Genomic DNA, 111187 nt, shown 5'->3' with positions numbered 1-111187 from the left:
AGCTTATGATATTGTGGAGTGATCTTCAAATATCTTGGTCTCTAGTTTTGCTTGGCTGGGATTATAGTTTCCTTTTACTTTCCTCAGGTTTCACGTTGAAAAATCATATCTTTTTTGGAGCAGAAGTTGCATGATTTACTGGTTATCTTATTAAACTAATAATTTCTGAAATTATTGCTAGTGAGGTATTTGGATGCTCAAATGGTGGCTGAATGAGTCAAATATTTTTCATGTAAATCCTTTGTAGTTTTGATAGGCTTAAAGTGATTCTACTAGTTTTCTTTGGGACATTTTAATAGTTAAATATTTGATATTTTCTCTGTCTTGTACCTCAGCTGGATGTTCAATATCTTTATCCTCATGCAGCAATTGATTCCAGTGTTGGACTAAACCCAACTCCTCTTTTGGAGCTTTCAACTGCAATTGGTAGCAAGGATCTCAGTTATCTTGGATCAAAGTTGGATTTGATACAGCTTCTAGTTCCTTCCCTCGTTAGTTTTAGATGAAATCAATTATTTTTTGTATTTAGTCATGTAAATCATCAAGTCAATGGCCTGGAATTTGCAACAATGCATTCTTGATAGGTAAAAGAGTATTTCCCGTACTCATTGTTTTAATTCTTGGTTGGTAATAAAAACACTTGCTTCATAGGGATAAAGGTCATTTGTATGAAAAGAATCACAAACAGAACAAAAAGCTTTCTTGCAATCACTTAAACAAATGTGTTTGTTGGTTTCAATGCTGAGTTTGATGTTGAGTTTGTATACTGCTCTATTCAATGCTAAGCTTGATAAAATTCTGTTTTTGCAAAACAATGGCAATATAGTTAAAATTATGGAACTGATAAAATTCTGTTTTATCATGTGGCGCAATTTTTATTATTATTTTTTACTTTGTGGTAATGAAATTAATAAAAATGATGAAGAAATTGTTAAAATACATCCTGATTACTGCTAATTGTTTGCTGAATTTGATTGGGTACTGCTAATTGTTATGTTGTGTAAATGAATGAGCTGTGTAATTGTAATGTTGCCTAAATGAATGAGCTCTGTAAATGATAGACGGTTGTAGATGCTTGTTAAATATTTTGTGTGGTGGCAGAAAGTTTAATGAAGTTACATTAATCTGAATTGAGTTCAAAGTGTGATGGCAACGAGCCTACTTTCTCTTTATTTCGTGTGATGATAGCAGAATAGAAATTGAATTAGATGAATCTGAGTTGATTCTTGAGCTTGATTGTGAAAGATCTTGTTGGTGTCTTCTGCTATGGATGTCTATCTGACCCAATTGGGTTGTAGATGCTCAATATTTCAATATGAGGATTGATTAGTAGATGCCGTGTGGTTTAATTCCGAATTATCATTTAATTAATATTTTTTTATGAAACTGAAAATTTTAATGATGTGCGATTTAATAAAACTTCAATATTATGATAAAACTCCACAATTAATCTTAAATAATAAAAGCAATAATTTGTTGGCAAAATACACTTATTGGATAATTAGGTTGAGAAAAAAAATTAATTTCAAAACAATAATTTAAGTATCAAATTAAATTATTACTTAACATATTGTTAGTATAATTGCAAGATATGAAAGAAAAAATTAAAAATATTTTTAAAAAAAAATATTATTATATTATTATTTTGATGAATCTAATGACTAATTCAATGTGAAATTATGGATAGGAAGGTTTTACATTTATGAAAAATATAGACTTTTTGTCAAATTTTAAAGATAAATTTAATAAATCCAATACTAGTGCTCTTAGACAAGACTATTGTCAAAACCCTTTGCTTGACGGAGTTTACAACCAGTAAGAAGCTACAATTCTTCTTACTTTTTTAAAATGTTAGAAAAATTGCAATCGATCTAATCCTTGTATTTACTTATTTTACTATCTTCTCTAAAGTAAGAGTTGACATATTTCTCTATTTAAGAAGATAAATTGAAAGCCTACCAATTGTAAGGATATTTAATCCTTATTTTTTTGTGCTAGTTTGAATAGAAAGGTGAGATAAAATGTGTTGAGATAAATAAAATATTATTATAATATTATTTTTTAAGATTATTATTATTGTTTTGATATTTAAAAAAAATTAAATTATTTATTATATTTTATATAAAAATTTAAAAAAATATAATAATAAGATGAGACGAAATATTTTTAATATCCAAACTTTGTCTCGGAATATTGTAATAAAATTCTAAAGAACAGAAAAAGGTGCTATTCTATAGATATTAGACAAGACTATTGTCAAAACCCTTTGCTTGACGGAGTTTACAACCATTACTTTTTTCATAGATTAGCTACCAAAACGTCATAATTGTATAAAATCAAAGCTTCCTCAAGAAGCTAACAGAGGCTTGTAAAAATATGTTACGGAAGGGTCAAATTCTTTTATTGAAAAAAAAAAATGGAAAAAATGTCTTCAGAATTACTGGTGGAAAAAATGTCGTTGACTTTTTAAGATGGAGTCCAATTTTTTTTACAATGACTTATATGATATTTGTCTATTTAAGACTTGTATAAATTATTTTTCTTTTACAACTCCTCTAAACTAATCTTATCTGATCTAATTATTACAATTTTATCAAATTTTTACACAAAATAAAATAATTAATTTAACTTTTTCAAAATTTAAAACAAAAATAATATTAAAAAACATATTTTTTAACAATATTTTATTCAACTTTTAACTTTAATCTCAACTAATTTCATATGCAAAAACAGATGGCTCCGTTTGGATTCAGAGTTGATTTCAACTCATCTCATCTAATTATTACAACTTTATCAAATTACTACATAAACTATAATAAACAGTTTAACTTTTTCAAATTTCAAAATAATAATAGTATTAAAAAATAATATTTTATTTAATTTTTAACTTTTATTTTAACTCATCTCATCTTACCTCACTAACTAAACTTGAGTTTAAGATGGTTGTTTTAAAAAATTGTAGAGTGAGATGAGAGACATTTATTTGTACTTTCACTCTTTTTTTTTTTTCACGCACGAAATTAACAAACGTAAAACTCTTATTTTTAAGAATCTTCTTATTGAGAGGTTAATTAACTGTTAATAATGAGAGTTACTCCCATTATAAACAACTGGATTAATCAAAATTGAAGGCCCGAAACAACTTTTTACAGATAAACGCATCGACAAATTAAACAGAAAAAAAAAGTCTTGGAGAATGCTTTCTTCAATAGGGGTGGGCAGCGGGCCCCGCATAGCATTTAGCCCAACCTCACACCCTTTCTTCAATAGGGGTGGGCAGCGGGCCCCGCATAGCATTTAGCCCGACCTCACACCCTTTCTTAAATAGGGGTGGGCAGCGAGCGGAGATGGAGGGTAGGAAGGGCCCAATCTTGCCTCGCATTCCTCCCCCCTTATATATTTATTATATAAATATATATTTATACTTTACATATTTATAAATATTTATTATTTGTATTATATATAAATATAGTAATATGTATTAAGTATAATTTTTATTTAATATTTTGTGTAAGTTGTGATGTAGTAAGGTGACCCTTTTCTATATTGTCAATACAATACAAGAATCTTATATTGGTTAAGTGTGAGACTTGTATTGTAAAGATAATATATAAAATGGTCACTTTACTACACTACAATTTACACAAAATATATATTAATAAATTTTAAAACTACATAATTTTTAAATTATAGTTATATTTACAAATTAAGTTCAGAAATGTGTTTTTAATCACTTTTAAAACCGTGATTAATTTTTGAACCTAATAGACTATACTTTATTATTTATGTAGACTGGATGGATTGGTCGTCCGCCCTGACCCCCAGGATGCGGCGTGGGGTATCCTGCCCATAGAATGTGGAGGCGGAGGGAGGGGGTCCTACTTCACACCGTATGGTGCGGATAGCACACCTATTCTTCAAAACTCAAACACGACACTCACACGTATTAAAGCACAAAAAATAACTTTTTTCCCCCTTTAAAAAGTGTAATAGAATACTTCAATACTTTTGAACTGCAACTGATTGGGAATTTAATATGGAAAGACAAGATGAGGAAGTTACAGTTACAGTTGCGCATCTGAGTGATGGATCTCCAAAGCATGTGACTTCTGTATACTTATGCCCACTATAAACGGCTTACATTCTGCGAATCAAACCTCGTTTACTGCTGTTTTTATTATAAAATGAAACAGAGAGATGTGGAAAGATGTGCCTATGATGTTGGTGGTGGGGATCCGAGACTTTGATCTTGAAATAAGGGACATGACTTTGTCTTTTCTTTTTCTCTCTCTTTTTGCACGAGATCAATGAGTTTGGCTTATTCCTTTGTCAATTATGGAGAAAGGAACACTAAACATGTTGATTCATTGATGGAGGATGGATTATAGATTTGAGTTTCTATGAACTTGATTACGACAAGATGAGATTTTTCGTCCCGTGTTTTTCTTTTCTCATAGGCAACAAAGGAGATTCGTGAATGGACAATGTTAGACTATCGAGAAAAGTCATCAAAAATTTGTACGGATTATATAACTTTTTTTAAGCATTTATGTATAAATACTAGTAAGGGTGGTACGTACAAAACACGTATGTCCCTTGCACTTAGCGCCCGGTTGGTAGGAAAAAAAAAGATATATTAAAAAGTAAAATCTTTTTATATAAGCATATCATAATATAATTTATCTAAATTGTGTGAAATATTAAAAAGTCGATGAAATTTAGGGATAAAAATGTAAAAACACGAATCGGCCTAATTTGGATTTAAAAATCACTTCAACTCATTTTATCGTATTTTATCATTACAACTTTCTTAAATTTTCATACAAAATATAATAAATAATTTAATTTTTTCAAGTCTCAAAACAATAATAATATTAAAAAATACTATTCTAACAATATTTTATTCAACTAATCTAAAATCATCTTAACTCATCTCACTATCCAAACTGCACCTTAAAATAAAAGGAAACCAAAGAAAAATAATTGGAAAACAAAGAAAAAAGAAGGGCAACAACGTAAATATGCGAATAAAACAGAGGGACAAAAAGAGAAATAAAAAATTGATTGAAAAATTACTGATCATGGGACTAAGGGATACAACCGTAAAATTTGAATAAAACAAAAGCAAACCAAGGGACAAAAAGGGAAAAGAAACAAAAAAAAAGGGCAAAAATGTAAATATGTGAACAGATCAAAGCAAAGCTTAGGGATAAAAAGGAAAAACCACTAAAATAGAGGGGCAAAAAGGAAAAAAATTAAGTAAAAAATCCAATATTCATTCTTGGATAGCCTCTTTTGTTCATAGAATAGATATAAATATATATATATTAAAAAAATATAAAAAATAAACAAACACAAAATTTAACACAAAAAAGTCCAATCCAGACAAATGATAGGTACATTTTATCATTCTACCTATTATTTTCCTTTACGAATATATAGTGCATGATGCTGTTCATGAATAAAAACCAAGCCTTAGGCTAGGTTTGGATACAAAAATTTTTTTTTTTTAAATTTTTATATAAAATATAATAAATAATTCAATTTGAAAAAATAATAATAATATTAAAAATAATGGGTTTATGACTGATCTCCTTGACTGATCGCAGTGTTTCCTTGGTGGATTTATGAACAATCTACATTTGAAACTCTAGGACACGTTATCTCTTGGAATATGCCTTCTAATGAAACAACTATTCTAAAGTGGTTTAGGCTGTTTTTTTCTTCTTCTATTTATTTATTTATTATTTTTAAAGTATAACAAATTTCATTCATTCATAATAGAACATTTCAATTTTGATCGGGAACATTCAGAATATAAGTCAACTACTGCTTTTAAGACTCTTTAATACACAAATTTCTTTATAATTGACATGATCTAATCTATTACTGTAACTCTCTACAAACAAACTGTTTAAGAGACAGCACTCTGTCTAAAGACAGATTTAACAAACTCCATCATTCTGTCTTAAGACAAAATTAAACAACCCCACACTCTATCTAAGACAGAGTATATAACACACTTTATGAACAAAATCTAAGAGACTGTGTTTTTTTAAAAAAAAAAAACTTAAAACAAAGGAAATAACAGAAAACGTAAAAGATACATGAAAAATAGCAAATTACTGCTTGGAAAGCTATAGATCTGCATTAACAACCTTAAAGAAAATAAAAAATGCAAGCATTGAGACTATAGTGGCGCGTGAGAGACACACGTCACCCTAGAAATACGGCAGAACGTCAGATTTGAAGAAACCGATAGTCCTAGTTCCAGAAAATTCGTGTGTAGCTGCAATAGAGCTCTCCTTGCAGTGACGCGTGAATGTCACGTGGACACTTTGGGCCACACGTGTGGCTCACGCACCACTCCATTCATCAAGATTCTTTGTCTATCTGAAAAATAGACGTTTTGAAAATCTTGTAATGAATGAAAAAATAGATAGATAAAGTTAAAAAAATTTTAAAAATCCTAAAGAGAGGAAGGTTTGGGAGAGAGGGAGGGAGAGAGGAAGGGAAGAGCCAAACCTCCCTCCTCTGTATTTAATAAGTGATTATTTTACTATTATTTATATATCATCTAAAATCACTCACATTCGAGCAATATGAAGAGCTTTCACTTACAATTATTACTGCAACACAATTTCTCGCACGCAATTAATAATCTTCATATTCCCGTACTCATTTCATAAATGAGCATGTGACAAATCCAACCTAAATTTTGCAGCTTTACGGCAACCTTAAATGTATAGTACTGTTACACATTACAACTATCAATCATCCTATTTGCCTACATATACTACAATTTTTTTTTTTTTTTCAAACAAAACATAACTCGAATTGAGCTCTTCAGTTCTGTTAAACATGTCATTCGGTCCACCTGATTTCCTAAATTTGTTTCCTAAATATCCTTGTTTAAAAAAAGGAAAAAAAAAATTCAGACATCGCTTTTGTTTTTTTTACCATGGAGTAATGATTTTATTAATTATTCTCTCATTTTATAATAATAACTAATTAAAAAATTATCTATTATATATATACATATAGATTTGCCAATTATATTTGCAGATTTGAAAAGTGAGATGAGAATTTTATGTTTTGTTTGAGAGTTTAAAATATTATGTTTTAATATTATTCTTGTTTTAGAATTTGAAAAAAATAAATTGGAATTTGAAAAAGTTGAATTGTTTATTATATTTTATATGAGAATTTGAAAAAGATAAGATGAGAATCTTGTGTCTCATCCAACTCCTCAAACTTGTAAGAGAGGTTAAGGAGAAATACTCTCAATCTATATCATCTCATCATTATAAAATTTTCAAATTATCACACAAAATATAATAAACAATTCAACATTTTTAAATTTTAAAATAATAATAATATTAAAAAATAATATTCTAACAATATTTTATTTAATTTTCATCTAAAATATCTCATCTCATTTCACTATCCAAACAGCTACTAAAATAATGACAATAAAAAGAAAAGTATTATAGATGCAAAAATATTATACAAAAGTAAAACTATAAATTAATACCAATGCTCAATCTTTAAAGTTTGAAGATTAGGATGATCAATCTAATATCAATGCTCTCTATATGGTTTTATTCTATTCATTAGATTTATTTTATAATAAAAATAATTTTATAATTTAAAATATCGTATTAAATTATATGAATTTATTTGTATATAATAATTGTTGTTAAATGATTTCTCTAATAAGAAATACGACCAATATTTTTGTTGTTTTATTTTTAACTCGCAGCTGGACAAAGACGGCCTCACGGCGCAAAGATCTCCCCTGGCCCCACTGGCCTATGGTATCTCTCCACGTCGCCCGCACATTCCCAGCCCCTCTTACTGCTCTCAGTCGGTCACAGTCCTCTACATCCTGGACAACACCCCCCCCCCTCTCTCTCTCTCTCTCTCTCTCTCTCTCTGTGTGAACACCCTGTACGCCGTCGTTTCGACAATTTGTCCCTGATCCCGGCGTGACGTGACACGTAAAGTAAAAGAAGGAGAAATCTCCTAGCCTCCTCCTGTCCCTACCCTCCCTCTCTCTCGCTCGATTTATTACTGCGAAGTCAATCAGAATTTGAATTCGCATCTTCCTCTCTCATGCGGAATTTCAATTTCTAGGATGCGAATTCCGTGTGTCCCTCAAGAAATGAGACATGTATTCGCTGATTTTCTGTTCACTCGCTTCAGAATACTGACTATCTAAAAGGATTTCTGAATACCAAAACCATGACCAATCAAGTCACTTAGGTATCTCACTGATCTCCTCGAAGCAAAGAAGTTTGCCAATCTCCGAGCTTCCGAGTAAGCGAGTTTTTCCATTTTCGAGTTGGATTGCGGAATCTTTTTTCTTCGCACTGTGTGAGAACGATGTCGTCCAAGGTGGCGTACGAAGGTTGGATGGTCCGCTACGGACGGAGAAAGATCGGGCGCTCGTTCATCCACATGCGGTATTTCGTGCTCGGGTCTCGCTTGCTTGCTTACTACAAGAGAAAACCTCAGGACAATCAGGTGATTTTCCTCTTTCTGTCGCTTTTTTAAGGATTTTGATTCTTTCTTAGTGTGCTAGAATCCTAAATTCCTATGATTTCCCATTTCCTTTCCTTTTCTTGAAGGATTTTGATTGTTTCGTCGTGTGCTGGATTTTCAAACTCTTGTGTGTTTTTGTGTTTGATGCTTTATAATTTGCTTTTAGTAAAAGTGCAGAAGGATTGGCGTTAAAGGAGAACTAGAATTTTATTAGCAAAAAAGGAACAGAAGATTCTGAACTTTTTTTTTTTTTTAAATTTTATTTTAAACCAAGAATCTTTATTTATTCATTTTACATATTTATTGCGTTCGTAAATAATACAATGTAATTCGACGTTGTAAAGTTTTTTTTTTTTGGGGGCGGGGTGCGCTTTTTTAGGTTCCAATTAAAACCATGGTAATTGATGGAAACTGTAGAGTGGAGGATCGGGGCCTGAAGACCCACCATGGACATGTGAGTTCTCTTTTCTCTCTCTCTTGACGAATGCTTCTTGTGATTCTTCTATAAATGATAAACTAACCGTTTGAACTGAATTTGAATGTTGTACGGAGTAGGTAAATTTTACGGGTACTCGTAGCTCAAATTTCTTGTCGTTTTTCTATTAGATTTCAAGTAGGATAATTGCGGGAGCTGATTTTCTTGAGGCAATAGTGTTAAATTATGTAAGATTATGGAACTATGGTAAATCTGTTGTGGCGTTAGTGTTGTTGAGTTAGACTATGTGCACTATGAGGCAGTAGCCAGCAGTTTCTCTTCTAATCTTGTCTTATCTTATTTGGATCATTATTGTGACGGTTATCTGTGAGTTCAATCAGTAAATCCTTATTTTCACTTCTGTGTCTGTTTGGAACTTTGAGCAGACATTAGGACGCTCTTGAACTTTTGGAGATCGGAGTGGCTTGCTTGTGAGTGACCCTAGGATATGTAGAAAGAAAAATGAAGAAAGAAAAATTAAGCATATATTTTCACAAATGCCAATTTCCCGAGACGTGAACCTTCGAAATTGTATTTGTGATAGTTGGCACTTGTTTTGAAGCAGGTTTTGCTTGCTGCAGACATAAATAGTTTTTCAACTCTTTTTTTTTTTATAAGTAAACAAGTATTTATTAATCCAACAACTGTCAATTACAAAGTCAATATGCCCTATTTATGTAGGTGTATTAGGAACTAAGATGTCATGAAGGTTCATGCCATTAAAGTCCATAGCAATGGCCCAAGTACAAAGAGTTCTAAAAAATAAAACTTTTAGCTCCGCCATAGATCTCTCTTTGTCTTCAAACGTTCTCTCATTGCGCTCCTGCCACAAACACCACATAATACAAATTGGGATCATCTTCTAAACCGCTTTGATCTGTCGCACACCTTGAATAGAGGTCCAGCAAGCCAATGTATCCAACACGGTTTCCGGCATAATTCCACGCTAGGTTCATTCTTTTAAACACCTCATCCCGGAGAGTCCTGGCTACCTCACAATGTAAAAGTAAATGATTCACCGACTCACTCCCTCTTTTACACATGCAACACCAGACTGCAATGATTATCCTCATTTTTCTCAGATTATCCGTAGTGAGAATCTTGCCTAAGGACGCTGGTCACACAAAGAATGAAGCTTTGTGAGGAGCCTTGTGTCGCCAAAGCCTTCTCTAGGAAACTGTATCTTAGGAACTTGTGTGAGGACCTTATAAAAGGAACGTACAGTGAACACACCTTTCCCTGCAGGACTCCGCCACAAATCATCTTCATGCTGGATATTTGGACGACAAGAATACAGGAGACTATAAAAATCTACAAAACTCCCCGTCTCTGAATCCTGTGCCGCCCGGTTGAAATTGATGTTCCAGTGAATACTCATTCCTGAGATACCCATAACCTCTGCCATTGTGGCATCTTTGGCACTTGCGATCAAGAAAAGTATAGGAAACAGATCTTGTAGAGCACTGTTGCCACACCAAGCATCCTTCCAAAATCTGATCCTAGAGCCTGTACCCAATTGAAACCTAGTGTGATTATGGAAGACCTCCCACCCTCTTCTAATATGTTTCCATAGCCCCATTCCATAGGCCCCTCTAACTTCTCTAGTACACCATCCCTCCCCTAAACCACCATATTTGTTCTTGATCACAGTTTTCCATAAGGCTTATGGTTCCTTGATATATTGCCATAACCATTTGCCAAGTAACGCCCGATTAAACAACCTTAAATTTCTAATACCCAAACTGACACTAGAGATAGGACGGCACACCATCTCCCACTTGACTAGATGAAATTTAAACTCTTCTCCTAAGCCACCCTACAAAAAATCTCTTTGTAGCTTCTCACATCGACCCGCCACGCTTGCCGGTATAGGGAATAAGGATAAAAAATAGGTGGGTAGATTAGAAAGTGTACTTTTGATTAAAGTAATCCGGCCCCCTTTCGACAAGTACATTCTCTTCCATCTTGCCAGTCTCCGATCTATTTTTTCAATCACTGTATCCCAAATCGAGCGCGCCCTCGAAGCTATACCCAACGGTAGTCCTAGGTATGTCGTAGGAAGAGATGCTATCTTGCAACCCAGTTTGCCAGCCAACTCCCGTATATTCTGAACTTCTCCTATTGGCACCAAATCGGATTTATCATAATTCACTTTTAAACCAGACTCTACTTCAAAACAAAGCAGCAATGCCTTCACAGCCCTCAACTGGTCTTGATCGGCCTCTCACATAATAAGCATATCGTCTGCAAACAGCAAGTGAGATATAGTAGTAATACCCCTACTCAGAGATCCAATCTAGAAACCACTAACAAACACATTAGCCAACAAAGCCGAGATCATCCTACTTAGTGCTTCCATAACAATAACAAAAAGTAAAGGAGATAACGGATCCCCTTGTCTCAAACCACGAGAGCTCGGGAAGAAACCCTCTGGGCTGCCATTGATCATCACAGTTTTTCAACTCTCTCTCCCCCCCCCCCCCCCCCCCCACATGCACACGCATAGACGAACGCTATATCCAATAGATCTGACCTGTTCTATTTCTGCTGGTATGTAGGATACTGGGCTGTATTCTTTCTTCATGATGGAGTGTCTCACTTGGTTTATGTATTTGCTTGGTGCAGATGGTTTATGTTTTGTGTGTATACAACAAGAAAGAGAAGCACCATCGAATTACGGTATGTGCTTTTCCCTTAATAAGTTTATAAATTAGTGTTGATTTCTTCAGCTGTACACATTTTTTCCTTCCAACTTTATCAATTATCATTTACTATAATTTTGGAACATAATTTATCTTTTGGTTTGGGTGATCCTTGTTGCTGTAGTTTTGATGCTGGACCATGTATAAGAAAAAAATTGCTAGTCATAACTTTTATAGAGTCCTGTTCACTGGGTACTAGTATTTGTGTAGATTCTAAATATGGATATTTGTGGGGGTGGGTAGTGTTCTAACTCCCAAAGACCTCAGGGGATTGAATCATGGAAGAATATAATAAAAGGATGTGGGAAAGTCTTCTACTTGTAATTGATCTAGATTAGATTTTGGCATGATCCGTGGTGTCGAGATTGGACTCTTGAGGAAACTTTCCCAGATGTGTACAACATTGCTGGTGTAAAGTATGTTTCAATAGCAGACCATTGGGAGATATCTTGTGATTTCCCCTCAGTGGAATGTAAGTTTTTTTAGAGTGGCTCAAGACTTGGTAGATGTCTTCATTATATTCTTCTATCAGCTGTATTCCACTGGTTTGGGATGAGGAGCTGAAGATAAACTTCTTTGAGCCCCTACCAAGAAAGGGATGTTCACTGTTTGCTCTTTTTATAATGTCATCATTGGTCATGGTAACAATTTTTGGCCTTGGAAGAGTATTTGGTAGACGAAGACCCAATTGAGAACTGCGATTTTTTTCATGGATAGCCTCTCTATGAAAGAATCTCACCATGGATAATTTCAAGAAAAAAACACATTGTAGTGATTGATTGGTGCTGCATGTGCAAGAGGAATTGGGAGTTTGTTGATTTTTTACTCCATTGCAAGATGCTTAATGCTGTATGTAATGACTTCTTCCAATGGGTTGGATTGGCTTGGGTGATGCCCAGAAGATAATGTGCATTTTTTTTTTCGTAGAGAGGATTAGATTGAAGCCAACAAATTGTTACGGTGTGGAAGAGAGGGTTGCTTACTTGCCTGGTATGATGTAAATGGAGGGAAAGGAGCAACAAGAATCTTGAAGATCATGAACGGACACTGGAGTTGCTCAAAACTCTATTTTCTAGTACTCTTTTCGTTTGGACATCCTTCACAGACTTGAGCTAACTTTTCATGATTTTCTTATATTGTTTTCTAATTCTAGATAGGTAACTCTTTTGTATACACCTTGTGCACCTGTATGTGCCTTTTTCTTCTGTTAATGAAGTTTTATTTCTGTTTAAGCTGATTTATAGGGTGAAGATTAGTGTAGAGTCTACGATAGCTTTGTAATAGAAGCTTTATGTTAGAATATCAATGAAAACTGCCTTTGGTTTCGGGGTTCTTTTGTTAGACCCCTAGCGTTTGCTTGATCAAGCACTGAAGAAGAGAATTTTCCCTCGTTCTTTCTAAGAAACTTATGCTTTAATGGAAGTGAAAATAAAATCTTTATCTACTCATGCTTCCAGCTTCATCAGAACTTTAAGCTATAGTCTTTTTCATGGGGGTTATGAGAGTATTAAATTAATCAACCTTTCTATTGAGTGTTGAAGGACTTAAGGTCTTGCAACAGCTTTACTTGGCAGTATTTTAACTAGCAGATTCTTTCTTTTTTCTTGGATAAATAATGTGATTCCTAAAAAAAAAAAACTACTAGGGGCTCAATGCAAGCGTATGGTTCAAATGGCAAATGATTGTCTGTTGTAATCACTCGTTGGGTCACTTGCAAGTTAAATAACAAAGTCTGTGAACAAGCTGTTTTCCTAACTAGCTGTGTTCATCAACGTGAATGTTACCATTTATTTTAAAAATAAAGTTCCATTAAGCCCCATTGAAGGTAGTATTTTCCATTCAAATGTAAGCAATCATGCCCTTCCTCACTACTTTCACCTATGTGATATTTTTGCGTCCCCTTAGTTTTTCTATTTTTTAAATTAAATTGTTTGTGCAGTTTATTAGTGTGGTTAGGAATGTTACGTACATTCATAACATAACGCCCGGTAAAGAGATTCAGTCTCATAAAGTACCTCACCTATTGGATCATAAAACTCATCTAGCATGACAGTCTTTCATAACATAAAAGCTGAGAAATAAAAGAAATGACATAAGCTAGTTCTATGTGATACCAACACTGCTTAAATGTCTAAATCATACACTAGGGCTCATTTGGATAGTGAGATGAGATGAGATGATATGGTTTTAGATGAGTTGAATAAAATATTGTTAAAATATTATTTCTTAATATTATTATTGTTTTGAGATTTGAAAAAGTTGAATTGTTTATTATATTTTGTATGAGAATTTGGAAAAGTTGTAATGATGAGATGAGATGATTTCTGTATCCAATCGAGCCCTAAGTCTAGAAATTTATTCTACTCCTGGCACTCCTGCTTTGTATCCACGAAATCATCATCTGGGACATTAAAACATAAAACAGAGAAACAAACAAATGAGTCGAAAACTCAGTAATAGCACATCATACTGTAAACTTAACTTAGTTTAACATTAGGCTTAATTTTGAAAACTTACATATATCGTCACACATTTGCATAACATATATATCATTCATTAGTAACATAAGTGGAATCAAACATAATCATGGCAATACATGTAATGTGGATGCATGAATGACTGACTCCATGCATTTCCTATCAATCATACATATTATTCATCCTGTCTTTCACTTACTTAGTGACCATCATAACATGTGTACATTGGTCCAATTGTCGTTGACCGTATATAACATATCATAACATAGGATAAACCATGCTTAGGTCCATGACACCGTCTAACGTATCATAACATGTAGTGAAACACGTTTGGGTCCGTGTTATCACATAACATATGGTAAACCACGCTTGAGTTCGTGGCACCTCATATCAAAACTTGTGGTGAAACAATTTTGGGTCCGTTTCACCTCAAAACAACATATCTTTCATGTGGTGGACTACGCTTGAGTCTGTGGCTTGCACATCCACCCATAACATAAGGCATCTTAAAGTTTGCTTGTCATTCATGTGTTTTTTTTTACTAACTTTCATAATGCGTGAGAACATGTTTGACTTCATGAATTTACATGGCATGGCATACTCTTATGCATGGCATAACATTAAGCATGATATATTAACACGAGTCTTACACAACATAGCATAGCATGGGCATGGCATAACATTAAGCATGATATATTAACACGAGTCTTACACAACATAGCATAGCATGGGCATGGCATAACATGATCTAAACATCACATGGCATATGTGTGATTTTCATAACATCTCATCCATCCAACAATAATCCATATCAGCATAGCATCCATAGTCTTATTCACAAGCATATCATTGTAATTCATCGAGGTTCATGAAAAGGGGCTAACCTTGAATTGGCTCGTAGCGTAGCGGAGGTAACATCACATTTTTCATGCAAAATCAGAATATTTACAGCACACATGAAGTTATGATCATTCTACTTACCTTTTAGCGTTGCTTCTTGAATCCTACTTCGTAGCTTGGTACCGAGAGGGAGGAGAACCAACTGTGACGGTGGGCCTGGGTGGCTGGCTGGGAGTCATAGCGGCGCAACTGGAGGCTTCCTCTGAACATGGTGGTGCGACATAGGGAGAGAAGAGAAATTAGTTTGGTGCTTCACACTGAGAATCGGCAAGGCAGAGAGAGGGAGTGGTCGACGTGGCTTACTGAGGGAGGAAGGACGTGCGTCTGAGTTCAGGAGGCTGGGTTGGCAGCTTTTGTGGTGTTTTCCGGCGAGGTGGCTGCCTGGGTTGATGAGAATGGTGTCTCAGCTATCTGTGTAGGAAATTTTGGTTTCCACGTGGGGAGGTTCTGGCTGTGAGAATTCTTTGTTTGATGGAGGGACTGTTGTGGGGAAAAGAGGATTTATACTAGTTTTTGCCGTGTGAATTGGTTACCAATCAGGAAACTATTCAAACTTGGGAAATCAAATAGAGAGATAAAAGGGGCATACAAAGTGGAAGAATCCTATTCAAATAAAACCACTATCTCAAAACTGATCTGATAAAATAATAACTAAAATAATAATAATAATAATAATAATACTAAAATTCTAAGCCCTAATTTAGGACCCGTATGTTACAATTAGTATCTTTATACACATGACATGTTATTCCGTTAATCATTTTCCTAATGAGTTTAGACTTCTGTTCAGTAGCAATCACATAACCTTGTTTGAGTACCTGGATGAGACTACATACTCATATGGGATGTGTTTATGTTCTAGATGGCAGCATTCAACATTCAAGAGGCGTTAATCTGGAAGGAAAAGATTGAGCTTGTTATTGATCAGGTATGTTGTTTTAAGACTACATAATTTATGCCAAATTCTCCTTTCCACCTACCCCTCTGTTTTTTAATTTTATTTATTTATCTATGGATAATGGTAGGAAGCTGATCCCTGTTCTTGATGTGTTCCTTATTTGTTTTGGCCTTTTATTACATTTTTTGGTAATTAAATAAGAATGTTTCTGGTCAATCATTACATCTTAGGTGTTTTTCAGCTTCTTATATATTTATCTGCAGGGAATATACTTCCTGCACCATAGGCATTGATGCATATAATATTCACTGCTTATTTATGCGTGTAGCATCAGGGATCACAAGTGGCAAATGGGAACAAATATGTTTCTTTTGAATATAAATCTGGGATGGATAATGGAAGGACTGCTTCCTCATCTGACCACGAAAGTCAGTAAGTACTTCTTTTTTCTCTTCTTGTTTTGGTTATAGTTGTGGCAGTACTTCTGAAAATATATATGTACAAATTTACGTGTAATATTTGCATTTAATTGCCAGTATTCTGCAAGATTATCACTCTCTTTTTTTACTTTTTACAATTATGCATATGGTTCAACGTTATTCTGGTCTCAGATGAAATCTCTGTCTTATTGCCGTGTTCTTGTAGATGCATCTTTCTTCAAATGTATTTGGAAAATATTTTGTTATCTTCTTGCCGTCCTTAAATACTGCTCATGCAGCTTATGTTGTGTATTTTTTTACTGCATTTTTGTGAATTAGTTCTATTCTTGTTATCATACTTTGGTATATAGTATTACTCACAGAGAACCACATTTCTTTATGTTGCCAAATTGCGCTTATGCCTTGTTAAAAAATAATTTCTGTACTTGGGCAGGTTCAGTGCACCAGAGGATGAAGATGATGCTCATCCAAATTTGTTGCGAAGAACAACTATTGGAAATGGTCTTCTTTGAGTCATCTTTTTGTTTGTGTTAGTTTGATGCATTTTCTACCTGAATCTGACTGTCTTCATACAAATGGCAGGTCCTCCAGAGTCGGTGTTTGACTGGACACGGGAATTTGACTCGGAATTCTCGAATCAGAATACCAACAATCAAGCATTTTCAAGAAAGCATTGGCGTCTTCTCCAATGCCAAAATGGCAAGTATTTTCTTATTGCCTACATCAGTTAGAAGTTTAGCTCAGAACAGCAGTTTTTAGAATAATTATTTAAGGAATAGGATTTGATGAGATTAATCACTGGCAAGATTGTAATGGCATTATGAATTGTTTTTGACTTATCATTATTAATGTTGACAGGACTTCGCATTTTTGAAGAACTTGTTGAAGTTGATTACCTTGTATGGAGTTGTTTCTTTTCTCGTGCTTTATGCAAATGAAATGGTTTTACTATGCATTGTGTTGTTTTAGTTCAAAACATTATTTATGGTCTTCCTTGTGCAGCCAAGGAGCTGTAGCAGAGCAATGAAGGCTGTTGGTGTTGTGGAGGGTACCTGCGAAGAAATATTTGAACTTGTTATGAGCATGGATGGGACACGGTTTGAGTAGGTGTTTTACATTTTCAAATGAAGCTTATATTGATTAAGTCTGGCTCATTGTTTTGGTGTTCCTTGTTTTACGCAACTAATATTTACTTTGTCTGTAGTTGGGTGAGTGTTCAGGAACATCGTATAAAAACCCTATTTTCACTTAGGCATATGGAGGGTTTTGAATAGAAAAAAATACAAAGAACTCAGTGGTTTCTCACAAGTAGCAGGAGATTAAGACCTATAATGTTATGTGATCTCTCTGTGTTTGTGACCTTATTTCATTTCCTACCCAGTCTTGATCGTTGTGCTATTCATTTCAACTTTTGTCATATTAGTTGCTACAGCTGTGTAAATGCTATTAGCTTGCTTTTTCCACTTTTTCACAGTTTGTCTCCTCACATTAGATGCAGAAGTGTCATCATTTTGATAGCCGAGATCTTTCTTCCATGTATGAGAAAGACTCCTTCCAAGTACATTTGAGACGAGTCCTCATCTTTCTATGATGTCATTTGGAATGAATTTATTGTGAATTATGAAGCACAATAATTTGTAAAAATTTCTGTGCCATTGAGGAGCCACCACCTTCGTGAAGATAGCCATGGATTGGCTCATCTCCATTGATTTGGGTTGTGCTCCTTTAGAGAACTCGCTTTCCTGTTGTTTGCTTGGGCTCTTTTTCCACATGGTCGCTCATAAGGGGAGATGCCAAACTTCGCCAACCTTTGCTGTCTTTGTCTAAGATCCCCTCGGCAGATAATGCCTATGGTGGAGCTTCGTCGCACTTGGTAGGGAGCTCTTTGGCAACAATGGGCAGTGGAGGGGGATCTCTCCCTATGTGCGGCAGAAATACGCATGGAAGGGAGGGGATCTCCCCCTTCCATCTGTGGCTGCGTGAGCGGAGAAGGGGGAGATAGCCCCTAGAATTGCAGCCTATACGACTGTGCAAGAGGAGGGGGTAGATCTCTTCTCTCTAGGTGTAGGCATGACTGCCATGAGTGAGAAAGGGGGAGCTTCCATTGCAGCCTGTGGCAGCCGCTTGAGGGGGAGGATCGCCCTTGCAGAATTGCAGCAAGGCGGCACTGCTCCCTCCTCCCCTCCCTGTTTTTGTTTGTTATTAATTTTTAGGCTTTTTTTAAAGAGTTTTGGAAACAGTTTTTTTTTTTTTTATAAGTAAGAATCTTTATTGAATAGAATGAAACCAGGCAATGCCCAAGTACACAGGAAGTATACAAAGTGAGACACCTAATTACATTCTAGTGAGCTGAAAAGAAGATAGAAACTCGTGGACATTCCCCCCCTTCAGTACAATAGCAGAAAACCACTGAAAAAGATAAAATACAAATAAGATTTCCCCCGCTGTACGCTCCTTCTTGTTGAAACAGTTTTTAAAGCTGTTGTGTTTAAAGTGGGAAATTTTGGGAAGTGTTCCCAAGAACTTCTTTATGACCAGCTGAATTGGCATAGGTGCGACATCTAGACAATAGAAAAACTGCAGGATTGGTTTTTAGGGGATTTTGTGGAGGCTTGAAAGCTCTTTAGGGTTTGGATGCAACTTTTTAGTGTTCTTTTTCTTCTTTGTAGATGCTTGCATCCCTTAATGTTCTTTATTACATTGGTTGGTTATCAGAAAAGAAGAAACAAGAAAAAATTAAAAGCATAGAATGTGGCAACATGAAGGGAAAACTTTATTAGGTCTTGCTTATATGTAATACTAAATGCTCATCCATTTCAGGCATATTGTTTCAACTTGAGTCATTTCTGTTCGTATAGTTCTGTGGTTCTTGAAAAAGTTTTGTTACATATTATTTGGTGCTCCTTTGGCCTTCATTTTTCAATTTTATAGGCAGCTGTTGGCCCGCTACTATTGTCTCTAAGCATTCATTTGTAGAACTTATGGGCTGTGCTTACACCCCCACGTGTTTTCTTTTGATCATATGCCACTGTGGATCTAGAGAGCAGCTTAATTTATAGGATTAGCAGGCAGATTGCTCATAAGCATGGTGTGTTGATTAGTTAGCACACCTACTTCTTGAGGTAATATAAAATAGTGAGCTCCGGTATCTCTTTTCAAATTAAAACCTTACAAAATGGGGACTTGCATTTTGTCTTATTTTGGAGTTTTTATTGCTTCATTTCATACTTGGCAGTCTTCATTGGCTTTTATTGGAACGTATAGGTGATAGCTTTTTCAAGTTTCAACTTGTGTTTAATTGTCTTTTGTCTATTTTCTCCATGTCTTACCTGTGTGACTCTGTCAAATTTTCATGATTTTATGTGGCTTGAAAACATGTGAACTTCCATGTCTCCTTTTTAAGAGAATCATTTTATTGATCTTAAGGCACCACCCCACCAACATACCCCCCCCCCCCCCCCCCCCCCCCCCCCCCCAAAAAAAAATCCCTTCTCCAGTAATTGAGTTATAGTTGATGCACTGCTAACCATGTGTTGCCTTGTTTTTTCTTAATGTGTGTCCAGGTGGGATTGCAGTTTCCAGTATGGCCGTTTAGTAGAGGAGGTGGATGGGCACACAGCAATACTTTATCACAGACTTCAGTTGGACTGGTTCCCGATGTAATGCTTCCACCAAATGATATGTCTAAATAGTTAATTTATATTAAGTGCTAATATGATTTTAGTGTTCTGAATAAAAACTGTCATAACATGCTGCGTTCATGCAAACTTCAAACTAGAGCTCCTACCCCTCCCTCATCTCATTCGGGTTCAATTGTTACTATTGATCTTGCTGTGAAGACCTGGATGTGTCCTAATATCTAGAAGCGTATTTTAGTGGCGTTGCAAATTGTTTCTTGCCTTTAAATTGTGGTATCTGTGGTTTATAATGTTTTGTGGAGAAGTATGTAACTGATATGCATTGTTGTAATCATGAGTGGTTTGCTAGATATGTTTTATCACAAAAATTTTATTGTGGATATTTTTTTTTATTCCTTTACATGAATTTATTTATTTATTTATTAGATTCTAAAATCAGATATAACTCCTTAGAAAAGTTATATTCTTAATGGAATTTTTTTTAAAGTTTAATTATTAAGTCGTTCAAACTTTGTTGAAGTTGGAGAAAAAATTCACGGGTTTTTAGGGGCTGTTTACGGGAAATGTGCTTTCGTGAAGTTTCCTGATTGGGGCACAGAAATTCATGTTTTTCTGAGCCATGGAGGTCTCTGTTTATTTTTCATAAGCTGTTGAGCAACCAAAGGTGCTTGTGCACTCCTTGGGCATTGATATGACGGCTATATTGGCAACTTTGTGAAATGATTACCTCAATGGGTGGATGAATTGGCTTTTGAACTGCTAGCCAAAAATATAATTATTTATGCATATCATTTATGTCTGAACCATGGACACACCAAACCCCAAACCCCCCCCCCCCCCCCCCCCCCCCCCCCCACCGGCGGCGCTCTTCCCCCTTTCCCATTTGATATGTTTTGAGCCAGTGGTCCTTAGGGCTTTGGGATGATGGTTGTGTTCAGTGACATCGTTCAAGGAATGACTCCTTTCCTTGGCGAAGAGAGTTTCTCACTGATTTTTGGCGACTCTATGAGAATGAAACTGTTATAACATGGACTGGCTTGTTTCTGTAATACGAAAGAAAGAAAACATTTATTCTAGATATGCTTCTCCCTCGAGCTTGGGTGTTTTCCCTTATCTTTAGGCTTAGTAATTGGATGAACAGGACTGTTTGGGTGTTTTTCCTTAGAATACGTTAAATATGCTTCTTCCTCGTGCTCAATTCTCCTTGAGGGCTTTCTATATTCTTATCTTCATAATGTAAAACAGATAACATTTTGTTTTCCTCTTTTTATTGCTGTGTTGCATAAAAATTTCTTCAGGGGTTTAAATTTAAGTTCAGTTGTTAGGAAGAAGATCCCTTTCTACAATTATATGCATAATTTCACTTGTTTTGGATACTCAGTAACCCTTGCTGTTGCAGGTTTGTGTGGCCTCGTGATCTTTGTTATGTGCGATATTGGCGACGAAATGATGATGGAAGTTATGGTAAATGTTCTCCTTGTTTGGACAATTCACTTATTGTTTCTCTCATTAGAAATTTCCATGTTTTCTTTCTTGTTATCGTGCAGTGGTCTTATTTCGTTCTAGGGAGCATGAGAACGGTGGTCCACAACCTGGATATGTTCGAGCACATATTGAGAGTCAGTTCTATTTTTCTTCTTTGATTTATTCTGATGCCTGATTTCTGAATTCGAGAGATGGAAATATTTTGTTTATTTATATATATGGATTTTTAAAGGTGGAGGATTCAACATTTCTCCTCTAAAACCTCGTAATGGGAGGCCTAGGACACAGGTGCAGCATCTTATGCAGATTGATCTTAAAGGGTGGGGTGTGGGATATATTTCATCATTCCAACAACATTGTGTACTTCAAATGTTAAATAGCGTTGCTGGTGAGTTCCTTTTACTGTTTTTTGGGGTGTCATTGATATGGTAAAATTTGATTTTATGTCAAGATGCTGGTTCATGATTTTTTTTTTCCTCATCTGCAAGTTAAACTTATTAATGATTGGTTCATGACTTAATATTCATTTCCTATAACTTTGCAATTGTAGATTTGGGATTTGGGTTAACGTAGTCAGTCTTTCTACTTTCATTGTTCCTCTACATTGAGATCAATTTAGGAAACCTTTACCTACTTGTTCTTCATGGTGGGCTTAGGTTGATATTGACTAGGGTTTCAAAAGATTAAGTTTGATGGGCAAAAGAACTGCTTGCTGGAATTTTTAGGCAGCAACCAAGAACCTAAGGTGGTTATTTTATGTCGGATGAAATAGGCCATTCGATAGGTAAGTTTGAAATGGTTACTGAGGCCGTGGGGTATCTAGTAGGATGTATTAGGCCTGAATAGATCATGGATATGCCTACGACAGGGAGAAGAGAAGTGTCTACTTCATCTGCTCAGCCTAGAATCCCACAATCAAACATGACCTCATCCTCTACACAATTCTTCAAAAAATTTAGATAGGATCTTGGCCTTTGAGACCAAAACTGGCACAGGACAAAGCCTCAGTATTGAATCTGACATAGCAAAGCAGCGACCCAGTGGTTTTGGGGCTGATATCTGTTTGTAAAGATTGATTCTCTATGGCGCTGAAGTGACGGAAAGTAGATAGCAATGTTGCTGGACAAAGTGGTAGGTGTGGGAAGTGACTGTCAACGGAACCGTCGATTGCTGGAATTTTTCCCAGAAGCAGGTATCTGACTGAACCTTGGGATTTCTGATTTAGGGTTGGTTAGTGTTTAATTATGGAATACAAAGATGGGTATGCTTTAGAGCAAACAACTGACATGAAATGAAGAAGTTTAGATTTGGTCATGGCTTTGAACATGATGTCCTAATTGTAGTGTACTGATTCTGCAGGCTTGGAGGTTAATAATAGTTTGGCTGTGATAGTGTTTCTATCCTAAGGATTTAGGGTTATGAGGGTGTATTTGGTTGGAGGGAGGTCTCTTAAGTTTCCTCTTTGGCCCCCAAAATTCATTTAGAGAATGTCTTTTAACTTGTATCCATTTCTAGCTCCTAATCTGTAATTAGGTGCTCTCCTTTGTTACTTTGTATACTTCCTATATACTTGGGTTTTGCCTATTTACTTAATTCAGTAAAATTTTATTTTGCTTACAAAAAAAGTACGTCTTGCAACTTTGCATAATAACACACTATTTCAGTCTTTGAATTGGACTAAAAAAGCCTGAAGAGGACTAGATGAGAGGATTAATTCTTTTTGCATAGAATGTTCAAGGAAAGTTCGTTATCCTTTGTTTTGATTGGTGAAATTGATTTGTGTTCTGTAAACTGGTTGATGAGACTTTTGAGTGCCTGGTGTTACCCATATAATCAATATTCAGAGGTTAGTTTTTACAACGAAGTTTTGTGAGGTTTGGGAGAAAGTTGTGGAAAGGTGGCGTTTCTACCAGTATCAACTCATTTAGCCTACTCCTGCTATGCCTTCACTTTCCTGATAAGTTAAACTTATTAATGGAAAAGAGGTGTTTTCCAAGTAAATAGTGGGTATTCATGAGAAACACCTAATAAGAAAATGGGAAAAAGGTAAGATGTCTTGAAAACTAGAAAGTGGTAATCAAAATGAGCAATTATCCAATGATAAAAGGTTTTTAAAAAGTAATCATCAAGATCCATGACTGTCTTTTCCTTACCCTCAAAAAGCTTTGATCGTTTTTCTCCAAATACACCACAACAAACAACCTGGGATAATCTTCCACAATACTTCACTGTGAGGGCAACTAAGCCTCCCTTTCGAACAAGTCAAAAGTCTCACCATGCTAAGAGGCATGACCCAATCTAAGCTGAACAAATTGATAATAGCAGTCCAAAGAGTGTTAGCCGCTTCAACAATGCAATAAAAGATGATCCGTCATTTTCCACTTTTCCTATACTTGCAACACCAAATCCATCACTATAATATTCCGCACTCTGAACAGGCCCAATAGAGCTTGTCCTCACAACTGCTTCTTAGTCGAATAGAATACAACCGATTCAAGAATGAGGTAAAAATCTTCGCCTCCTAATCTCGTGTTGCTCTCATGACCTATATTGTTGATATTTTTTTTTTTTAAATCTTGTTTATCACAGGACTTCGTGAATGGTGTGCCCAAACAGATGAGAGGAAGGCTCCTCCAAGAATCCCAGTAATGGTTAATATGACATCAGCTTCTGTCTCCTCAGAGAAGGGTGAGAAGCTGAATGCTTCTTTTCATCCTAGCGCGCCTACTGATCAAATAAATGCCACAAACAGAAATTCAGTGATGATGGAAGAATACTCTGATGAGGATGAGGAATATCAAATAGCTGAGTCTGAACAAGAGGTTTGGTTTGCATCAGTGTCTTATTTTTTCTGCATACGCTCTCTGAAATCTGAACAAAAAGTGCGTCACGTTTTCAGGCAGATCCATCTCGGCTTGAGAGTGATATCAAGAGAACAGGTAAATGATCACTAGTTCCTTTTTCTGTTATTTTTAGCAGATCTTTGGATATGGATCTAAGTAGAAAATTTGATCACAAAACTTTTCATGAGGTGAAGCCTTGGAAGAAGAACCAGCAGACGAAATTGATTTGACCTGTTTTTCGGGTAATCTCCGGCATGATGACCGTGATAAAGCACGTGACTGCTGGAAAATCTCAGAAGGGAACAACTTTAGAGTCCGGAGCAAGCATTTTTGTTATGACAAAACAAAGGTTACCTAATTTTTTGACATTCGGTTCTTTGTGAATCAACTGTTGAGGCATTTTTATGCTTGCTCTAATCCCATTGTTGTCGATATGTATTTGAAGATTCCTGCAGGGAAACATCTAATGGATCTTGTTGCTGTTGACTGGTTCAAGGACACCAAAAGAATGGACCATGTTGCTAGGCGTCAAGGATCTGCGGCCCAGGTAAGTATTAGCTATTAAAATATGTTTGCTTGTGTACATTTTGGAGTGGACTGACACTAACATAATCATAGTGCCATTTCTCATCTTCACTTTTTCTATGTCGAGGGGGTGCAGGCTGCCCTGCTCCCCAAAAACAGTATTTGACTTGCATGTGTTAAGCAATGATTTGAGTGAAGATTTATGACCTGAAGTATTTCCAAAAGGTCATCAGGCATGCTACTGTTGCGGATATTTATCTCTGTCCTGTAGTATATAGAAATGTATTTTTAGATAAAAAAAGTTTCAATTATTTTATTTTATTCTACTTCTGCTTGGATGTTGCTCCTAATTAGAATCTAGCGTGATTGTCAATCTTCAACTTATTTGGTTTAGATTTTAACTTACACATCATTTGTTGTTAATTTCTTAATAGGGTGTTACGTATTGACGAACTTTGTTTTAAATCTATATAGGTTGCCTTGGAAAAGGGGCTTTTCTCTATGGTTATAAATTTTCAAGTAAGTTGATTTCATTCGGCTGGTTGATTTTTAAACATAAATGTATGAGGAATTTTGCAGTGGAAATAATGCTTTACTCTTACAGGTACCTGCGTCAACACACTACAGTATGGTATTTTATTTTGTAATGAAGGACTTGGTACCTGGATCCCTCTTGCAAAGATTTGTTGATGGTGACGATGAATTCCGCAATAGTAGGCTGAAGCTCATCCCATCAGTTCCCAAGGTATTTATTTCGTTTTCAGTGCACCATTGTGGCTCAATTACTTACATACATTGATGTCTATTCTTCACCTTTTAGGAGGTTCCCATCATTGGAAACGTCCATGTGTGCACTCAATTGCTCATGTATGTACGCATGAATTCATGCATGTATACCATGTAGATAAAAATGGAACCATGTGGGTGAAACTTAATATATTATTCTCTTGTCCTATGCTAGGATGTTTGATAGAGTTTATCTCTCAGTAGTTGAAGTTAAAACACTTGGGTAATCACTTTTTAATTGGACAGAGGCAATCGGGGTATTCAGTTATTTATCTTTCCTGGATTCCTTCGACTCTCGTAATTTTAGTTCAATATGTATTTTTGTTCCATTTTTGGTTGAACTTGTATATTTCTCATTTACTATGGCCTCCTCCCTAAATTTTTTTTTTTTGCAAAATAGAACTTTTAATTTTCTATATATATATAATATATATATAAAACTATTGATTTATGACACATTTGTATCCATTTTTAAAGGTGATTTCTCCTAGGAAAGTTATATTTTAAAGATATGTGTGCTATCTTTATTCAATTTGTGCTTTGCGTGTATATATGAATATTTTGTCCATTAATATTATAGTTGGCCTGTGAGTCACATGCACATGCATACATTTGAACACTAATTACACAGTCTAAACATGCACACGCACAAATTTACACCTGCAACCACCCTCCCCTTCTCTTCCTTGTTGAATCTATTCCAAGCCAAAAAATAAATGTAGCAAACCGTATGTTTTCTCAATTGTCCTTTATTGATTTTAGTTTTGAATTATGCAGGGCTCGTGGATTGTGCGCCAGAGTGTTGGGAGCACCCCTTGTTTATTGGGGAAAGCAGTTGATTGCAACTACATCCGTGGTCCCAATTACTTGGAAGTAAAGACCCTTCAATCTTTTTAATTCATGTTTTGCTATATTTTTCTTTTGGCACGATTATTTCTATTTGAAAAGTGTTAGGCTTACACACAAATCTTACACAAGGAAGTTTACACACTGACATGGTTTAATGTAATACGTCAGATCTACTTTACAATAAAAAAAAAGCTTTTCACATCAATATGTAAACTATCTTGTGTAAGATTTATGTGTAGACCAAACATTTCTCTTTCTATTTAGCAGTTTAACATTGTTCATCTTCTGTAGATTGATGTCGACATTGGTTCTTCCACTGTTGCTAATGGAGTTTTGGGGCTGGTAATTGGTGTAATCACAACATTGGTGGTAGACATGGCTTTCCTTGTACAGGTATGTTTTAATTATTACATCTTTCCGAGTTCACGTTGGCCTGGGGAGACTGCATGCTAAACTCATACTTAGTACTACATTTCACACATTTGATCATACGATGTAATTAGTTGCCTCTTCTCATAGACAGCATGGTCCAACTCAGCCACAAAAGTTAAAATGGGATTTACCTATGAAGTGGTTGGATGACTGTTTTAATTTTCAGGCAAATACCACTGATGAATTGCCGGAAAGACTGATTGGCGCTGTCCGCGTTTCTCATATAGAGCTTTCATCTGCTATAGTCCCCAAACTAGAACCAGACCCATCGTGACACACTTTGAATCTGTGTTGGTTTTCCAGAGTTATCCAAAATCATTTGTTCAGATAAGCATATATTCTATTTCCCATTAGATTTTGCATTTTCATATGCACTAGAAATCATGTCATTATTGATTTCCATACTTTTATCTTTGTATAAAATAGTGAAAGAGAAATGGGTTTTTTGGCCCATTGACAGTTGAATAAGATTACAGGATGCGGTAAAATTGGTTTGCCAATATTCCTCTCAATTGAGTACATTGTTTAGACCCAAAACACCAATTTCCCTTTACTTTTGCACCATGCACTGCTAAGCTTTATGGGAAATTTTAGTCATTAAAATATGCATAGATGGAGTCGAGAGAGACCATAAATTTCAATGCTTATATCGGAGCCCTTAGCTACGCTGCTTTTGGGTCCGTAAAATTCTCCACAAACGCATCGAAAGAGGCCAATGAGCTCGCCGGAAATCCATGCTCGAACTTCCCTCGAAGAATCTCGGACTGCCTTCTGATCTCTGCGTCCGTCAAAACCTTCTCTATCCCATTCAATATATCGACCTTAGTTACGACGTCGGCCGGGTAGCCCTCGGAAACCATGGCTCCCACCTTGAGATGGCCCACCACCAACTTGGCGTTATAGTATTGGTCACCCCTAATTGGCCACGCCAAGAGTGGGACCCCACGCACCGCCGACTCCACGGTGGAATTCCACCCACAGTGTGATACGAACCCACCCGTTGATGGATGGCTAAGTATCAGCAGCTGTGGTGCCCACCCGTGTATTATCAACCCTCTCTTCCCAACTTTGCTGTCCAATCCGTGAGGGAAATATTCCTGATCTTGAGCTGCCGAACCGGGTTGACCCGTTTGAATCACGGGTCTGCCGGCTTTCCGTTGGATGACCCATATGAATGGCCGGGTGGATTCCTCCAATGCTTTGGCTAGCTCCGGGTACTCCTCCATTGAAGGTCCCACTTCACTCCCGAACGAGACGTATAGGACGGACCTCCGTGGCTGCTGATCCAGCCACCCGATTATCTCGTCGTCGGTGTAATTGGATTCTTTCTTGGGTCGGATTTCTCGGTCCCGGAGAAGGGATTCGGTGGACTGCCAGTACTGATCCGGCAACAGCGGGCCCACGCCCCAGACGGGTTTTCGTGTCAGATTCGCTACGTAATCGAGGAACGGATGCTCGAGATCGTCGCACGTGTTGATCAATATTGCCGCCGAGGTTTTCACTTCTTCCACCCACGGCGCCGGCTCTCCCGGGAAAGGTGGGCCGCGTGGTGGTGCTGGACCACCACTGTGGGCCTGGGGCCCCCCGGACCCGCCCTGTTTATGCGGCGCACGAAGCCAATGACGCCGTTGCTTGAGATCCGAGTACTTCAGGACCATCTCTTCAGGTAATCCGGGGAGGGCCCGGACCTCTCCGGGTCTCATATCCGCTGGCCGGACCACCCATACGGCATGCTGGACCGCCGCCCAGCACGCACCTGACGTGATGAACACAACAGTGGGGATGCCGAATTTGGAAAACACCTCCTGGTTCTTATTCATTATGTGGTCTACGACGGCACAGACGGGTCGGGGCGAAGACGGATCCCTTTGGGTCAGGAACGCCTCGATTCCGCGACTCAATTGCTGGTGGAGGGACGGATTCGGGCCCGATCCGGAAGGTGGCGGCAAAGACGAGACGTCGGAGACTCGGAAGAGGGGAGATAGAAGGACGGAGGAGGGAATAGAGGAGGAAATATCGGAGTCGACGAGGAGGGTGATGTGGTAATTTCGGGAGATGAGGTGTTTGCAGAGCTCGAAGCAAGGGAGGAGGTGGCCTTGGCCATTTTTGGGCACCACCAGAATCTCACCTGAAGACATGGGTGTTCTATTTTCGGACACTCTTTCAGAAATTCAGTGCAGTTTTGTTTCAGCGTGTGGAAGTCTTCGGAGACAACAAGGCTACGTTTGGGCGGTGAGAATATTTGAGAAGTGTTGAGAATGTTTATGAATAATAGTAAAAAATAATAATAAAATAATAATAAAATATTAAAAAGTAAGTAAAAAGTAATAAATAATAAAAAAATAAGTAAAAAGTAATAATAAAGTAAAGAATAGTAGTGAGTCAAGTACTCTCACTTGGTAATGGATTAGTCAAATGTCAATGCAAGTCTAAATTTTAACTAGATGTGAGAAAAAGTCTTCACATTGGACTAATCAATGGTCTAAAGTTTAAGATTTAATGAATAGTAAATCTTAAGTCCTCTTCAAATATGACTAACTACTATTCGCAATAAAAAGTAATATTTAATTATTTCATCACTTTCCTCTCTTTGAATAGTAAAATATACATGACATGTATATTATTTCTATTAATTGATAGAGTAGATACATTATTTTTACAAAGTATAAAGATCTAAGAAATATATAAATTATATTTACAAAAAAAAAGATAAAAAAAAATAAAAAATATTATATTATATTATTATTTTAACTTTATAATGACTAGTTCAATGTGGACTCATCTAATCAAAAGTTAATATTAGAGATAAAAATTAAGATTCTAGCCAAATTTAGATTTGGCAATAGGAAACTAATAATTTCAATATAAAATGGTATACGACCGTTTGGTTCAACAAGATTGCTGGGAATGGCTTGTACTCGTAACTGGGCCAAAGCAAGCATTCAAAAATAAAAATAAAAATATTATATTTTCAAGCTTATGTAATGTAATTTAATTTAAAAGATAAATTTGAAAATTTTACAAATTATATATTACCATTTAAGTGATATCCTGGTGTGTTTTTATTAAAAAATAATTATTAAAAAAATAAAATTATAGGTTTTTTTAACTAATAAAATTATAATAGGTTGATGTTTAATATAAAGGAAAAAAAAAAAAGAAAATTTATAATCCTACGTATTGAGATTGTACTTATAGCCTGTGTTTCCAACAAACTGTCCAACCTCAATCCTAACAGTATGTCTCCCTCGTTACACCTATGAACTGGAGGAGTCGAATAATGTTTGGATGTTTAGATGATTTCAGATGATCTAAAAATAGTAATAAAAAATAGTAAAAAAGTAATAAATAATAACAAACTGTTTATGAATAGTAATAAAGTAGTCTGAGACTACTTCGGGGTTTGGCAAATGAGAGTATATCAAGTACTCTCACTACTATTCTTTACTTTATTATTACTTTTCACCTATTTTTCTACTGTTTATTACTTTTTACTTATTTTTTTATTAATATTTAATATTTTATTATTATTTTTTTATTACTATTTACAAATATTCTCACATTTTTCAGATATTCTCACTGCTCAAATCCAAATATCTTTAGTGGATATTGGAAGCATCATCAAAACTTTTTCACTTAAGGGCAAGAGTTATCTTTAAAGTTGTCTGAACGAGCCTTCAACATATGCTGATCTCAAAATGACCGGATACAATGTGTGTGTTGGTATATGTTTTCTTCTATTGTCTCAAGAGTAAATTTCATAGTCAGAAAATGATACAGTTTTTTTTTCATGGGGTTTATACGAACACCAAGTTTTTTATTGTCCACCACGCTCATAAATGTTTCTTAATAGTGACGATATATCGTATGAGATTGATTTGATATAATACGTCAGATTTATTTTAATATAAAAAAAAGATTTTACAATCTAACGTATCATATCAAACTATGTCAATTTGTAAATTTGTCTTTGTGAGATTCCTTAATAGATGTAGCATTTCTCGTTAAGAGTTTACTTTCGTGGATCGAGCATTTCTCAAAAAAGACCACTTCAACCTGTGCAATCACCTAGTAACCAGCATTCTAATATACCTCAACTAATGTTGACCTCAAAGCTTTCTACACGCATGGTCAGGTCCTGACTCCATTTTGGAGTAGAAATCAGGAACCCATTTGACAAATTGCGAAGAATTGAAGGCACTCCATTCTTACTAACTGGATTATGATATTGATATTTAACTTAAATTTCGAAGCAGTAGTGTGATATGTTATACCCCTTCTTCATATACTAATATCCAAGAACCAGTAATGTATGTATTTACATTCAAAACTCACTAAGCAATACCAGCTTTTCCTTCCTGGTAGATTTTCTACAGACATACTAAACGGAAGAATGATGCAGCCTGAAGGAGATTTGGTCCTTTCAGGTAACACCCAGCTGTACATCTAAGATGAGCACTTCCAAGCCTCTCTGAATAAACAAAAAAAAAAATTTAAGAAACTTGTTTCAACAACTAGATATCAATTTAAGGCTTTCAAGATTCTGCACACAGATCAGAAGAATGAATAACATGAATATTATTTTGGATCATTAGGCATGTATAACTTTAGGCTCATTAACAATATGTATAACACAGCACAAACCACCATGCAGACAAAAAACTGTTACATCAGGAGCAAATGAGACAAAATTTAACTGATAAATAAATGAAGTAGTACACATATTCTAGGGTTACAATTCTGTTCCGAACTTACGAAACAGGAGGTTATTTCAAGTTACCAGTAGATTGTTCCAACAAAATTATGCTTTGAAACCTATGGATCACTGCATTGATCATTAATCCCAGTGACACAAATATTATGAAAGATTTCATCCTACAGCACTTATTTCTCAAAAGAAGGTCAGGGGAGTTTATTTGACTGGGCTAATTGGATGAGCGGGATTGAATTATGATGATGATAGAAAAAACATGGAACTTTTTAATTATTATAATATATTAAACTGAAAACCCTCCATGGACGAGTTCTTACCAGACATGTCAAGCAGGCGTTAGAATATCCAACGCAACTTCCTTGAGGGAAGGCATTTTCTCCTGCTGATGCAGACATATATATTTGTTCCCCACTTTTCTAAGGACTCTCCAGGGGCCAGGGTAGCACCTAATGCAAAATTTAAAAAAGAACAAAGTTAATGCTGAATGTTGCAGTTAGAAGCAGAAACATCAAGTCACCCACAAGGTATAAATATAGAAATCCCACTATAAAAGGCTATGTAATATGCAGTCATTGGCTTTACAAGACCTGAAAAGGGTTCCTCCATTGCGTCCCTTAAAATTGTGAATGTAATATACAGTCTCCATCTTAGGAAAGAGGGTCGTGGAAAGTTTAGCCAGCTTCGGGTAGAAGAATGATGGATAATCTTCATTCATTCAAGGAAAATTGCCATCTGGGTAAAGCAAAAGAGGTACCATATTATCCCACGGATGAATCATACGCTCTAGCCAGAAGGGCCTCAGAAAGTTTGGCCAGCTCAGGGTAGAGCATAAAGGCACCATATAATCCAGTAGATGGACCATCATGATTCTCAGGCTTCCTTAGACTACAGGATGAAACTTAGTTAATAAATCTTTGGTAAGTTTCAATGGGCACCCATCTGGTGCTATAACATTCGCTCCAGCCACAAGTGTAGATTTTCAACAAAAACTATATTATTTTCTATTTCTGGATCTCGCTGGTGCTTTGGTAGACAAATGGGAGAGTGCCACTCATGGACAACAAGTGAGTTCAGTGCTGATTACTTTGGTAAAACCCAATATGATGATGTGAATAAAATATTTTTACCTAGCATCTACCCTATGCCACTTACTAAGTTCAAGATAAAATATGCATAAAGAACCATGTAAAATTGGCAAAGGATACACCCAGATCTTATACGGTCAAGTTCCCCATTGAAAATAATCAGCTTTCTAGCAGTGTTCTCAACAGCTTCTTTGTAAAGCTCTTCTACCACAAGCATTTCTGAAATGCAAGAGAATACCAGATAGAGTACTTTTGGGGTGACACAAGAAAGATGGGATATTGAAGCTACCATTGACATTAAAATATGGATAGGCGACCAAGAACAGTTCATCCTCTAGCTTCACACGATCTGCCATTTTCACCTTTTCAAAGAAACCAAAATCCTCAAAAAATGACGGCTTTGTCAAATAGTCCAACTTAAAGGAGGTGCCTCCAAAGGTTGACTCTCTTGCAAATGTAACTTCATTGGCCTCCGGGAAAAACTGGAAATGTTTTTGGAAATGGTTGTATGAATAAATTAAACACTAGAATTAATAAGGGAAATAAGAACAACAACAAAATATGTAAAATGAGAATTCACTTTTGTTTTGGACATTGAGACAATAAGGATCTGAACATGAATTTCATTATTGTCAATATCCAACAAGATTAAGAGGACTCTGACATGGACCAAATTTAGCTCATACCAATTATACCTATGGTGTTCATGATTTTCCCTAATATGGTTCCTTAGTTTGTATGTTTGAATGCTAATCTGAAACTGCAATAGAATCAATCATAAAGTTCATCAACAATATAATTCATGCCAGCAGCAACTAATATATATCATTTTTGCAGGACCAACATTTTTTCGTACTTTCTTAAATGTTGGCCAAAGATTTTTATAATAAGAAATTACACCTGTTTAATTTCATAATAATTCTAAAAAATGATGATTGAAGAAATTAGCGATTTTGAAAAAACAAAAACAAAAAAGCAATAGAGAGAATTTCAAACAAAATAATCAAGTAGTTTACTATTCTGGTCCTTGTGGCTTTCTCTGGATTTATGAAGCCATCACAAAATTCACGAATCAATTGCATGCTTCCAGTCATTTCTATTCCTCCTTCACCATCACCTGATAAATGCATTAAACATCATTTATGGGCAATACAAGTTATTAGAACTTAGGGGAAATAGAAGACAGATTGCAATGTAAGAAAAATACAAATAAATAAAGAGAAACAAATAAAAATCACAAGGCATGGGAGAGGACCTGGTACAGATTGAAGTCCAGCTGTTGGGAATTCAATCTCCTGTAACAGATACTTTTTGGTCACAAACTCTGATAATCCTACAACATACGTTGTACCTATAAGTTTTCAGTCGTACGGAATATATCTAGTACTAACTCACCATCAACTGTCTGTTATCCTTCAAAGCCAAGTCAGTTGCTTTCCTGGCCTGTCAATTGTTACATGTATCAAATAAACAAATTTTAGTACTGCAGTGGCTACTATGAAAAAAAATATAAAACCAAGGGAAAAATGGAAATAGATGGCATAAATAGATCCTAACTTCCAAACCAATCATGTGCAAGACTAACAGTGTATCAGGGAGGGGGAGAGAGAGTTGGAAGATCCAATCAAAGATTCCAAGAGGTTTCTATTGACTTTTTATTCCTTCTTCCATTTTTCGTGTAGTTTTGATCTACATATCATCAAGCTTGATTCATTCATTATGATGTAGTGTTAGTCTGAGAACATTCAGAGAAAATCTGGAATTAAAATGGCGCATCATGACCAGACACCCACATCGTCAAAACATGGACGCCATAGGGTCCGCGAGAAAGTCCTTTTTTTTTTTTTTTTTTTGCCCTTCTACTCGGGAAGAAAAAGAAGAATGAAAATACTTCAGTACCAATAAGATCAAGAATACACATATACATGCGAACAATGCAACACAAAAGATTCCCAAATTCGAAACTCTAACTAAGGGCTGAACAGTATGATCGCACACTAAAAATTAGAAAAAAAATAAAGCACAGATAGCAGTATAAACTTACTTGGTCAAGAAGCTCAGGATAATCACTAGGGAATGGCACATCAACGTCGACTGAGGCATTGCGATCCCCAGAAAGCGACTTCGTAGCGAAAGAAAGGTTTCTGGACACCATGAATGCAGCGGCTCTTTGATGACCAATATTCCCATTATTATTGATTGGAAAGCTTCTACATTTAACAATCTACAGTTTTGTGTCAGCACATCCTTTACGAAATCAAAAGGTGGGTACAACAAATTCGAAAAAGCATTGCATGAGAAGTTTATCAAGAATGATCTATTTTATTTTACTTTGTCTGCGATTTCGAAGAACCCAAACAGTGAGGAAGAGAATAGGGTGCGCAGAACTGAGAAAACTCACTCACCTTTGGAATTGGAAGAGATGGGAGATTGATCGAAATGTTGGAAGCAATAGCAGCACTGGATAACGGCATTTTTTAACCACTGCTGCGAGAGAGAGAGAGAGAGAGAGAGAGAGAGAGAGAAGGGTGTCAGCAGGAATAGGATGTAAAGAATCAGTTGCGGTGCTTGTGTCAGGTTGCCATCTGTTATCTGTAGACATAAAACGCCAAAACGTATTAAGATTTTTTTATCGTTATTTTTCTAAATTTTAGAATAATTTCCCCTCGAATTTCCATAAGTTAATTACTAATTACACTTTTAGAAAAATATTTTTTATTTATAAATTCGGTTTCTTCTCCTCTATTTTCCATGAAATAAGCACAACGGTCTTGAAAAATACCAAAGATAATTTTAGGGTAGAAAGAAAAAACCGAAAAATCAATTGAATCCAACCGGTTTAATATCAATTAAGGCTGCGTTTGGATGTTAAATTGAGTTGAGATGATAAAATATTATTAGAATATTCTTTTTTAATATTATTATTATTTTAGTATTTTAAAAAGTTGAATTTTTTATTATATTTTATGTTAAAATTTGAAAAAATTATAATGACGAGTTAAGATGAATTGAGATGATTTTAAAAACCAAATGAAGACTAAGTCAGCTTCGATTCTTATCGAAACTCCAATTTTCAAATCGAAACCAACTAAAAATCGGTTCAGTTTTAATTTTCATGATTTAAAAATTGAATGGTCCAAACCATAATAAAATTTTAATATTATTATTTATTCTTCCCCCATCTAAACTTACTTTTAAACATGAATAGTAATATTAAGTTATACTTATTAAGTATTACATATATATATTATATTTTTTATAAGTATATTTTTACACATTTTGAAGTGATTCATTTTTACACTCTGGTGATTGCATTGCCAATTGTTTAAGTGTAATTTTTTTAAGATTTTGTTTATATTGACTAATTGTTTTTTATATGCATGTTTAGTCTTTGGCTGGTTTGGTTTATGTGGCGCCCTCGACCCCCACGTGTTATTTTTATGGAGTTCGTGACACCGGGATGATGACCACACGGATCACGCACCCCAATAACTCTGATGCTCAAAGTGTACAACATACATAAAATGTACAGTAAATTTTTTTCGCAGCGGAGGAAATTAAAGGGTCTTTCTTTATTAAGTACCAGAATTGTTCATAAAACAGCAAAATAACTTTACAAATATTTTACAGTCTTCCGTCAGATAATTTAAAGAAAGCAAATAACATAATGGAAACAAGTCCCAAAACGCTGAACAACAAAACAGCGACTTAAGCTTCTGGCAGAGTCGGTCCTTCAGGTACATACTCGGGCTCTGCGTCAAACTCTACGGCACCATAAAACGGAACCGTAGGGTAAACACCACTATGAGATTATGACATCTCAGCAAGTAATTAACAAAATAACACCCAAGAGATTTAAAACATATCTTTACAATACGTGTTTCCATGCGGACAAATAACCAATTACATTTCTTTCCCAAAAATATCATTTGTATTACTATACCTCGAAAATCTCATTTTTGTGTCCCATTCATATTTATTAAGAATTTACGCATGCACCACGGTCTTCCCTATGGACCGTTCGCACACCCTGGCTCTCTTCGTCACATCACGGGTAACGTCCGTGCATGAGACTTCGTAACGAACGATGCTCAGTTCCGCGCCCAGCGCGTACATGGCCAAGCATCCTCTAACCTTGCCAGCCAAAGGTCACGGAATCGGTACGAGAGCGTTACCGTCTCGTCCGTTCCCGTCGTCGCCCTGCGACAACTCAGGGGATGTCACATCAGTCTGTTACGCTCCCGAGTGACCAGAGGAGCTCCACCGAGATAATGCCCCATCTCGGCTTGGGGTCGTGATACACACGTACTCACGCCATTAATGACAATAGTCTCAATTTCAATAGACAACATGACATCACAGCACAGCACAATTTATTATAAACGATAAATATGCATTGCAACAGTTTATTGGAATAAATATTAAATATTTTATTTACAAAAATAAACCTCCATTTACAATTTATACAGTTTCACAAATACACGCCTATTCCCGTTCATCACTCCGGCCCAAGGCCCAAATCCAACAACTCCATTTCAACATACCCAACACTTCAATGGCTCAAGGCCCAATTTCCAACAAACCAACAGTTCAATAATTTACAATGAACAACAGTTATAAAGTCAATTTAAATCACTTGAATTTTCGATGGAAAATTACATACACACGATGAAATTGATAAAAATCTGGAAGATCAGGCGAAAGGAAGTGCAGCCAACAGCGACGGCGTCACACGGCTGAAACCGTTTCTCTCAACTCACGGTTTTGAACAACACAGATGAAAAACTTAACAACAAATCCCAACCAAAAATACAAGATTTGGAAGCTCAAGAGTTCGGCAACTACACAACACCACACGGGTTCAAAACCCAGAAATTTTCCGAGAAATTGTTCTCGGATCACACAAAAATCCCGATTTGTTTAACACAAACAACACCAAACACACACCCATGGAGATCCCTAAACCAAGAGAAGCCGTGGCCTATTTATAGGCCAAAAATGGCGGTTCGCATGGCGTGCGTGTCGCACGGTGGAGGGAGGAAATAACGGCAGCATGCCGTGGAGGAAAAGAGATCCTCTTGCGGACGCGTGGCACGGCGGCACTCACGGCAGCCATGCCCGACGCCACCGAGGAGCTTGCGGAAATGGTGGCGACCGTGCGATGCCACGGGTTTGATGGCAACCTTCGGGGTGCATGCCGAACGACACGAGTAGGTGGAGGTGGCTCACGACTGGGATTTACTCCGGTAGTAGCTGCGTGGAGATCGGCAGCAGCTGCGTGGAGAAGAAATCGTAGAAGAAAGGAGAAGGAAGGAGAAGGTGCAGGGTGCGGCGCAAGAAAGGAATAAGATGGAGCTAGGGCTCCATCCCAAAACGACGCCGTTTCTGTAATGAGTGGCTGAGCACTCACGGGCCGCACGGCTGGGCCGTGTTCCGCACAGGCCTGGGCCCCCCTTGCTGGGCTGGGCCGGTTTTCGGGTCACACATACACACACACACACACACCCACGGCCCACAGAGAAAAAATACACACAAAGCCCAATAAAAATCAAGCAAAGCCTAAATAACATAAGTCCAAAAATAAAGAGCAAATAAAAATAAATTCTCTAAATTAAAATAAAATACTAAAACAAATAACATATTTAATTAATACAATAAAATAACACTTAGAATAATAAGGATAAAAATCAAGTGAAACTAGAGATCTCACAGTTTACTATCTCATCTCATCATTACAATTTTTTCAAACTTCTACATAAAATATAATAAACAATTTAACTTTTTCAAATTTCAAAATAAAAATAATAAAAAATATATATATTATAATAATATTTTATTCAACTTTCAATAAAATATCTTATCTCATCTCAACTGCGTAACCAAATGAGGCCTTAGTTTTAGCCCTTAGGAATGTTATTATGTGCAAATTTTAATAGGTTTTTGTAGATATTATTAAATGCATCTTTTAATTAAATTAATTAATGTATTTTGGCTAATTGGTTTTAGCTTTTATTTGGTTAATTGTTATATGCATGCTGTTTTGGGCTCTAAAACTCATGTTTGGGCTAAAAAGTTGGGTGAGGAAACCAACCAACCCAATAAAAAAGTCCAAAACCTAATCGCACCTGTAAAACCGAACCGAAACCGGTTCCTTGGATGAACCAATCGATTTCAATTATAAGAATTCCAAAATAAACTTAGTTTACATTTAGATGTTGAACTGAGTTGAGTTGAGTTGAGTTGAGTTAAGATAATAAAATATTGTTAGAATATTATTTTTTAATATTATTATTATTTTAAAAATTGAAAAAGTTGAATTATTTATTATATTTTATATTGGGATTTAAAAAAATTATAATGATGAGTTGAGATAAGTTAACATTCCAAATAAAGCCTAAGACTAGTTCGGTTCAATAATATGTCTAAAACCGGTCCAAACCGATTACACTCTTAAATAATTTTAAAACAATGAAGTGATGTTTACAGAAAATTTGTAGAATTCCTTAAAAATGAAGTGATTTTAGAGGCGAACATAAGCGAAAATACTTTCTCCAAAAGTATCCTAAAATATTTTTAGTGAGAATTTTAAGGCTTATTAAGTTATTAAGATGTCTGGAGTATTTTTGGAACGAGTAGCCTATATTCATTGTTGAAAAATGTTAACGAAATTTAGAGTGACTTTAAAATTATTTTATCATGAAGTTAATCTCTCAATTATTTGTATATTTATTTTTTATAAGCTTCAAACATATTTCAGTCCCCCTTGCAATTTACTTTTTGGGATGGTTATATACTTTTTTTTTAATTTACAAAAAGATACGAATAATGACATATTTATTATTATTATTATTATTATTTTATTCACTTCACGGTTGTATGTAAAATTACTCTTTTCATATAATGTCGAAAAGGTTGCCACTTGCCACAACTCCAATTTAAAATGAGTGAAAATGGGGAAAAAAAAAGAATGGGAAATGACATGAGATCAACCATATATTTGGAGCAATTAAATCTTTTATTCCAAATACCAACCAATTATTCTTTGTAATATATTCAGTACTGAAAAGGAAAAGCGATCTTTTATATATATATATATATATATATATATATATATATATTTTCAGTACAATCCATATAATTTTTATTTTATTTTTTCAGTAATTATTGTCCAAACCATATTTATGCATCAATAATACAATTTTTTACTCTTAATTGTTACAAATAACGTCTCATGTAATCCTCCACAGTAGTGTAGTTCACCTCCGGATAAAGCTCAGAAGCTTCTCTTTCATCTTTTCCATTAATCTCGAAATTTGTTAGACATCCCTCGTAGCAAACATGGTAGTAATGCACTAATCCAACTTGCTCTGCATACTCTTGTCCTTTTGCATGCATATAAGGTTAACCAAGCAGAAAAAATATCAATATTAATTAGGTCTACAAAAAAATAAATTACAAAATAAAATTTAAAAACTGATGTATTTTAATGTAATACTTTAAAAGAAAATGATTTTATATAGTTTTAGGATGTTTGAAGTCCTCGTTCACAAATTTTGAAAAAAGTAGATACATCCAGTACTCACATATAAAAAACAAAAAAATCAAATTTTTAATGGCGGGTCCCACCTTTTTCAAATGGAATAGAGTGGGTCTACACTCACCGCTGGGAGCTCCCGCTAGGCCAAATGTAAAAGTTTTTTTTTTTATTTTTTTATCACATCATTTTTTAATATTTTTTTTAAAAAAAAAAGAAAAAAATTCATAATATTAATAAATAATATTTTCTTAATTCCTAAGTTAAAAAAAAAAAAAAAAAGGAGCGCGAGCTCCCAGCGAGATCCCCATTGGGATCCCTAACTTTTTCTAATAGAATATGCGAGACTTATATGTTATTACTGTATCTAGCATTACTGATATACTTTAAATATATATATCAAGTTAGATAAATTTGTAAAAATAACTTTTTATGGACCAAACATTTCTCGATAGAAAATTTAAATAGGTACCACCGATTTCATTAATCTCACCTTCTAAGGAAGCTAGAAACTCTTGCTCGGATATGGAAGACTTGTCCAAGTCTTTGCCGATCAATTTCTCCCAAATCTCAACAACTTCTCTTTGAGATAGAATGTTTTTTGGGGGCCTGATGTATATTGTCTTGTTGAGAGCTCGAGGGTCGTCTATGGTTTTGATAGTGTACGTGGCAATATCATCTTCATCAACAAAAATTGCTGGAAAATCACAATAATAATTTTCTTTTGTAATTAATATACAGGTAAATCTAAATAATAATTTAAAATACAAACTGATTTTGTATGATCTTTTAAATCTACTTTACGATAAAATTAACTAATTTATAATTTAATATACTAATATATCAAATTACGTCATTTTATGAGTTTATTTTTGTATAATTCTTTTGTAACTAAAGTATTTTTTTAATAAAATATTGATTAATTGACATTAAATAGATTAGAAACATCTTAGGCCCACAAAAAGGATCATGATCATGATTACTTTTTAGAAAATTGACATCCAGAAGTTAATTAATCAACCCTAGCTGAGTAATTAGGTGAAATGAAGTGTACCAGTCCTACCTACTTTCATGAGACGTTCTCTTCAAGGCAAAATTAAAGGTTGTCATGGAAATACCTTTGGTGTTGCCATCTCCCAACAAGAACACTGAATCCGTAGAAGGAATGATCCTGCCTGGCTGGCACAGACCGCCAAGAAAGTAACCAGCAAAACAGTTTGCAGAAACATATGTGAAAGGAATGTTTGCTTCTTGGATGGCTTTCCTTACGACCATTTTGTCATCAAATGTCACTCTTCCAGGTTCTAACGCATGCTCCATTCTTGCAGGATCCGTCCCGAACTCAGAGGGCAGAAATCTCTACAAATATTATTACCAACTTCTCATATAAAACTAAGAGAAATTAATTAACTAATTAACAAGATCAGTCTAGTGGTTATATTGCGAACATAGTAGTATATTAGAGGGGTAAAGTGTGATTTTCCCATTACAATAGAGCAAATCTTGAAACATATGCACATATATATATATATATAGAGAGAGAGAGAGAGAGAGAGAGAGAGATCAAAGGGTGCTTTGTTTCTTTAACTTTTGAAATTTGCAGAGACCATGCATGCATCAAGTGAGGAAATCAGTACAGAAGACATTAAGAACTCATCCTATTACCTTGACATTGCCAGCCTCTTTAATTGCATCAACAAGCTTAAGTTGGAGGAGAATTTGGTGGCTGCGAATGTGAACCCCAGATATTGCACAGATAACAACATCAACTAATTTCACTGCATTGACAAGGCTCTGCTGGTCGCTAAAGGAACCTGACACAAGGTGAGCTCCTTGCTCCTTAAATGACAGAAGCATTTGAACTTTCTCAATGTCTACACCAATCTCAGGTCTGTAGAGGATGTATGTCTCATGTCCTTGAGCTAAACTAGCCTTTACCAACCTCTTACCCAGATACCCAGTTCCACCTACAATTAGCACTTTGCTCTTTTCCATCTCTCTCTCTCTCTCTCTCTCTCTCTCTCTCTGGTAGAGATATATCGTCTACATGCGTGGCTTTATATAGCAGATGTTTTTGGTCTATATATGTAGCGTAGAGTAAGAATGTTTAAAAGTTTTGCTTGGCACTAATATTTAATTCGTAGGTAACCTCATCTACAAATAAACTATTGCTTTGCCTTCAAAATTAAGGGATTTTCCAGATATGATATGGATCCAACAACTGTAAAGAAAATAAATTGATAGAATAGAATCTTATTTTTCTCATTGATCTCGTATATATATGAATATATAAACATGAGTGGATGATTTATAAATGGTGGGATTGGCTGGAATTGTCAAAGACTCAAAAGACTAAATCGGTGGACGACCCATTTCCTAAAATCATGGTTGTTGATGTCATGTCTCGCGTGACTGGGCCACTCCACGCTGGCAATGCTCGGACTCTTCTCTGCATGGAGGAGATCGGGGAGTTCGGGGGCCGTGATACCTCCGACGCTCAAATTAGTCTAAGGTTATGGAAGAAGAAGAAAAAATAGAGACTAGAATGAGATACCTCCAAGCCTTCTCCTAGGCCTCTGGGGATTTCTCCCCTCGCAATGATATTGACAATGGCTTGATCCGTATGATCCAATCAATAAGAACTAGCACTATTGCGTATTCAATAAGCTGATTATTTTCTAAAAGATCATATTATATTAGTCCTCATATTTAAAATACATAAAAATAACTCTTAAACCACAGCCATTTATAAGGACCCTCAATCCTAACGCAACAGCTAAAATAAACTCCCTTGCAAGGGTGTTAGGTTTTTCCTCCAGACCAAGAAAATTGACCACAGTTTTGGTTGGTTCAGACCAGACCGGTCTCAATCCAAGAAAGTAAAGAAATCCAATTTTCGGTCCGGTCTCAGTGTGAGATTTTTTCAACTCGGACCAAACTGACCGAATTTAATATATAAAGTTAATTTAAATAATTTTTCAAGTAGTTATATAAAGTTTTTGTCAAAAACTTGGAAAAAAGACGAAAAATTATCTGCAACCGGACTAAAACAAAGCAGCCCGGTCCGGTCCAAAGACATCATCAGTCCGGACTTTTGGTAGACTGAAAGAATCGGTCTCGTCTAAAATTATTCTCTAAAACCGACTAAACTGGACCAATTACACTCCTACTCCCTAAGTCGGGAAAACATATATAGTAACATACTTATCCCCAGGAGAGACAGAAGTAGCTCTAGTTTGTAATGTTGTAACATTGTGCATTCGAACAACAAACAAAATTAGTTACTTCTTAACAAATCAACATGACCATGAAATAATGATATAAACATTCCACTGCCGCTATATTATCTATATTATATGACGAAAAACCGAGTCAAAGGTCACTTCAACCGGCTTGATCACAAAAATCGTGTAAATAAATCGATTTACAAATAAATTTCAAAACAAAATATAAAAATCAATATAATTTTAATTATCAATTTTTAAAATAAAAATAATATTAAAAAAATATACTCAAATAATTTTTTAATTTTATAATATTTTTTAAAATCTTTTTACTTCTTATTTTTTAAAATCTAATATAACATTTTAACTCAAATATTTTACGGCTTGAGAACCCAATAAAACTCCTTTGAATTAATACTGTTCAAACGAGTCCTACGTATCTTTTTGCTTTAATTTTCTTGTTATCTCCCATCATAATGGCAGGGTTAATGATCATTGATGTAAGTTGGCCACGTTGACTACTTTTTCTTTTTTCTTTATGGTGTGTGTGTGAGAGAGAGAGAGAGAGAGAGAGAGAGAGGGCCCTCAGGACATGCAAGGGATGAATTTCGTGCGCATGCATTATTGAGTTGCTATTTCTGTACCAGGGGAGCGTTTTTTTTTTTTTTTTTTTTTCCGCAAGATTCAGAAATATATATTAAGACATAAAGAGTTTAATACAAACATAAGAATTCCAAAAGTCTGATGCAAAAAACTACCTAGATGTAGGAGGATCTTTTTCGCTGTGAAATTACAGTATGGAATTTGTATTAATGGGATGTTTCCAAAGGCTTGTGTTGCCGCTGCCCATTACGCTAGATTATGCGCACATCAATTTTCTGATCGATAAATTTCCTCACTATCCATTCTTTAAAGGAATTTAAATGATGTCTGATGTCATTTATGATGGGACTCAAAATCCATTCTTGAACAGGCGAGGAATTTGAGATTGCTTGGATTGTCACTTTTGAATCTCCTTGGAGCACTATCTTTTCCAACTTTAGTCTTTTAGCTTCTTTAATAGCCATAAGAGCTGCACTTGCTTCTCCCTAATTTGGACTGACATTATTAATGAAATCTGTTTTGACAAAAATTGCATCTCCATTATCTTTCTAGTAAATGGAAGCAATGATGAATCCTTCTTTTCGAATCGCCACATCAAAAGTAATGAGGTGATATCCAGTAGGGTGTCTCACATCATTTTCACCGATCAGATTATCCTTTGCTGCCCAAGCTCTTGAATGTTGTGAATATGTTGTAAAAACATATTCGACATATGCATGGATAGAGGGGGTTGATTGCTTCTGAACCACCTTATTTCTAAAGAACCAGAGATTGTCCATTGCAATGATGGCAAAGATTTGAAAATCTTGATGTTCCTCCTCTGGAATCTTTAGATTAGTCAAAGGTTTGAGAATATTGTTGATCCAGATAAAAATGGGTTGAGAAGCAAAAAGAGATATATCAATGGGTCATTTGGACTTTCTCCATACTACTCTGGAATATAGGCAACTGAAAAAAAGGTGATGGATATTCTCAAGTTTGGTGTTGCACAAAGGGCACTTGACATGTTCATCAGCCAGTTGAAAGACTGAATTTATGAGACTCTTCATTGGGAGGATATTGTGGCAGATTTTCCAGAGAAACAATTTGAGTCTATCTTGGATTTGTAGTTTCCAGAGATTCTTCCAATTAGTGGACTAATTTGTAGATTCTATTGGACCAATTGCATTAACAAGGGCTGCATAGGCTGACTTTACAGAGAATGCACCTGAGGAATGATGTATCCATTTAATCTTATCAGGGATATGGTGAAATCTGTGATTTGTCAAAGGAATTTTTTGTATTTCTCTTGATGTATGTTCTGAGAAGATGGCATTTAGAAGCAAAACATTCCAGAGCCTAGGTTCTTCAAGAATAAGCTCAGAGACCAACATTGAAGGGTCAATTGGGAAATAGTTAGGATTTGGAATTGGGATATGGGATGGAAGGGTTGTAATCCAAGGGTCACTTCAAACTCTAGTAGAGATTCCATTATTAATCTAAAAACATATGTTGTCTTGAATGAAATCTCTCTGTTTCAAAATGTTTTTCCAAATTCCAGAATCATTAGCCTTAGGAGAAGCATGTAGGAAAGAAATTTTATTGAGATATTTCTTTGTTAAAACTTCTTTCCAAAGACTGCTTGGGCCATTTAGGAAGGACCAAGCAAATTTAGACACAAGAGCAGGATTGAAAATAGAGATTTGTTTGAGACCAAGACCACCCATGGATTTAGGAAGGCATATGGATTTTCATGACTTAGGAGTGAATTTGTTTTGTTGAAGGTCCTTAAACTCCCACCAAAATCTTCTAAAAGAGTATCAATCTTTTTTGCCATGAATTTTGAAAACAACATAGAGGACATGACATAGGAGGGAATAGGTATTAGGGGAGCTTTCTTATTCATAAGTTTCACATACTACACATCATAATTTATTTTTTAATTTTGTTTTGGTTTCATTTTTTAAAAAATAATTGAATTCTTCTACTTATCATCCATATACCACACATTTGGTAAGAGAAAAAAAATTAAAAAAATATTAAAAATGATAGTGTGTGACATATGAGGCTTATGAATAGAATTTTTTCCCTTATCTTTCGTACTAGGGTTTATGATCCATCTCTAAAAGCTTTCCACTACGAATTCTGTAGATTAGACCAAAACTCCATATATATAGTTTATTATTCTTTTTAATATCCCAAGTGCAGATGGAATCATGTGCTTGGTTGAGTCAAATCTATTTATACTTAAAATAAAGTGTTTGATGCCAAAAAATAAAATAAAGACCCTATCATTCTCTTTAGAACAACTTTAGTGGTGTAATTACAACAGCAATATGTTTTGTATCGATCGTCTGAATCGAATCAAAACAAGTTAATTTCATGTTTTGGTATGGCATACGGACTGAATTTGGATCCTTCAATTTTTTTAATTTTTTAATCGAACTCTAATATATGAAAGAAAAATAGATATATAAAATGAATTCTACGTATAATATTTATACCGCTCGAATAAATTGCTCAAACAGCATTAAATTACATGTAGAAAAGTGGCTTGACTTCCTATGTCAAGAGGAAGCCATTTTTGTTCTAGGCTTGCATTTTTGCAGGAAAGTAGCATGACTTGGCATGTCAATAGAAAGTAGCTTTTTTTTTTTTTTCCCTAATCAATAGAAAGTAGCTTGACTGCCTGTATCAATAGGAAGCCATTTTTTTTTTCCATGCATTAAATGTAGGCATGTTTTGCAAGCAAAAAAGAAACCTATGACTCTAGGCGCAAGGCTTGGTTTGTTTACTTAACTCAATCCAGAAGAATTAAATTCTCTATAAATAGTAATGAGTTAAAATGATAGAATGAATTTTGTAGAATTTATCTAAAATAAATTTAGATGTATTTAGATGTTAAGATAAATTTAAATATATTTATAAAAAATTAAAAAATATTATAGGTCCTACGCGTAAAAAGATGTTGAGTTGAAAAAGGTCGTGAGTCTTACCTATAAAGAGGTTTTGAGCTGAGATTAATTTAGTGATTTAAGAGTTGAGTGTTTGAATGTTATACTCAACTTAAAATTAGACTAAACTGAGTTGATCTCAATTTATTTTAAATTCCAAACAGAGCTTTCAAGTTTGTCATGTTTTGGACAATTAAGACCTATTTGTATAATAAAAATGTTTCATCTCATCTCGTTTCATGTCATTATTACAATTTTTTCAAATTCTCACACAAAATATAATAAACAATTCAATTTTTTCAAATTCAAAAACAATAATAATGTTAAAAAAGAATATTCTAATAATATTTTATTTAACTTTTAACTTTCAATTAAAACTATATCATTTCATTTCATTATCCAAACTGCAGTAAGAGCATTGGCAATGGCTTATGTATCTTCATATTCATTTTCATATTTGCATAGTATATCTCTAAATTGGTCTACATTGAATTATGCATCTTCAAAAGTTTGCATAGGTATGAATAATATTTCTTCAAATTTGAATAAATACTATTCACTCTCCAAATATTATTTTACTATTTTTTTCTCTCTCCTACCCATTAAAATCAATTTTATGAAATTTGTATTAAGATGATTTTGATATATGAAATTTTTATTAAGTTGATGATACAAAGTGTTTTTTAGTACATATTAATATTTATTGATAAAATTAGTCATTTTGATATATGAAAGAATTATACTATATACAGTCACTTTTACGTATTATTTGTGCATTTCACTAATGTAATTAGTCAAAATAATTATTTTATATTTAAAAAATAATTATTTTATATTTAAAAAATAATACAAACAATCACATTAATAAAATGCATAAAAAAATATCTAAAAGTGATTATACATAAAATTTTTGTTAAAACAATAGTGTGCTCGATGGTGTTCGGTATCTTAAAATTGAGGAAAAAAAACCTTTTATCGTAAACCTATCTTGGTAAGAGATTAATACGTCTGTCAATTACGTCAACTTTATGAAAGTTAGGTGATTTGGTCTATGTTAGTTAACACTATCAAAATCCAGGTATTTAGCGCACCTAAAAAGAACTTAAACTGCTGTTTATCTTTAGCAGCGGTTGCGACTGCTCTGTTATAATAAACCTATAGTGACGGTTTTAGGACTGATCTCCTACAAAACTTACCGCCGCAACAGATAGCGACTGCAAGTCTGTAAGTTAGAAACTACAGCAGTTGAACGAAAATTAAATAAGTTCTCTTCTTTTTTCCTGTGGGGATTTTGCTACAGAGATAGTTATCTACCTCTTAATTAAGGGTATGTTTTGAATCCAATTCTTATTGAAACTGAACCATTGAACTTGTAATACATGTCCCATAACAGGACACAAAGAATACGTATTCCTTATTAAACGAGTTCTATTTCAAACTCGAACCAAATTACCTTAAAGAGGTGGAAACTCTAGGGACTAGGACTCTTTACCTGATCATAAGAACTATGGAAAACCAAGAAACTTGTGAGACAGGAGACTTGCATGTCAGTTACAGTTGTTGTTAAACCTCAAATGCAAACATATATAAGCAAGTGCTAAAAGGGTGATCACTTGTATGCCATCAAAGTTTAAGAAAATCTATATATCATGCCATTTTTCTATCTCCTATAGGAAAGCATTTGGAGTTCCAAATTCAGCTCCATCTGCAGCAACAAAGTCATAATTACCTTTGGTATTCAAGTCCAATTGTATCAAACCCCCTTCTACCTCGAGTTTAGCATCCTTGTGTTCTCCTCCTCCTCCTCCATCTTGATAGTTTTGGATGGCTGAACCACTGGCCTTTCTATAAATGTCATTCATCTCTAGCATGCGTTCTTTTCTCTCTTCTTCATTCATATTATCCATGAGGTTGGATAGAGCTGAATTGAAGTCATTTAACTGAGCTCTTGCTGCTTCTACACTACCGGGGGAGAGAGTCTTTCGCGCTTTCTCCAATATAACTTGCAAGTACTTCCCCTGGGCCTCTATTCTCATCTGCAGCTTCCTCTGTACCTATTCGTAGCAAGAAACTGATGTTTAGGCGCTTCATATAACATGCATGACTTGCCAAAATTAGTTATGATTGAGCAAAAGATGATGAGGGATTGATCAAAAACTTTGTAGCAAAACTGCCCAACAGAGATATACCTCAAGCTGCTCTTGTAATCTTTTCTGAACTTCGAGCTGATGCTTGAGCGCTTCTGCAAGTGGGATTTCTCTGTTTTGTTTGCAGCATTAATTACTCATTATCAAGTGGGGTAGTATGAAAGAAAGTCACAAGATGAATCTAAAATGATAAAAGTTCTAGAAATGAGAAATGGACACTTCAGCAGTATGAATTTCTGTTTCATTAATTCTGAATTCAATAGCTCAGACAAGGAGGCTCAAAAGGAACAAGAAGGAACAAGTGAAAGAAAGTGTAGCTGAAGAGCAACCTTATCAAACTCTCTATCTTTCTGTCCAACATTCATTTTTATTTGTTGAATATAAAAGGATAACAAAAATCATTTAATTAGCGACTCTATTTTGGCAAGTCCAATGTGTGAAGTTTTGTTTCTATAATTTTTTGGCTACAGACTAGCCAACTTAGCTAGTTTTAGCGATACAGATCTAACAACTGGTGTCTAAGTAAGTCAAGCGCTGATGAAAGGGAAAACCGCATTTGGCACCCATGTGTTACCATATGTTTTCAATGTTCACCCTATACTATCAAAACTTGTAATTTACATCCTTGGTAGTTAGCACACCAATTAAGATCTAAGCATAAAGATGGATGAGAAATTGGAGATGTGGAATAATCTAACGGTCAGATCTTAACCAATGATGCAAATTATCAAAATTCAGGGGTATAGTGTACTAATTGCCAGTTTTGAGAATTTATGGTGCAAATTGAGAAAGTGATAATAGTTTAGGGATACAAAATGTAATTTTTTTGGATTAAAAGGACAGAAACCAAACATCCTAATTTCTTAAAACTTCAATTACCATTTCTGAAAATGTTACAAAACCGACAGATGTGAGATTAATGATATGGCATACCCCTGTTCATTATCACTTCTTGAAGAATTGGTACTAGTCCCCGAGGAGTGATTACTGAAATGTACATAGGTGCTCCCTAAAATTCAGAAAGGAAACTGAATTAGGATGGAGAATTTTGAAGCCAAAATGAAAAGGAAACAAACGAATAAAATAAAATAAAATGCCAAGCACAAACCAGTTCACTTAAGAAAGGTTCTGTGCAGAAAAGATTATTGGCAGAAATTAAGTTGATTGCCTATGGACTAGTCCTCAATTTTAATTCATCATAGGATTGGAGTGAGACTTGTGATTTTCTTAAACATTATATTTTTAATGGACTCACCACTGCTTTCTTTGGCTTGTTCTGTAGTATTTTGTCTCCGCGACTGCTGTCCAAGTCTGTATTTCTGCATATAGATCATCTTCATAGGGTTACATTCATGACCAATAAGACCAAAATTTAATAAGAAAATAAAAATTTAAAACGAACTTGATACTCCCTCTTACATTCTGCAAAAGGGTGGTCTCCCCATATAGGATTTAGTGGAAACAAGGAGAGAGGAAGGGTATTCGTAGCTACCTGTAAATGACTCTTCAAATGGTATAGTGTCAAGCCCTTCATGCCCATCAACCTCAGCACAGACTTTGGAGTTGCTTCTGAAAAAGAAGAGGGGGCCAGGGAAATCTCAGCCTTAACTTTGCAAGAGAAAGTGAAAAGGTTTGGTTAATTCACATCGAAGTGGCACGGCTGTGAACTGGTAATGGATGCACCCAGAAGATTTGAGACAGCCAATGCAAAGTGTGTTCTTTCACATAGTTCAGATCAATAAAATGAAAATTTCGTTTCTCTGGGGCCTTGTATCATGCAGTATACATTCAGTTTATGTATTGGTAGACGAATTATTCATGAAATTCTCATATTCAACCGAAACAAAAAGCCAAAAAAAAAAAAAAATAGGCAGCTGCACAATGTTTAAGACACGTCAAGTTGACGTCTTTAAAATGCTACGAGTGTTTTTATGAATTGGGAGGAGGAAATGGACGATGTACGGGAATTGAATCATTGAGCAATTATTGCCTCAAAAACTAAAAATAAAACATTTAAATGAAAAAAAAAAAGTTGGGAAAATAAAAGCAACAAAAAGGGAAGAGGTTGGGGGTGCGTTTAGTTTTGGGAAGAAAACATACTGTCGGGGCCACCAAGTTTAGTGACAGCATCGACAAAGCGGTCGTGCAGATCAGCCGTCCACCTTAGCCTCGGCTTCGGGTCTCTCGTCATCACCACCCCATTCTCGTACGGATATCTGCTACTTCCACCTCCGTAATTCCTCTCCATCGCCGCCGGCACCACCCCCAGCAGCAGCAGTAGTACTAGTACCCACTAACCAATCCCAACCGATAACTTTAATATCAAGCCAATTCCTTTACTGGGAAAGCAAATTCGAATTCCAGCTTTTTCTTTCCCGTTTATCCACTTAGATAGGCCCCATTGACTTTAACGAAGAAGAAACCAAAAAAAGAAAAGCGTAAAGATGACAGAGGTGTGTGCGCACCGAGCGAGATCAGTAAAGATCATGTATTTATCTATTAATATTGATGAAGGCGACAATTTAATCTGATATTTCAAAGGAAATCAAGCATATTGGTAGTAACAAGAAATGGAGATCATGATTATCTCCATAACACAGTTTTGTTTGTGTAAATATAGAATGGGAAAAAAAGGCAGAGAAGTGGGAAAATCAGATTCCACAAAATGCTTAGTGTAAGATCAAGCAAAAAAAGCAGTGCTTTGTTTTGTTTCAACTTGTGTTGATTATTATAGACAGAAACGATTTGTTTTTCACCCCTCTCAAATGATGGATGAATGAACGAACATGTAGAGGAAAGCTCGGCGACGAATCTGAAGCGACATGACAGCATCATACATAGAATATAGTGGAAACCATTACTGTATGCGTATGCCTTTCAGCAGAAAATAAAAAAAGGAAAAAAAAATGGAGACAATTGTCCGACCATGCATCGCTAATGCTAGTGGGGACAAATGGCCTGGGGAAGTCGAGATGACACGTGGATGCCAGCGTGGAATATTCGCCGGGAAACAAGAAGGAATAGGATATTCGAGGGAATGACGTGGGAGTGGCAAAAGGTCAAGTCCCATGTGGGGAGAGTGGTGGGGATGGTCCAAGACAGACGGACACGTTTCGGTATTTCCGTAAGGGACGGACGGTCTTTTTGGAGGTGACGGCAGAATATTCCCCCTCGGGCCTCTGTCAAGTTGGGGTGTCCGTGTATGTCTGTGAGTCACCCTCCATCACCTCCTTCTTATCTTCTCTCTCTCTCTGAGGGCACCCTTTTGCTTTAGATTGTGGATTACAGTAATGTATCATTTTGTACATATCTTTTAAGTTATTAAAAAAAAAAAAAAAAATTACTTCAGTCATAAATTGATTAAACAATAATAATTTCACAAATTAACATAATTTTTTATAATTTGTTAAATTGTAAAATTATTTTTATTATAGAATAGATCTAATAAATCACATAAAATCACGTCAGTTTATAAGATTACATTCATGTAAACAATAATAATCTCACAAACTGACATAATTTCTTGTAGTTCGTCAGATTATAAAATTATTTTTATTATAAAATAAATCTAATAAATCACATAAAATCACGTCAATTTATGAAATTACTTCGTATAATTTAAAAAATGGTAATAATGTCAACGGGAAGCACACAGAATGACATAAAGGAAATCAGAACCAATTTCAGCACAAATTGTCTCTTTTTCTTTTTAATTTTATTTTGTTTTCAAGAAGTCAAGCTTAGAGCTTTCTCTTCTTTGGTTCAATGGCACCGCAAATTTCTTTTTGGTTGCTTACAATAATTTAGATTCGTAAGTGTAATCTACAGCAATTAATCTGCATTTTTGTGTCCCACCTTACAATGCATTTGGACTTTGGACAGCTCAAAGACTTTCCCATTTTGGATTGTACCGAGCTTCGTTGACAAACATAGAAATAAGAGGAACCCTCACCATTAGCACAATAAGGAGCATAAAGACAACCACAGAGGTAGGGAATAAAGCTCAACACAATTAATAAGGGTCCCATTCAGAGACTTGGGTTTTTGTTGTAACAAGGAGAAAGAGACCTTGCATTGGGCATAAAGCTCAACACAATTAATAATGGTCTGATCCAAAGACTTGGATTTTGAATGTAACAAGGAGAAAGAGACCTTTCATTGATAGACCATGGCTTGCTTGGGGTAGTGATCATTAGCCAGTTCTACATAGTGCCCAGATTAGCTCATATGATTTATCACTCATTCACTCAGACTGCAACAATTAGGGTTGTGAAACAGACCAAAAATATGGTGCTTGGGCGTCTGACTTGTTAGTATGCTTATTTATACCTTTTTTCTGGACTAGAGAAACATTTGTTGATACAATCCACAGGGATGCAAAAGGAGGAGGTGAATGATCCCTAAAAACAACCAATACCAGTAAAGGTAGTATGAGAAGCTCAAGCTAGACAACCTTTGAAACCTTTTCTTAGGGCAGTTTCGTCCAAATTTCGTCCTATGAATACCAGTTTGTTCATCCTCTTCTCGTCTGGTCCCCATGCTTTGCCTGGGCAGCCATCCAATGTAGAATGCACCCCCTGAAAGGTAATGGCACCACGGCAGGACAAAATTAGTAAATAGCAATATAAGCTAGCTATGATCAACACAATCACAGATGTAATATCCACATCATAAGAAAACAACAGTAAGAAGAGTGATGCAAGTACCTGAAAAACGTAACGGTGATCAGAATCACTAACAGACAAGATACCCTTCATTCTGTACAAGTCCTCTCCTTTTTCTTCTATCAGCCTTTCAAGCCAATCATCAACCTTGAACAGCCACAACAATGGTTATACAGGTCAAATAGCTTACTCAATTCTGCCCTATGACATGGTGCGACCAACCAGATCTCTATTCTCCTAGATAATGTTTCTTGAGGGCCCACCCAAGGTTACCAACAAGACCTAAAATAGGCTAGAGAACAGCTCAAGCTACAATCTAAATAGCCAAAAAAACAAAACCACTGGATCAAGAAAATGATAATGTTAAGTACCTCATCAAGATCAAGAGTTCCTTCATAAACAATACTGACACTAGAGACAGCAGAATCGTGTGTATGATCATGATGATGTCCTTCCTGGTGTTCTGCAATAATCACAACCAAAATGAGATTCAAAAGAAACCAAATGAAAACAGTTTGGAGGAGTTGTCCGTATGTCATACAAAAAGAGTCATCTGCACCTCATTTTGATACACAGGCAGGTGCAGAAATAAAATTTGATCCACTCCTTCAAATTCCAAATATTTTACTATCAAAGCCTTTAACTCTTTTCCTTTAAACTATACCACGTAAGAGCAACTCAAAAATGAAGAGGGGGAAGGGCACAAAAAGATAATGAAAAAGAGAAAAAAAAATAATAGAAATATGGGAAAGAAAAAGAGAGGGCACTACCATGTCCAGTTTCGTGTTGATGGGTCGCAGAACAGGAACTATCCACATGAACTTCAGATTCAATTCTGCAAAATCAGGTCCTTTGACATATCAACAGAGAGAGGTTTCTATCATGCAGCTTGAAATGCAAACATGCATTAGAAACTTCCCATCATACCGCTTGAAGTACTAATATGCATTAGAGTTTTGCCAGTGCTAAGTAGAAAGTACATACACATACATACACACACAAGGAAGGGGGGAGGGAGATGGGGGAGTAAAGAAAACAAATAATATAAAAAAATAAATAAAATACAAGATTTGACTACAGGCAGAAACAGATTAGATTATAACCTTTCAAGATCATAACCTCCAACTCCCAAAACAAAATCCATGTCAACGGATCCAAATTTAGCTAGCTTAATTGGTGCAATCCCATTGATATGCTGATAACAATGCACCAAAATACAAAAGTTGTCAGATCATGGTAACCCAATGTAAAAAAGATAAACAGATTCAATAAAAACAAGAGGCAAGTAGAGAAAAAATAATGCCAAGTAATTTCAATTGAGTGAAGAGCATGAAATTACTCTGAAAGGCTTCATAAATTTTGTTTTACTATGGAATTCCATACACAACATTTTGGTCTACTGAGTTGCATATGGAGATTTTGATCTAGGTCAGGGAAGGATCAATATATACCAGACACACCCAGCCATCTCTATACATCTTCTCTTCTGTATTCATACCTTGATTTTTGTAGTCAATATCTGCAACTCAGCCTCACTGACCAAATCGATCTGCCAAAACCAAAATAAAAAACTTTAAGAAATAATAATTGATTTAAAAGGATTGTCCAGGATTTTGGAATATTAAAGTAGCACGACACAATGAGATGGAGATTAACAGAAAGATTAGAACCGCAGCATTTCAAGGTAATAGATTGAAATTCACCTTGTTCAAAATAATACGATCAGCATAGGCAACTTGTTCTATCGCCTCATTCACCACAAATCTTGGTTTGACTTCATCCAGATGTTGCATGGCATGCTTGGAATCAACCAAAGTAACAACTCCATCTAGTTTCACATAACGTGAAACCAGTTCATCAGTAAAGAACGTTTCTATGACAGGAGCTGGCTTCGCAAGGCCTGCAAAAAAGATTTCACGAATGATCATATACTATCATTTTCGGTCCTGCAACTAATGCTCTTGGAAAAATCTGATGTTGAACCTTGTTCAAATAACATCCAAAGATGGATCAATTTTCTACCAAAGGAATGACACAAGATATTGAAAATTTCCAAGACAGAGAAAGAGAAGCCATGCTATATATGAGGCTTATAAACTGAATCAAAAGTCAAAACACTAAAGGAGAACAAGTTTACCAAGACCATAATAACTTTTTCCTTTCTTCTTCTTATTAAGTTTTATTTTTGTTCTTCTCCAGTTTTCCTTATGATTTGGACAAATAAGGTTGAGACTTACGATTCAAGATCTTCTGTTCTAGAACTATGTATAAGGCTCTCCCTATTCTTGGATCAATAAAATTTATTTACTTATAAAAAAAAAAAAACACTTATGATTCAAGATCCATAACGCCATAAATCATTTTGGAATTCTAGTAGAACTTAAAAAAGAGTAAAAAAGAGCTCAACCCCCCCTCCCCTTTTTCCTCCCTTGTGCAGGTAGGAACTGAGATCTTGCACAAAGAAGGTATTAACATGACATACCTGTTGTTTCTATAACAATATGATCAAATTTGTCTCGTTTTTCCTTGGCCAACTTTAAAAGCATTTTTACAAGATCTCCCCGCACAGTGCAGCATAGGCAGCCGTTATTAACCATGACAATGTCTTCAGACACAGAGGAATGGCTAGCAACCAATGATCCATCAATATCCACTTCACCAAACTGCATTCACAGTATCAGATTATTTAATAAATACAGAAACACCATCCCACTCTATGCCAAACACTGTTCCACCCTTAGCAGGAGCTGAAAGAAAGCAAAAGAGGCCCACAAAAATGCCAACATATCTCCAAACCAATAACACAATACAAAAAATTTATACCACCAGAGTCAAAACATGCGTGTGTGTTGTACATATTAGGTACTTTAGCCATCTAGAAGCAACATATATGTATTATGTCTACTATCCGTGTGAAACTACGCGTGGTTGGTGATTTAGCATCCTATCAACTCTAAATCAAACAAAAACCAATAATCTAAAAGATCTGAGAAAAGCTTGATTTTATAACGGGTAACATAATGATTCGTCCATAATCCATATAAAAAGAGTTTGATAATTTGAAATTTAAACTAGACATCCAGAAAACAGTTTTATTCTACTTTATTCAACTTTAAGTAAAAGAATTGACAAATCATCTCATATTCTAGGCAGTCTTTTTCTTTTTCCCTTTTGGAAATCAAAAAATTTTACTAAGCAATATGACAAATTTATAGAAAGGAACTATACAAACGGTTCCCCTGAAATTACTGTTAGATTTAAGGCAAAAAAATCTACAAAAGAAAGAATGGTATTGATACCACAAGCAATAATGCATACTCACTTCACAAAGATGAACAGAAATAACAGGAAATTTGATTCGCCAAAGGGGATTTTATAACTTGAAAATAAGATGAAAAAAATAAACAAGCAGCGGTTCATTATTACAATACGAAGAAAACTTTCAGTACCTCATTCTCTATGACAGCAATTCGCTTGCCATGCTGAGATGTAAGAATATGATTCAGGAGAGTTGTCTGCATTGTATGGCATCAAACAATTTGAATAAATACAACAACAGAAAAAAAAAAAAAAAAATACCCGGCACTTCTTTCGTTGAAAAGATATTACCATCAAGGACCCCTACTTTTTGTTCCAAATTCACTGTTTTGAAATTTTATTCCGAGAAAATATATTGAACTGAACTTACCACTGTGCGTAAATGAGCAACAGTAAAGACAGAAGATTCGTATTACCTTAATTGACCATTGATTACCCAAAATTTTCAAATTCAATCTTCAAGACATTAAGGCCAGAGCAAACTCGCGGCCAAACTTGACATAGGAAATGAAAAACCTAGAGGCTAGAGTTCATTCTTCTGACTAAAAGTTATACAAAAAACGAACCTTTCCGGAACCGAGAAAACCGGTGAGCACGGTGGCTGAAACGCGGTTATCGAGAGTGAGTGAAGAAGCACCGACCTCATCAAGATTGTAGCTTGGGGCAGAGACCAAGCCCCTAGAGTTTCTGGGATGAGAGTTGTCGAAGCCACGGGAACTGAATTCCCGGGAAGCGAACGAATGATAAAGGTTTCTGAGGACTTGGGAAACAGGCGGGGAATCATGGAAGCAGGGTCGTAGAAGTTGGTAGAGGTTTTTGGCCGATGTTCTTGAAGTTATGAACATGGTGGCCATTTTCGGAGGGGAAAAGGTGTTCAAGAGTGTAGAAAAAATGGGAGTCCTTAAACCCTAGGGAGGCTTTGAAATCCCCGGGCATTTATACCAGGACGCACTTCTCCGTTGCAATACAGTAGCAGAGAACTGTCACGGCCACGAATAAATTTCACACAATATTCTCATAATTTTATCTAATAAGTTGGATCGATCTTGTAATAAAAAATATATATATTATTTAAAATATTAAATTAAATTACTATAAATTTATTTTCATAAAATTCTTTTATGTCCAAAACATTTCTCTACAGTCTAACATACCAAAGAGTATATATGGTCTTGAAATTGAAGTGTATATAATTCAATTATTACATAAAATGGTTAAAGAAAAATTTTATTCTCAAATTTATGTGTAAAACATATCTAGTAAAGTGTTTATATGATATAATTTGATTTAAAAAATAAATTTAAAATTGATTCTTACAAATCAAATCTTACCATAATATAAATTGTATATTCTACATATTAACTTGATAATAGAATAACTCTCAATAGGAATTACAACCTTTTTCTTCTTTAGAATTGTTCTTTTTAATTAGAAGATCAATGACTTTAGATATTAGCGACAACACCCACGTGGGTAGAAGAAGGTGATCTAAGGATCACTAATAGATAATTCCAAGGGGTTGGCCTAATTAATGAAGGTTTTAGTCTTGAGATACCACTTCTTTCAAGGTCTAATGTTCAATACTTCATGAGTGTAAACAATTCTTTAAAGCCAAACCCTCTAATAAAAAGTTAGCAATTTAATCAGTTCTGTATAGAGAAATTTTCGAGAGTGCGGTGCACAGGACTGTTGTTTATTTTGCAAGGATGGGTCCAAATGACCTTGCCTTGAAGATGTCTCTGACATAAAAAATAAAAATAAAAATAAAAATAAAAACTAATAGATCATTATACTTCATCTTCAATATATCCGAAAACCAATTAAAAAAATTTCTTACAAAAATTTTGGAGTTGTCCATAATGAGCATAGTCAAGATGGTTGATACAAAAGGAATGAACTTTGGGAGGCTCCAAAAGGGTGTGCTAGAGTTTACCTTACTTGTTAGGTAAAAGGGAATGAGCTAAATAATGCATATTACTTCATACTAGTTGAGAGTAAAATGTTATTCTCCTTTTTAATGATTTCAATGAGATTCCAATTAAAGAAAACTTATATTAGATTCCGGCATTCCTTAAAATTTGGAGGTGGCCGGAATAGAAAAATTCACAATTGAAAAACACAAAGGTATGGTGCTAGAATGGTGGCCATCGGCCAACAGCCCAGGAGTTTTAATTTAGCGCCAAGATATATATAAGACTTGACATATTATAAGTTAGTAATCGATGAAAGATAGTGATGTGGTTCATACGATATGTCAACCATCCAAAAAAAAAAAATACTACAAATAAAATGAAACAATTAGGAGAGAACAGAAGTTGAGAGAAAACGGACCAGTACCGTTCAAATTTTAATTCAATTGGTATATAATATGTATATTATACGTATTATATTAATCTGCTTTGGTATCAAGGTCCTATATATCAAGTTCTTAACCGAATTTGATAGCCTCAAATACTAACATGAATGAACTTCTTGCACAGAGACATTACACTAAAAACGTGGCTTGAGGCAGAAGTTGCAAAGGAACAACAACTAGATGAAATTAGGCTAGCAATATGAAATCATTTTTTATTTATTGTAACTGGCCGGTGTTCGAGAACAAAGTCTCGACTAATCCCAAACCTAAAATCCATATATTGCAGCAAGGAAATCCCATGCAGGAAACATGATGAATTGCAGCGTTCAATACAAGAAAATTATTTATTTGCGGTCAGATATTTCCTGCAAAAATGACTATTTCTTGTTAAAATGAATCTATTGTCGTCGTAAATAGTCATTATCATTACAAATAATCCATCATAAATACTCATTTTTCTTACGGCGGCTACACCTGAACTTGCAAAACCAGCTACGTAGTAAGTACCAGCATGCAGTAACTTCAGATCAGATCTAGAACACTGCTTGTAACCAAAAGAGAGTAACATGTACAGAATCATGTGCATAGCAGAGTAAATTCGAATGCATAACATGAGCATATATAATGCATGCACGAGTTTCCAATAGAAAATTATGACGAGAGACCGATGCATGCAACTACACATTTTATACGGCCAGATGAGTACACCATTTCATTTTCTTAAAGACCCGAAGATAAAATATTATATGTATATAAAAAGCAGAAATACAAGAATTTTTAGAATGATTCCAAATTATTACCCTCTTTTCTTCAGACAAATGGACATCTATACCGAGGAGGCTGGAAAAACTCTTTGAGAATTTCGCAAACCAGCTGTTCCTGTGAGTGCATGCTCCATCAAACACACATCACTACTCTTATAATAAACCCTCATCTCTATTCTCTCTTCGAACGTACTGATCCTCTACTCGAGCTAGCCGTTTTTCCTTTCTGATCATCTTGATCTTCTACTTCTGCGCGTGAGTGCGTACGCACGTAATTAAAGGCAAAAGAAAATGGCGGAAGATCTAGAGACGCCTGATATCCAGACAGTACTCCAGAACCCGTTGTCGTCGCCAGTTCCGAGGCCATTGCGGGATAATGAAGAAGATGATATAGTTAATACGCCGGACGTCCAGAGGATGGCGATGAAGATGGAGAGGGCCGAGAAGGCTTACATGGCATATGAAGGGCAGGAAGGGGGGAAGCCTGCTGGGCTGGAAGTTTGGGGTTGGTATTTGTACGAATTTTGCTCCTACTTTGTTCATTCTGTTCTGATACCCATCGTTTTCCCGCTCATCATCAGCCAAGTCGTGTCGAAGCCGCCAGAACCTGCGCAGGGCTGGAGCAAGAACTCCAGAGGCTTTGTTTGCACGCAGAAGGAAATGAAACTGTAAGTTGTTTTTTTCACATATTTTTCTCTCTTTTTTAAAGTTCTGATAGGTCTATACAGTAAACTAATGTTGATGATATGTTATCATCAATGATAATTTCCCTTTTTTGGTACTTAAATAATGAGCTGGGCACATCATTCTACATATGATCAAGGAGGAGGTCATGACTTCCGGAGGAAAATTCTAGTTGATTCATACTACCCAAAGTGCAAAGAAAACAGTAAATTTTAGAAAATTATTTCTTTAATTTCCCATTACTTGTTTGATTCAATGCTGTAAGTACCTTTGACTACAATCAGTTTTGGCTATTATGTATTATTGGGAGTTCTTTATATTTCTCAAAACATAAGATCCAAAAACAAATAAATAAATAAAATTATTCTACTTAACAGTCCTACTTAACACATCTACTGAAAGAAAAAAAAGTAAAAAGATAAAAACATCTAACTAGATTTGGATATCAAAATCATCCCAACTTATATTATCATTATAATTTTTATAAATTCTCAAATAAAATATAATAAATAATTTAAATTTTTAAATCTTAAAATAATAATAATATTAAAATAAATATTTTAATAATATTTTATTTAACTTTCAATTAAAATTACTCTCATCCAAACTCTACTTAGATGCATTCGTGAGTTATTATAATTTTTCAATAAGACGAGTAATACATTAATGGGGTGGATTATAGGTACCAAAGACTGACAATCCGTTCCATCCAGATTAGCAATTCAACATTAATATCACCTTTAGAATGGACGTCGCTTTCCTTGGCTATTGGCCTAATCGTTGCTGCTCCGGTACTGGGCTTCGTTTCCTTCCACCTTGACCATGGCCGGTACCAACTATTCATCGCTGCGTCCTCCATTGCCGTCGGAGTTGTTTTCTGCCTTCCCGCGGGATTCTTCAAAACCGAGTGGATCTTCCCGCCATACATCGCCGCCATTGTTGCTGCTCATACTGTTGCCAGATCCTGCCACACCCGCCACCTTGGCCTAATGGTTCGCGGCTTTACTGGGCCAACCATTCACGAACGCCAATTCCCCAAAAGAAGAGCTATCTCCGGTTGGTTCTCCCTTTATGGCACCGCCGCCGGCTGTGTAGGTTCTGCAATCATGGCGGCATTCACATACCATATGCTTCGAGAGTCGCCGGATGAGGAGCTTTTAAGCCTTTGGGTCGTCTCCATCTTCAGCGGCCTCAAGTGGCTCGTCGGAATGTTCCATGTCTTCACCAGTGCTGCCAGAATCTTCAAAGACGATACTCCTTCGCAGTCAAGATCCCATGCTCTTTCCATATTTAGGTATCCTCATGCAATCGGAAGCCTTGCCGGAGTTTTCCTTTCGTCATTTACCACAATGTGCATCTTCACCGGAGTGGTGCTGTTTCTCGTGGGCCAACTGTGTCTGACGCCGACATTTCTGCTTTATTTCTGGTTTATTTATTTCATCTTTCCTTTGTTTTCTCTGCCACTATTGCAACCACTTCAGCATCTTATCAAGGCAGACGCGGTAAAAATGCAGCTACTTGGCTTCTTTATATCGGCGGCCACGACAGGGGCGGGATTCTATTACCAGAAATCAAACTGGCAAATACACTCCGTGTTGTTTTTCGCCGCTGTTCAGGGCACTTCCACTGGGCTTTTGCATGCTTTCGGACGGGTTTTGTTGCTGGATTGTTCGCCGCCGGGAAAAGAAGGTGCTTTCTCTCTCTGGTTCTCGTGGATGAAAGCTCTTGGCGCGTTTGCTGGCTTTACAGTTGCATCTGCAGTCCCCGGAAAGATTGGCACTTCTTTCGGTACAGCATTCTTCACCGCCCTGCTCGGAATTGTTATGCTGATTTTCGGGAATGTCAGTGATTTTGGAGGAGCCGTGGCCGCCGGACATGTGAGATCAGATGATGATAGCGAGAGGGGATCGTCGGAACACAGCACGGAGCATGGAGGGATGCAATTTAAGGAACCTGAGCATGGAGAAACATCACAGAACTGATCAACTACATCGGAGTCTTAACTAAGTATTTTCTTCAAAAAAATGTTACCAGTAATTATGTCTTTTGTGTGACATTCTTTGCTAATAATTAATGCCAACGTGATTGTAATGGTTGTGTTGCTGATGTATAGTGGAAGTGCTAAAGTCTATTATTGGATTAAATTCCTTATGTTTATCGTTCTGATTATCATTTTGTATCTTGTGATTAATGTATCTAATTTAGAACATAAATGTTTCAGTAAATTTACAAACTGACGTGTGTATTATAAATGTGAGGGGATAAAATACACCAAATCTAAAATGGTTCTCGATGCCTAATCTATCAGGGGGCTATCACTGCCTCACTGGAAGACAAAGAAAGATAGAGGTAAAAGGGACAAAAAATGGACAAGATAAGACAAAGGGTAATGTGTCAGGAGAGTAAAAAGAAGTGACATAAAGCAAATGAGTGCAGGATATAAAATGGACAAGGTGACTACGGTTTCAGAGACCCTTTTTTTACGCTTGGAGGGATTTTTGGCCAAACTTTTTTAGGAAACTTCATCTTCTTCAACCTCGTAATAGAGAGACTCCAAGAGAAGAGTTGAGAGAAATTAGATCTTCATTATACAATGAGGACGAAAGACCATGAAAGATTATAAATAAATATATTATAGTGGAAGTTCTCATTCCCAAACTTTTGTGGACATAGACATAGTACCGATTGCCAAACCACGTAAATCAATATGTTCATCTCTCACTATTTTATCTATATTTAAATACTATTCGCCGCTATTGACGTACACACGGATACCGTACAGCCGCCCCGGATCATTATCGGGAGCTTCACACTTCACCGATCGAGATCTAACCCACCTTAACATGTCCGGGGATGAATCTTTCCTCTCTTTCTTTTTGGGCGATAACAATAAAGTTACCTTTATATTAAAATAGATTTAAAATATTAGATAAAATTATATCAATAAAACTTCTTTATAAATATAACGCTTCTCAATTTAGAACATGAGTATCATTCTCCATTTGTAGAGTAGCACACTACTTGAAAGAAGGCTATAATAATAAAACATGGATAGTCAGTCTGATTTTTTAATTTTAAAGAATTAAAGGTGACTCATAAAAAATATAACCGATTAATTAGGATTTGGTCAAAAAATATAGAAATAATATTGAAGTAGAATTATTAAAATTTATATCATCATATTGGTAATAAGATCATGAAATAAAAAAAAAATGTATATATTTAGATAAAAAAAAATTATATTCAATAGCAATAGACCACACGATCATTTTGAAGTAGAACTCTACGGCTTATACAGACTGTGGACAACATAAAACCAAGGCAAAAATACTCTTAACCCGGGTACTTGACCACAGTGCGACACTAACCAGATCCCCAAACAACTTTCGTCACAGCCCCCAAATCAATTCTGTCTTCTTCCAAAGAGCGATACATAAAACCGAACCTCGGTAAAACCATTCCTATAACGGCAATTCCCGACGAAAATGATGCAGAGATGGTGTGCGAAACTTCGGACTCTGGCCCTTCAGTCGTCCCACACTCTTTCGTCTCTCTCTACGTCTACTTCACGTCGCCTTATTCACGCTTCCACACAGCACCATCAACCCTCCCGTTTTGCTTCGAGTAGATGCAGCTTCAGGCACCTCAATGCATCTTCTACGACCCATTATTCGATAGTTTTGCAGCCCCACTTTGTGTCTCCCCAAGTTTCTCCATCTGTAAGTTGGGTTTGTGTTTATTTTTGTTTTCGGTTTAATTTTTAGCCATTTCCCTTATTGTCTGTTTGGTTACTGAGAAAATGCCCCTGATAGGAAGATTCTGAATTTTGAATGCCATCGTTTGTGACAGAAAATATTAATAAAAAACTTGCCTTGGTTGAACTGGCTGATTCATTTTCACCATTGAAATTTGAAGTTTGAGTGTTCTTGTGCTTGGAATGGAGAATTCTTATCTGTAGTTGTTGATATGTGTGTAGGTAATTCAAGTGCGGCATGTCTCTTCCCGAGAGCGGAAGAAGAGGAGAAAGCCAATGACACCGGTCACGTCTAAGATAAAGAAAACTAAAATGAAGTTCTATTCGTAGGTTCACTCACTTATAGCCTTTGTAATGAAATGAATGTCATTCTTTAGTCTAAGATAAAGAAAGCTAAAATGAAGTTCTATTCGTAGGTTCACTCCCTTCTAGCCCTTGTAATGAAATAAATGTCATTCTTTAATGGTTGGTATCTCTTTATCAGGTCTTACAAGTCCAGGTTCAGGACAATGAATGATGGCAATATCAGGCGCTGGAAGGAGGGAAAGCGGCACAATGCGCATTTGAAGGTTTGATCGCTTTAATACCATTTAGAATGTAACTATCAACTCTATCTGTTATGGAATTGAATGCCATATAAATCCCATCAAAATAATTAGCACATGTGAAAATGAATTTACATATAACATTATGCTCCACTTCATTCAGAACTGTATATCGACTCCAGCAGTCTTCTTCAGGACTGTAGTATAACCGTGTTAAATTTTTATTTCAAGAGGGCTTGTGTCATTATGGTTTCTCTCTTGGTTTTATTGACCCCACAGTATGAGTCTCGTCAAAACAATTGATATGAGTTGGAAGTGTGTTAAAGTCTCTGTGTTTACCCATTCAAGGAAAGCAGATTGTAAAATCACCTTTAGATTTATAACCTGCTAATGTCACTTGTGCCTTTTTTTTTTCTTGAAGGTTGTGTTTGGTTGTTGAACCAAACTCAACTCATCTCAAACCAATTATTGATGGGACCCACTACTTTTTCAACTTCCCATAAAAAAGTTAAACTCATCTCAACCTACTTCATACATTTTAATCTAAAAAGTTAAACTCATCTCAACCTAAAAAAGTTAAACTCATCTCAATGGGACCTACAAAATACTACTATTCACAACTCAACTCAACTTAACTCATCTCAACTCAACTTGAAAGTCTAAGGAGTGATGCTAGATCTCCATTTCCTTTGGGCCTTGATAATTAAGGAGATACTTGTTTTGTAGCTTATATCATCACGTACATGTGACTTTCGAATAATGGTATGCTAGAGTTCAACATCAAGTGCTGCTCACTGATTGGGGCTTATTATGTAAATTGAAAATGAGAAACGCACTGCTCAATCTTGCTGCCTTACCTTTCTTGCTAGCTAGTACTCCAGTGCCCAGTGTCCTTGTGGCCTTTACTAGATTGCTTCAGAAGTCTTATCCTTCAGGCTAGAGCTGGTGTTGTCAGAGGTTGATTTTTGTTCTTGAATTTGCTTCATACTTTCTCTGTCTTTGGACCAAGAATGCTGAATTTGCTACTTAATCCAAGGATTTTTTTTTTTTTTTTATAAGTTACCTAATTCAAGGATGTTGCTGTTAGAATGTTTGTTAGAGTATCTCAAAATTCTGTGAATAGTAATGGAATGGTTTGAGTTAAGATGTTTTATTGGGTTTTGGGAAATGAGAGAGAACAAGTTGGATAAAAATATTATAAAATTAAAATATTGTTTGAATATAATTTTTTAATATTACTTTTGTTTTGAAGTTTGAAAAAGTTGTATTGGTTTTTGTATTTTGTTTTGGAGTTTGTAAAAGTTGTATCCTTTTTTTTTTTTTTTTTTTTTTTTTTTTTGTGTTTGGATAATGATTAGGTAATAATTAGATGAAAAAGTTAAGATTTCAAATTGAAAAGTATTTTGTGTTTAAGCGATGTTTGGGAATGAGATTATAAGAAGTTTTGATAATTTTGAGAATTTCATATCCCATCTCTATGTCCAAACATCCCCTTAGTATAGTATTAAGATATTTTATTTACTGTAGCATTTCTAGGTTGGGGTTTTCCCTTGCTCCAGAGGAGGTGCTGGATATCCTATTTGCTTTTATTTTCTGTGTAGATGGGAAGGTATTAAGCAGGATTTATGCAGAGAAAGGGAATTGATTTGCAGTTTGAAGGATAGCAAAGGAATACCTGAAATTCAAGTTGAATTTTGTTGGTAGCAATGTGCATGGGAGTGAATCTTAACATTGAACTGTTGCAAAGTTTTGAACTACAGAGTGAGAGAGTTGCCTTACAGTTATCTCACCTTTGCATTTGGTGCTGAAGTAGATCCAAGATGGTGTGGAAACCAGTTGAGGAGAGATTTAGAAGTTTTGTCCAGTGTCGGTGGAAGTCATGCTACTAGTCAAAAGTTGAAAAGAATGTTCTTACTAGGAACTCCTCGTTAAGTGTTTTTTCTTTCGTTCTTATTTTTCTATTTATTCACCTTTTGAAAGAAAATTCAAGAAGGGAGATGAATCTTAATTCTATCTGATTGATCAGTAGGAGACTAGGCGTTTCTTCTGTGAGAAGGGGTTTGGCCACTTGATGCTATGCGCTTTAGAACAATGCATGCAACCCTTCCAAATAAAAGCTTATAGAACGCTGCAAATGAAGATGTGATGTTTTGGGGAAGAATTGTGAAATGTGGGGATCATTAAGAATGTGTGGGATGAATGTGCATGGGAGCACCTGCTTCTTTCTCAATGTTCGGAGGGACAATTGCATGAATGCCCTAAAATGCACTCAAAACATTGACCCAATCTTAAGATTGAGACATTGAACTGTTAATAGTTCACTAATGTGTGAATTTACTTTTATATTTTTGCATATTGTTAATATTTGACAGTGTTTCTATCATTCGGCCGATTCAAAAAAGAAAGCTGCAAATCATGGCTTGAAGATATTTGATTTTGGAGCAATGAATTCAGTTGATGAAATTAATGAACTGGTGCTGTTTAATGCAGTCAAAGAAGTCAAAACGCAGACTCAGACAACCTGGCATCGTCCCTGTAGCTTATGCCAAAGTGATGAAGAAGCTGAGTTTTTGTGGTTAACATATCTGGAGTCTTCTATAGGTTCTGCCAGCTCCTTGAATGAAAGAGGAATAAGTTCACCTATGGTCTTTGCATTTTTTTCCTCCCGTTTTAATATTTTGCATCTCAGAATCCATCCCTAGAGCCCGCAGGTTGTGGAACAAGTTTCTGTAGCTGGCTGATTGCTGCAATTGATATGTTCAATTCGAGGTTATGGATCAAGATGATTAACAGTATCTTATTTGATAAACTAGTTTCTTGAAGAATTGTCTTTGATGGGAAATTTTTTGGGGGATGAAAATAATGTTCAAACTAGATCTGACGGCTGGAATAACATAATCCCCGATATACAACATCAAAAAGGTGTTGGAGGGGATTATACTATGATTAGCAGATAGCAGACTAAGCTGTTTCTCTAATGGCTAATATGGTATTTCATCTCTCCTCTTAATGCTGTGGGAAGTATATATTTCTCAAGGAAATAGTGAGAGTATGCAAGGGTTCAGTGAGCAATGATCATGTGTATTCCCACCAATGCCTTGACTTATCCCACCAAAATGAAAAATCAATTAATCACTTGGTAGAGAATTTTAAGCACTTAAAATTAAGAATAATGCTACGCAAGCGATATGTAGTCTTTTTAAAAAAGAATAGGATTTATTATTAAAAAATTAATTTCTTTTTTATATACAAAATACTTGTCTAAGGTTGATGTTGACAGATATGCTTTCTGACTCCGAAAACAACACCACCTATTAGTATGGCCAAGAATCTCAATGGCTGGGGTTTCTGTCTCCTTTCCACAACGAATCACGAAGAACCCAGAATACCCTTAAGAACAAATAACAAGAGTAATTCGGCATTTGTTTGCATTCTTGGGCCTTCCAAAAAATGATTTGCAGGTAAGGGCCTATCCACTACCAGTCAAACACGAGATGCCTCAAAAAACTGATATGTAAGAATAAAGGGAGTAGATTAGATTTTAGAAATCTATTTAAGACATGTTAGCCTCATGAATTTTGCTATATATAAGTCGGTGTATTAATATAATATTTGTTATGGAATCGGCCAATTATAATTTTAAAACAGTCCAAAAGATTAATCATTTTTAAGATAATTGAAATAGAAGATTTCCATGTCACGTAAGTGTCTTGAAAATTAGATGTTTTTACTCGAAATCCAATTGGCTTTTGATCCTCAAGTTTCTTGGGCAACCCTCCTAATAAACTGTTTATGATGGTTAGCAGCCAATGAAACTCCTTTTTTTCAGATTTTTTTTTTTTTTTTTTTTTTTGATTTGACTGAAGGAAGGGGGAGGGCGATTTCTTAAAATTCTTGTTAAATTTATGACTTAGATTAAGTGGAATATGCGTGGGTGTCATATTTTATTTATATGTTTTAAATAAAAGAAATTTTATTTATAATCTTCACTTAAAAATTGTATGTGCAGTCTTTTTATTAAACGAGAGATGTTTTTATAATTTTAAAACATTTTAAAGATGAAATTACTTAAATTTGTATTGCAGTTTCTAAAATAAAGATTGTACATAACATTACTCTTTAAATAAAGTGTACGTAATTTGTATGAATATTATTTATCATATATAAATGAATCTCTCGTGATAGATTATTATTATCCGTATGCATATTTTATGGCTAATTTGTCGCCAACTCCTAAGTTCATATAAGAATTTTAGAAAATTTTGATCGTTGAAATTTTAGGGACAGCACAAATATTCCTTTCAGTCCAGACTCCAAATTAACTGTAGCTTTTGAGAGTCTAGTATGGCATATTAGGTCTCGTTTGATTATACATATGAGATAAAAATTAAATAAAATATTATTTTTGAATATTATTTTTATTTTAAAAAAATTAAATTATTTATTATATTTTATATAAAAATTTAAAAAAATTGTAATAATTAAACTAAAAAATATGAAATGATTTGAAAACAAACTAGACCTAATATTCAGCTCCAAAAATATGTAAATAAATCCTAAATAGTGGTGTAACCTTTACTAGAGAGGCTGTCACTTTCCCATATCAATCATCAAGGAGTACTATTTCACTAAAAGCCTGAAAATTATTAGATATATATTTATAGTCGTAAATGTATAGGCGTCATGTACTCTTTTTGAAAAAAATTAATAAATATGAGATCTATATTAAGTGAACTCCAATTATTTTTAAAATAAATGACTATTGTATTACCTTAACCTCTTATATAAAAGTTGACTAAAGAGGCCAAGACAATATAAAATATAACTCTAATGAGTTTATCTAAAATATAATTCTAATGAGTTTATATTTTTTTGAATAAAATTTATAATTACATTATATTATAATTTGAGTCTAAAAAAAATTTAGACTAAAAAAAATTATAGATTCAATGAATCACTCAATTAAGCAGGATGCGATTTCAACCCCGCCCCTTCCTCCTGGGGGCGGGGTGCGGGGTTAAAACCACACCCCCCACATGGTGCGGGGCGGGGAGGGGGTCCCCCACCCCGTACTATGCGGGTAGCACCTCTATTATAAACTAACACGACTTTATGTAATCTGTTATATTTTTTTGAGAATAAAAGTAATTTTACAATTTAACGAAACACATCATAGTACATCAGTTTGTGAGATTATTTTATATAATTTATTTGTGGTTAGAATAATTTTTTCATATTAAAAAAAGATCTTATTTCTCTATAAAAAAATTATACTCATCATTATTGCAATATATATCACATATGATTTATTTTTTATTTTTTATTTTTTATTAAATATTTAATGTATAGATGATGATTAGAAAATTTTAATTTGTTTAATAAGGATAAAATAAAAGAATATTATGGAGTGATTTGGATTTATAGAAGAGTTGACATAGTTTGTAAATAATAGAATAAAAGTTGAATTATTTATTCTATTTTATATGAAAATTTAAAAAAATTATTTTAGAATTTAAAAAAATTAAATTATTTATTATATTTTATATAAAAATTTAAAAAAATTATAATAATAAGAAAAAATCAATTAAAATCAATTAAAGTGGCTTTTAAACGCAAACAAAGAGTGATAGTGAAAATGACGTGCAGCAAAGTTTACTTTTTAACTCCTTTATAATTGAGAGGACGGTTAAAAAATACAGGCGCTACTGACTCTCCTTTTCAGCTGGCAAGATCCCATGCTATTGGAGCGTGTTTCGCACGTACTTATATGATGGCGTGGGCTGACCAATTCACGGCAGTAAGAACACAGTTCTTTGAGATTTGAGAAACTGGCTGAGTAGTGGAGTCCCAGTCCCTTGAGATATGAGCAACCCATCCCCTGATTCTGAAACCAATATATCATGCACAGGGAGAGAGTGAGAGAGCAAGCATTTCTTTTGGTCAGCTGCTGCAGTGAAGCATAGTACAGGGAACTGCTTTTCCAGGTAAAATGGTAATGTTTTCCCACTTAAAATGCAGCATTGAAAATCCATAAAGAGAAAAAAAAAAAAAAAATTGTTTTCCCTCTGGTAGGTCTTTCTACCTTGCGAGAAGCCCCTCTGCTTGAAGCTTTCGTGTTGATCTTCTTCTTCTTTAACTTTTTCTTTTGTTCCAAAGAGGTGGGGTCTTTACTATCTACTGTTTGAAGCTTGCTTTGACGTTTGTCCTTGATGGGTTTCCTTATCTCTATCTAACGTTTTTGAAAGGCAAGTTTGGGTATGAATGGTGTTTGTGAGCGATGGTACTTTTATTTGGTAGGTACTTTACCTTTAATATTCGATCTTAGAGTGGGTTTCTGATATGGGTTTTTTTTTCCACATCGTTTCTCTCTTAAAGTTCTGTGCTTTTCGAAGCGTGATTTTGTTGTGATTTTGGGGTTCTTTTCTGCGTGGTAAAGCTTGCACCCTGCTGCATTTGGGCACTTGTTTCTCTTTGAGAAAGCATTCTGGAGAATTTGACTTTCTAATTTTAAGTGCGGCACGAGGGTGGAATAGTGTCGCAAATGAGTCTTCGAGTTGTTTTTCGGCCGGGAGGTCCTTTTTGCTCTGAAATTTTCGTGCTTTTCTTCGTAAAATTGTGATGTAATCTTTGGCCCTTTGGGTTGTGTTTACCTTGAAAAGTTTATGCCTCTTGCTCCTATGGCAGTAGATTTTTCATTCTACTTCATTTGTACGAGTTGCTCATCAAATTACAGGTTAATTTGCTTTTTTAATATTTTGTTTTTAATATTCTTTTTTCTTTCCACTTTTCTATTAGGGCACATTTCAATTTGTCGACACAATGTACGTCATTAGTTAAAGTTTTCAATTTTTTATATTTACGTTGTGTACATGCGCATGCATGCATGCCTAGTGTGTTTGCGTCCATGTGCATGTGCTTGTCTGTATGTTTGAGGCTTGAGCACGCTGGCTTCATCTGGGCTCAGAACTGTTTGAATATTTGTGTGAGTGAGATTGTGGGTGTTATGTGGTCAAATCCCACGTCGAGTAACAGTGATAAGTGTAAGCAGTTGATATAGACCTAAATCCTCTGGCTTAAGATTCTGGGTTAATAAGGTGGCCTCTCATATTGTACCATGCCCTCACAAAGAGACTCCTCATGATATTAACTCACTAACTCACAAATAAAAAATCCTTTAAGAATAGTTTTGCAACTGTTGAATTGAAAACTTCTATTACAGTATAATTCGAACAGTTTGTAAGAAAACTGTGCGGAATGACTTGGGGATTTTGCTTATTTATCATTCCAAGTATTTGTAAGGAGCTCTAAATCTTAAGATCTCGTGCATTCAGATTCCGATGTCTCTTATCCTTAGGAGGTCTTCCTCCACTAGCAGGTTTTTTCGGAAAACTTCATTTATTCTGGTGTGGAAGGTAGGCAGGTCTATATTTCATTAATAATATGGTACTTGTAGTAATCATGCAGAGTTAATATTTGTTATTCAAAGACTTTCTTATATTGTTGTGTGATTGAAAAATTCAAATGCCAATTGTAATGTCAGTGCCTTTGTTCGAATATGTTTTTTCTAGGTTCGTATTTGGGTTGGGTATTAATAATTCTTGATTTGCTTTCTAGTTGCTGATAATTTTTCTCCAACTCTATGCTGCCCTGCTTGTTGATCTAGAGTGAAACATTTATTTTTATGCAGATTTGTGTTTCTTTCAACAAAAAATACTGCCGAGGGCTGGGAATTTCATTATTTTGCTCACTTGTGTTGATACAGATGGCAGATAAGGTACTAGGATTTTCTCAGAGCAGTCTTTAGGTGTAGAGCAGAGCTGAGACATCAAGTTGTTGTGAAGATGGGAACCTACTCCAATAGAAACACAATGATACCTGAAGCTACTGCAGGGGCATCTGTTCCACATTTTACCTGGTTTTATCCAGGGAGTTTTCTCTCTGCATCAAAAACTAGCTCAAATCCTTTTCAAGGAACTCAAACCAACCCTGAACCCAGTCTTCCTGTTGGTCCCATCCGAACAATTGCTGCTACAACTGAACCAATGAAGAATGTCAACTCAACAACTACTACTGCCAAGGGTAGGAAGCAGAAGAATTCTATGAAGAGTCCTAATCAAATTTCATCCAAGGCTTTCAGGCCAAAGCAAGCCAAGAAGACTCCCAAGAAGACAAAGGGACAAAGTATGCCTGACGGAAAACGTGAAAAAAGGATGATGATTAATATTGATATGGACAAAGCAGGCTTTGATTCCTCTGAAGTGCCGCCTCCATACTGTTCTTGTACAGGTGTTGCTAGATTATGCTACAAATGGGGTGCTGGTGGATGGCAATCCTCATGTTGCACCATTAACATATCTGAATATCCTCTGCCTATGAGCTCTACAAGGCCTGGGGCTCGCATGGCTGGGAGAAAGATGAGCAATGGAGCATATGGGAAACTTCTACTGAGACTTGCAGCTGAAGGTCATGATCTTACTCGTCCAGTTGACTTGAAGGACCATTGGGCAAGACACGGTACCAACAAGTTTGTCATAATCAAGTAGATCTGGTTTGTTGCTGTATCTTAAAGATAATCACATTAAGTAGAATGTATATGTAGTTTCTATGATCTTTCCTGCTTCTAGAACTTATTTGGAACAAATTGCTGCTTTGAATGGAGGAGCCTTCTTATGACGTCACTTTCTTGCTTTGCCATTGGCTGTTGTTGCTTTCCTTCCATTGTTTTGTTGGCTTGTATTTTCCCCGAGATTGTTAATATTCTTTCAAATACAAAATCCGGTAATCAACATGTATTTCCACTGATTACTTGCACCGTTGGCTTGTTTTCCAATTATTTAATTTTAATGTCTGAATTAACTGTTTTTTATATGTACTCACATATACATTAAAGTAGAGCTTAAGATGCTGTATATTCAATGAGCTAAGAAAATTCAACCATGTTTTTAATGAGATGGTGGAATTCTGGTGGGGATTGCATTTGGGAGTATACATCAATGTCATATTTATGAATTATGTGGACTATACCATTTATGAATTTTTTTCATGCTTTTGCTGTGTTATCATTCAAGTATAATGTTCTGAGTCCGCGTAGGATATGTATAAATGAGAACTGAACAACACTTTTCTCTCCTCAGTTTGTTGCTCAGGTTTCTTTGGAGGGGGAGAAAGGAAATGTCTAGAGACTTCTAGTCCTTTCTTCTCTAGTACACTTCCCTTCCCTCATTTATGTTGACAAAACAAAAAAGTAAAGGCATATAAAGTTAAATCCTTTCTTCTGTAGTTCTCTGACTGTTGTTCTTTGTTTCTTCTATAGAGCCACTTTTTTTTTTTGGGTGCCATCCACTGTTCCACATACAATACTTCAAGAATCCTGTGGATTCAACTCTCTGGGGCATGAGTTTCAACAGTAACAAGCGGGTCGTTTGGCAGTTTCATCATCTTCAGTGATTTTTATGAGATTTCTTTTACATTTTTAGAAGGTTTTGTCGATATAGTCTGAATGTATGTTGTACCATATTCACTAGGTTCGAGCTATTAGGATGATTTAACCGTTAATCCTATATTCCTCTTGCTCTGATCTATGTTACATAATAGAATGCCTTTGCTAAAAGCATAGATTCCTATAAACGTATCTCTATTGGTTACAAAGATCCTTTAACTTCGGTAAAACATAGGAAATTGAACCCCTGCCTTTAATCTTTTTGGGTTAAAGCTGGAAAAATAGTTGTTGATTATTCCTTGTTCGTGGTTTTAAACTCAAGCATTAAACCCCTGCCTCTCTGCCTCCAACTTTCAGGTTCTGGGTATTGTCAATTTTAGTACTTAGCATGTAAACCTTGTTTTACACACGCATAGATGGATAGATAGATAGGCAAACATTGTTTTTCATCTCATAGACCTACACATCGATGCTGAGACTTATTTATTTATTTAAACTCTTATTATTTCAGATTCACTCAAAATCTTAAACCAAGGATGAACTTATTACTTAAAATATTACATATAATAAACTATGTGTAATTGTCTATTTTCAAGCAGCTTTGCTTGCAAAATAAAAGATTTTACATGAGACGAGCTGTGCCATGGATTTTGCAAGCATAGGACATTTTGTTTCTTATGACCATTTTATTTTTTTCATCCTTTGTGACCTTTATTGATGTGGTGCATTTCTAGTGGTTTCATGCGTCAGTAAATCATTTATATAAGGTCACTTAAAATGTGTTACATGGATGTGACTTCATTTGTTTTCACAACTCCTTTCAACTCATCTCTAATCATTATAACTTTTTTAAATTTTCACACAAAATAAAATAAACAATTTAACATTTTCAAATCCCAAAATAAAAATAATATTAAAAATATATATTTTATTCAACTTTTAACTTTAATCTCATCTCATCTGCAATAACAAATGAGGCAAGGATTACAAAATTAGAGCAAAGAGTAGCATTGTTGTTGATGGATATACAGTTTTTTAGTATGCTAAAATTCCTTCTGCCTTCCTTGCCTGGCCATTTCAAACCTCTTGGACCGTCCAAGAAACTTAACGACAGTACTAGCTTTTTGTGTCGTGTTTTTGTGCGTGAAAACAAAAGTGAAGACAACCATGAGGTCAAAAGGAAAAAGAAAACAGTGTGGTTTTAATGGTGATGCAATACAGTATGAGAAATTCATGGGAAAAACAATGCCAGAAAAAGGTACCCAATCTTCTATTAACTTCTTAACAGAACTTCATGTCTGTGTTCACTTCTCTATATTACACGGCTCCTCAGCATTACAATAAGTCCGTACAGAGTGTTGTCTCTCCCATCAATAATAGGCTAACACCACTAAACTGAGACATGGCTGCGAAAGTGGAAGATGATTTTAGAGGCTTGCTGCATTGTCCAATACACAAGGCAAGTTTTTAGGCTTTTGTTGCTTTTAAGGGAGTTTTGGTCTTGCTGGAGATTATCTGCTCGTAAATGTCTCTTATTTTCAACCCGACAATGGTTTGGAAAAGACCTGTTCCATTGTTACTGCCTGGGAAATCCGAAAGCTTCAACATTTGTTGGGTGACTTCTCCATAGAACTTGGTAGAGATGTTGCTTAGATGGCTTTCCACGTAAATTAGCTCATCTAATCTGTCAAATTGGCCATCCATTTCCAGCACTGACACCTAGAAACAGGCACACATTACTGTTAATTAAGTCATTGGCAATATTCTGCAGCATCCATGCATCACAACCAGTTTTATATGATTCTGCTGGTTGATGTGCTTTCTGAGTTTTAGCAAATACAATCACTTCATCAAAAGATCATTAGAGAATCAGCCTGTAATTAACTGAGTTTTGACAATGATTTGTGCAAGAAATTAATTAATGAGAAGTGCTAGATTTATAAAGAAAATTATGAAAAGAATGCTTGCAACTGACGTGGTTTGAGAGAAAAATCTGGGGTACTACATCAAATCCAGTCAGTTTTACAGCATTCTTATTGTAATTCTCTTTATGAGCTAAACATTTCACTCAAGAGATGGGTACCTCGTGGCCGAAATAAGAGTCAGGGATATAGGAAAACTTGATGCCAGGGTAGGAGCAAGTAAGCTTTCTTCCACATGGAATCCATGAGATGGAAGAACCTTCATCGAACAGGTAAACTGGGCTGAAAAACTCCACCCCTTCCTTCATTATCAACTTAACTCTCAAAATCTTCCCCTCGTTGTCGTCCGGGATGAGTTGGGTAGGCAGCACTTCAATCACTGCATCTGCATATTGCTTTTGTGGGTCTGCACGCGCACACACCCACCAGGCACAAACACAAACACTGAGTTTCCTTTTTTTGAGGAGTAGCAAGGCAAAGCACAGTTTTGAGCTAAAAATGTGCACAAGCTAAAAAAGGCTACCGATATATGCGTCAAAATCAGGCTTTCTGGCTTCGATACTAGCTTTGATGCTTTCAAGACTGTGTCCTCTCTCTGCCATGTCCCTCTGAAATTTACATAACATGGTCGTTCGGTTCAAAGAAATCAATTGAAAATTTTGAAAAGAAACTTTGATACAGATATAGACTTTCAGAGAGTAGTTACCTGAATTTTCCATGCAAACTTAACCTCATTACTGATGTCCAAGTAGATACTGAAATCCAAGAGGTCCCTTACTCGCGCATCATACCTAAATGTGGACAAAGATAACTGATTTATTGATCTGAGGACGTGCATGGACATAATTATCAGAGAACTACTGCTTTCTTCTCATATGTTTCCTTGTTTATTTGTTTGTAAAATGTACGATGTAAACGAAATACAAAACAACAACATTCATAGGCTTCAACACATACAAACTTGGATTATATAGAGTGGCCAGTTCGCAAACTGCTTAGCCCAAACACATAAATGGGATTGATTACTGGAGTTCGTGTAAGTTTGTCTATGCCCTGCCTGCCCCCTGCTCGGCAGTTGCCAGGATAAGAACAGAAACTTTTTTAAATTAAAATAATACCATAATGTTCTCCTTTAAAAAAGTAAAGAAAAAACAGCTTAAAAATTAACCCACATTCTCGTAAATTCCAAGAAAACGACCAAAACGGTTACAGGAATCTTCTTTTTCTAAACGATGCAAGAATAATTCCAGGATTTTGTGAACATGTTTGTGTAGAGAGAAAGAGAGAGGGGGATAAATTTTATACTTACATGGGGTGCAAACCTTCAATGACTAGGATCTTGGGAGGCTTGATGAGCTCAGGAGGATCCAAGAGACCAGTAACATGATTATAAATGGGTTTGTCAACAGCAATCCCGTCCTTGAGTGCCTTAACCTGCTCATACATAAGATCAAAGTTGTTGGCTCTTGGGTCAAGTGCAGTGACTCCCTTCTTTTTCCTTCCAGTTCTATCCAGGGAGTGATAATCATCCAAGCATATCACAGTTGTGGTGTCACTAATGAGGGTGTTGGAGTCAGGATTGCCGCCCTTGGGTGGCTCTGCTGCACCTCCAAACACATTGGTCAGCCTCCTCATGAAGGTGCTCTTCCCACAACCTGAGTCTGCTGCCAGACCAATCACTACTGTCTGCGTGTTACCAACCGAGCATGTTATCACATATGGGCTGCTGGTGCTTCCTGATCTCTTGCTGGTTTTCCTGCCACTAGTTGTGTAGAAAACTACCTGTTTTTGGTGAAATCCCAAGTGGGTTTTTGATGGTGCGGAGATTGAACATGTGGAATGGAGGGACTGAGGTTTGTAGACTGCACAAATTGCCATTCTTTTCCCTCTGCTCAAGAATTAACAGAGACTCTCTCTGAGAATGGAAGAGATGGTTGAATTGGCTTTTGGAAATTCTTACTTGGTTTTGGGAATATACATGGAATGGGTTTGGATTCTTGTCTTCCTTCTGATTTTATATGAAAGCTTTGGAACACAAGCAAGAGAAAAAGGTAGAGGTTGATGAGAGCAGAAGGCAGTCTAGAAAGGAAGGAAAACGTTGGATTGGAGATGGGAGGCTGATATGTCTTTTTTGTTCACAGCCTACAGGTTTATGTGACTACCCCTGGTTTTGGACAAATTTAGAGGTAATTTTAAGGTGGTGTGAGGGAAGACATGGGTGGCCTACACCAATGGGAAGTGGGTAAAGTAGTCCAATTTTATATTTGTTTGCCCAGCAAAACAAAAGTCCTGGCTTATATATTTCTTTAATTATTGAAAACGAAAAAATATTTGAGATAAAAACTGGCATGGAGAAGCTTGGTGGTGATTAAATTGTATTTTGGATGTTTGGAATGCCACGTGGAAACAAGAGAGTGGCTGGTTGAAGATGAGGGGTGGAGGGTGTGGAAAGCAGGAGAGATATGGGGCCTATAAGCTTACATTTCAATCTTGGACTATTCTTCTATGAGTGTGTCTTTGTGTGGCTAGGATGTGGTCCTCTCAACATGGCTCACAAACTGTGAGATTAGAAAAAAATAAAAAATAAAAAACAAATAGAGGAGGATATAGAGATAAATAATAATAATAATAATAACAACAATGGCAGATAGAATTCTTTTCAGAATTATTACCATTAACATGGAAGACTTCAACGTCAACTATCATAAAAAATAAAAATAAATAAATCAATTGTACTCACTGTGAAACTTTGGTTTTAGAATAGAGTTTCGATGCAGTTGTATGTTATATAATGGTTTTGGAGAAGTATTGCAGTTGCTGTGGGTGAGCCGGTTCGGTTCCATGATCCATCCATTTGCATTAGAAAATTATCTTTGACATTGGCACAAGGTGTGAGACCACTCCTTTGACTACCCACGTAGACGGGGCTGGCCCATTGTCTCGGACCTCTTTTGGAGCGATTCTTTTTTATACCATACCATTTAATATCCCAAATAAGGTCTCATTTCGTGCTTTTAAAGTTGAGTAATGTTAGATATAATTTTATTATAGATAAATTTTATACCCTTCCGTTGAAAAATAATAAGATTTATTATTAAAAAGTGAAATTTTTGTAATCCAACAAAGTATTCATATAAAAAAAAAATTTGTAAAAGATTTATGCATTTTGAAGTTGTCCCTAACATTACTCTTTGACTATACCTCTATCATATATACATATGCCTATGCATGCACAAGTAATAATAATGTTAACGCCTAAAAATGGAATAACAGGCCAGAATAGGAGAAAGATCTATTCTCGACAGATTGTTCAGGCCTTTATCGGTGTAGAGTGGAGCTCCCGGTAGTAGTCTGGTGCGGCTATACAGCGTCGGTACGTACATACATGGCAACGAGTAGAAAATAAATATAAAGAAAATAAAGAGACAATGATACCCAGATCTACATGATTTTGTGTAAAGCTTATATCCATGAGAGTTTTGAAGAGGGGAAAGTCCACTATAATATAATATTTACAAGAGAAATGATTTGTACAATCTCTAATGGTCTCTCTTCCTCTTTGTACAATAGAGATCTCCTCGCTCGTCTCCTTGCCGAGAGGTTGAAGAAGCTGAAGTCGTTAAAGTCCCAAAAGGTCCCTTAGAAGTGGTTTGATCCCTTTGCTTTATCTTTTGTCCCTTGCCTACTTTACGACCTATCTTCTCTTCTTTACGTCACGTCCTTATTTTTCTTTCTGACACCTTTTTCCTTTCTCAACCTTTATCCCCTCCCTCTCTTACACCTCATTCGGATAGTGAGAAAAGATAAGATCATTTTAGATAAAAAGTTGAAAGTTGAATAAAATATTATTAAAATATTATTTTTTTAATAATATTATTATTATGAGATTTGAAAAAATTAAATTATTTATTATATTTTGTGTAAAAGTTTAAAAAAATTATAACGATAAGATGAAATCATCTCTACATCTAAATAAGACCTTATTCTTTCCTTCATTTTTCTTCTAACGGAGGCCCTTCATGGGCTGAATTTGGTTATTTAGGTATGAGATATTTTATCCCTCCAAGGTATTGTTTATACAATTCCTATTTCTATAACTATAAATTAATAATGAAAATAAGAAAAGAAAAAGAAGCAAGCTGTTCCAGCTGCTGAGGAGTAGTAATTTGCAGGGTTTGAATGGATAGGATTTATCGCCCTGATTGGATATAGAGATAATTTTATCTCATTTTATTTTATCATTATAATTTTTTTAAATTTTTATAAAAAATATAATAAATAATTCAATTTTTTTTAAATTTTAAAATAATAATAATATTAAAAAATAATATTTTATTCAACTCATCTAAAATTATTTCATCTTATCTCATTATCCAAACGAATATAAATCAACCATTTGGGAATCCAAAAGTACATATGCATCTCCCTCTCTTCTACACAGACTCGCTACAAAAACGAGTTAGATTTGATAATGGAAAATGATTTATATATAATATTTTTTACAATACTTTACACAACTATATTTTAAATGAAAGATATTTTTATAAAATATCTTATAAAAATAATATTATTTTATAATATTATTATGTAATATGTTTAACAATGTATTGTATGTATATCCTTCCTCATTGATAATAGCACAGTTATTTGTCAGTGCCATCTCAGGAGCTGGAGTTTGAAAGTTCGTAAAGTACTGGAAAATGTAGAATATACATGCTCGGAGATTGAAATAATTAGTTATACAATTATACTAGTGAGAAACTTTGGAGGGCAAAGTAGGCTTTTCCTATACACTCAGGCCGTTAAATGGTGAGTATATTCACAAAATATCTTATGTTAATTGGTTTTTTTATTATAAATAATAAATAATAAATAATATATCATTATATATTTTTAAAACAAACGAAAATTTGTCGTAAACGAATTAATATCACTAGAAAAATAAAGATGTTATCCTACTAATAATATTGCAATACTCTAACCTTATTCTCTTTTAATTCAAATGAGTTTTGACGAAATTTTCCTTACAACTTTTCATAATTAAAAAAACATTTCACATGAAATAAACATATATTGTCGTCATTTTATATTATTTTGATAAATGCATACTAAAATATCTCAAATTTTAGATTAAATAAATAAATTTTCTTTTTATAAGAAAAAATAGATAAAAATATAATTAACTATTTTTTCTCATAACTTTTTTATTTATGAAAAATGATACGATAGGGATGTATGTAAATTGCTTCTTTCAAATTTGTCTAATCTCATATCATCTCAATATCTAAACACTATAAAAATAAACATTTTTTAATTTTAAATTTTAAAATTTTTTATATAATCATTGCCTAATTAATACAACTTTCTTGAACTTCTAAAAAACTCAATTCAACTTTTTTAAATCCCAAAATAAAATTATATTATAATAATATTTTAACTTTATAATATTTTTGTTTAATTTTTCTTCCATTTTCTAAAATCTCATAAAACATTTTATTCAAACAATTTTATTATTATTCACAAACCGTTTCACTAATTGGAAGGGCTCCAATACTCCCAAAGGCCCGCATGGTGTTTCATTGGGCTTGGGCCTAGGCTTGGACCTCCACGGCCTAGCAAGACACCTAAGGCCTGAATACCCACCTGACCTGGTAGGGTTCAGGCTAAACCGATGAAGAAAGTGCCCGCCAACTATTACAACGTTGTTAAAGGTGTCAACTCAAACAGATAAATAACTCTGAGGAACAAAAATTCAAGTTTCAAATAAACAGATAAGTCAATTAGACACAAATGATCAAAAGAAGGCAAAGTCTCTAGTTATGACTACAATATGTGGGGTCGGTGCATAACCTCCTATACAAGGTTGAGTATATTAGTCAGTTTAAGTATATTAGTCAGTATAATAAGTGTGATAAGTACAATAAGTATGATAAATAATTTAAGTTATGCATGTTATAAGCATACGCATGAATGATCACAATTTTAAATTTCTACACATGAAATATTTTATGAAAAAAAAATTTATATTAAGTATGTTTATGTTTTGATGAACTTTTTACTAAATCATCAACTCATTTTAGTTGTTTTACGTTTTTAAACCACCCAGGTCAGAATATTTATGATGGTAGAGTTGCAGGAAGAGACTTAGTCCATGGAAGCATGACAGTGGCCTAGATCATGTATAAATATTTTAAGTTATAATTTTTATAGTACGGACTTTGAGATATTTTAATAAATGATTATGCGCACTCTTATTTATGATTTTAGTATTTTAATATAAAACGATTATATTTATTATAAGAAATATTTGTACTTTGCGCTTCTTTTAGAATAAAAATATATATATTTTTAAGTTAGTAGTAACACTCCAACTTTTGTGATTTTCTAAAAAAAATAACGTATTTATTAATTGTGAGGAGCGAAGTGTTACAACTATATGTGGAAATTACTAGAAATCATGCTAAGAACAAAGAATCACAATTGTCAATACATAGTTTAGGAGATGCGGCTAAATCTTCCCCTTCTTGCTTCTCATAAAAGTATTAGCCTTCAATGGGATAAGCCAATAGACACACATGGAGAGAAGAAAGGACCTAACTTCTTAATATAGAAAACTTATGGAGTCCTCCCATTAAAGACTCTAACTCTAATTAAGGTTCAAAATATTTATGGAATAAAACCTTTAAGCTTCCTAGCCTACATATGTAATTTTTCACATCAAATAGGATATAATCCTATACAACTTAAGGTGTAAAAAATCCAAGTGATCACTCAACATATCGGGCTTAATCAAAGTACCATTATGAGCTATACTTCTAACCAGTTTTTAGAAAACACAAAATATGCAATTAAATGAAAGCCCATATTTTGAAATTATTCTAACACTATAGACATGTAATATTTCATTTTTAAATGTATAGTTTGAACGCGCTCAATACATTGTTTCGATTCGGCCATCACTTTAAATTTTGTTGCAGTGATTATTTTGGTACAAGTATTAAAACGAAATATTTAGTATATGTACGTTTCGATGTACCATTTTAAGATTAATTGTATATATAAAAACATATAAAGTGATCATTAGTAAAATAAATAAATGTATATATAAGTGTGTATTGTATGTATTTATGTGTGTCTATATATATAGAAGTGGAGATTTATAAAATAGAAACCAATATTAGTTGAAAACATACAAAAAAAGAGATAGAGATAATTACGTCAAAAGATAATATTAGAAAACTACAAATTTGAGTCGAGACAACAAAATAAAAATAAAAATAAAGAAGTAAAAAATTATCAAGAATGATGAGATTTAAAAAATAGAAAAAGGGTGGACATATTTAAAGTTAAAAAAATGATATAAATGACTTTTAGATTTTAAAATTATACGAAGAGCATCTAGATTTAAAGTTTATTAAAATGTCATCCAAACTTGAAAAAATTACAAATGTTCTATTGTATTAAAATTTTCTATTAAATAAAACACCTTGAATGAGACTGAATTTAAAACAAAATGGAATGAGAATCAAAGTTTTGAATACCATACCGGATGTCGTACCGGTCAAGACACTGAAACTAAATATTTCGATATCGGTAACGTTTCATGTATCTGTACCGTTTCATATACCGTTTTGAGATAATCGATATATGAATAAATTATATATATAAAATATATATATATAAATTATATTTCAAAATAATAGTCTATATATGAATAAATTATATATAAATTATAAATAAGTTAGTCTGAATTGGAAGTCAAAAAATGATTTCATAATTTTAAAAAAATAATAATTAAATGTTGAAATATTTGCCGGTACGGGCCGAAATATATACTATATTTGGGCTAATATGAAATATATATAATACTTATACCAGACCAGTATTTGGTAAGGCATATACAGGCCGTACCAATCGGTATAGTACAGTATTTAAAACAGTAATAAGAATTGTAAATGTATAATGTACTGGGTAATACATCGAAATGAATTGATTGGGCGGGCGGTCATGATATTCTAAATTAAAAAACATTCTTCAAGTTTGTAAAATTCTGAAGTGGCGCTTAAAATGATCACGAGAATAAATGTTTTACTTTTATTTTGTCCAAGGGCACGAAAGCATTGATAAAATGAGAGAAAAGGAAACGGACAAAGGAAAGAGATTGAAGGATTGCTTATATAGGTCAAATGGTCAATGATCTTTCAACATGATTAAATGTTGTCACCCCATTAATTTCATGAAAAATATCTAAAAATTGATCCTATTTAGATAATAAAAATATTTCATTCTATCATTATAATTTTTCTAAATTTTTGTATAAAATATAATAAATAATTTAATTTTTTTTAATTTTAAAATATTATTATTATTATAATAATATTTGATTCAACTTTCATTTTATATCATCTCACCATCTAAACCGTACTTAAATCTCCTCTTATTGCATTCCATTAAATTTATATGGAAGAATTTACACCTTCGTTCTTACCTCTTTAATTACTCTTTTATTTCTATTATTTCCTCTAAAGGGTGGCTTTACGGCCATTGTTGGGAGCTCTTGTCAGTGTATTTTGAATTTTTTTTATATATATTTTTTTAATATTTTCAAATATTTTTTTAAAAAATAAAAAATTTATAATATTATTAAAAAATATTTTTTTAATCATTAAGTAAAAAAAAATTAAATAAAGGGTGGGACTATTATGCCGCCTCACCTTTACCGTTGAGTGTATCGCCCAGGTATTTTTTTTTTACATTTTTTTAATACATTTAAATATTTTTAAAAATAAAAAAAAATATATCAATATATTTAAAATTATTTTTTTAATTATTAAATAAAAAAAATTAACCAGCGGTCAAACTAAGCGGACAAAACAGTGTTTTCAAAAAAAAAAAATTCCCAGCAGCCGGGGGCGCCGCGGGAATAGCAGCAATTTCCTTCCGCCAAATTTAACTGTGCCAACTGGAAAAGGAATTTCCTGAATTATTAGTTGCCAACCCACCACCATCCGTCGGTTGAGGGGTATCTTTTGCGGAAGAAACATATCTTCTACCGTTTGGTGTGTAAAATTACGACAAACCCAATTTACCAATTTATTTTCTTTTATTTTTTAATTTTTGAATGCAATTTACCTCTTGGGCCCTTGGCTTCTCGGTTGGCAAACTCTCTTCAACAAAATTCTTTCATTTTGGTGGGAGATGTTGTTATCACAGCCATAGAGAATGTCGATTCTCTCCACCATTGTGGCAAATAACTTAAATTAAAATCTACACATTTGTGAAGATTCGAGAGTTAAAAATATTTATCGATCACAAAATTAATATGCGTACTCAATAGCATAATTGGTAACGACCAATATATCACTTGTGATTATATCCTCCTAAATAATATTTTTAAAGCTGTATTTGGATGTTGAACTGAATTAATTTGAATTGAGTTGAGATGATAAAATATTGTTAGAATATTATTTTTTAATATTATTAATATTTTAAAATTTAAAAAAATTGAATTGTTTATTATATTTTGTGTTGAAATTTAAAAAAATTGTAATGATGAGTTGAAATAAATTGAGTTGTGTTTAAATTCCAAACTTACCCTAAATGTTTTTTGTATATTGATAAAATCCACGTTAAAGCAATATGTATTAGCTTTTATTTTTATTAATACTAAGATCTCGTTTGTTTTTATAAACTATCTTATCTCATTTAATCTCAATTAATTTAATTATTATAAATTTTTCAAATTTTTATGTAATATATAATAAAAAAATTAATTTTTTTTAAATTTTAAATAAAAATAATATTAAAAAAATATTTTAATAATATTTTATTCAATTTTCATACCGTTTAATTTCATCTCAACTAATTTAATTATTATAATTTTCTCAAATTTTTATATAAATGTAATAAATAATTTAATTTTATTATTTTAAAATAAAAATAATATTATAATAATATTTTATTTACTTTTTAAATAACGGCGTACTTATTACTTTATTAGTAGAAGAATAAATCTTCACAATCTCCTTATACTCTACACTTCACATTTTTTTTAATTATTTTTTTTCTTTTATCAAAGATATAAATATAAATAATGAATAGAAAATTTGAAATAATTTAAAAATAATAAACTCAAAAAAAATATTAAAAAATTAAAAAATTTAAAAAAAATGTGAAATATGGAGAGGTTGTGTATCAAAACAGGTGTGTTTGGGTAATGAGAGTATTTGAGATATTTTCACTACTATTTTTTACTTTATTATTACTTTTCACCTATTTTTTTACTATTCATTACTTTTTATCTATTTTTTATTACTATTTAATATTTTATTATTATTTTATTATTATTTTTTTACTATTGTTTACAAATATTTTCAACACTTATAATATATTCTCATTCCTCAAACCAAGTCTCAGCGCAAGAAAGTCAGCCCAATTCCAAAATTCACCGCCAAAACGGGAAAGGGCAGCCAGTGTAAATATTTTGACATCTCGGTGCATATGTTTAAAACCAAACTTCCATTACAAGAAAATTTTCTAAAACTAGTCCCGCGTAGTAAACAAGCCGAATTAAAAGGCTCAAAAGTGACAAGCGCTCGCGCACACTCCGGTTGTCTCTCTGTCTCCTTCTGAGAAGTAGTGAGAATTTGGCACTCTACTCGGAGCTTTTCTCTGCAAAATTTTAGTGATCTGAAAAGTGGGAGTGAGAGAGAGAGGGCCGGGGGGGGGGGGGGGGGGGGAGAGTGACACAATGAATCGGCACCACCACGACCCCAATCCATTTGACGAGGAGGAGGTCAATCCCTTTTCGGTATCTCTCTCTCTGTCTGTCTCCCTTCTATTCGGGTTCGTTTTTCAGTTTTTGCCTCTTGGATCACCCTCATTTTTATCTCTTAATGACATTTTTCTTTTATCTTAATTCTATAAAAAATAAAAAATAAAAAATTCTTTGTTTGCCTGTGTGTGATTGGGCTGGTATTCGGTTTTTTATATGTTTGGAGGTAGTTTGGGTATTTTTTTTGTTGGTGGTGGGCGGGAGCGGGAGCTTTGATCTGGATCTGGAAGTCCCGGTTTTTGCTCCGTTTGGTTGCGAAGAAAATTGAGGAAAAGAAAAGAAAGCGATATAGATGGAAGGTTTTGTGCAGTTTGAGGTTTAAAATGAGATCGAGGTGCTACTCGGATATTTTAGTTGTAAAGAAATAAATAATGTGTACCTGGGGGTTGGCTGAAGTGGTAAAAAGGCAGTGGGCTTGGGGTATGCTCGCAGGTTAAGGTTCAAGTTCCTGGCAAACGATCTTTAGACGCCACAGGGGATTTTTTCTTTGAATTATAGGTGTATTTGCGAAAACTTCTGTCCACTCCCGAAATTAGTAGAGACGTATTTCCTAACACTCGGTACCAATAATAAATAAATAAATACTGTGGGTAGGGAAGCCGCAGCCCATAAATTTGCACGATATGTAAATTTATTACAATGTTCCAGAATTGTGTAGAGACGTTTTTCCAGAATTTATTACTGTGGGGTAGAGACGTTTTTCTTTGAATTATAGCTGTTTGGTGGGATTCTGTTCCAGAATTGACCGTACACAATATGTAACCATTGACTATTGATATAACTGTTTCATTTGAACTCCCTGTCTAGGCAGATTTATTGCTTGTTTGAGATGGGATAAGTTGAGAATTTTATGAATAGTAATAAGATAGTTTATGAATATTAATTAGATAATTTGAATTGGGTATTTTTTTAATTTTGAAAAATGTGAGAGAAAAAGTTAAATAAAAAATATTATAAAATTAAAATATTATTAGAATATAGTTTTATAATATTATTTTTATTTAAAATTTTGAAAAAGTTATAATTGTTTTTTATTTTTTATTTGAAATTTTGAAAAAATAAAAATGATTAGTTTGAAAATGTTGTAATAATTAATTTGAAAATATTTGTATTTAAATTATATTTATAAAAGAGATGAGATGAGATGCGATAAAAATTTTGAAATGAATTTCCACACGAAACGTAAAGAGACGTGGTTAAGGTAATTGCTTATCCATTGTGTCGTCATATGGAAACTTTTTCTTTTGCAGAAAGGAGCTGCCGCTCCTGGATCAAAGCCACGCATTCCATCATTGGGACCTGAAACCTTGGGCTTTGGTCAGAAGCATGATGCGACAGTGGACATACCGTTGGATACGATGAAAGTACTGAAGTTGCTATTTGCTTTACTATTCTGTTCTGTTCATTGGAACTTTTTGAGAGATTTGAGTTATGTACTTGATGGTATGGAATAGGACTCTAAAAACAAAGAGAGAGAACTTGCAGCTTGGGAATCAGATCTCAAAAGGCGGGAAAAGGTTAGTGCCGCAGTTCTATGATTAAGGTCTTTTCTGAAAGTGTTTTTTTTTTTCCCTACATTGGAAATTATAGCCATCATTTCTAAAATTGAAGATTTTGTTGTCTTAGGTGACAATGATTTTTATAGCTTGTGATGCGTACTTGATATCATTTTTTGGTTATGGTCACACTTGAATGTGATTTAGTCTTTGACCAATCATTCTTGTTTTTGTTTTTTTTTTAAACCAATCATTCTTGTATTTGAATGTACTCTAACTTACCTTTCACAGGAAATAAGACGGAGAGAAGATGCTGTTACTAAAGGTAAACTATGATGCCACAACATTGTTTCTATAAGTAACTACGATGTCATATAGCATCTACAGGTCATTATGCATTTTTAAATCTGTTTTTCTATTCTCTATTTCTCTAATTTGGTAATTCTGGTTTCAATTTTGTGTTCAGCTGGTGTCCCTAATGATGATAAAAACTGGCCTCCATTTTTTCCAATTATTCATCATGATATAGCCAATGAAATACCGGTCCATGCTCAAAGGCTACAGTATCTGGCTTTTGCAAGTTGGCTAGGTATGGGAGGTCATACATTTTAATGCGTAAACTTGTGTGTTCTGAAACTATATTTATATGGATGCGTGTCTTGTAAGTAGTATTGTATAGCTCTTAATAATCACTGCCTTTTCTTACATTTAGATCATGTTTTTTCATTTATATCGTCTACTAAAATTTTGTTTTTTCCTATGAGAAAAAAAAAAAAAAAACTAAGATCGTCCACTGAAATGAAGGAATTGGCAAGTGTGATACTTTTTTTTTCTTTTCCTTTTTTATATCTATATGACAAAATTTCAATTCTAAAAGAAGTTACGGCAGAAAAGATTTAAACTAATATATCTTGTTTATGACGAGGTGATGCGGAGGCAAACTCCATCCATGGACAACAAATTTCTTTCCAACAAAGAGGAATGTTTTGGTTCCATTTACTGTTTAATTGCTAGCGAATTGTTCTTTTCTCTCTGTATAATTTCTTCATACTTAGTTTGTACTAATTGGCACATTTAGTGGATAATAGAGACTAAATAGTTACTAGAAAAAGACTTGATTTTTCCACTTGCTTTTGTAATATAAGTAAACGATTTTATTCTTACTAATAGAAGAGTAGGCTTAGAAGAGTAAAAAATTTGCACTTGTTCTTTCCAAAAAATATCCTAGTTTCTCTAGTTTTTATATTTGTTTTTAATCCCAAACTCAGCTTCATTTGTGTCATTCCCTCTTATCTTTGGTCTCTTTTTTCTGCTTGTTCTTTTGTGTTATTTCTGTTTCTACTTGCCAAACTCCCCCTTTTTCTCTAAATGTTTTCAAGATCATAAATTCCCATTATAAGGCTCCAGTTGTGGTTTTTTTCTTGCTAATAACTTTGCTCAAAAACTATTTATTGTGGAAGCCTGCAGCTATATGTGATATTGTTGTGGTACTCTTTGTGCAGGTATAGTTCTTTGTCTGGTTTTTAACATGATCGCTGTGATGGTGTGCTGGATCAGAGGCGGGGGTGAGCTTCTTTTGTTCAATCATATCTGTGCATTCAAGTATGGTTAGGCATTGGTTTCAGTTCAATCTAACTCTTCTGATGAGGTTCAGTCTCTCAGGTGTCAAAATTTTTTTCCTTTCCACAATCTATGCTCTACTTGGATGCCCAATGTCATATGTGCTATGGTACAGGCCTCTGTATCGCGCTATGAGGTTAGTGTTAATAATGCAGAGAAATAATGATATGGAAACTAATTTTCTTGTCTGCAGTCTTCTTTTCAAGTTGTGTTTTGACCTTCCTTGTTGATATGGTGGTCTCTCTTACTTTAACACTAATCTTATAAATTTCTATATATGGATGTCATCTTAACTGAACATGCATATTGATTTGTGGCTTAGCATGGGTGTTGATAGGCATGGTAGTGTGTGGAGGTGATAGTGGTTTGATGGAGGATGAAACTATTTTTCTGCATGAGAAAAGAAAAGCTCCAGTCTTTCCTTCTATTTGTGAAGAGATGATAACATATAACTTTGAGTCTATTTCCCCCACTGGAGCTGATAATACAAGTCACAGTCGCTAATAATTGGTTGGGACATTTATCGCTGCAATGACATTAGAAGTAGATACAGCTCAAGGCACATGAGGCTGGATCAGTGACCTTACCCTAAACCTGTTTATTGGGGAGAAGATATTTTCTGGTCTAGAGACTATTGGCAATATCTTTTGTTTTGACGCTATTGTTTATTTGTAATGATTTTCTTTTGTTTCAAAGTTCAGCACTTCAAATGTTTGCTCTCTCTCTCTCTCTCTCTCTCTCACTTGTGTATGTGTGCGATTCAACCTAGTCAGAGGAAACACATTTAACTATTTTGTACTAAATTCAAATAATTTCTGCAGTCATTTCATTGAAGTGTGGTGTTGAGTGTGCTGATGGTTGTTGTGAATGGATTTGTTTGCATTGCAGGACAGATAGTGCTCTGAAATTTGGTTGGTTTTTCCTATTCTACTTGGTATGTGCCATATTTTATATCTTGCTCTCTAAGCCATTCTCCTCATGAGTGGGTGTCTCATTTTTCTGTCCATCAATCCATTTGGCATAATGCAGATTCACATTGGGTTTTGTATATTCGCTGCCATTGCCCCTCCAGTTGTCTTTCATGGGAAGTCATTGACGTAAGTTATTGATTTATGGGCTGTATGAACTTAAGCTTGAAATGGTTTTGATTTCTGATTAATATATCAGACAAATATGTTTGTAATTAAGTATCTTGTGAAGAGAATTGATGAAAAGTTGGAGAGGGTTAAGTGCCAACCCCCAAATTGCAGCAGGTCAAAGATGGTTCTTTATGTGCCTCATATGGTGTATTTGAAGGGAAACAAGATGGTAGGAAATTTAAGGATCATGAGTGGACACTGGAGGAGTTCAAAACTTTCTTTTTTATTATTTTTTTCCTTTGGACAACTTCCATAGACTTTAATAGGCTTACTGTTCATGATTTTCTTATATCTTTTTCTCCTAGATGGATGTTTCTCTTGTATACTTCCTCTGGACCTGGCGTGTACCTTTTGTGCTTCTTAATGAAGTTTTATTACTTATCCAAAAATAAATAAATACAGATGAAAAGAATGCTTGAGCACTTTAGTTGCTGCTTTACACATGTTTAGTGACTGTATACAAATTTTTAGTTAATCGGACAACGTTACAAATTATGTCTAAAGTTAACTAGGCCAAAGTAATAAACTTGTCCTTGGTGAACATTGAGCAGGACTTAACCTTCTTGATATAGACCTTTCATGAACATCTACACCAATAGGCCTTTTATGAGTGGCAAATATCCTAGAAAATGAATATTCTGTAATGTAATAGTAAAGAAACTAACAAACTTTTATGGGCCGTAGTCATCCTTCTTTTTGCAGAATTTTCATTGCTGAATCTTCCTCCTCTTAACCCTTTTTAATTAAGGCCTCGTTTGTTTTTGTAGATGAGATGAATTGAGATAGAAGTTGAAAATTGAATAAAATATTGTTAGAATATTTTTTTAATATTATTTTTGTTTTAGGATTTGAAATAGTTGAATTGTTTATTTTATTTGTGTGAGAATTTAAAAAAGTTGTAATAATTAGATGAGATGAAAAGTTTTGTGAAAACAAACGAGGCCTAAAGGAAAGGGACTGGGTTATTACTTAAAAAAAGAAAGTAAAGGGAATGGGTTTTTATATGGAATTTTTTATCACCATGTCATTAAATTGTAAGTAACTAGAGAGAGCCTGGTGCTGTGGTGAACTTAATTTCAATCATTTAGAGATTGTGGTACCATACATAACATGCTCGCATCTTTTCCATGCTGTCTTTGTAATTTTGATACAGGTTTGTTGATGAGCTTTGAGCCCTGCATGTATGGTGCTTTTCTCATGTCATAAATTTTTAACTAATATGTCTATTTTATTTTATTTTTATTTCTAATTTAGGGGAATCCTTGCTGCAATTGATCTCTTCAATGGTCATGTAATGGTTGGGGTAAGTTATTTAATGTATGCATGCCTGCATTGCTGTTCTTATTTTCTAGGTACATTTGAAAATAAAACTACACAAGTCATGAAGTTGTTCGTATGATTTTAGGGTAGTTATAATTGAATTCTATATGTCTAAAAACTGTTTCTTCGTGACCATTTTCTGATCTGCATCATGTGATTCCTTTAACATGATGCTTGCTTTCTGATGATTACTTTAAAAAGCAAATTTACTCTCTTAAGGCCTCGAACAGTGAAGACCAAAACGCTATTCAGAACATTGTGTAACTTTTGTTGAACTGCGACATATTAACAAAGATGGTTTTTGTAAGCTATCTGATTTGGTGCTAGGTTTTGCCTAATGTGTCATTTGGTTTTACTGCAGATATTTTACTTAGTTGGCTTTGCCTTATTTTGCTTGGAGTCTCTTCTAAGCTTATGGGTACTTCAGGTCAGAATCAGTACACATACATTGTCTTTTTTCCAAAGTGTTCAGAGTGATTATGGTAGCCCCTCTGGGTTCAAAATACTATACATATTCTTGCACTTGAAGTGGCTCATCTGTCGTGAGTTCTTGCTGTCTTTTTTCTTTTTCCCCTCCTCCCTTACGTCTCTTTTCCCGTAGGTGCTGAATTTTTTGTGGCCAACATAGATACAAGTAGAAAACATGATATAATAAAGGTGAATGCAAGTGAAATGAAAACAATTTGTTAGAGATTCAGGTAGAAATAATTGCAAAGGGCATGCACCAAGAAATATTAGCATTTAAAGTGCTTAAGAAATCAGTGAAGGTTCTACTTATAAAAAAAGAAACCAGTGAAGTTCTTACTCTACATATATGCAATGTAAATATCAAATGTTGACTTTTACTTGTAAAAAAAAAGATCAAATGTTGACTTTGATTTGTGTGCATATATTTTTTCTTGGGAAAATGACATGCAGGGTAATTATTATGCACATTTCTTATAGAAAAATCTCTGACGTGGTTTACATCCTTTTTCTTCTTTTGTTTGTGCAGAAAATTTACTTGTATTTCAGGGGGAGTAAATGATGGGATTCTGGGTTTGTGATCCATCTTGAATCATACTATACCGTTGCTTCTCAGGGGTGGCTCAGTATATTCTTCATTCTCCTATTTACATTGGTTTCTTTGTGAGAGTTGATTCAAAGATTGGCATGTTCAAATGATCCCAACAACCCATATATATATATATATATATATATATGTATTGATTCATTCTAGGACTGCCAGTGGAATGCCACTTTGGCGATCTTATTGAAATACAGCATTGATCCGACACTGATACGAGTTGTCTTTGTGATCATATCGATATTGTGCTTGTTTTCTATCAATACCTTTTGTTTGATGGATCGAATGTTGATTACGAATTCAAAATCAAAATAACAAAGTAATGGAGGAATTTCTGGGGACTACATAACTCGGATTTTCACCGTCCATGCTCAAAATTTAGAAAATCAAGGTGAAGAGAACAATGAACATATGGATCTATGATGTCGTTTGGATAGTGAGTTGAGATGAGATGAGATAAGATAAGATGAAAGTTAAATAAAATATTATTAAAATATTATTTTTTAATATCATTATTATGTTGAGATTTAAAAAAAAATAGAATTATTTATTATATTCTATTGACAATTAGAAAAAGTTCTATTAAATTGATTTTGCATCCCATTGGTGGATAGCCGAAGGAAGCTGTACGGACACCCATGTTAGTTGGAAGGCTGAATAAATGAGGCTAGGCATTGTGAACTTCATCGGGTTAGCTTTGTGCTCTTTCATTGTAAAGCCCAATTTAGTGCATCTTGAATTTCTGCAGGTTTACTTACTAGGGACAGACATTGCTGCAATATGTATGACGCTGCACGCAGTCTTTTCTGCTTCAAGGTTTGAGGACGTACGTACGAGGTTTGAGAATGTACGAAGATTAGAGGGGTCCTACCTGGCTCACCATGCATAAATGTGCTGCTCAATTCACCATCATTAATGCCTGAAAAAATCTATTTTATCGTACAAACTTTATCATTTCATAACGTGACATTAGATAATAAATTTACAATTTAAATATAATAAATAATTTTTAATCACTCAATACTACATCATAGGATGATAAAAAGATGATGAGTAATATTACTCTTAATGCCATTTGTTTCTAAAGAAAAATTATATTCATCACCTCCACATATTATAAATTATATATAATTTTTTTATTTTTTTATTTTTTTCTCACTAAATATATAGTATATTGATAATGAGTAGAAAAACTTAATTTGTTTAAAAAAATAAAATACAAAATAAATTTTAAAAAATAAAATAAAAATAAGTGTGGTGTATGAAGATGATGAGTAGTTAGCAAAGCTCTTTGCTAAACCATAACATGATCCATCCCATTGAGTATTCTCATTAGATTATACAAATGCAAATCCAATTAATAGTTTGGCTAATAGATCCCAAAAATAATCTATATTGGATTATGTAACTTCAAAAGGATATGACTTTTAGGTACAGTAATTTGAGATTTGTGGTTATATTTGGTGGTCATTGTAGCTAGACCAAATTTATTAAAACATATTTTCAAGTACTTATTATTTCCTTTGCTTTTCTTCTGTACCATTTCTCTATTTTTTATTTTGTTACTTTGCTTTTCTTTTGCACCAGTTATTTCGTTTCCATTTTTTTTTTTTTTTTTTTGTGTTTTTTTGCCTCTTGTTGTTGGGTTCAATCTTCCAGATTTATGATTTTTTTTTTATTTTTGGATTTGTGCTTTGTTTTAGTGCTTCCAGGGCTGGGATTTGATCTGGAAACAAAAAGAATTAATGGGTGTTTCTTTTAGATAAAAATGTAATAGACAGATGTGTTTTTTTTAATAATGTTGTAAATATTTAGAATGTATTTGCTGCACTCCAAAAATATTGCTCTGCACTTGTATTAATGTATTTCCATATAACTCTTAATTTAGAAAAAAAATTTAATAGAAAAAAAATGTTAAATTTATAATATTTTGACTAACAAATGGATAATCCAATGTGAAAATAAGTTTTCAATAGACTGTGGAATAACCAAATATAAAATCATGTCATATTATACAAATTTTGCATTTGCATTTGCATAATACAATGCTAATTTTAGAGTATAAAACAATATTCAAAATTTGATAAAACAGTACATGTTTTCTATAAATTCAAAATCTCTCTAACCATAACCTCATATTAGATTAGTCAAAATAATAATATAATATTTTTTTTATTTTTTATTTTTTATATTTTGCAATTACAATAACTATATGTTAATTAATAATAATATTTTTTCCTTCACATATTTCAAAACAGAACATAAAAATTAATGTGAAAGGGCGTTCGAGAGAAGTGAAACCGTGAAAAATGAAAACTGAAAATCAAAGCAATTGTGATAATTTTTACAATAAAATATTACTTTTGAAGATGAATAATACATCTTCAAATTTAAAGATATATTTAAAATTACTATAGCTCATACTTCAAATTTTAGCTCATAATTTTGAAGAAGCCAATACCAATGCCCTTATCTCATCTAAATGCCTTCAGCTGAAATAAAAATGATTTAAAATAAAAGTAAAAATATCAAAACCATTGATGGACTTTTAGCGTGATCGGAATCAAATAATATGATGATGACTTGGGTGTCGTTACAATTCTCGGATGTTTATCTATCAAATAAACAAAGCATATAAAATGTTAAAAAATAAAAAGAAAACATAGAGATTTACATGGTTTAGTTTAAAAGTTTACACCTACAAGTCGTTTAGGGAATATTTCAAAGAGAGTCCCACCAATTGTAAAGTAGTAATCTTTTTTTAGAATTGCTATATCTTCACGTTGTAGTGATCCTCTCCTTTTATATATTTCTCATTATTTTTTTAAGTAATTGAGTTCTATTTATCTTATGTCATTTTTCTATATTTTGTTTTTCCTTGACAATGAGCTTCTAATGGGTTGGGATCCAATTCAATATATCCAACAAAAATTACAAGCATTATAAATAACAGGGGTGAGCGGCAAGGCCCCGCACCCCATTCACCCGCCCTCCACCGCCCTGACCTCATGTAGTCGCAAGCCCCACACTGCCGCCATGCGAGAGTGGGCTAAGCCCAGGCCCACTATTATTTATAATCATATATACATATATATATATACATTTAAAAAAAAAATTTAATAGAACGATATCGTTTTAACTTAGATTTTATTTTTAAATAATACGCCATAAACAACGTTTTTTAAGGATTAGATTTTAATTAAACTTAATCATTCTCCGTCTCTCCCCCCCCCCCATCATATGATATATACATTGTTTTATTTTTTGTTATTTTTTGGTTTGTTGTGGATGAATTTGTAATTTTTTTTTTGTATTTACCAATTATTTTCCGCTCTCCTAACATGCAGATGGGGCACCCCGCCCCTAGGTGAGGAGGTGGATTTTGAGGGGCAAAACTAACCCTCCCCATGTGGAGGAGGATGTGGGTAGCATCCATAATAAATAAATACAATAGGTATGATTTTACTTTTAATTATTTTCAATTTCTCAACTAGGATTTTAAATTTCGCATGTAAAATTGAAAAATGTTACAGTTCAGTAGTTTGGAATATGAATTATTAATTTTGATAGTTTAGAATATAATTTTTAAAAGATATAATAGTTTAATATGTTAAATAAAAATAAGTTTTATGGGAATAGAAAACGAAAGAGTTCTTTTGTTTTTTCTCCTTGAAATATTTATATTATCTCGCTGTAGCCGGTGGCTGTTGACTTTGATGGGATTCTCTTAACCCTTCCCATTCACAGCTTTATTTGCGGTGACTCAGAAGTGTATGCTTTACTGCAAAGAGACAGAGAATCCAAGTGGACAAAACCCATTACGCCAAGCTACCTCAGCAAAGCCACTACCTTATCATCTCCTCCCACACGCACTTTTTGCCTACTCTCTCTCTCTCCAAGTCTAGAAAGAGAGAGAGCTGTGGATAGAGGGGCGGTGGAATTGGTTTTATAGGACAAATAGAACCCAGATTAGAACATCCTTTTGCGTCTGAAAGGCGATTTGGAAGCGACTATTCGGATTGTCTTATGTATTGTACTGAGACAGAGACGATAGAGCGAGATAGAGGTTCTTAGGACGAACAAAGCCAACATCCGAGGACCGTTTTGTCTCAATTTGATAGTTTTTTGGAGGAAAGGGATATTATGGTGGGTATTTTCTCAAGGTTGTCTGTCAGCAGGGCTGGACATCGTCGAACTCAGAGTGCCCTTGTAAGAATACAGCTCTCTCCTTTGTAAATGATTGGTTTCTTCTTCTTTATTTGCATTCCTGTAATCTGGTCTTTTTTTTTCCTGGCCGGGCCTAAAAGATTTTCGATGCTGGACTGGGGTTGACCGTTAAATCATTTCATTGGGTCCTACGATTTGTGAAGTTCCGGTTTGATTTGGTCTTACGTTTTGGAGATATTGTCGGGATCTGCCCCTTATGTTTGATGCTAGATATTGTTATTAAGCTTCAAACTTTCTGAAATATTATAAATTTCTTCTGTTTGGATCTGATTGCTTGGGCGTATTGTATATTTTCCTCTTCTTTTTCTTTTTCTTTGAGCTGGTCCTATTGTATCTAGCTGGCCTGATCTCGAACTTCTGACCATTCACCTGCTGTCAAATGAATTACCCATGATTCTCGATTGAATTTTCAATCCGCTTAGAGGACTTGGAATAACTGAATAAGGAATGTGCTATTTAGGGTTTATCAGGATGGGATTCCGGTAGTTAGCTGTCTATAGCCTAGATCAGACGATTGGTTTGAACTGTTTGACTGTCGGAGACCTTGGTCTCCGAAAAATTTAGGACCTTAGTTTTTTTTTTATTGAGCTGTACGTGCTAATCCTTTTTCTACGTGGAGGAATTGTTATTCCTTGTTACCTTTCGAATGATACACCTTATCCTGCTTCAACTGTAGCATATTTATATGATTTCGTCCCCTCAAATTTTTATGTGTTTTCATTGGTGCTGTTTTTGCGACATGGTTTGATGTTTGTACATGGGAATTTTTTGTAGATTTTTTGGCTTAATAATGCTTTATCCGATGCAGGATGAGAGGGAAGCATTGCCTCCAAACCCAGGAGTTACAGGTGTAGCTACCGGTGCCATTACTGCTTCTCATGGGATTGAAGTAGCAGTGGAGTTTAAACCGGTAGAGCACCCGACTGAGCCTCGTGACAATGATAGACCTATTCAGTGTCCATTACCTGAACCTTCAATTCTCAATGTAAGCTTGAAACTTGTTGTATCTTTTATTATTTTTTTTTATACACAGCAAAGGGTGTAGGAACATTTGTTTCTGTGACTCTGTGCAGTGTGGTGGCTTGCTCTAGATGGTTTGGTTTGATTAGTGTATACCAGACCAGTTTTTATTTTTTTATTTTTAAATTAAGTTGCAATTAGACACTTTTTATTACCCTTTAATCAGTGGTAAATTCTCTAATGGAGATATGACCCAAACATTTCTGAATAATAATAAAATCTCAATCAGCATGTATAATGTATTAATTGCAGCAGATTCAAAAATCCTTTATGATTTCACTCCTGGTCAATAGGCCCTAATCTCCCCTTTATGATTTTATTCTTCAGTTACATTTACACTTTGTCAGACTGCTTTGGTTTTCTTCCGTCTCAATTAAATGACAGCATTGCTGGTTGGCATTGTGAGAGAAATGTAATCGATTTCTCTCTCTCTACCTGGAAAAGTATGCCAAATCCAATTTCTGAAACGATCATAACCCGTTGTTTTAATCAAAAAGTTTTCTCACTCTTCTTTTATTTATTCTACTCGTATTGCTTCCAAGATAACTTAAAGACAAAAATGTAGATGTACTCTCCACCATGGTCCAGACTCCAAATCCAATCTGGGTTTTACAAAGCAAAGGATGCGGGACCTATTCTGTAGAGCTAAAGCTCAGACAAAGATCCTTATCTCCTTTAATTGGAAATATATATGTTTCATAAATCCACCGGTGCTGCAAGACAATCCTCATTGTCACCTGAAGTCCGAATTTCTTATTTAGTATTTTATGTGTGTTTTCACTTCATGATTCATAACTGGTGAAATTATATGAAGCATTATATATGTATTCCGGTGTCAGCTTCACTTGCACGATAATGGAAAGTGTAGAGCAGTATCCAATGCAATTATGGATTGCACAGGATGGCTTATATAGATCATGTTAATTTGTACCATCTAGGGTGTCCTTTTGATGCTGCATGGATTTGAAAAAAAGCATAATGGGCATAGGTTCACTAAGACTTGGATAGGAGAAAGACAGTACAATCCTCCTTCCTTCTTCATACATTTTGTTCTACCAAAATTACTTTGAATGGGCCATGTTACGTGGCTTTTATTAGAACCAAGAAATGTTCTGGAATTTGTATTAAACTATGGCATGACTGATGAAAATCAATGTAGGTGTTGCATGCATTTTTGTGCATGACTAAATAACAGCCATATTTTGTTAACTCATCCCTAAAACTTATCAATGAAGACTGTTACATCCTAACTTCTTAAATTTTGATATCTACTTCCACTGTCATCAGGATGGAAGAATATGGAAGGAGAGAGCATCTGCAGGCGTGCTAAGGAAAACTGATCTGCCAGTGATGAATGAGGATGCTGCTCTTGCATCTGAAGCTGCTGAGACAAAACAAAGGTCAACCCGTTCCAATCGCATGATTCTACCGTCTCTCAGTGCTCCTGAACACAATCTTTTAAACCTACTTGAAGAGTAACGCATCTGGGATTCAAAACCTGGTATTGTTTATTGATTGTGACACAATTTCGATTCAATCATATGCAATTTCACCTACTTTTTTTTTTTTTTTACACCTTTTTGTATCTTTCTTGTAATATCTATTTTCCCTTTTTTATATTATTGCTAAAATATATTTGTATGTATTTCCAAATGAATTGTTGCAAAGTCACACCGTGTACGTATATTTATGAATTATATGGAATTGTCAGTATACGCTCAGAGGTTCCAAGTTCCTTTTATTTGATTGTTTTTTATTTTGCACAAGATTTATTAGTTGATGCTGGGATCATTAAGTTTTCTTTGATTTGACTGAATAATTTGGGGTCCTTAACTCGATGCTTAATCACTATATTAAGATATGGCTTATCATGTATCACCACCTGTTGTTAAATATAGGGTTATATGCATATTTGGTCTTCGTTTTCTATTTCATTTTGAACCATGATGATCATTCCATCTATCCATTAGTATTCCATTCGCCACTTGTACTCACTCAATATCGGATATCACACAGGCGTGCCATATCAACGCCAATAGAATCGCGATAGGTGCTAATTTACGTCTCAGACTTGTCAGATCGAGTATCTAAAAGTAACTCTTAAGTGTTTAAAATTGAGAGAGCTGACGTTGGTACCAACCCTTGCGAGATGATTGTGCCATCTTGCAATTCAAGAACCAAATATGTGTATAACCAACCAGTGTAGAAATGAGATTGGATTTTATAGCTCAGCATTTTGGAATATATCGCCATCATTATCCATGAAAGCACATCCCAATACGTGTTTCTTATTATTTTTTTGGTAATTCTATAATAAGTCCCAAGTTTGATCTTACTTTCGGATTTAGTTCTTAGTAGTTAAAACTCTTTTTTAATGATTTACATCATATTTTTGCTACCAAAATTTCTCTATATAGTGAATGATCTTCCAGTCTAATGGCATATGTCTCTTTCTTTTCTCATAAGAATGTCAGAGAATCGAGTTTTGCTACTTATAATCCCTCATCAAAAAGAAGAAATCTTTCCTTTCAAATTATGGGTGAAACGCAATTTGTCCCGTAAACAAATTGTACAAATGCTTAATCATTTGTAAACACAAACTAATGAAGGTTTTTTGTTCTTGGGTGTCAAAAGGGCTCACCAAGTAGCTAACAGGGGACTCTCCGAGGGTTTAGATTACAATGCTTTTGAAACTGTTTGGTGTTCATTATTGAAAATTTAAGGTTTAATTTGGAAAGAACATCAAACTGTCGTTGGTATTATTAAGATTATAGATTTACTTCCATCTGCAAGTGCCCTGTTTGAGGCTGACCCTGCCTGTGCATTTGGCATATTTCCCAGCCTTTAGGTTGAAGTCCTTTTCTTTGGCCGTCTATCCTTTGCTTCTTGCTTCTCTCGTGAATCAACAGGATGCGAATCGTTACCCCCTCCATATCAATTATCAACCCAAAACACAAAAGACATGAAAAAAAGGATGATGAAGAGTTCAATATAATTCGGCAAAGAGATATAATTAGTCAGATTGCTACTCAAAACTTGTTTATTTCCTTTTACCTTTTCCTAATTAGTGAGCTCAAATAGCAGGAAAATCACGTTTTAGAGGGGATAACTGTTTGGTTGTAGATTGGAGTACTTAAATACAGATGGTTTTCCCAAAGTTTCTGCTGTTGGGTCCTTGAACCTGGTCATGAGAGCCAGGACTTGTTTGATTACGCCCCCACTTCTCTTGATCCTTGTTTTTTTAATTAATAGACTTCTCAAAAACATTGCAGATCAAAAAAACCTATATAAATGCAAGGCTCTCTCTCTCTCTGTGAGTCAGAGACTCACGCAAGCAGAAAATCAGAGAGTTCAATTCAAAGTAGTCTTTATTTTTCTCGTGTACCAAACAGGGTAAGAGTTCCACAAATAAGCAAGTCGAACATAACATGAACATCAAATAGTAAAACTAATATCATTACAGAAAAAGGAAAATGAAACTATACAGGGAACTCTCGTGCTTGAAAGGGGTGCTGGACAGTAGGGTTGACAAGTTGCTTTTGAGGGCCTCGGAAACTTCCATGATTCATCCAAAGCTTCCTTTGCCATTTTCCATGCAATTCCCTGACCTTGACATGGTTGCCTTCCTCCACAACTGCACCACCACCAATTTCAATGGCAGCTGAATGGGTGGTCAGGATTATCAGGGCTGTGAAACCGAGGAGGAAAAGAATAAAGGGTGCTGCTGCAGATAAAGCTCTCAACTCCACCATCTTGCTTTAGTTTCTGCCTTTGTGTCTCAAGAGTGTGGGGTGGGAAGGGTTTGCATGTTTGTTAATAAAGTGTGTTAAAGAATAACTTTGCTTTGCTGGGAAGTCACGTATGGAAATCATTGAACCACTCACTGCAGAAATTGATGGATTGGCTCCTCCAGCGCCTATTCCACCTGTGGTTTTGGTTGCCTAATGCCTCATGGTGGTGTGGTTGGTCGGTTGGCGTTTCCTTTTTTTGTTATGATTCTACTAGAAGACTAAACACTCAGATATATACAAAGCTAAATCAAAAGCACTAAGAGCAATCACACTGGTTTTCCCATTTTAAATGAAAAATGGCTAACAATGATTCAAAAAAGGATAATGATAGGTTTATTACTTCCTACCACCCATTTACTATTTTATAGTGTATTTGAAACTTTTATTTTTTTTTATTATTATTTTTTAAATATTTTTTCATCCTAATTATTAAGAAAAAATTAAAAAAATATACAACTTTACTAATAGTCAATTCATTGACCATTAAGTAAAAAAAAACAAAAAAAAAATAAGAAAATAAATGGAGTAGTAAATAGGTGGTGGAAGGTAGTAAGTTAGTAACTCTATCATTATCCAATTTTTTTTTGTTTTTTTTTTCTCTTCTTATCTCTCTCTTAATATTTCTTGCAATCATATTATTTGTTAAAATGAATATATAAAGAATAAAAAAAATAGATGATATATAAAAAAAATAGAAAAATACTATATATACTTAATTTTATTTACATAACTATACGTGCTGATGTCTATTAAAAATGATAAAAGTTTTAAAATTCAAAACTTGAAATTTAAATTAAAATAGAAAACATTAATAAAATATAACTACTCGATACATATAATATTATACGTAAAATTGTACATACGTGCAGCATTATTCAAATTAATATAGGATACACTTTAAAATAAATAAAGTGACTTTTATTATCTACCATAAATAAATAAATCATGAGTGGCTTTCAAGCATCCATCATGAACCTTGGCTAACTAATAATTACCACATTAGAAATGAAAAACATCATCATTAAATCCCTAAAGGCAAGGCTGACACGTGCACCTAAAGCACTGTCATCATTATCCATCTTCCAATCCTATGAATAAGTATCTAATCAATTTTATCATTTGTGATAACATTATGGTCTCTTCTCTCCCATCATTTTCCAGCTGCTCCTCCCCTCTAGTTTCAAATTCAAAATTAGGGTTCATTTGATAGTGAAGTTATTTTATTTCTTATTATTTTATGAAAAATAATAGTTACAGTCGTAAATATCTAATCATCGTGTAATCATTTAAAAAAAATAAATAAATATAATAACTACATAAAAAAAATTAAGTTTTTAATAGTAGATCATACTCTTTTTCAAAGTGACTGCATATCACTTACACTCTCTATGACTATACGTAGCATTACTCCTATTTTATTTCATTTCACCATTATAACGTTTTCAAATTCTCTTATAAAATATAATAAACAATTCAATTTTTATAAATTTCAAAATAATAATAATATTAAAAAAAATATTCTAATAATATTTTATTCGATTTTTAACTTTCATTTAAAATACTTTCATCTCATTCCACTATCCAAACCGCACCTAAAACATGTCGTAGCTGTCCTCTTTAGATTTTATTAGATATAAGCATCTTGAAAAAAAAGCTGGAAGTCTTAAGAAAAATTATATAGACGTATGCCTCGTTGCTCTCATATTTTATTGGTGTGACATTATTCATTAATTTAAAATTTTATAATTTAATAAAAAAAATTAATATGATGGTTGATGGGAAATACCGCATCATCGACTCCGTGTCATGGAAATAGGGTGTAAGCATGGTATATGACATAAATGTCTGGTAACAATAAATTTTTGAAAAAAATTCATTCATTTTTCACTCTCAATACAAACATTAAAATAATTTTCATCTTAATTTCATTGACAGATTAAAATAAAAAAAAAAACTTTTGTAAAACGTATATAAAAAAAATTATTAAAATAAATTTTATTCCTTAATTATTTTCAACCAATCCCAATAAAAACATGTCTCAGAAGATTCGCCACATTCAGAAAATCTTAAAAACTTCTGATTCCTGAAGGTTTTAATTTTTTTTTTTTAATTGTTTTACGTCCAAACATGTTAAAATCTCCATTCCAGTTCTAACAAACCTGGGCCCATCAGCATAAAATCCAACTTTCGAACCCAGCCCATTTCTTCATTCTGGGACGACAATCTCTCCGTTGGCAACAAAGGCTATGCAACCTAGAGTAACTACAGTTACTAAATAGCTATCCGAACTTGATGGGACGGAGATGTTACATATAATAAAAATAAATTAATAATTAATATAGTTTTATATGATCTGTTAAATTTATTTTATAATAAAAATAATTTTATAATTTAACGTATATATCAAACCTCACAAGTTTATAAATTTATTTTTTATAAAATTTATTTTATGGCTAAAGCATTTATTTTAACTAAATAGCTTACTATATTATTTATTTAATACAATTTCTACTGTTTTTAACTCTATTGGAATTCTCACATTCAGACTATTGACGGTTTAATAATTGTAAAGAAATTTTTTCCTCTTCGACTCTTATGGCAAGCTCATGAGAGATTTTTGAGGAGTGAGTCAAAAAGCCCAACCAAGGCCTAATGACCCTCCTTTGAATGAAGTTTGTGGCCCTTTGCAGAACACTCAGCCTATGAGTAAAATCCGTCTATGAAGCAACTCACGAGTGGGAAAAGCAGCCGGTAAAGAGTATATGAGGCTTGTCGCCCTGACACCCTCTCTTGACACTCAATCCTAGGAAATCTGCATAGGCAGGTGAGTGGGAGAGATGTGGAATCCTGGATCTCCTGACAATAGGCATTAAGAGGGTTGACAAGGAACGTCTGCAGGATAAAGTGAGTCAGGGAGCTACAACACATTAATGGCGCTGCCCCAAGAGTCATGCTGCATTAAAGGATTATGACTAAATGAACAATTAAAGTGACATGAACTCCCTAAGATCAGGTATGAGTTGTTTCCACCCATAAATCTAGTATAAAACCGACTTCCAGGTACAAAGAACTCTTTTTGATTCTTCTAAACTCATGCACAAACTACTAAGGAGATATTAACTTAAGTATCAGAGACTCCTTGACCTCTACCAAAGCCCCCCACTCTCTGTATTATTATTATTATTTTTTTTTGTGTACAAGTAAAAAATTCAAGACTTGAGTTGCTGGAATCTAACCAAAATATATACTAAAATACCTCGTTAACAATAATATTTCACTCTTCTATTTACGTATTTCCATAAATCAAATAGCACATATGGTTAAAATTAAAGATTAATAATTATGACGTGCCAAATTATTTTTTTAACATCTTAAACGATAAAATGATAAGAAAAATGATAATTTGACAATGCATTTTGTTATATTTGAAGGTATTTACACTACATATTATTTGTGTGATATAATTTGATAAAAAAATAATATTTATAATTTTAGGGCATGCAAGACCTGAACACATTATTTGAAAAAAGTAGTTAAATCTAAAATCTACGAGAAAAATAGTAATGTTAGATACAAGCTTAGGATGCACAAGCTTTGCACATTTCTTTTAGAAAAGTAAGATTCATTATTAAATAAATAATTTTTTTTATATGGATTCTAGATTTGATAACTTTTTTTAAAGAGAGTACGCATATATTTTAAAATTGTAACCATGATTTCTTTAGAAAAAAATAATTTTTTTAATAGTATACTCTATTTAAAAAAAAATGAGTATGCACAGATTACATTCTTCAAAAGAATTACTCTGTATAAAAATAATATCCCTTGTTTAAAATGTAGATAGTAAGAGTACCAGTTATGGGCTCAACAAAGCTAAATTATAGCCAAAGAATAGCTAAAGTGCAAGATAGTGTGCTACAATTGGCTCAACAAACCAACAGTGATTTTAACTTCAAGTTAAATCACTAACCAAATTTGTTGAGTTAAAGGAGCTAGCCAAATAATTTTTTTAGACTAAAATATTCACTTGAGTTGAAGTGAATAAAATTGTTGAGAAAATGTTATGTTTTATAGTGGAATAATATAGTCATTGGAGAAATATAACTGTTGGAGAAATCTATCCATTGAAGAAATATAAGTTAAAAAAATATATTCGTTGAAGAAATATAGTCATTAGAATAATATGAATTGTAGAAAATTAATAGGTAATTTTTTAATAACGAATAAATATTCAAATTACAATTATAACTAAAATAAATAAAAAGTTCAAAATCAATATTTTATTAAAATAGTGAAAAATTTGTTGAGCCTGTTATTTGATAATATTAAAAAGTGACTAGCTAAATTTGTAAAAGTGAATTTCTTAATTAAATTTTAACTAGAGTTTGTTGAGCCTATAACTTGTGGTCTAAGAATTGTAAAAACGTTTTCCTTGCTTTCTTATTAGAGTTAGGGTGAGTTTGGATTTCAAACTAATCTCAACTCATCATTACAATTTTTTTAAATCTCAACACAAAATATAATAAGTAATTTAACTTTTTCAAATCTCAAAATAATAATAATATTCAAAAATAATATTCTAATAATATTTTATCATATCAACTCAATTTAACTCAACTCACTTCAACATCCAGCCTTAATCTTAAAACCGGTCGGGCTGACCTCCACCAAAAAACAGCCCTCCAATAATTTCATGACACGTAGGCTGTGCATTTACACTAGAATGGAACCGCATCGCACGAGGTATTACCCTTCCCCATACGTCTAAAATTCGAGAGCAAAGAAAAAAGAGGAGAAGAAGAATGCTATCTGCTTCTCAAATTTTCTCAAATTTGTTCAAGAGAGAACAAATAGCAGAATATGGCATAGGCCAAAAAAAATTCTCATGAACCATGTACACAACACCAACACGAAAAATTCTGCAAAGATCCAGACGCCATCAGTAGAGAGAAGGATCGAGATAGGCAGGTGGCTTTCTAGAGAGAGAAAGTTAGGGCTTTCTAGAGAGAGATGGGAGGAGTCTGTTGGGTTCTGTTTGGGTAAGGGGGCTTTCGTGGAATTATAGAATAATAATTAGTCAGATAAGGATGACGCTCATCGACCATGGAAGTGGCTGAGGATGACGGTGAGGACGATGCTGCTGAAGTGCACCCTGCGGCGGTGCTGAGGGCTTGAACAATACGGAAATATATTTTACGGAAAGATATAAAAATAAAAGATCTGAAGAATTGATATATAAAAATGAAGAATTGATTTCGGGTGTGTAGGGGGTCTAAAAGATCTGCTGTGATAAGCTCTATTGTGGTTTAAGTAAAATTGTTGATGTGGCACGTTCTGATTGGGGGATGTTAAAGTCCACATACCAGCCGGACCGCTCTAAAGCGCCATTCTTCTTATTAAAGATAGAAAGGTCTTCAATGATGGAAACCGGGTTGATCCAGAAACGAACCGAAACAGCTGATAATACCGAAGGCATTCCTGTATTTTCAGTATCTTTCGTTCTTTTCTTTGAACTCGAGAAAAAAGAAGCTTCTCTCTTATAAAAACGAACCGGCTCTCTCCTCTCTCTCTCTCTCTCTCTCTCTCCCCCCGTGCGTCACAGACATGGCTGCGCCGCTGCAATACCTGGAGTCGCTGCGCAACGCGCATCCGGAGCTTGCCGACTGGTACGCCTCTCTCGCAGATCTGTACCAGAGGAAGCTCTGGCACCAGCTTACCGCCAAGCTCGAGCAGTTCATCGCCCTCGCCGTATTCCAGGTCTGTGTGCTTTCTTTCGCTGCTCAATTATTCTGCTCCAAGTATATTCGTGCGTGTATGGGTTTGAGGATTAAGATTTTTGAATCTCAAAACGCCCCTTTTTATATGTGAGGCGGAGTTTTGTTTTGTTTTGTTTTGTTCCTGGATAATTAGGGTTTCCATTGAGAATGAAGATTGGGAAACTGGGTTCTGCGTTATGAACTGAGGTTTTACGTGGGAATTATGGGTTTTAACGTGCCGCTGATCACAACATTGAAGAAACTTTTTGTAGTGTGCATGACAATTACATTATTTTTTTGTTTCGTGTTTAGCTTATTATTGGTTACCCTCGATATGAGTGGATGATGTAGGCAGGAGAGAAATTGAGTCTTATCTCTAGAATTGAATGTGAGAGATTGAAATTAATCTGCAAAGGGATTCTCCCGTGTAATTGGGCTAAGCCTATTATCATTATCATTAAAATCTTGTTTTCCTATCAATAAAAAAATTAAAAGGGATTCAGTTTTGGTTGTTTGTTTTACAACTGTAATACAAAACATATAGTAGTTTTTCTCAACTTATAGTACTTGTATTACGTATCAATGTATCACATGTGATTAATACCTTTCGGTGTAAACTGGTTTAATGTGCGTGCGCGCACACCATGGACTTATATTAAGATGCATGGTTAATGAATCAAAGTTATCGGAGTATAGTTTTTTTTTTTTTTAATTAGTAGTTATCGGAGTATAGTTATAGTGTTTACTTGATTTGTAAGTGATCATTCTGAATTTGGAGTAATTGAAGGAGTGCCCTTTCACCCATGTGTATATTGTAGGTCATGAGGTTTGTCTAAACATGATAAACTCCAACAGATTGTGCAGTATTCTAAGGATAGGGACACCTGTAGAAGTAAAATGAGTCTGTCAAGGTCTTTGCCACGAATGGATCTTGTGAACTGTGCACCCCAAGGGTGGAGTGGCATTGGTATTGGACATTAATTATATGCAGAAATGAGTCTGTTAATATTTTTGCTATGAATGGATCATGTGAACTGTGCTCTAAGGGTGAGGTGTGATTGGTTATTGGGCATCAATGACATGCAGCAAAGGCATATTAGTTTTTATTTGGTCATTTACTAATTCTCCTATTCTCGAGTAATGACCCCAAGCCCTTAGTCGTTATGATTGCTATGCAAACTTTTGGCTATCATTGCTTTGTTTGTATCCTATACAAATGATATTGATAAAAAAATTCCCCGGCTTAAGGACCTATGAAATTTTAGTTGCTCCGTTATATAAAATGTGATAAGGTTATGTTATTAACATGCGTATGCTTAAATGAGGTTAGATTGCAGACTGTGATGTTATCAATGACTAACAACAAACATTATTATAGATCCAGTGCTATATTTCCTATTCAAATACATTTTGATGCAGAGTATCTGATTCACTTGCCAAGTGAATTAAATTGTCCAAGTGATTAACCACGATTTTGCACTACTACTATTTTTTTATTTATTGGCTTGGGTACTATGAATTGAACATTGCTCTCCTCAAACGTGGTTCCCAACTTGTTGGACTTGGAAAAGATTAAATTTGATTTATCTTTGTCTATGTTTCCTTTCCATATGCATCCAACACTTTTTTTCCCGTTAAATTCAATTTCAGGCTGGTGATGCTCTGATACAGTTATATCACAATTTCATCACCGACTTTGAAACTAAAATCAATCTTCTCAAGCTTGCACACTTTGCTGTCATAGTTTCTAGACAGTATGCAGAGAAAGAAGCTGCAATTACCTATCTTGAAGGGGTGATCGAGAAACTTCGAGCCACCAGAGAGCAGCGTATTGAAGAGCCAATACTTTACATCAACATGCAAATAGCCACATTTAAACTCGAGCAAGGGAACCCAAAAGAGTGCAAGAAACTTCTAGAGGATGGAAAGAGTGCCCTTGACAGTTTGACCGACATCGATCCATCTGTGTATGCTAGCCATTACTGGGTTTCATCTCAGTACCATAAATTTCGTAAAGAATTTGCCGAGTTCTATAAAAGTGCTCTTCTTTATCTGGCATATACATCAGTGGAGTCTCTCTCAGAATCATTTAAACTAGTATGTGATTTTGATTGTGCTCTTCTTTCTTTGGCTTACATGTCAGTGGTTGCATAAAATAATTGTTGGTTTGCTTTCTCTCGCCTAGGTCATTTTGGCATGTCATCTTACATTCATAACGGAAGGTTTGAAATGTGTGAT

General features: G+C 34.4%; 12 protein-coding genes and 1 long non-coding RNA gene across 20 annotated transcripts in view; 6 read left to right on the top strand and 7 right to left on the bottom strand.

Annotated features, from left to right (window-relative positions):
• Window positions 1-4585: 4585 nt before the first annotated feature.
• Window positions 4586-15428, bottom strand: LOC121236722. Its single transcript, XR_005934795.1, has 3 exons — window positions 14444-15428; window positions 10738-10740; window positions 4586-4595 (listed from the first exon to the last, which is right to left on the bottom strand). It is a non-coding gene; the product is annotated as an uncharacterized LOC121236722 (long non-coding RNA).
• Window positions 7908-27494, top strand: LOC121236720 (protein ENHANCED DISEASE RESISTANCE 2-like). 2 transcript variants are annotated; one of them, XM_041133151.1, is made up of 22 exons: window positions 7908-8526; window positions 8924-8998; window positions 11645-11698; window positions 15961-16026; window positions 16331-16428; window positions 16870-16937; window positions 17019-17135; window positions 17295-17335; window positions 17439-17539; window positions 20000-20095; window positions 21474-21538; window positions 21622-21693; window positions 21792-21947; window positions 24149-24381; window positions 24459-24498; window positions 24597-24751; window positions 24848-24949; window positions 25402-25446; window positions 25532-25672; window positions 26491-26586; window positions 26854-26955; window positions 27161-27494. In XM_041133151.1, exons 1-22 carry the CDS (start codon window positions 8386-8388, stop codon window positions 27266-27268), a joined length of 2172 nt encoding a protein of 723 aa, XP_040989085.1. In that variant the 5' UTR covers window positions 7908-8385; the 3' UTR covers window positions 27269-27494. The 2 variants fall into 2 exon arrangements, with proteins under 2 accessions (XP_040989085.1, XP_040989084.1); XM_041133150.1 differs by having other exon boundaries at window positions 16325-16428.
• Window positions 27473-29880, bottom strand: LOC121236721 (UDP-glycosyltransferase 73C4-like). Its single transcript, XM_041133152.1, has 2 exons — window positions 29835-29880; window positions 27473-29210 (listed from the first exon to the last, which is right to left on the bottom strand). Exon 2 carries the CDS (start codon window positions 29130-29132, stop codon window positions 27657-27659), a length of 1476 nt encoding a protein of 491 aa, XP_040989086.1. The 5' UTR covers window positions 29133-29210; window positions 29835-29880; the 3' UTR covers window positions 27473-27656.
• Window positions 29881-31255: 1375 nt separating this feature from the next.
• Window positions 31256-35364, bottom strand: LOC121237831 (protein LOW PSII ACCUMULATION 3, chloroplastic). 2 transcript variants are annotated; one of them, XM_041134725.1, is made up of 10 exons: window positions 35199-35364; window positions 34838-35017; window positions 34189-34236; window positions 34049-34088; window positions 33810-33910; window positions 33083-33275; window positions 32914-33012; window positions 32296-32413; window positions 32026-32154; window positions 31256-31537 (listed from the first exon to the last, which is right to left on the bottom strand). In XM_041134725.1, exons 1-9 carry the CDS (start codon window positions 35265-35267, stop codon window positions 32034-32036), a joined length of 969 nt encoding a protein of 322 aa, XP_040990659.1. In that variant the 5' UTR covers window positions 35268-35364; the 3' UTR covers window positions 31256-31537; window positions 32026-32033. The 2 variants fall into 2 exon arrangements, with proteins under 2 accessions (XP_040990659.1, XP_040990657.1); XM_041134723.1 differs by having other exon boundaries at window positions 31256-31465.
• Window positions 35365-39893: 4529 nt separating this feature from the next.
• On the bottom strand, window positions 39894-42393 carry LOC121237160 (bifunctional pinoresinol-lariciresinol reductase-like). The gene is made up of 4 exons (XM_041133770.1): window positions 41993-42393; window positions 41446-41686; window positions 40821-41024; window positions 39894-40175 (listed from the first exon to the last, which is right to left on the bottom strand). The coding sequence occupies exons 1-4, from the start codon at window positions 42320-42322 to the stop codon at window positions 40009-40011; spliced, it is 942 nt and encodes a 313-aa protein (XP_040989704.1). The 5' UTR covers window positions 42323-42393; the 3' UTR covers window positions 39894-40008.
• A 6031-nt stretch (window positions 42394-48424) lies between these two features.
• On the bottom strand, window positions 48425-52087 carry LOC121237158 (myb family transcription factor PHL11). The gene is made up of 6 exons (XM_041133768.1): window positions 51335-52087; window positions 50727-50803; window positions 50490-50553; window positions 50168-50243; window positions 49277-49346; window positions 48425-49141 (listed from the first exon to the last, which is right to left on the bottom strand). Exons 1-6 carry the CDS (start codon window positions 51480-51482, stop codon window positions 48755-48757), a joined length of 822 nt encoding a protein of 273 aa, XP_040989702.1. The 5' UTR covers window positions 51483-52087; the 3' UTR covers window positions 48425-48754.
• Window positions 52088-53281: 1194 nt separating this feature from the next.
• LOC121237157 (P-loop guanosine triphosphatase YjiA-like) lies at window positions 53282-58174 on the bottom strand. The gene is made up of 10 exons (XM_041133767.1): window positions 57783-58174; window positions 57348-57413; window positions 56381-56561; window positions 55602-55798; window positions 55397-55447; window positions 55002-55093; window positions 54669-54733; window positions 54270-54361; window positions 53941-54045; window positions 53282-53811 (listed from the first exon to the last, which is right to left on the bottom strand). The coding sequence occupies exons 1-10, from the start codon at window positions 58068-58070 to the stop codon at window positions 53674-53676; spliced, it is 1275 nt and encodes a 424-aa protein (XP_040989701.1). The 5' UTR covers window positions 58071-58174; the 3' UTR covers window positions 53282-53673.
• A 6206-nt stretch (window positions 58175-64380) lies between these two features.
• Window positions 64381-68141, top strand: LOC121237159. Its single transcript, XM_041133769.1, has 4 exons — window positions 64381-64739; window positions 64997-65100; window positions 65259-65343; window positions 67810-68141. Exons 1-4 carry the CDS (start codon window positions 64506-64508, stop codon window positions 67897-67899), a joined length of 513 nt encoding a protein of 170 aa, XP_040989703.1. The 5' UTR covers window positions 64381-64505; the 3' UTR covers window positions 67900-68141.
• A 2974-nt stretch (window positions 68142-71115) lies between these two features.
• On the top strand, window positions 71116-73997 carry LOC121237156 (protein BASIC PENTACYSTEINE7-like). Of its 5 annotated transcripts, XM_041133764.1 has the most exons (3): window positions 71128-71303; window positions 72115-72140; window positions 73082-73997. In XM_041133764.1, exon 3 carries the CDS (start codon window positions 73161-73163, stop codon window positions 73860-73862), a length of 702 nt encoding a protein of 233 aa, XP_040989698.1. In that variant the 5' UTR covers window positions 71128-71303; window positions 72115-72140; window positions 73082-73160; the 3' UTR covers window positions 73863-73997. The 5 variants fall into 5 exon arrangements, with proteins under 5 accessions (XP_040989695.1, XP_040989698.1, XP_040989696.1 ...); XM_041133761.1 differs by lacking the exon at window positions 72115-72140 and having other exon boundaries at window positions 71116-71303; XM_041133762.1 differs by lacking the exon at window positions 72115-72140 and having other exon boundaries at window positions 71129-71303; window positions 73007-73997.
• Window positions 73998-76004: 2007 nt separating this feature from the next.
• Window positions 76005-78845, bottom strand: LOC121237155 (phosphoribulokinase, chloroplastic-like). The gene is made up of 5 exons (XM_041133760.1): window positions 77990-78845; window positions 77387-77471; window positions 77204-77288; window positions 76842-77086; window positions 76005-76477 (listed from the first exon to the last, which is right to left on the bottom strand). Exons 1-5 carry the CDS (start codon window positions 78556-78558, stop codon window positions 76226-76228), a joined length of 1236 nt encoding a protein of 411 aa, XP_040989694.1. The 5' UTR covers window positions 78559-78845; the 3' UTR covers window positions 76005-76225.
• Window positions 78846-87266: 8421 nt separating this feature from the next.
• On the top strand, window positions 87267-94418 carry LOC121237153 (secretory carrier-associated membrane protein 4-like). 2 transcript variants are annotated; one of them, XM_041133758.1, is made up of 12 exons: window positions 87267-87490; window positions 88765-88878; window positions 88969-89031; window positions 89302-89335; window positions 89477-89599; window positions 90513-90575; window positions 90673-90766; window positions 91519-91564; window positions 91660-91727; window positions 93024-93072; window positions 93451-93516; window positions 94084-94418. In XM_041133758.1, exons 1-12 carry the CDS (start codon window positions 87431-87433, stop codon window positions 94114-94116), a joined length of 813 nt encoding a protein of 270 aa, XP_040989692.1. In that variant the 5' UTR covers window positions 87267-87430; the 3' UTR covers window positions 94117-94418. The 2 variants fall into 2 exon arrangements, with proteins under 2 accessions (XP_040989692.1, XP_040989693.1); XM_041133759.1 differs by having other exon boundaries at window positions 87272-87525.
• Window positions 94419-97977: 3559 nt separating this feature from the next.
• On the top strand, window positions 97978-101143 carry LOC121237152. Its single transcript, XM_041133757.1, has 3 exons — window positions 97978-98364; window positions 99191-99367; window positions 100690-101143. The coding sequence occupies exons 1-3, from the start codon at window positions 98299-98301 to the stop codon at window positions 100879-100881; spliced, it is 435 nt and encodes a 144-aa protein (XP_040989691.1). The 5' UTR covers window positions 97978-98298; the 3' UTR covers window positions 100882-101143.
• A 7537-nt stretch (window positions 101144-108680) lies between these two features.
• The window catches only part of LOC121237151 (26S proteasome non-ATPase regulatory subunit 13 homolog A-like), a 5669-nt gene continuing 3162 nt past the window's right edge, over window positions 108681-111187 (top strand). The window contains exons 1-2 of the mRNA XM_041133756.1: window positions 108681-108950; window positions 110600-111046. Coding sequence (XP_040989690.1) covers window positions 108798-108950; window positions 110600-111046 — 600 coding nt within the window. The 5' untranslated portion in view covers window positions 108681-108797. The remainder of the gene's footprint in view (window positions 108951-110599; window positions 111047-111187) is intronic.

Source organism: Juglans microcarpa x Juglans regia, chromosome 6S (assembly GCF_004785595.1).
Source record: "Juglans microcarpa x Juglans regia isolate MS1-56 chromosome 6S, Jm3101_v1.0, whole genome shotgun sequence".
In the NCBI taxonomy this organism is placed as follows: Eukaryota; Viridiplantae; Streptophyta; class Magnoliopsida; order Fagales; family Juglandaceae; genus Juglans; species Juglans microcarpa x Juglans regia.
This window is presented reverse-complemented; position numbering and strand designations above follow the sequence as displayed.

Coding starts and splice junctions, on each gene's coding strand:
- LOC121236721 (XM_041133152.1), bottom strand. CDS start 29,132: ATGTCTTCAGGTGAGATTCTGGTGGTGCCCAAAAATGGCCAAGGCCAC.
- LOC121237159 (XM_041133769.1), top strand. CDS start 64,506: ATGATGCAGAGATGGTGTGCGAAACTTCGGACTCTGGCCCTTCAGTCG. Junction 64,740..64,996: donor CTCCCCAAGTTTCTCCATCT/GTAAGTTGGGTT, acceptor ATATGTGTGTAG/GTAATTCAAGTGCGGCATGT. Junction 65,344..67,809: donor GGCACAATGCGCATTTGAAG/GTTTGATCGCTT, acceptor TGTTTAATGCAG/TCAAAGAAGTCAAAACGCAG.
- LOC121236720 (XM_041133150.1), top strand. CDS start 8,386: ATGTCGTCCAAGGTGGCGTACGAAGGTTGGATGGTCCGCTACGGACGG. Junction 17,136..17,294: donor TCTTCTCCAATGCCAAAATG/GCAAGTATTTTC, acceptor TAATGTTGACAG/GACTTCGCATTTTTGAAGAA. Junction 17,540..19,999: donor ATGGATGGGACACGGTTTGA/GTAGGTGTTTTA, acceptor ATGTGTGTCCAG/GTGGGATTGCAGTTTCCAGT.
- LOC121237152 (XM_041133757.1), top strand. CDS start 98,299: ATGGTGGGTATTTTCTCAAGGTTGTCTGTCAGCAGGGCTGGACATCGT. Junction 98,365..99,190: donor GTCGAACTCAGAGTGCCCTT/GTAAGAATACAG, acceptor TATCCGATGCAG/GATGAGAGGGAAGCATTGCC. Junction 99,368..100,689: donor CTGAACCTTCAATTCTCAAT/GTAAGCTTGAAA, acceptor CACTGTCATCAG/GATGGAAGAATATGGAAGGA.
- LOC121237158 (XM_041133768.1), bottom strand. CDS start 51,482: ATGGAGAGGAATTACGGAGGTGGAAGTAGCAGATATCCGTACGAGAAT. Junction 50,804..51,334: donor TAAACTTGGTGGCCCCGACA/GTATGTTTTCTT, acceptor CTTCTTTTTCAG/AAGCAACTCCAAAGTCTGTG. Junction 49,347..50,167: donor AGAAGTGATAATGAACAGGG/GTATGCCATATC, acceptor CAAACAAAACAG/AGAAATCCCACTTGCAGAAG.
- LOC121237156 (XM_041133761.1), top strand. CDS start 73,161: ATGGGAACCTACTCCAATAGAAACACAATGATACCTGAAGCTACTGCA.
- LOC121237157 (XM_041133767.1), bottom strand. CDS start 58,070: ATGGCCACCATGTTCATAACTTCAAGAACATCGGCCAAAAACCTCTAC. Junction 56,562..57,347: donor TTGCTGTCATAGAGAATGAG/GTACTGAAAGTT, acceptor CTGTGAATGCAG/TTTGGTGAAGTGGATATTGA. Junction 54,046..54,269: donor GAACTCTTGATCTTGATGAG/GTACTTAACATT, acceptor TGGCTGTTCAAG/GTTGATGATTGGCTTGAAAG.
- LOC121237155 (XM_041133760.1), bottom strand. CDS start 78,558: ATGGCAATTTGTGCAGTCTACAAACCTCAGTCCCTCCATTCCACATGT. Junction 77,289..77,386: donor AGTTTGCATGGAAAATTCAG/GTAACTACTCTC, acceptor TGTAAATTTCAG/AGGGACATGGCAGAGAGAGG. Junction 77,087..77,203: donor TGATTTTGACGCATATATCG/GTAGCCTTTTTT, acceptor GTGCGCGTGCAG/ACCCACAAAAGCAATATGCA.
- LOC121237153 (XM_041133758.1), top strand. CDS start 87,431: ATGAATCGGCACCACCACGACCCCAATCCATTTGACGAGGAGGAGGTC. Junction 90,576..90,672: donor GTGCTGGATCAGAGGCGGGG/GTGAGCTTCTTT, acceptor TCAGTCTCTCAG/GTGTCAAAATTTTTTTCCTT. Junction 93,073..93,450: donor ATGGTCATGTAATGGTTGGG/GTAAGTTATTTA, acceptor GTTTTACTGCAG/ATATTTTACTTAGTTGGCTT.
- LOC121237160 (XM_041133770.1), bottom strand. CDS start 42,322: ATGGAAAAGAGCAAAGTGCTAATTGTAGGTGGAACTGGGTATCTGGGT. Junction 41,025..41,445: donor GGGAGATGGCAACACCAAAG/GTATTTCCATGA, acceptor GTGATTTTCCAG/CAATTTTTGTTGATGAAGAT. Junction 40,176..40,820: donor GTTTCTAGCTTCCTTAGAAG/GTGAGATTAATG, acceptor TGCATGCAAAAG/GACAAGAGTATGCAGAGCAA.
- LOC121237831 (XM_041134725.1), bottom strand. CDS start 35,267: ATGCCGTTATCCAGTGCTGCTATTGCTTCCAACATTTCGATCAATCTC. Junction 35,018..35,198: donor CATCTCTTCCAATTCCAAAG/GTGAGTGAGTTT, acceptor ACAAAACTGTAG/ATTGTTAAATGTAGAAGCTT. Junction 32,414..32,913: donor TGACCGTATAAGATCTGGGT/GTATCCTTTGCC, acceptor GAATGAATGAAG/ATTATCCATCATTCTTCTAC.